The 127,529-nt window shown below is 34.9% G+C and overlaps 7 protein-coding genes across 14 annotated transcripts; 4 read left to right on the top strand and 3 right to left on the bottom strand.

The window, feature by feature from the left end:
- Positions 1-5,977: 5,977 nt before the first annotated feature.
- On the top strand, positions 5,978-12,237 carry LOC149948077 (uncharacterized). 2 transcript variants are annotated; one of them, XM_090172837.1, is made up of 2 exons: positions 5,978-6,158; positions 10,737-12,237. In XM_090172837.1, exon 2 carries the CDS (start codon positions 10,915-10,917, stop codon positions 11,701-11,703), a length of 789 nt encoding a protein of 262 aa, XP_090028963.1. In that variant the 5' UTR covers positions 5,978-6,158; positions 10,737-10,914; the 3' UTR covers positions 11,704-12,237. The 2 variants fall into 2 exon arrangements, with proteins under 2 accessions (XP_090028963.1, XP_090028964.1); XM_090172838.1 differs by lacking the exon at positions 5,978-6,158 and adding an exon at positions 9,988-10,421.
- Positions 12,238-28,575: 16,338 nt separating this feature from the next.
- On the top strand, positions 28,576-48,609 carry pod1 (coronin). Of its 3 annotated transcripts, XM_090172836.1 has the most exons (23): positions 28,576-28,790; positions 30,591-30,733; positions 31,740-31,836; positions 32,130-32,210; positions 35,308-35,378; positions 37,024-37,341; positions 37,546-37,632; positions 38,197-38,279; positions 39,349-39,403; positions 39,504-39,561; positions 39,761-39,906; positions 40,023-40,118; positions 42,068-42,176; positions 42,249-42,379; positions 43,263-43,512; positions 43,857-44,032; positions 44,099-44,207; positions 45,499-45,913; positions 46,423-46,771; positions 47,015-47,150; positions 47,307-47,461; positions 48,107-48,193; positions 48,292-48,609. In XM_090172836.1, exons 2-23 carry the CDS (start codon positions 30,668-30,670, stop codon positions 48,322-48,324), a joined length of 3,108 nt encoding a protein of 1,035 aa, XP_090028962.1. In that variant the 5' UTR covers positions 28,576-28,790; positions 30,591-30,667; the 3' UTR covers positions 48,325-48,609. The 3 variants fall into 3 exon arrangements, with proteins under 3 accessions (XP_090028962.1, XP_090028960.1, XP_090028961.1); XM_090172834.1 differs by having other exon boundaries at positions 28,577-28,790; positions 42,068-42,379; XM_090172835.1 differs by lacking the exon at positions 28,576-28,790 and adding an exon at positions 29,074-29,222 and having other exon boundaries at positions 42,068-42,379.
- Positions 48,566-50,213, bottom strand: Ufm1 (Ubiquitin-fold modifier 1). Its single transcript, XM_090172839.1, has 5 exons — positions 50,044-50,213; positions 49,307-49,363; positions 48,897-48,954; positions 48,763-48,835; positions 48,566-48,701 (listed from the first exon to the last, which is right to left on the bottom strand). Coding segments are annotated over exons 1-5 (264 nt in total). The 5' UTR covers positions 50,046-50,213; the 3' UTR covers positions 48,566-48,627.
- Positions 50,214-55,715: 5,502 nt separating this feature from the next.
- On the top strand, positions 55,716-89,229 carry ArgRS (arginine--tRNA ligase-like protein). Its single transcript, XM_090172829.1, has 15 exons — positions 55,716-55,853; positions 58,761-58,827; positions 66,085-66,246; positions 67,157-67,345; positions 73,468-73,739; positions 74,474-74,657; positions 75,462-75,591; positions 83,945-84,049; positions 85,397-85,575; positions 85,636-85,851; positions 86,392-86,505; positions 86,843-86,901; positions 87,724-87,980; positions 88,895-88,963; positions 89,088-89,229. Exons 2-15 carry the CDS (start codon positions 58,774-58,776, stop codon positions 89,126-89,128), a joined length of 2,031 nt encoding a protein of 676 aa, XP_090028955.1. The 5' UTR covers positions 55,716-55,853; positions 58,761-58,773; the 3' UTR covers positions 89,129-89,229.
- A 1,928-nt stretch (positions 89,230-91,157) lies between these two features.
- Positions 91,158-92,454, bottom strand: LOC149948073 (uncharacterized). Of its 2 annotated transcripts, none has more exons than XM_090172172.1 (2): positions 92,392-92,454; positions 91,158-92,149 (listed from the first exon to the last, which is right to left on the bottom strand). In XM_090172172.1, exon 2 carries the CDS (start codon positions 92,118-92,120, stop codon positions 91,308-91,310), a length of 813 nt encoding a protein of 270 aa, XP_090028298.1. In that variant the 5' UTR covers positions 92,121-92,149; positions 92,392-92,454; the 3' UTR covers positions 91,158-91,307. The 2 variants fall into 2 exon arrangements, with proteins under 2 accessions (XP_090028298.1, XP_090028297.1); XM_090172171.1 differs by lacking the exon at positions 92,392-92,454 and adding an exon at positions 92,233-92,385.
- A 100-nt stretch (positions 92,455-92,554) lies between these two features.
- On the top strand, positions 92,555-99,471 carry LOC149948072 (DNA repair nuclease APEX1-like). Of its 4 annotated transcripts, none has more exons than XM_090172822.1 (6): positions 92,555-92,630; positions 94,576-94,801; positions 95,697-95,970; positions 97,414-97,557; positions 99,042-99,222; positions 99,286-99,471. In XM_090172822.1, exons 2-6 carry the CDS (start codon positions 94,589-94,591, stop codon positions 99,401-99,403), a joined length of 930 nt encoding a protein of 309 aa, XP_090028948.1. In that variant the 5' UTR covers positions 92,555-92,630; positions 94,576-94,588; the 3' UTR covers positions 99,404-99,471. The 4 variants fall into 4 exon arrangements, with proteins under 4 accessions (XP_090028948.1, XP_090028946.1, XP_090028949.1 ...); XM_090172820.1 differs by lacking the exon at positions 92,555-92,630 and adding an exon at positions 92,671-92,759 and having other exon boundaries at positions 94,481-94,801; XM_090172823.1 differs by lacking the exon at positions 92,555-92,630 and adding an exon at positions 92,964-93,133 and having other exon boundaries at positions 94,582-94,801.
- Positions 99,327-113,066, bottom strand: LOC149948071 (SET domain-containing protein 4). Its single transcript, XM_090172818.1, has 7 exons — positions 112,701-113,066; positions 110,331-110,463; positions 108,860-109,283; positions 104,220-104,394; positions 103,731-103,809; positions 103,576-103,659; positions 99,327-99,661 (listed from the first exon to the last, which is right to left on the bottom strand). The coding sequence occupies exons 1-7, from the start codon at positions 112,927-112,929 to the stop codon at positions 99,427-99,429; spliced, it is 1,359 nt and encodes a 452-aa protein (XP_090028944.1). The 5' UTR covers positions 112,930-113,066; the 3' UTR covers positions 99,327-99,426.
- Between the last annotated feature and the right edge of the window lie 14,463 nt (positions 113,067-127,529).

The raw sequence follows: 127,529 nt of genomic DNA, 5'->3' as shown, positions 1-127,529 counted from the left end.
CAAATCAAACTCCGCGTAAGGTGTCTATTTCTTTATTATGTCTATGGGTTAACCACTCTTAGAAAGTCTGTACACCGGATTACGTTTACATTAGCACTTCCAAAGGCAGGGACTTGAAAGATTACGCGTAATCCCATTAGTACAGTCAAAGGTACGGCTCTGTACACCGATTACGTGGAGTGATCAGCCCCTCGATTTATCCCAACGCGTCTACAGATAAAAATCCAGCAGTTTATGAAACTTCTTGGTTTGATGGCTTCGTGGCTCTATGTAAACTGAAATAGCTAAGAAGTAAATTCATTCAAAATTAAACTAAAATGAAAAGAAAAACACACATTTCTTCGTAATTGGAACGTATTCAGATGGCCCAGCCGATCCTTTATTGCCTTAGTATTACAAAAGTATCATAATACTTATGCTACTTTTTTATTAGTATAATCACTAGCATAAAATATTGAGTATTATTATTTTTATCCTGGCAGCACTGTGATTAGTACTTTTTTTTAGTTTAGTTCAAACATCAACTGCAGCGTTGCCAGACGTACCATAATTATTGTACAAAACAATAATTTTAGCCCAAAATTTTGGTCGTACCATAATTTTAGGCTTGTACAATATTGTACGCTTATTTACAAAATTTTAAAGTTGTGTACCATAATTTCAATAATTTTAGTTTAAGATGGTTTTTTCCAGTCTCGTCAGTTTTTTATTTGGTTATGGCAGTTCGGAGAACTTCGGCTTCGGCCGTAAGCCCGGGCCTCGCCCATAGACTATGGTAACATGTTCACTTTCAAAAGAATCCTTATTTCCCACCCTGGTCTCAGTTCCCATGTTCAGTGCGCCCATCGATATTCTATGTACCGCGCCAAATCCTATCGTTATCTGCTTATCACTTGTCATTGGGTTTGGAGTTCTTTGGACAATGGAGAAAGAAACTACGATACCTCTAGCACAAGCCGATTGTTCGAAGTGAGGCACGAAAATCCGCTAGAGGCGGCAGGCGTTCAGCCTGGTTCGTAGGCTTTTAGCGACTCCTATTTTAAGACAGTCATTACGGAATTTTTATAAAGTTATAGTTGTTCCATTCATTAAAAGGTAGCGACACTCTACTAGGCACAAAGGTGTATTGGGCCACTGTTCGCGCGCCTGCTTTTCTTCTCCATGATAGTAGTTGCTTCCTCTATGTTTGGACAAGTCTACATGCTACAATGGCAGTTTTTGTAGCGGGCTTCTGTTTCAAGCCCGTACGGGCTCAATCCTTGTGGGGACTAGACGCCAGGAACTGGACGGGTCATCGGCTGCCTGCTTATTATGCGGTTTCCCGGAAGAGACGTTAGAACATGTCATCTTCAATTGCCCGAACACTGTGGTGGAAGGTATATCCACTGATTGGCGAGAGAAAAATATGTATCGACCCATAGATGAGGCTCTAGGCTTAGTAGAAGGTGTGAATTGGAGCCCACCATCCATCCACGTCCATCCTATATGTATGGAGAGCCAAAATGCAAGACATACGCAAAGCAAATGAAACAGTCCATAATGCCGCCACGGCCTCGGGTTCTGTCCCCCCCCCCCCCTCTTTCTCCTACCTAAATCTAATAAAATTATTTTTGTTTTGTTGGATTCATGATAACATAAGTCTTTTTCCATTTTTTATTTTAATTGTAATTTTTTTTTAATTTTATTTCTATTGTATTTACTTTCCTCTCCATTCCACTGTGATATTAACTTAAGTAACTTCTTTCATTCGGTATACAGTACTTTTTGTAATAATTTTATTGTTAATGCTGCGCTCCTTTAAGGAGCCGCCCTCATCCTAAAGGGTGTACTATGTATGGCACAAATAAACCTTTAAACCTTTCTAGTAATCTTAGGTTAGTGGTTGAGAATCACGTTGAAAGCAGTTTTGGGATACATGGGTAACATTATACCAATTATTATTTTCTAAAAAGAATGGCGACTTCTAATAACGGTAAGTTTTCATTTTGGAATTGGTATTGAAACTCTTTCTTAAAACAAATTAATATTTTCAGTGGAATTATTGTCTGAAGAATCTGATTCTGTAGAGATATTTTATTCTAAGACTCGTATTCCTATTTTAAAAATTTAAATTTGTAATTTTTTAAATATGTGCAATAAATTTTGCAATACTTATACTTCAGTGTTATAGTGTAAAATAAGTATAACGTAGATAGTTCAAATTTCAATATTTACACTATTTTATTTTTGAATTTCGCGCGGCTAACGCTAAAATTGCCCGTGTGAGAATTGCAATAATTTATCCCAAGAATCAATAATTTTTAAGCAAGAATACAATAATTTCGTTTTTCAAGTCTGGCAACGCTGATCAACTGTTTATTATTCCTGATGCATCCTCTAAATCTAAAGTTATCTTTACCTTTCTTATTTATATTATTATGGTGAATTCCATATGTAAATATTCATCTTTTTTCGTGTCATATAATAAATTTGGGACCTTCTTAGAATACTTTTGTTTGAATATATTGTTCGGATTTTTTTTATGATAAAATTTTGACCTAGAGGTAAAAATGTTTTAACAATTTTTGATAGAGTTATCTCAATGCTTAGCTGTGGTCTGTTTCTAACATTATGGAATCTCTTAAGTATCTTGAATTATGTAAATATAACCCAACTGAAAACCATTTTCAATGTGAACATTTTCCACCTCAATTTAACCAAAAATGCTATCTTAAAAATCAGTTTGTAATTCATCCAGAAGAAAAACCTTACAAACACCTTGATGCAGCTGATGGATCTTATAAAAATGATTTACTAAATAATCGGATTATGACTAACACGGATGATAAACCATTTAAATGTGAAATTTGTACTGTGGCCTTCAAAAGAAAAGATAGGCTAAAATCACACATGTTAGTACATGGTACGGAGAAACCATTTAAATGTGAACTATGTGGGTCTGCATTTAAAAGGAAGGATCACTTAAAAAAACATGTTCGAATACATTCGAATGAAAAACCATTTAAATGTGAATTGTGCAGTTCTGCTTTCAAACGGAAAGACCATTTACAAAAACATTGCAAAATTCATGATCATGAGAAGCCATTTAAATGTGAACTATGCGGTTCTGCCTTCAAACGAAAAGATCATTTGCAAAAACATTGCAAAATTCATGATCATGAGAAACCATTTAAATGTGAAAGCTGTGGATCTGCTTTCAAGCGAAAAGATCATTTGCAAAAGCATTGTAAAATTCATGATCATGGAGGCCTATTCAAGTCTCAACGAAAAAAAAATCTGAAATCACATCACGCGAATACGAAACCACTTGCAAACAATGAAACTTGTGGTTTTTTCACTTTTTACAAAAGTGCAGTTTAGAAGATTAACTAGTAACAACTTATTTTATTCTTAAATTAAAAAGTTTTATAGTTTTAAGGCTTGTGTAGTCTGATAAGAAATGTTCAGTAAAACTAAATTTTTAAAATATTGATACAAAATATATTCAGTTTCACACTCCATAAAAGGGGAAAGCGAGTGAGTTCTTAGTAAAAACACCTTTGAGAGAACATAAGGTATGAACTAAGCACTGCCAGAAGAAGTGACTGAACGTAGTAACAGTTTACAATTCTAGGCAGTTTTTTGCATTTTTATTTATGTTAAGTTATGTTAAATTTAAGTTTAGGTAAGGTTGAGGTTAAGTTAGGTTACTTTTATACCTTGTACTAATTTATATAGGGAAATTTGTATTCCTCTTATAAATGAAAATCACATGATCCCTCTCAACTGAAAAATATGTAACTCACTCTGCATGTGTGCGAAAGTATCACAAGGAGTGGCATTGTTTAATAATTAGAATTAGCATCTATGGTTTTTTAAACATGGCTGCTCCTTCTGATACTTTTGCACTTGCACAGCTGCTGTTATGCCTATTTTCCCCGATAAAGGTATAGAAAGAAGAGTTTTCGCGTTTGTTAACGAATTCAGTGACACGTAAATATCCCTATATTAATTCGTCCAGTACTAAGGGTAAGTTATTTGATTCAAAGCTTATAGCATTTTCCCACTCTTAAGTAATCAAGATGTCCCCAGTTTCAAAGCTGCTAGCTATAGGCTAGGCTAATACCCTAGGCCCAAGCCTTTAATTCAGCTGGCCGGGTTAAATTGTCGATCACTTCGGTGTTCCATTGATTTGATTGTTCTATATTGCTCGAAACCAATTTGTCAATTGCGAAGTATGTAGGTAGATGCGTTTTTTTTTTGTTATGTTCCATATTATTTTCACTTTTTTTTGCATGTTAATTTTCAGCTTGCGAATAGTGTTTAAATATTCATGATCCCTTTTCTTACGATCGAAGCGAGTTCAATGATGTTGGAGACAGTGTATTCTGATTGATTTGATAACAAACTATGACTTGGGATTGTAGGATAATTTTGGACCAATTAAATAAATTGGGCACTCTGAATGTTTATTAAATAAATTGGGATTCTTTGCTACACGTCTACCAGAAGAAATTGGCACTTTTCGTTTATGTGTGGTTTTTGGCCTAATTTTGTGATATTTTCGCGGAGCAGTATGAATGAAATTTTAAGTTCTGTAGTCACCCACAACTTTAGGCAGATGAATAGTTTTAACATTTTGTAAATTTTAAGTGTTCCATTAATCCAATCCTAAAATTTGATGTGACTTCCACTTATGCTTGGATTATTTAAACCCACCGCTTCCGTTAAACTCCCAATGTTTCAACAATACACCAACGTCGTGAGCCCTCTATCGGGTATAATCAACAAGTGCTTAATGTGCGTGGCCGAAAAATAAACAAATCAATCTTAACTCTTTTTTTTTAACGCATACTAGTTTGGCCATTTCTGTTGGCTCGCCGATTTCCAACGATAGATAAGTAATGGCCTGGCCCGGGCGGCTAACCGGCGATCGCCAGTCAGATCGGGGCCAAAGAGGTTAAATGTGGCATTAATGAGAAATGGGGTCAACACGATTGCATAGCCGGTGGGGCCAACTACTAGCCAGTCCGGCCCTGGTAATGGCCGTAATTTTGGCGATATCCATGTTTTATCAAATGGGGGATTCCACTTTCCCTTCTAGTGTCGGGGCCAAGCTAGAGGTCCTTTAAGTAGACTACTAACGAAATAAATACATGTTGTCAAGACTACCAATGAAATAAAAAGTGGCCGTCTGTTTAGTCACCGCCCACTAGCAGCGCGTGCAGGGGGCCGTGGTATTTATTAATTTTCGGTAAGGGGGTATACAAATTTTTAGTGTATGTAGCACGGCGAAATGATTCAAATTAATGCAAATCTCGTCACGAGCTGCACTGAAATTGAATATTGCCAAAGGAAGGCGATAGCTCAAATATGACAACGGTTTTCCAAGATTATTGGTGTCCACACGGGGACATGGACGAAAAAATAAATCCATTCTGGGTGAAATGTCTAACTATGTAACTCTGAATGTTAGGTGATATTTTGGTGCCACACATCTGGATGCCAGAATAATTTACCTTTTGAAGTTAGTTAAGTGGCAGCTTGCCCCCCCCCCCCATCCACTTTACAGTGCCCTCCCCCTCTAATAACCAGCTCTGAGGAGACCCAGAACCACTATTCTGATAGGTCAAATCATCAAATCATAGTATGCTAAATGAAATCGTACCTAAAGACCTTAGCGACTAAACAACCCGTATCGAAAATTCCTGTGCGTAGAGATTCCGTGGCCTAAAGTCTTGGCGCTTAAGCGTTTTCATTCCAAACTTCGAAAAACTGATAAATCCCTGTAAGAAATTCGGTACCATGTGGTCACATTAAGGTTAGTATTGGTAGTTTTGTGGCATTGGTTCAATTTCGATTAACTTAACTGTCTTATTGCGGCATGGCTAATATAATAATAAAATAATTGCCCATTTTATGTGAACTTGGAGCAATTTTCAATTTTCGAAAAGCAGCCTTGCCAGTTTACGTTAATGCTGTCACTGGAAAATAATGTCGGGCCGCTCTGGCGTGTTTGGTCAGTGTGGTTGTAGGATTCTTAAAATACTGTCTGCGTAGCTTCTTGCTTTTCTAACCTCACATTGATGATTACAGTTAAATACAATATTTTGTTTAATTTATTTTCTTAACAAGTGGAGGAAGGAAAAAAGAAAATGATTTTTTTCAAGTTTATTCATGTAAATATATTTCATTTCATACATGAGCTTGCCTGTTACTCATTTGTCGGTTTTCATACTACTGAATTATTAAGAAGCTAAGTGTTGATTATTTGTATTTGTGTTCTCTTTAGATAATAAGAATTCTTTATATATTGAACGATCTTATATTATCAATTATCAATGTTTTAAATATCATTTAAATTTGATGATTCGACTCAAACCGAGGCTTAGGCATCCGAATTAAAAACGTAACGTTACGCCAACGCCGATAAAAATTAAACTGATTGCGGCTCAAAGGTAGAACGTATCGGCGGCGTATGCCGAATTTGATGAAGATAAAGAGATAATTGATTAATATTTGGAACCTACTTAAAAATAGTATTAAAAATGAATTTTTAATTACATTAGGTCTATTAGAAAATTAGGTATATTTTGTAAACCCAAGCAAAGCACTTCTTAATTATCGGCTTGGTACTTGGCAGTAGCGCAATTTTACTACTGTTTCGGGAATGTCGGCGGCGCTATCGTGAAACTGTTTCAGTGCTTTCACGTTTCTATTCGGATTTTTCCCATTTTCGCGATTTCGGTCTGGCATCCACAGAAATAGGCAATTGGCGCATAAAACGTATTAAATCCTGCTGTAATAATTTTACACGGTATCCCCTTGTACGGATATTTTATCTAGTAAGAGTCAGCACTAATTCGGCGGGAACTTCAGAATATTTTGGTTTACGGCGTTGATAAATTGCCAGGCTAAGCCAGAGCTAGAGAGCTCGTCGTGGAAACATATTAACATAGGTTTTTTTTTCACAGACGGATTAAGCTAAGTTTCGCATACCCGTTTTCTAGCTCGGGGTTAACCGGTGTGCTCAAGCAGGTATACAAGAGTAGTAATGGGTGAAGAGTTTTCTCTAGGAGTAATTTTGAGGGCGGTATGAAAACCATTTCTAGCTTCAGAGCCAAAAACGTAATGAGTATTTAATAAAAACATTTCGCAACTAGTGGTGTCACCGAGATAGAGGTCTTCTAAGCAGATGGCGCCTGATTACTCTATTCGTTGCCTTGACAACGAGTATTTATCACCATGGTAGTCTTGACAACGAGTATTTATCACCATGGTAGTCTTGACAACGAGTATTTTTCACCATGGTAGTCTTGACAACGAGTATCTATCACCATGGTAGTCTTGACAACGAGTATCTATCACCATGGTAGTCTTGACAACGAGTATCTATCACCATGGTAGTCTTGACAACGAGTATCTATCACCATGGTAGTCTTGACAACGAGTATCTATCACCATGGTAGTCTTGACAACGAGTATCTATCACCATGGTAGTCTTGACAACGAGTATCTATCACCATGGTAGTCTTGACAACGAGTATCTATCACCATGTTTGTCTTGACAACGAGTATTTTTCACCATGGTAGGCTTGACCACGAGTATCTATTACCATGGTAGGCTTGGCAACGAGTATCTATTACCATGGTAGGCTTGGCAACGAGTATCTGTTACCATGGTAGGCTTGACCACTAGTATCTATTACCATGGTAGGCTTGGCAACGAGTATCTATTACCATGGTAGGCTTGACCACGAGTATCTATTACCATGGTAGGCTTGACAACGAGAATCTATTACCATGGTAGGCTTGACAACGAGAATCTATTACCATGGTAGACTTGACGACGCGTGTTTTTATATCGAAAAACACATGCCATCCTCTAGCTTGGACACGCCACTAGTTTCTTCATTGATCCTCATTCCTTCAATCTTAACACAAAATTCTTCCCATTGTTATCTAGCCTATGTAAATACGCTCCCTCTCACTATTTAGGCCCGCTTCTGAAAGAGTGCGCTCGCGAATTATACCAAGAATTATATATATTTTTTTATTTCAAATCCCATAGGTCGACTTCGTTGATTTTTGCTCTCAGGTTGCCAGCGAATCAATAAACAATGTACTTATTTATACTTAGGAATAATGACTATGTTGAGACAATTTAAAGCGTTACTCACAATCCCCTAGCACTAATCAAATCAGCCCGGTATCTCATTGGTTCCCCAAAACTAAGCTCTCCCGACGCGATTGCAGCGCACGGCCGTGACGTTTTTCCTCCCCCCCCCCCCCTCTCATGGCGGTGGTAAATTAGACCGATGCCCGCGGATCGTCTCTTCATAGTCATTCTCCCGACAGTAGGAATCATTCTTGATAAAAGACAAACCTGCTTGGTAGTAGTATATTTCCAATTTTATTTTAGACACTACGGTGCCCTGTGTTAAACTAAACCTTGATTGAAAATCAGTTTGGTGGTAATTTTTGCCAATTGTGTTACTTATGAAGTTACTATCTGAAAAACCGCCTATTACCACGGTAATTCCGTGTTGACCCTGGCAAATAGCAAAATACAGCAGTACTTGAACAATATTAAATAAAAAAATAAAAAACTGCAACCCAACGAGTTCGGTAGGAATATTAATCTAGAGGTCCAATCAAAACGTAGGATTTCAGTATTTCGCGAAACAAGTTTTTAAAAAATAAGAATACTGCCATCTGCTCCCAAATGACGAGAAAACTTTATCATTCTACCCGTGGCGCCGTCTATTTCTCAATGGTTCGTTCAAATAAGACGCGTTTTCCGGCATTTTTTTTTTAAATAATGGATGGCGCCACGGGTCATATGATAACGTTTTCTCGTCATTTTAGAGGAGACGGCACATTCGTAATTTTCAAAAACTTGTTTCGCGGGGAGCAGATTTGATTTGATCTCTAGATTAATATTCCCAACTCAATGGTGGGAATATGAAGTTCCGCGACAAAACATTATCGACTATTTGCACGAAAAAACCCAGGTATCGGGAGAACAACACAATTAGACAAGAAAGCTTTGGCACCGTAAAGCCACCAGCCCTTAGGCTCTTGAAGTAACAAAATGCCCGAAGCTAAGACGTATCGATACATAATAGCCAGAATATATTTAAAAATAATGTTTCGCAAATTTAGCTGAACAGATAATATATGGACCGTACCCTGTTAGCCTCGTGATTCCCGGAAAATCCACGCCTTTCTTCGTGTAATCTTGGCGGCTTTCTGTGGGGAAGGATTATATAGAACTCCGTGCCGTAGATTCGATTTGAGACAGTTTTCCGATGGACGATATTGTAACTAAGCGATTACCCACTTCCTTCACTTGACCTCCGAAAAATCAGTCACCGTTGGCTTCAAAACGTCTCAACATAATCATTCTCCCTAAGTATTTGGGTTATAACAGTATAATTTATAATTATATAATTGTTATTGAGATCTAATATTTAAAAACTCTTTAGTTTATTTTATTTTATTTTAATTAAATTAATTCGATTTAGCTTTTATATAAATTTTATTTATATCTTTTTAAACCACATGTTACAATGTCAAACGCCAGGGTGGCCCGTGTGGACCTATAAGATCATTTGAAAGTAGTCGTAGCCTCGTGGGCCTTAGGAAAGAAATTGATTTTTAAGGGTGCCCCCCTTAGTAATTTGACGGGCCATGGATTTAACACTAAAGGATGTTCCACGAGCGAAAAAACGCAAAAATACTCTGTAACCTTGCCACCTAGCGGAGTGAGCTCGCAAACCGGAAATTGTTTTCTATCCAGGGGCAAACAAACGGGAGTGCAATGATACTTCGTTTATATACTTACCGAAGATCTTTATTTTAGGATTTGAAGCATTGCAGATTCAACCTTTTCACTATTTACTATTTGTAATTTTAAACGAAATTGAAGATTGATAAAAGAAGCGTGTTTTGATCCATGTGGCTATAATTTTGAAATAAAAGAGCAGACGAAAATCCCGAAGTTCCAAAAACCCGCGAAATTATTTAAAAAAATACGAGATGGCGCTACAAAATCATATCCGGTGCCCCTAGGGGAGTTAAGCGCGGGGGGAGGAAACACGTTACGACCAAGCCAACGCGAACTCGGCATTGAAATCTTAGCTCGTGGAACATCCTTTAGTGTTTAATCCATGGTCGGGCCCCCTCAACTGAAAAATCCGGGCTACGGGCCGGGAGAATGATAATGTTGAGACAATCCTCGGGCATCATGGCCTAGTTTTCCTCTAGCACAAGAGGGGGGAAGGGAAACTGTCACCGGCTTGCGCTTCAATCGCGTCGGAAGACGTCAGTTTTAGGGAGCCAATGAGATACCGCGCTGATTTAGTTTTTTTTAGGGGGAAGACCGTGAGGTGGATTGGAATCAACGCTACAAATCGTCTCCCCATAATCATTCTCCCTAAGTATAAAAAAATACATTTTGGTTATAACAGTATAACTTATAGTTATATAATAGTTATTGGGATCTAATAATTAAAAAATCAGCTAATTAATTTAATTAAAATAAAGACCTTTTTTACATTGGTGTTCCTTTTTTCAAAATTTTTATATTGTAAAATACTTTTAAGTCCTTCCAATTTGTTTAGTCTTTATTACTTTCTTCCGTGGGGTTAATAATCCCACTAAACTTTTTTGTTTAAACTTACGAATTTTAGTTCTTTATAATTAGTAATTTGTTCAGTATTTTTCAATTGCAATGTTAATTGTTTTTCTTATAGATTTCGAACTTAAAGAAAACTGTTTGAAGCTCTGTTCTTCCTCCACGAATCCCGCAACACATTCAAAAACGTACGAACTCAAAATTGAACTGGCATTTCTTTCTTTGTTTCTCTTGAAAAAATGGGTACGGTGTTCTCCGACTTGGCGATAAAGTAGAAACGAAGAACGCCGCTCTAAATGGATCCGTTAAAGTATCACCAACTATGCAAATACACGAGCGATTCTCACTTCCAATGCGAGCATTTTGCCGTCCCTTTCGGCGGCAATCGCCCTCCGTTGGAAAACCACGTGGCCACTAACCCTCCCCCACCCGCCGACAAGCCTTTCAAATGCGAAGTTTGTTCGGCCTGTTTCAAGAGAAAGGACAAACTGAAATCGCACTCGATCATCCACGGCGACGAGAAGCCGTTCCAGTGCGCCCAATGCGGTTCCGCCTTCAAGCGGAAAGACCACTTGAGCAAGCATGCCAAAATTCACACTAACGAGAAACCGTTTCGCTGCGAGATTTGCGGTTCGGCTTTCAAGCGGAAAGACCACTTACAAAGACACCATATCGTTCACGCATTCGAGAGACCGTTCAAATGCGAACTGTGCGGAGCCACTTTCAAACGCAAGGATAAGCTTAAATCACATTTAATAATTCATTCTGACGTTAAGCCTTTCAAATGCGAGCTTTGTGGTTCCGCTTTCAAGCGAAAAGATAAGCTTAAGAGTCACGTCATTATTCACAGTGATGTTAAGCCTTTTAAATGCGAAGTTTGTGGAGCGGCCTTCAAACGGAAAGATAAGCTTAAGTCTCACGTCATGATCCATTCCGGGGAGAAACCGTACAAGTGCGAGGTTTGCGGCGCTTCCTTCAAGAGGAAAGCCTTCCTCAAGTCGCACCTCACCAACCACGACAACGGCAAAATTCTCGCCAGCGCCGACGAACGCGGTTTTTTTACCTTTTACAAAGCGACCCTATAAACAGTTCACTATTCGCGCGTTTTTTTACGTTATCATCGCGCTCCGTAATGATTTGAAAACGTGTTTGCTTTCTTCCCTCCATCAGTGTCATTTAGGTGTCGTGTAACGATATTACGTCGAAATAGTTGATAGATTTCGCGCAATATCGCGGTGGTTCTTTTTAATTGAATATTAAATAGACGGGCGTCGTTGGAAGCCCCCCAGATATGGTATAAGCTTAACTATTCTTAAGGGTCTGCCTGAAATGTATAATTAATACGTGGGCTTTATGGTGAAAACTGTCAATGCGTCTTCATTGACTCGTAAGCTAGTCCCGCACATTGGTTTAGCAGTGGGTTTTGCTTTAGGCGACAGGCGGCTCAAGAAATTGCACCACGAAACTGCTCTTAGTCTATGATTTTGGATTGTCAAGCCTGGAACGGAATTTTTCATCAAGCGGCCTGTTCTCGAATATTTAAGTATCGCAACGTACCAGGCCAACAGCCCGAGTACTATCATACTGGTATGTATAAAATATTAATCTTTAGTTCTTATCATTAAGAAATTCCTGATGAAAATAGCGGGTAACGATTAGTACCTTCCGAGGTTGTTGGCTTGGATTTCTCGAGCCGCCAAACCGTCTTAGCATTTTAGTTTGGACTTCCATCGTTTTTCCCATTTCGACTTTGTTGTCTGGAAGGACGAAACCACGTAAAAACTTGAAATCTCAGTAGAAATCAGTGTGTTCTTTATAGAGTTGTCTATCTTTAATATACTGAAATACTACTATCACTTCGACGGAACGTGACTGGGAAAGAATTGGTCTTGCTCGTCGTAAAGGAGATTTTCCCCGGTAGTAGCGTGCCCGGGTAGATTTTAATCGGGACCGCCTCATTTCTCTCTGATATCCGTCGAAGTGGATCGTCTCGGTGCTCGAATGTTATTGCTCGAGGACTCCTATTGGGTCTTCAATTTGAGCTCCCACTCGCAGAAGCGCTTTGTACTGAATGAATTACATTGTATTCTGTTTCTTATAAGCAGTGGTGTGGTAGTCTTCCCCGCTGTTAAACCAATGTCTGGTTCTAGAAATCATTACCACCAGAGGTTAAAATCTCTAATGGTTCAAAAATCCATGAAACTATACACTGTTCTTGTTCATGAGATTCGTGTATAACTAATTTAAAAATTTTAGAAACGCGTGAGAATTTGTTGTAGGCTTGACAAACCAAAATCATGGACTATTTTATAGGCAACGCTCTTTGGGCGTGCAGGCACAATAATTTATTTAATTATGGCTTTCAGCCAAACCCATAAACTAAATAATTAGAATGCCAAAACCAAAACTTAATTGTTTTTTATTTGTAAAAGGACGAATTTCAAATTCATTCGTGTAACTAAGCTAGGCCACATCCTGTAAATCTTTGAAAAAAAAAGAAAATATTTTTAATGCCATTCCATTTTTTTATCGCGACAACGGCCTTTGTGGAAATTCCTTTTTTTTTGTGTGTGTAGCTGTACCGCTTTTGTATATGGATTTTAAACAGCCCAAATTCACATTCGATTATCGCATTTTGTATTGTAAAAGCCATTATTGGTTCTAAAGTCCCTAGGATTAACTTATTCTATTTTACGCGATCACACTATGCTCGTCGATATGTTAATATTCATTTCATTTTTATTCTTGTAAAAATTACTATTTTTTAAACAAATATATGGCTTATCGATATCCTTAAGTCACTTAGGCAGATTATTTCGAGATGTACGTTTTTTTACCCGGTAGCCTCTATTTAATTTTAAAAACTTCTGTACATTTACACTCGTTTCTCGCAGTTATTGTATTCGTCGCAAAAGATTTCGCGATACCCTTAAAGCGGAAGCGTCAAACTTTTGCGGTTTTCATTGCGGAACTGTCTAGTGTGTATATTTTCTTAAGCTCCGAATGACAGAAATGCCCCCCTTTAAAACGTTGACGAACCCACCAATGACAGCCAATTTATGCCTGTAACAATGACGACCAGTCTCGCCCATGACGTCTAATTTCGCACGCTATGAAAGTTTTATTTTTACGTAGAAATGTACTTATTTTTCACCTTTGCTAGGGCTTTGCGTTACTTTTAAATCGCCAATAATAAAACGCAATTCCGATGAGCTTGACGATTCCTCTTTAAACTGATTTTATCAAGACAGTCAAATTAGCAATTAAAGTAAAATAAATAAGCTCCCAATAACTATTTAAAAGAAAAGATCTGTCCTCGGGAGTTTTTGACCATTCTTAAAATGCGTCTGAAGCCGTGTATATTATTGGTCTTTTTTTCCCGAAAGCTGCGAGACAAGGCCAGTTTTCATTATCATTCATCAGTATACTCACGAAGTTCAGTACTTTTGTAAATATTATTTCTCGTGTGCCATGTAGAATGCGCCAATTTTATTGGCAAATAACTTTTATAATCGTGTTTAGTAGACCTAAAGGGGTTAAGTGTCGCAAACTCCATCGCGATATATATGTAATGAGTTTCCTTAAAAATAATAGTAGTATTGGAAAACATTGAAAAGTAACAGTATTTATATTATTTGTGACAAGCCATTAGATTTATTCATTCAAATTTCATAACCTCTCTAGTGACATTTTCAGTAATAAAGACTGTTTTAACCAATATATATGATTTATTCGATTCTCTTTGGAGTAGCGAAATGTTAAGCTTTAAAGAAAAAATCATTTCTTCCAGGATTTGAAACCGACGAGCTATATATTTATTGAAGTAAGTAACTCTGAAATCAAATAACATGTTCTATTTGACTGATCGAGATCGCCCCGATCAGCATTTCGTGTTCCATTTACGTACGATAAATTTTTGCGTATCATTTTATGTCCCCAAGCACCCCAAGATCGCTCTCGTGTTCTTAAGTGCTCTCGGAGTTATTTTTTATTTTTTGCATGCTCCAACGTACTCATTTGTGTGATTCTTAACAGTGCGAACATAAAACTATCGAATCTCCTAAGTAATTTCTATTTCTCGCTATATCTCGGTGAGATCAATGAGGTCGGACACGAATTCGGGGCTAATCTCTAGTAGTGAAAAATAAACTAGGTATTCACGTTTTCTATTCCACTGCTCTCGAGCGCTTGAGAACTTTTCATATTCCATTTGTGTGTTCGGATCCCCTCCAATCAATAAATACATGTTCCATTTATTGCTCTAGAGCGCGCTGAGATCGCTCAAAACCTATCAGTCCCGGGTGTGGGGGGGTGTGATTAGTGTCGTTGGCTTTTACCGTGTGGCTGTTATCACGTCGTGGATTCGAATCTCCTAACGACAAACCATTTTTTTTTAGGATTTCACTTTGCTTTAATATATAATTTTAATATTACCTTTGTAATTTTTTACCTTTAATTTTAAAATTTTGCGCTGCGTTATTATATAATTTTAATATTAGTTTGTGCATAAAAGTTCATCAATAAATCTAGGGATGGCGCAACTTAAGTGCATGCCACATCGAAGAGATTATTTTTACAGTTGAGCAACATTTAAACAAGAAGGCCACGTTACTTTATAAAAAGATCTATTTGGAACGAGCAGACAGCTTTCGTATATTCAATTTAAAACTCGGTCGGTAGGTGGCGATAATTATGAAAAAAAATTCAACTACGCACGAAGCCTAATGAACCATTTTCAAGTTCTTGGACTAGATGTGTACTCTTTTAAAACACCTAGGGCTTCCTTCGAAGAATATTTAATCACTTTGTCATATAAAATATATTTCTTTGTAATGGTCTTTTTTTTACTTAATTTTTACACTAAAACTAACAATCCGCCTGTTACTCTTTAAAAAAATCTTATCTGTTTGTACTCGTAATCAAAATATTCGTCAGAACAGAATAGCAGTAAAAGGCCAGAATCCTCTAATACCATAACAGGACAGGGTTCGTACACGACCTGGAATACCTGGAAAAGTCAGGGAATTTGAAAATGTTTCCAAAAGGTCAGGGAATAGTCAGGGAAATTTAAAATGACCCCCAAAACAAACCCGGCAAATAAATTTTGGAAAAATGTATTAAAAATACACAATTGACATTTTTCAAGATTTTACCTCAAAACATAAATTTATTCTACAAAAATGGTCAGGGAAATTTGGCAATTTAGTCGGGGAAAACCTGGAAATGTCAGGGAATTTAATTCCGGAAATTTTGTACGAACCCTGCATAAGTACATAATGGAAATTTTAGGAAGATGACACTACCCTTAAAAAAATCAATAGAAACCATTTGTTTTTTACATAGTGTATCGAATGAACCACAATTATAATGATAACATCATAGTTAAGTGGTTATTGAACTGAGTCACACTTTGCCGATAAGATAATATGTTTACAGTTTACAGTAATGAATATGACTGTGACAATTCAAGAAATGTAATTAGGGAGAGCATTCGATCGGTTACTGTTTGCATTTACCTTTAAGACGGGTGAATTTGCATGGAAATATTAAAGAGAAATTTTATCTAATTTTATTACAGTTAGTTTAGTTGGATGATAAAGCAATTCCGAGGAGACTATAATAGAAAAAAAAACAAGTTGGGTATTTGTTGGATAAATTAATTTTACTGGCAGCAATTATGTCTGAAAAAGTATGGCAGTGGGCCATCACTAACCCAGGGCTGTAGCTAGCATTTTCACTAAATTGACAATTAAAATTACATTGAAATATAATAGGTGATTTAAATCCATAAAAACCGAAATCAATAACAATCAGATTAGAGCCCATTAGGTTTCCAAATGGTACCCTAAAGAAAACCCAGTCGCAGTCGGAGCCCATTGAGTTCCAATTGAAACCATTAGAACCCATTTGGTTTAAAAACAAACTTTAACTGATACCATTCGCAGTCTGGAAATTTCCATCAGAAACCATTCTGAGCCTCAAAACTTCCATCAGGAACCATTCGGAGCCTGTTGACTTCCTTCAAGAACCATTGGAACCCATTTGATTTCCAAATGGTACCAATGGTGCCCATTAGAACACCATAGACCCCATTGAATTAATAGTTGTCCCATATGGACCACATTAAATACGACCAGGAAACCAAATGGAACCACTAGGTAATGTAATGGTACCACCTAATTTTTTCGTAAGGGATTGGATCCCACCTCCGGGTTGCTGGTCTCAATTGGGATACTATATTTGAGGCAAAAGTATGAAATGGTTTAAATGAGTCTATTGGTCATTATTACTCCAATTGGGGACCTTTTCATATCGAATTAGTTCCAATTGTGTTGCGCATACTCCAATTGGAATTTTCATTATAACCAGTTGGTTTCAATTGAGGTCAGATTGGTACCAATTGTAAATTTCATCTCCAAGTGTTCCCTAATTGGCCTCTAACATATCCGAATTGGTGCAAATACGGTCCCAATTTGAATTTGATTGGTTTCGAATGTTTTTTTCGTAAGGGTAGTCACACCTTATAGCGTTTTTCTTAGGGTACTCTTCCCTCAGTGCTCAAAAGTCAATGCGTATCTCATTGGGCGTTTGTCCGGGAAAGATTATTAAACTTAATCATGCCTTTATTTTAGTACCAAATTGCTTCCGAAATACTACTCTTTAAAATATAGCGTTTCTTAATGGGAAATCGCCCTCGTTGAATGATGACATCCAGCGTAAAGTTCGGAGTTGCCCAAAGAAAAACGTTGACAAAATTAGGTGGTTTCTTTTCGCTTGTTCTCGGACTAAAAGTGTACTTTTTTTACCCTAAAATGTTTTATTCGCCTGTTCCGGGGATGAGAATTACTCCGCCCCATAAACTAAACGCTTGTTCCGGAGTATTAGGGCTACTCCTTCTGAAAAGGAGGTGTAAAGGAGTAAATCGGATTTCGTTGTCTGCTAGCCAGAATTTATCTGCTAAAAAGGCCACAGGCAGCCGTTTTGGAAAAACGTTTTTACTCCGATTCAAACTATTTAAAATAACGTCATAGTGTTACTCTTCTTACCCTACTCTGAAATCCCGATACAAGCGATAAGATACCACCTCGGCGCCAGCAACAGGCCGGGGTAGGCCTGGCCCCTGGGCCTACTTTAAATTTTGGTAGGGGCCTCCAAAATTTAATATATGGGCCTCCAAGTTATTTAATATCAGAAAATTCTGTAATCTGTTTGCGAAATAATTTATTTATTAATTTTTTAATATTCAATGCGAGTGATTTGCTTAACAACACTGCTGTTTTTATTCCTTTCAAAGGTACGAGTAACTTTTCTTTGACCGTAATGTATTTTTTAGTTTTAATTTTTGGCGAGCGCTCCTATATCAAAATTGTATCTTTAATTTTATCTTTACAAATAAATGGTTCTTAAATTTACTTTACTTACAAGGAGACTACCCGAGGTGTAACACACCGATTTTGTTTAAACTCGGGGGTTAAGTAGGCCTTAATGAATCATGAAAATTCCCAAAAGGAAAAGTTTCAACGGGCATTAGTTTTGCCATGGCAACCGAAAATGTTTTTGACAACACAAAATGGAAACTTCCTTACCGAAAATAACATGGGATTTTAAAAAATTTCTAAGGGAAAGTTTTCCAAAAAGTTAAAATTTTTAAAATGAAAAAAACTAGAAAAAATTTACGAAAAAAATCAAATTGATCAAAATTTTATCAATTTTTCAATTTTATGAAAATGGGTAAAAATGCCAATGATTTGATAGAAAATTAATAAAAATGGATTTTATTGATAAAAAAATCTTAAATGTGATAAAAATCAATTGTGTTTATCAAATTGATAGAATGAGATAAATTTGACCAAATTTTGAAATAGTGATTAATTTTGATAAAATTTAATAAAATTTATAAAAATATTGATTTACTTTGATAAAATTTAATAAAATTTGTAAAAATATTGATTTACTTTGATAAAATTTAATAAAATTAATAAAAATTGATATATTTAATATAGTACGGTATAAATTTTGATAAAATCGATATATTAGAACACTTTTTGATCAATTTTTGTCAATTTGATAAAAATGGATAAAAATAGATATAATAATAAATAAAATTCCATTGCAAAAATATTGTGCAAATAACATAAGATAGTTGAATCAAATGGTATATTTTATTCACTTTGTTCTATAAATGTATTAATTTAAAAGTCGCTTGATGGCTTAGGCCTATGGTGGTGCCTTGGGTATTAGCCTAGCTAATTATTATTATTATTATTATTAAAATATTTCTTTGTCGAAATATTTTAGCTGGCGGTGAAATGTCGTATCCAATGGTTGACAAATTGAGGTGGTTTTAGAAAAAATTCTTTTTAAAGCAATAATAAACAGTAAATAAAAACAAATAATAAATGTACAGTCCCGATCAAAAGTTTCTGGCCGTTTTCTCTTGGCAGCCATTTTATTTCTATTTTAGGTAGAGAGCCGAATGAGGGCTTCTATGAAAGAAAACCCCTTGCGAAAATACTATAAGTGAACGTTAATGCTCTACCCCAATTAGGGCGCGAGCAAAGCCGAAAATAGCCAAACCCCTCCAAAATGACGTCCTGAAAAAATAAATATAATTTGTCGTGTCTTAATTAAGAAAATTTCGAATCTCTGATCTGTCGAAATCGGCATATTGGTTTTGAATGATTTCGAAAGCCACAAATGGAACACGTGAAATGTAATGAGAGCCGATCATCAGACCACGCGAATGGAATATGTAATAGCGTTTTCCATTTGATTGCTCGAGATTCACTGTTAATCTTTCTCTGACGTCATAGATCTCGCCGCAATACCGCAAATGAAACATCCCATTAACATATTCCCTCCCTTTTTTTGTTTGTCTTCTGCTAGTAATTGGAATTTTCGCGTCTTGGTCTGCCATTTTGCCAAAAAATCTAAAAGGAACACACAAAAATGTGCTCCGATCTCGATCTCTATCCGTTGATCTGTCCAAATTGGCAAATCGGTTTTGGGCGGTCTCGGAGCACCCGAGAACGAGAAATGGAACACGCGAAACATTATAGGAGCAGATCCGAGAACGCAAATGGAGCATAAAATGTTGATCAGAGTGATCTAGAGCACTCGAGAGCAGTGTAACCCGAAAACATGCCGTCGTCGTGTACGGTGTACCCTTCTTCATCCTATATTTAACTTTATTTAATCTACTGTTTTTCGATAAGAATCCATATTTTGGCTTATGGTTTTTCCTATATTTTCCTTTAATTCTAGGCATATTTTTTTATTACTCATATTAATTTTTAGTTGATTGGTAATAGATATGCACGGTTAAACAAAAGCGAAAAATATATTAACAGTAAAATAAAGCATTGTTTAAAAACCGGATTTAAACAAAAAAAAAACCCGGTTATTTGCATAGAAATCGGATAACAAACTAGAACGATTTTTGAAATTTTGTCGCGGGTTCCGATTAGAACTTTTAAAAAACCCTGGCTTTGGCCCATGCTTTTCGTTTGGCTGGCAACGAAAGTTACGCCATCGGTGCCAAACTGGTGAACTAACACTCTATTTCGCCTAAAATTAAATGGCCGACTTTAGATCGACGCTAAAGCGGTTTTTTTTACATCTTTAAAGTAACTTATGTTTAATTAAAGTAATCAAATCGTGTAAGAGTACATACTCAAAAGAAAACATATCTTTTCACAGGTTAGTGTTAGAAATAGTTTTCTTTTTACCATAATTTCCAATCGCTAAGAACGCACTAGAAAACGCGTTTCTTTCAAATCATAGAAAGATAGTTTTTTAAATAAAAAATGAAGAATGGTTCAAAATTCCGTAATTAAATATTTTAGGAGTAATTACTCAAACAAAAACATATCTTTTCACAGGTTACTGTTAGAAATAGTTGTTTTACGAGCAATGGTTATGGGGAAAACCGGTGCACAGTAATGGTTTATCACGAATATCTACGTTAGTATTGTATGTACGGCTATAAACCCAAGTATGAACATTAGGGTCCGGCTATTTCCTACAAAAAATGTTCTATGAACATTTTACATACGAGCAATCGTTGTGTCGTAATCGCGGTTTTAACGTTGTACCTGAAACGCGTCTTATAACTTTGCGCCTTCGTTGACTTAAAACGCATCCGCCGCTCTTCATGTAACCGCGTTTAAAATTTACCACCCAGCTAACTCTTGTTATTTTTGCAATAAATCGCTTGAAAATGAAGCTATTGTGAAGGATGTGTGAGACAAAATTTAAGTTCAAATTGACTGCCGTAAGGAATAAATCCAAAACACCAGTATCAATGCTTTGAAAAGAATACACGACACCGATGAGACTGTTCGACATGTAGAACACGAGCGAATCAACCTACCAAATGATATAAAAAATATTCAACATACAAATTTTCCCGTTTATATGAACTTAAATGTAATATAAAATCGTCTTGAAAAACCGTTTATTGCTTTATAACATTCAAAAATAATATTAAAATTATTAACATTAATAATATAATAAGTTTGCGTTGTCAACGCGCGTATTTTGAAACGGAAAAACCCGATTACTATTGTTAAATCTTGGATTAATAATATGATATTTTTAATACGAAACAAATAACGAAATACGTGGAATTTTTGGCGTTAAATAAGCTTAGAACGTATTTCGTTATTTGTTTCTTATTACAAGGAGCGTTCGCCATCATTTAACCAAGATTTAACGAAAGTAATCGGGTTTTTCCGTTTCGAAATACGCAGTAGATTAAACCGAGGCTTAAGACTGGGAAAGATTCACCGGAATCACCGCCTTCAAATTTTCGTCTACTTTAAAGATACATTCTGAACGAACCAATGGATGAAAAGTTATGAAACGGGCTTTTAAATAAACCTTGAAACTTATTTCAATTCATATTTATAATTCACCGATGACAAAATTCGTGAAAAGTATTAATATCGTTCCGAATTACAACCTACTTTCTAAAATCTCATTTTTCTTTCTAATACCCGCGTTGACAACACAAACTTTACCTAGACGAGCAGATGCTCGGATATCTACATGGTGCGGGAAAAATATTATTTTTGAATGTTATAAAGCGATAAACGATTTTTCAAGACGATTTTATATTACATTTAAGTTCATATAAACGGGAAAAATTGTCAGTGGAATATTTCTTATATCATTTGGTAGGTTAATTAACGTTTAATTATCGCCAACTTTACATTAATTTCAATGGGGTGGGGGAAAACTTTTAACCAAGTTACGCGCGAGCGCGCCTCTTTAGGCAGCGCAGATGGCGTTACTGTCGTTTTAGCCAAGAATCTAATCGGTAACTTGTCAGCCATTCGATTAAGCATTCTAGTTTGTTATCCGATTTCTATGGTTATTTGGGCTTTTATAAAAAAAAAACCCTTTATTTTTCCAACCGTGATTTGGCCGTTCTAAGACAAAGGGGACGGACTCTTATAGCGAGACAGACAGACAGACAAACTTTTAGAAATATATATATTAGACTAGCCGAGAAGCCCACCCTAGGAGCGGGCCCTCAGTTAGTTGTGTGTTTCGAGGCACTCCACCCCAGTAAGGCCCCCCTGCCCCTTTTTTCCATGAGAGAATTTCCGTGGTACCCTTTTCCTCATAGTTGAACCACCCCAGTAAGGCCAGAGAGTGTATAGTATAGAGGCGCCTCTCTTTCAAAAATCCGTCGCATGATTTTTTTCGCTAAAATGTCCACTAGTCTTAGACGTTTGAGGGCGCTACTAGCCTGCTATCACCATTTGCCTCGAGCGGCGCATAGAACGACGCAAAAAGTTTTCTATTTATTGGATAATTTAACATCAATAAATCTATTAATATGTATTTATCGGCGATAAATTGTCCGTCAACTAAGAAAATTAAGTGTCGTTTATCTTTTTTTTTTAAGTTACCAAAGGATAAAGAACGGTGAATACGCTTTTTTATTAGATAAGCTTAGGCCTTGGGTATTAGCCCAGCTGATTATTATTATTTTATTATTATATTCACTTTCAAACTTTTAGTTCTGAACTGTGGCTGCAAAATGTCAACAATTACAAACTATAATATAAAATAAATGAATATTTTTACACAAACCATACACTTTGTTCTCTCTATTTTATTGACGATTGTTTCATGAATGTTAAAACCAGAAATCGACTAACTATTTTTTACAATAATAAATATCAAATTTCAGTTTCCCGTACGCCTATTAAAAGTAGAAAAACATCTACCAGGATAACTTTCTTCTTAATATTTATTAATAATTAATTATTCCAATAAGAAAACACGTTGGCTACACACAGGGCCAGAGCTAACGGGACAAAACAAATTCTCCAATTGCACAACTACGCTTGCCCTAATGAATCAAATTATAAAAATGGTAATTTAAATTTTAAGTCAAGACTTTCTAGAAAATTACTTTTGGTTATATTCGTCAAAGAGGAGGCAATAGAGATCATCTGAATTCTCAACAATTTTGGGCAGCATACAGAGCTGCATCAGTCAATAATCTATTAAAACCTGCAGATTCAAATTGCATCGATGATTTGGATAACTTCATTTTAAACAGATTCCTTTAAGAAATCCGCTCCAGGACCACAAGAGGATTCATCTGATTTTGATAAATATGGAGTCTAACAAGTTCATTGAAAGTCCTAACCTGCTCAAAGAAAATGTCCACTCCTTAGTTATATATTAAGAAACCTAATCCATCGCTGCTTTTCAAATCACCAATGTTCTTCTTGCATCAGTCAACTAAGGCAAGACAATCCAATTCTTTATCCAACTAATGTGCTTGCTTATTTTAAGGCATTCAAAATAGGGTGTGCGAGTCCTGTTTTTTGAAATTCGAGTCGAGTCTCGAGTCTTAGAAACTTGGACTCGCGAGTCCTCGAGTCCAAATATTAAGGACTTGATCGAGTCCTCGAGTCCTAAAGAATTAGGTTTAAAGCTTTCGAGTCCAATACGAGTCCGGAATGTTTTTAACGAGTCGAATTCGAGTCCTAAGTTATCGTGGCCAATTCGTCTGAAATTTATTTGCCGCTGTTTAAATAATCTTGCCCAATAATAATGGACTCGCCGAGTAATAATGGACTCGCCGAGTAATATTAGACACGCCGGGTAATTTTCAAATTATCTATTTACTCGAGTCCGCTTCGAGTAATTATGTACCCTTTTCGTGGGAATCGGGTACCCGTGCGAGTAATAAAATTACGTATTCCGAGTCCGAGTCCGAGTACTCGGACTCGGACTCGATAACAAGTACTCGCAATTTTCGAGTACTCGCACACCACTAATTCAAATCCACCAAAAACTCTTCTTTTGGTAGCATCATTGTACCAACTGCCAATTTCTTGGAATTTGTAACAAAGGTAAATGAGATATTTGACACCAGTTTCAAACTGTTATCACACATGACAAATTTGAAAGGCTGCTTACAAAGATTCATAGCACAGAGAATTGACATTAAATGGTTCCAGGCTGCTGAAGGTTCAACATGCGCAACTGAGTTTCAAAACATGATATCTTTTTTTGAGGAGTTCTGCATAAATAGTACCCTTAAAAAACAAGATCTTGATCACCAATATACAAAAACACAGAAAAGATTGGACAGAAAACTATTAAAAATACAACACTGAACGTTATTTATCCATGCAAAGATATTCGTATTGAATTACCATTTAGTTCATATTTACATTACTTGTAAAAATTAATTATTTTATTTTAAATTATATTATATTATTATTATAATTTATTCCACTCCAATCTAATTTATAAACTTCCTTGTTAGAGTTCTTCTGTTCCTGACCAAGTCTTTCTGTTCATCTAAGACTTGGCTTCCCTTACAATTTCTCGTGATTTTTTTAATTATTAAAAATATTGGAGTTTTTATTATTGAAATATTGTAATTAGTAATTTTTTTGTACTTACATTTCTAATGATATCCACGATTTTTTTTAAAGAATTCAAAATAACAATTGAAGAAAAAGTTATTGCAGCTGTTTTGTTTTTATTTATAATTGATTTTATTCCGTGGCGCCATCGAACGTCTAAGACTAACATAAAGGATCGTCTGCTTCTTCTAGGCGCTCGCGCTTCAAAAACGTACGACAAAATTTTAACATTGCAGGAATAGGAAGAAGCGCCTCTCTATTATAGCGAAGCGACTTTTCCCTCTCTGGTAAGGCACTCCTCCCCCCTTTTCCCCATGCCAGAATTACCGGGGTACCCTTTTCCCCGCAAATATAACAAAAAAACTCGCCTTTCTTTCTCTTCCCAAACCCCCCCAGTGAGGCACCCCTCCCGCCTTTTCCCCATGCCAGAATTACCAGGGCACAATTTCCCCCCCGCAAATATAAAAAAATTGCCTTTCTCTCTCGTCCCAAACCCCCCAGTGGGGCACCCCCTCCCCCTTTTTCCATTGCGAGAATTACCGGGGTACCCATTTTCCCTCGAAAAAATAAATTAAAAACTCGCCTTTCTCTCTCATCCCAATCCCCCCAGTAAGGCACCCCTCCACCTTTTCCCCATGCAGAATTAGACCGAGAGACCGCCTCGCCTCACAAAACGGCGGAAAGGCCGGGAGTGTCGAAAAGCTTGTCGCAATTCCCCTCCCAGCTTTGACAATGGCAGATTTGCTCCCCCCTCATGTCAAACAGAAAACTACGCTCGTCCATGAGCCCCGACTTCCCTCTGTCCCGACTCCCGCGGGCCGCTCTGTCTATAGTTGAACCACCTCAGTAACGAAGCGAAAGGCAGTCTCGGTTTCCCTCTGTTCCGCGGGTCGCTTTCTCTTCGCCGCCCCGTTTTCGCCTTCCTTACTGACTAACCAAAAGCTCGAATGACCAACGAAGGAACCAAGTGGTTTTTTTTATATAGATATAGATAGATGGTACGGCGCTCAGCAGGAGATAACTTAATCCCGTGGATAACATTTCATTTAATAGCCTCAGGCGGACCAAAAGCATAAACGGGTTATTAGAACAAAGTTCGGGTGGAGGAATCTTTTCGCAGAAATAATGCGCTAAGTTTTGGTGTGCTAAGTTGACTTGGGCGAACGCCAATGAGCAAATGGTGCGATTCCCTTCCTTTGACCAAGAACAACGGTGCGAAGTTTTGGTGGGCTTGGTGGAACAGTGCGGACGTCTACAGAGAGACAGACAAACAGACCGACATTCAGAAATATATAGATATTTTAGATTTTTTATAGTGTAGGTTAAGCGATATATTTTTTCAGTCGCACATCCTACTTTTGCCAAAAAAAAAATATTGTTTCGTATGCTTCAATTGCAATAATAATTGACCAAATAAACCATATTCACAATCCCGTCGCCTAGGCCAAGCGCTCACTGCTCTTCGTAACGTCTACGTACTACATTCCACAAGCGTTTAAAACAAACTTGAAATCTTTACTGAATGCTATTTATTTAGTGCTATTTTTTAAAATTTGCTTTCAGTTCAAGAAAAAGTACTTTTAATACATATAGCTCGCTTAAGCCTTTGCAATTGGGATTGCGTTACACCAAGGTTCTAGTACGTACTTCGAGTAGTGCGAACTTCACCAAATAATATTATTCGGGTACTGCCACCAGATGTCGGCCAAAATTCTGGCGTCACTTCTACAACATGAAGTTTCCTATCTACAAAGATAATCTAGACTTCGTACCGCTATCTATATACGAAGTTATTTTATCTATGGTTTTGAGACTATGTCAACGTCACTGTCTCTCAAAGCGATGTTCCGTATTTCTTTTCGGCAAACTATGGAAAACTCAAGAAAAAAAATCCGTAATAAAGGTTTGCGAAATATCGAAGTCAGTGGGTTATCTCTATTGCTCTCAGAGCGCTCGATATGAGTTTTCACACTCCAGTGACTCCACTGGCAATCTCAAAGCCGCTCATGGTGAGTTTCGCGTACTCTATTGGCGACTCACTCAAAAAAAAACGACGGATCAACAGATTTGAAGCAGGTTTTTAAGTTGCTCTATGACGATATCCACTGGGAAATTTGATCTCGAGCTTATTCGGGTCGCTGTCAAAATGTTATCGCCTTTCATTGGGAAACCCACTCGGTCTCGCTCTATATGAAAATATCTCCCAAAGCTACGAATTCTCGAGCTTTTTCGGAGCACTCCCATTGGAACTCGCTATAACTATACCTAGTAGGTGGGTATCGAAATGAAAGTGAACCTACGAGAGCTTCGAATGACCAGATCTCCCATGTTAAGGGAGTAAGAATAAAATCGCACCACGACTTATATTATACGTAACTAGCGCCAATCTCCCGTAGTTTTCGTTCAACCTGGTGGCATAAATGCAAAATTCGTTGATCAACCGAAATATAATAAATAATAATAATAATCAGCTAGGCTAATACCCAAGGCACCACCTTAGGCCCAAGTCATCTAGCGACTTATAATGCCTTCAAACAGGTGGCCGGGTTACAATGCGTAGGAGGGTGGTAGCAGGCCCTTCATGCCACGCGAGTCAACAGCTCCCTACACTAACTATTACCGTTAACCAACACAAGTTTTTATGGAAGGGGAAACCGAAGAGCTCGGGGGAAAACCCCTTAACCAGTGAGGAGAGAACTTGCAAACTCAACGCAGAAGGAGTTGTTCCGAGTTTTCACCCAGTGCCACAAGCTGGGATCGAACCCGGCTCCTCTTGCTGCGAGGCGTAAGTGCTAACCACTCCTTTTTTTGACGGAATACTATGGGACTAAATTTGCATTTAATTTTAAATTAAGCGCGAGATAACGCGTGAAATAAAGAAAAATGAGGTGTTTAGTAAAAAAAGTCCTTTTAAAATATTCCTCACGAAACAGTACCTTAGAAAGTCTTATTTTTTATCCTTTAATTAGGTGGTTTGTTTTCGCCTGTCCGAGGACAAAAAGTGTAAACCTTTTACCCTAAAACGTTTTATTCGCCTGTTCTCGGGGTAAGATTTACCCTGTCCCGAATTTTGTTCGCTTGTTCCAGAGCTCAAACGTTACACTTTTTACTCCTCCTCGAAAGTAGGTGTAGAGGATGTAATCTAGCTTATATAGAAAATTCGTCTGCTTAAATTTCGTTTCACGAAAACATAACGGGTTTTGAACATCTTCACATGTGGCAAGCTTTTAATAAAGAATATCCAATAGACGCTAAAAGAAATTATTCACTCCAAAATAAAAACCGTCAAAAGGAAGGGTTTTTAAATTAAAAACGCGTGAATCTCGATGATATCGCCCATTTTTTCGTCGCACGTGTAATTATTTATTCTGATAATAAAATAGAATCACGTGGGCTTAGCAATATTTATCCGCATTTGTCTTAGCCAATAAGATTATCCCTTCCGAGCAAGCACGCGCCAATTTACACAATATAACCGTTGAATTTTTTCAAATCAATTTCTTTTAAGATCTATTGTTTAATGCTATTTAATGACTTTTAAAGTTGGTTGATGACTTAGACCTAAGGTGGTGTCTTGGGTATTAGCCTAGCTGATTATTATTATTAATAAATAAATAAGAAAAATGAGTCCTATATTGATGATCTCACCACCGGTGGCCATCTTAAAAACAAAACAAATATATAACCTTTAACCTCTAACTACTCCCTTCTTACTCCAACTCGTTTTTTTTCGTCAAGATAGAATTGGAGTAAAATGACGTCATAGGGCTACACTTTTGAACCTGCTCAAAAAACCCAGAACAGGCGAAAAAAAACCACCTTATGTGTAACAGCTGGTGAGTAAGTTTTTTCAGTTTACATAGAGACAAGAAGTGGCTAACGCGAGGAATTCATAACCTGCTGGATTAAGCATTCGATTTTTCCATATATAACATAAAGCAGAGCTTATCTCGTTGGCCGCTACGTGGCTCTGAGTAAACTGAAAAGCCTATTTTGTCTTCACCATGCACAAAAATGTAATTTTCGTTCCGTGCTCTCAGTGAAAACATTATTTTGGTACAATAATAAAGAAAATTTGTATATTTAAAAAAAAGGCAATTTGAAAAACCGAATAATCCTGCTCACCTAATTTTTATTTAAATTAGTAAATACAGAATGGAAGCACTGCTTTAATGTAGTCTTGTGAATAGTCTTTGCATTATTGCGGTATCCGCCCCTGGAAGATTGGTGGTTTTTGTAAAATTTTTGTTGACAGGATTTGACAGCTGGAGGTAAACAAAAATCTAAATATTATAATTACTATTTTCGAAATATTTAATTGATATTTAAACAATGTTTTTGTTGTATTAGTCCACTCAAATTTCCTTTTAAACAGAATTATATTTTCAAGCCTTGGTAACAATTATATGCATGCCCTTTGCTCAACGTATCAATTCGGCTGCACATGACTCAGTTTAGTGTGAGTCATGTACAAGATTGGATTTTCAGTGGTGGACCCGTTTTTGTTTTGTCAAGGAGTCGTTATTAATATTTCGAATTATTTATAACACTTGCTTCTCCTAATATTTTGTCGTTTTATTCATTCTCCATCTCAGATGACATTTCATGTTTTATGTATCTGAGAGGGCTTAAGGAGTGGTAAAAGAATTTGAATATTTATCTAATTTTTCCATACTATTCTACTCTATATGCCTTTGAACATGGTAGGTGGGTTTAATAGTATTTTTCAGTGTATATTGTTCAGAATTTCTACTTTGTATCTTCTCTCCTATTGCATTTTCATAATACACTAGACAGTTACAAACATTAGAAAACATGTGAAATTTTAATTGGTGCAATTTGTGATAACAAGACCCTATTTTCTCATGAAAGAATCAATATGATTAGAAAGGCCTAAGGTGCTAAGGGGGTGAGAGCGCTACCTGTAAAATCTAGACCCTAAATGTTCACTTAACCCACACAGACCTAAGAGGTAACAATGTAAAGCAACAGCTTGCACTATGGGGATCTGCTAAGTTGATAAAGAAGCATGTCTTTGGTAGGACTTCATTGGTGGAGAATTAAGCTTTGTTTTGTAGTGTTAAGATAAATAAAACAAGCGGACACCCGAATGAGTATTGAAAAAAAGCTTGAGGAGAAACGAGAAGTTGAAACTGCAGAATATTAAGGGAAAGCTAATTGAAATGATGGGTAGGGTAGAGATAGAGATCACACCACCCTTAAAGGAAAATTGTTGGCGTTGCCTAATTTTCTAAAAGTGTAGCACAAAATGTTTCAGCTAAAGAGGTTTATTTGCAAAATGAGCCACAATGTGTATAAAAAGCATATAAACTGGTGTGGGAAATTTTACATAAAATTTTTACTAGAGCTCTGCAAGTTTTACAACTATTTTTGGCATTATGTAGAATACAAGGTTAAGAAAATGGGTCAAAATATTCCTAAGCCTAATAATTGCATTCAAAGCTTTTGTGCATGGCTAAGATCTTTATAAACATCACAAAAATAAGGTTCTAGCTCAGTCAATTTTTGTAGCATATTCTCCATTAGTCTTATATTTTGAATCCACTGTCTGATGCGGTTTTCATACATTTTGGAGTAAATCAACCACGAAAACCGTTCTACGAAACTGGGTTCTTCGTTTTTGAGCCCTGAAATTATCTAAGGTTTAGTTAAAATGACAAACTAACATTTTTACCCAAATCGCTTTACCAATTCCAAATATGACAATTTACACGTTTAATGATTAATCAAAAGGATTAGTATGAAAATATTAGATTCGGAGCTAGGTGTCTGTCATAAAAATCTCCTTTCTGAAAAACTTGGCCAGCAAAAGCATTTGAGTGCCCAACATGTCATGGAAATATTTTCTCCATTCACACGGAGCAAGCTGCGTTGGTCAACATTATTTTAAAAACTGATGGCTTGTGTGAATAGGCCTTCAAAGATGTCAATAAATTTGGAGCAGGAGTTTTTTTAACATAGGGGACAAAACCTATTGGCTGGCATAATTTGGAGTATATTAGTTACAAATGTTCTAACTTCCGCTATCATTTCACTATCTTCAATTTCAGGAATCTCATCTCATCTTCATGTAAAAAGATAGTTTTTGCGTCAAATACACCTTTCAAGACTTCATATCTTCATCACTATGTCCTACAGGTTTAAAGCTTCCAAGTACAAGAATGCCACACCCAAGGTCCCAAAAAAAGTAGAGGTAAATATGAAAACTCCAACCTGGAGCTTCGGCCCCTTAAACTATATTTAGATTTTCTAGCAGCATAAGTAGATCATCCTTGAGAGTTGCTCAGCTTATGATGATTTTAGATCTGTTCTCTTTAAGCTATGAATGGAATTCTTGTTTGTCAATATGATTGTTTGGGTAATTCTGAAGTATGGTTTTAGAAAAAGTCATATTTAATTCCTGAACTCCTGCTGCGCATTCTGTTTGTATATTTTTTAATTGAAACCATATCCGTATAAAAAGCTTGAAACCTCCTAAATGTCGCCATAATCATTCAAAAGTAAAGAGAAGATAAATATTATGAAAATACAAAACCCCCTAGAAAACTGACAGCACCCCCCAAAAACCAAACATTTGAAAGCCACAAATGGCCATAATATTACCAATAAAACACAAAAAGTTAAAGGAAGACTGCAATTTATTGATGACCATAAAAAAAAGGAGGTTTAGGGGCTGAATTGGCAGGTGAAGTAATTTTAGTGTTGAATTGTCACCCTTGTTGATATTGTAAGTATGTTGGTGCACTCTAATTGTATGTGGTGCACCTGCAAATTCTCAATGTTAGAATTTGAGAAATTTAAGTGGAACTTTTTGGAGGAGGGGAGTCTTATTTTATTATTGAGATATTATCTGTTAATCAGGCTTTGCTTTTTCCCTATATTATGCTAAAGGCTAATGCAAGTTGTTATGAAGACAGGAATCATATCTTATAGATTAAAACTGCAACTTTGCATGCTCCTTTACCTCATTCATTCACCCTCTATGTCAAATCCAGGCATTCTGTTGCTCTCAGTCCCTCATGATATTTCAAAAAGCCCAAAAAAGTCTTATGTAAAATCCACCCAAAAATTAAAAACCAGCAAAATCGCTCAAAATCAAACTACTAAAACCACCTATAACTGAAATAAATAAAAAAATACTTTTTTTTTCCATAAGGTGAATGCCTTATTATTATCATCTAACATTTATTTTCTGATAGGGATGGATATTAGATGTAAACGTTGGATCACCCCAATGTTTTGGGAACAATATCAAGGCCAGTGGCACTTTCGTGGCCTTCAGCACCGACACCAGAGGTACGAGTCCGGAATGTTTTTTAAGAAATTTCAAAAGGACATTGCAATATTATCTTTGATTAAGTTAAGGTTTCAAAATATTACTTATTTCATTGAGCATAATACTAGTAAATTGTACTAGCTGTGAGCAGAGAAAATAGGTTCACACAAATATAATTATTAGAGTTTTGTCTACCTAACTTTTTTAAAATTTATGTTTACAGTTAGGGCTCTTTTAGAAAAAAATATCTTAAATAAATGGCAGCTGCAGACTTTTTAATATTGTTGTATAATAAAGAAAAATCTTTTTTTAGGTGGAGGAAGTCTGGCAGTTCTTTCGTTAGATGATGCAGGCAGGAAAAACAAAGCTATGCCCTTATTACATGCTCATGCTGGTGAGTGCAGATAGGGTAAAGTCATGATTGATACACACAGCAGGAAAACCATGTGTAACATTAGAAGAATGTAATACATCTTTTTGGCAGTAAACATTTTGTTACTACCAGGAAATATATATAAAAATACTCTTGGAACGTTTAAGAAAGACTAGTGGCCCTTATCATTCCCTTCAAAATAAGTGAGAATTTCATTCACGCCATGATTTGCGAAACTACACACCAGTTTAACATTAAAGTTTGGCTCAAATAGAAGTTAACATACATATATATACCACTGCTTTCTGCAGCTGAGACAACAATTCTAAAACTAAAAAGCGAGAACCACCTCGGCGACTGAGAGCCACGCATTTTGAAGGTTATTAGACTAATTCCACTATATGGAGGGAAGGAACCTAACCTATCTTTTATATTTAGTGGGGTGCAACCCTTTAAAATTACAAAAACTTTTAACCCAAAAAATGGTCAAACCGAACTTAATTTTTGATTGTTGGGGTTAGAATCCCTGTACGAACACTACCTAAATTTAGCCATCACTAGACTGAGTAGAACAAACCACCCAGCCAAAATTTTATCCATAGCCGCTTTTTAATACTTTTATTCCTGGATTTTTGTGCTGGAAAGCTCACTTGGATGCTTTGTTTTTCTCCGCTGAGCAGATGCTTTGTCAATCTAAAACAAAGCTTCTGCGGCAAAATTAAACTACAGCGGCCTCATGGTTTTTTGTTGTAATTTTTGGAGATTAGACGGTACTTTTGTGTTGTCGTTTTTTGCATCTATAAGCATAACCTCGTATAATTAAAAATTGTTAAAAATTGCATTTTTTTGCTTCGTAATAACCGATTTCGGAAATAAAATGCTCATTTCATAAGTATGTAATATTATAAGAATTATTTTTCAAGAGACAAAAACCTGGGAATGAAAGGGAAAGCAATTATACATAAGTTTTCTAAGCCTATTTTATTTCAAGGTCAGTAAATTTAAAACGTTTATAAAACTAATTTACGGTAATGTAGATTCTTTTGAACGTAATGAATTTCGTATTTGTTTAAATAAATTCTATATTGTCGCTGAAATAATAAATCTGTCTTCTTTACAACTCAACAATGTCGAAAACCGATCGAAAAACACAAACAAACCAGACGACGTTGCATAAGACGTTATGCCACGTGATCATATTTAGTTTAAATTATTTTTATTAGATGGCGCGTATGTGTGCAATTCCACTAATGGCGGCCATCGAGCTGGTACATTTCCCCCCAATCCGATCGTGGTTCTAGTCTCATTTCTATTTCTATAGTTGGGCCATCTGGAATCGTACCTAGTGACATCGTAATTAGTGAAATAGTTACAAAAACGAAAACAGTTGTGAAGCATTTAATTTAATTACAGGAAAATGTACAAAAGTTTCAAGGGTTGGGTGAAATTTGTTTAGATTGTGCTATAATATAGTATTTTTCGCAAAGAATCTATTGCCGTTAAAATAATTTTTCGGAATTTAATACTTAAGGATATATAGTGAATTAAAAATTATGCAAAGACTATGTAACAGACTGATTTTACATCGGCGACTGACTGCGCCGCGCACTCGCTTCGCTCGACTGCAAGTGTCAGCGAACACACGACGAAAATAATAACATCAAAAAACGTTAAAAGGCCAAAAAAAGTGCAAATTTTAAATTAAATTAAAAAATTAAATAAGCGTTTGCGGCCAAATAATACAAAACACCTAGAAAATTCCCAAAATTAACCAAAATTTTAATTTATTTTATAAACTACCGGAATGTCACGTGGAAATTATTAGGACTGAAAAACATGTGGTGTCAGCGAACATACGACAAAAATAATTACAACAAAAAACGTGAAATGTCCAAAAATGTGCAATTTTTTAAATTAAATTATCATTTGCAGCCAAAATAAAAAATACCCTAGCTATCTACGTGACAAGGTCTATCAGGCGCAAGCAAAATAAAAATAAAAATCAATGAGGACGCTGTAGTTAACAACACCCGCTTCTGCTTAGCTGATGAAAATCAAGCAGCTATGTGAACTAATTTCATTAGCTTCTAGGTGGCTCTATTAGAAATTAAGAAGTTTGCTTAAATAAAATAATTTTTTTTACGGCTGTGGAATTTAAAGTAAAAAATTCTTATTAAATGGTATTAAAAACTGGGCAAAATATCAACACAATTTTTGATTTTTTTTTGATACTTTAGACAATACTGAACATTTATATGTAAATTTTTTGTGGAAATGAAAATTTGCTGAGATATTAATTCTGTAAAATTAACGTTTTTTTAGCTTTGCCCTTTGCCAAAACTCTGCCCGCTTCATTGTTGCAGGTGAAGTAGGATACGCGATGGGCTTAAAAGAAATAAATATGCAATCAAAGTAAAGCATTGTCCAATTTTTATTAGCAGAAATTAAATGTTATCAAAATTTCATTAAACTGCCTGTGTGCCCTCTGCAAATTTCGGTAAAGCACCTATCACCAAACTCCAGACAAGTGAAAAAAAGTATCGGGGATAAATACCAAAATATAATAATAATCTTAGTGTTAACTCTTGACAGCGCTGCATGAGAGCGTAGCGTGCCACCCCTACCCCATTCTTGCTAATCACGATGGGCCGTCTAGCATCGCGACCTAGAGGACATATTACCAAAAAAGAAATAGCAAATACTTTGTCCCCGCCCAATATTACACAAATGGAAAATTTTGTGTACCTACTATATCACAAATGGAAAAGTAATGCTAGAAAATGTTAATTTTGAATAATTTTCAAAAATTGTCTTTGCTGCAAATTTGCATTTGCAAAATAATTTTGACACAAATGTTCAGTATCGTCTAAAGTATCCAGAAAAAAAAATTGGACATGCGTACGTACATGCGTTTTTGTGTTGATATTCACCCAAAAACTGTTGAGTAGTTAGAGGTAAACTGGGCATAACTCAAATATACATTTTTATAGCTTCATAGACCATTAGGGTCTATGAAGCTATAAAAAGGTTTCTGACCGGAAATTATAAAATTTTTACCGTAATGAAGCAGTGCCCTCAACAAGTTTTAATCATATACCATAATTCTGTTTCATTTTAGAAACAATATCAGATTTTGATTTCTCTCCATTTGATGATGGACTTCTAGTGACTGGTTCTCAAGACAGATATGTAAGTCTCATGATGTGTTCCTATAATATTTTTTAAATGCCATAGTTTTGAATAATTTTTAACTGTCAACAAAAGAACAAAAACATTAATAATAATAATAATAATAAAATGCTTTTTTATTGGATCACCTTTTAAGAAAATTTTCTTATTTACAAAAGGGTCCTAGTCATAATTAAATTGGGGGGACCTATATTTTAAATTAATTACATTAAATTAACTACAAGGAAATTAGACGCATAATATACTTCAGGCGTAAAATAAATAACCTATAGATCAAGTTCTTTTAAATAGTGATATTTCCTTTATAAATACATTTAGTTACATATTCAATTTATATTTATTTTTTGACACTTTTCCCGCAAAACTCTTTACACATTTCAACATAGAAGTTATTATTGCAACCCCTAGTATAAGATCCCTGAACATGTTGCGGAAACCACTTTATAGCATATGGGGGTGCTTTCCCTTGCTTAATTTTATATATAAATATAAAGAGGCTGTACATATAATTAAATTTTGAATTGTTAATACTTGCTATCTTTTTTGCCTCAGTAATAGAAGAATATTTTGCTTTCTTGGCAATTAATTTTACAGCCATGTGTAATACACAATTCAGTTAATCTAGGGTGGTTTTATTGGCTTGTGAGTAAAAACGATTACCATAATCAAATAATGGTTTAATTAGGGAGGTATACAATAATCTTAAGGTATTAGAATTCACATAGTTCTGTAAGGGTCTAAGAAGCCATAGTCTAGATTTTGTTGTCTTAAGAAGATAGTCAACATGCATGATCCAATTTTTTAGTTATTAGTTATTAGTGCTATTGGAGATATCATAATGCTACTAAGCCATCGTGTATTGATAATTTTTTTTTATCAGCTAGGCTTATACCCAAGGCACCACCTTAGGCCTAAGTCATCAAGCGACTTTTGAAGCCTTTAATTCAGGTGGCCGGGTTACAATGCGTAGGAGGGTGGTGGCAAGCCCAGCATGCTACGCGATCGAGCCAACAGCTCCCTACACTAACTATTACCGTTAACCTCCTGGGGACTTGTACGCGGCTTGATCTCCAAGTTTATGTCAGATCGTCAACTCAGACAATGGTCTGAGATTGAGGGTCAATATCAGGCCAAAGAGTTTACTCTTGGCCAGAGAACTGCTCTCGCTCTCTAGGGCTAGTATTAGGATGGTTATACTTACAGGCCATTGCCATCTAAACAGACATTTAACTCTTAGTGGGGCCAGCGATGACCCGATTTGCAGAGCTTGTCTAGCTGAGGAGGAAACTGCCTCACATGTACTCTGTAGCTGCGATTACTATGCAGCCCAGAGATTTGAGCATTTGGGTATGCACCGGTTGGAGACGTATGACGTCTCTAACATCACGGCCTGGTAGATTTTAAGCTTTTTGTCAGCAATAGGACTTATTTAAGTCACCCAGTTTTGGGGATGCACAATGGACCTTAGGTCGAAGTGCTTGGCTTGCCACCCCACTCAATAATAATAATAATAATAGTTTGTTTTACAGTGTATTAACAGTGGTGATCCAAAATCCCAGAAAAGGAAAACTGTGTCCTAACTATATTTGTAAACATGCTCCCAACTAATTATTAGCTTTTTGTTTTTTTACCTTTCTTTTGTTAGGTTAAGCTGTGGCGCTTAAAAAGTGGAGGTGGAACTGTCGTACACTATCCAACTAACCCTGAACAAACCCTTCCTCCGTTTCAAAGTAGAATTGAAAGTTTAGTTTTTCATCCTTGCGTTGATTCTGTGCTGGCCACTGGACATGGTGGAAATGTTTCTTTGTGGGATCTAGTCCAAAATGAACAATTTTCGGGGCATTCCTGTCACGAAGATGTTGTACAAAGTCTTTCATTCAAAGCTGATGGTTCTCTACTTGCTAGTTCTGGAAGAGACAGAACCCTTAATGTGTATGATCCCAGGAGTAGCAAAATTGCTTATGTAAGTTTTTACTTGTTAATTTTTGCATGTAGTTTAGTTTACTCTGCTCAGTTGACTTAAAAAGTTGTCTAAAACAAAATAGTGTTTGGTAGCTGGAATGCCCTTTTATTTAATCCATATAAAATAATGTTCAATTTCATTTTTGACTGATGTAGTTAAAATGGAAGTTATGTTTTTTAAATGCAATTTCCCGTTTTTAACTAGGTAACTAAAGGACATGCCAATCACAGAGATTCCAGAATATTATGGCTTGGTGATAGTGAAACTATATTGTCAACAGGGTTTGGCATGGTAAGTGAAATATTTAGAATTTTTATGGGATATAGATTTGTTGCCAAACTAGACACTCATTTGGAAGTATTTGATTTGTGAATTAAAATTCATGAAAAATTTCAAAATATTAATTTCCTAGAAATTTCAAAGATCCTGTTCCGAAAAATTATTTTTTGAGCTGTGTATAGATGTTAATATTGTGGAAATTTTCATGCGTTTTAATTTTTTCAAACAAGTTTCAGCCAAATTTTGTGTCTCTCTCCCTCATGTAAAAAATAATTATAAGATGTAGTTCATGGCTGAATTATAAAAAATTTAAATGAATGCGAATGGAACCTAATTTTTAACCCTTGGAAACCAATAAAAAATGTTACTTCACAACCCAAAGCTTTTGAGTATTCAAATTTAGTCACAACCCAAAGCTTTTGAGTCTTCAAATTTAGTCACAACCCAAAGCTTTTGAGTTTTCAAATTTAGTAACCTGTCATTCTAGAACTTTTTACTTTGGCTATCATTTCTATTAAGTCTATACTTTCTAGGTGGCCTTCTAAATTCTGATATAAGGTGTTTATTTTTATCTAGAGCCGAGAACGTGAAGTATGTTTCTGGGATGTAAGGAAGTTCAATAATTCATTTAGTACCATTACTGGCGAATGCTCTCTTGGGTGAGTTTCTTCTTCACAAATCTCACACAATGAGAAATGCTCTGAATGGTTACAAAGTTATTGGAATCTTTTTAACATGCCTTTAAAAAGTGGTGTGACCTGATATTTTTAATTATTGTTATCTGTAAATATTTGAAAGCATAAGGATAAAATGAACCAACTCTTAGTCCGTGAGCCAAGAGCTTGTCGGTACATTTTCAAGGGTCATTGGAAAAATTGGTGGATATTCGTATCGTAAGGGGTAGCTTTCCCTCTCAAAAGGGGTAGATGAAATTTAAAAATTGGGTTAAATATCGCGTTTTAAGCCTTGTTATCTCCAAAACTAGTAGAACTGAAAATCATTGCATTGGATACGCAATAACCCATGGAGTAAGTCATGCTCAGTGATGCAGTGCTGTAAAACAAACCATATGGGAGTTAATCTTGATTGAAAGCATTGAAAACAAATAATGACGTCACTCAAATTGAAGTATGCATTCTAAAATATTTGATAACTTTTTTGAAAAAGCCAACACTTAAAGGTCATCGAAAAAAATTGTTAAAAATTGGAGGGCAGGAATTTCCCCTCCAAATGGGGGATGGAAATCTGTAAAAAGGGAATTTTTAAGGGCGTGTATCTCCTTATCTATATGTTTCAGCGTATTGAGTATTACATTTGATAGGCCATCTTAGGTACAAAAAGTCATATTATTGCAATATAACGAGTGGATCAGGAGCTATTTGGTTTCAAAGTGGTAAAAAAACCTTTTTTCAAATCAAACCAGACGGTCTTGACACTTTTCATCACATTTTCAAATACGTCTACTCCCTAGGTCATTACAACACTTTGCTAACGTTTGAAGGGGTAATTTAACCACCATTTTTCTCCAAAAGGGGTGAAAATGTGATCAAACCAGGGTGCGCCTATTTGATATTGGCAACTTGGCTGGCTCACGGACTATCTACAGATGTATATTCTTTTTCCCTCTCTGACAGGCAGGCTCGCTCCTATATTTTTGGTGGTTAAACACAGCCTGAATACCATAAGCCAGCTTGTGGGGGATATGTTTTAAGTAATTTTTTTCCATAGGGTTCTAATTCCTTTGTATGATCCCGATACAAAAATGTTGTTCATGGCTGCCAAGGTTAGATAATTTCTTTGCATTATATTCATACATTAAGATAAAATTCTTTATCTGGTATTTAGTTTCCTTGGTAATATCTAAGTAAAATTGTTCTTTTTAGGCTGATACTACTGTGTGCTACTATGAAGTTATTGATAACGAGCCTTTTTATAATGAAGGTAATTGTTATTTCTTTTATTTCAATATTATTAGGCAATGAAATGCCTAGTGATGGTGTAGAATGCAGAGGTAGTTAAATATGTGAAAATATAAGCCGTTTGAATAATATTACTTTCCACGTCTTATCACTATAGCAAACAATTTTTAAGGCTTTGTTTGTCCTAATTACATTTTTGTAATTCTATTTAACTAAATTAGCAACCCGTTTCACTGGTGAAGTTCAAGTTAAAGGCATAGCACTTGTTCCAAAGAGAGCAATGCAAGTCATGACGGGTGAAGTCAATAGAGTTTTGCTTTTGGGTTCAGATTGTGTGATGCCAATTAAATATACAGTACCAAGAAAGGTAATTGTATAAAGTATTTTAAAACTTACATTTATGTTGAGTTAACCTACAAGCTAGTGAATGAAGAGACTTTTGTGCTAAAATAAAATAAAACTCCTTTTATGTTTTATTTACAGTCGTATCGAGATTTTCACAGTGACCTCTTCCCTGATACTAGAGGTACTGAACCATCCATGACATTTCAAGATTGGATGAATGGAAAAAATACCCCAGTAAGTACTTTTTATAGATCCTAAATATCAGTTAATTCAACTGGGCAAGGTTGTCCTTTGAAATTACCAAATACAAATATCATTAGTTATATCCTATTTAGCTAATGGCATTGGTGTAGATATTTAACTATTACCAAATGTATGAAATTTGGGTCACCTATTCCTATTTAAACCAACAAACCCATCATCATTGCAAATTAATAATTGAATTTCTAAATATTAATAGAAAAATAGGCAAAATTGAACAACAGCAGCCTTATGTATTTTTTGTTTTGGCGGAGAAGGTAGCACTTGACGCGTAGTTTACTAAGTGATTTTTTTTGGGCCGCAAATGATAATTTTTTTAATTAACTTAATTTTAAAAAAGTAGTAATTTTAGGGGATTAGCGTTTTTTTATGGCGGAGAATGTAGCACTTGACGCGTAGATTACGAAGTGATTCATTTGGGCTGCAAATGATAATTTTTTTAATTAAATTAATTTTAAAAAAGTATTAATTTTAAGGGATTAGTAACGTTTTTCTTAAAAATAGTTCCATCGTGTATCCGCCAACACCACTTTTTAGGCGTGCACCAGCCCCATTCTGAGCATTGACGGAGGGTGAATGTTTGGAGGGAAACCAGAGAGAAACCTAACTTTGGGATTCTCAATAATCCTCTTAACCTTTATGGAGAACACTAATACGACATTGGAATCAAAATTCTACCTTTAATAAAACCATATAATTGTTTTACGTATAAGGAATTTAGTTATCAATACGTTATTACCAAAACAAACGATAATGTAATAAGCTTTTAAAAAATATTGGTGGTTTTCGCTGTTTTCCGATAAAATATTAGAATCAACACTAAACAAAAACTAGAACTATAGAAATTAGGTAGGAAATTTGAGTCCAGTTCCCGAGTACTCGTTCGAGCCCAGCTAGTCTTAGTTTTCTGGTCCGAGCCCAGCTAGTCTTAGTTTTCTGGTCCGAGCCCAGTTAGTCTTAATTTTCTGGTCCGATCCCAGTTAGTCTTAATTTTCTGGTCCGAGCCCAGTTAGTCTTAATTTTCTGGTCCGAGCCCAGTTAGTCTTAATTTTCTGGTCCGAGCCCAGTTAGTCTTAATTTTCTGGTCCGAGCCCAGTTAGTCTTAATTTTCTGGTCCGAGCCCAGTTAGTCTTAATTTTCTGGTCCGAGCCCAGTTAGTCTTAATTTTCTGGTCCGAGCCCAGTTAGTCTTAATTTTCTGGTCCGAGCCCAGTTAGTCTTAATTTTCTGGTCCGAGCCCAGTTAGTCTTTAATTTGTTGGTCGAGCCCAGTTAGTCTTTAATTTGTTGGTCGAGCCCAGTTAGTCTTTAATTTGTTGGTCGAGCCCAGTTAGTCTTTAATTTGTTGGTCGAGCCCAGTTAGTCTTTAATTTGTTGGTCGAGCCCAGTTAGTCTTTAATTTGTTGGTCGAGCCCAGTTAGTCTTCAACTGTATGGAACCACTTCTAACTTCTAAGAGTCTCATAGTAGTTTAAGTAAACTAAAAGTCTTAACTTTTAACAAATACCAACTTAAAGTATTTCCTAGACCACTTATTTTTTGGTAAGGGATGTATTAAAACTTCGCGAGTCTGAAACTAGTACCCGCACAGGGTTAACTAATAAGTCTGCCAAAGAGAAATTCTGAACCACTCATATACAATTAAAATAAAAAAAATTAAATAATCTTGCATAATGAATATTCTAAAGGCTTATTCACAAAACATTGCTGCGCAACACATCTCAAAATGGGGAAAACATAAGCACGGAAATAGCTTTAGCTGGCCATATTTTGAAGAACATCTTGTTTTATGACTGCGTCCTCTAACATTCAAATCCATTTTATTGTACAATATGATTGTACAAAAAGCAGTTAATTCTTTGTTTTATTATTGATTTTTAGGGTCAATATTTAAAATAAGCTTCTATATTTTTATTGATTTTTAGATTCAACGAATACCTTTAGATCCAATGAAAAGGCCTCCTGGAGGGTTACTGAAATTTGACCATGTTTTAGGATCAGAAATAGAACAACCTAAATCCAGCACACCATCTAGTAACACTAATAAACCTAGAACTGCTTGTACTTCAATAAATATGAACTTTAATCAGCAAAACATTCCAAAAGCACAAACACCATCACCTTCAATGCTTAGAAGAAGCCAACATTCCTTGATTCGCGATTGGGAAGATATTACATCGACCGATAATGACAGTACGAGCACTATACAAGGATCTAAACCGTTTAAACCACCTAAAGTAAGTTTATCAGCAATATGAAACATTTTCTGCTTAGTGAGTTAAGCTGGAAAATATTGAAGTAGCATACTAAATATAGAGTTGTCTCCTATATTTTATCTGCTGCCAAAAGCAAACCCATTTAGTTGTTTAATTTATGGTGCCACCAAAATTCTTTTATCCCTTTGTGAAGCTGCTAAAAAAGACCCACTTATTTGTATTTTTTTTAGTATGGATTTTGTAAATAAAGTGACAAGATTCAGCCCCTATATTGGTACAGAGACTTCAAATTGGCTGCCTTTAGAGAGGATATACTTTTTAGCATTATTGCAATTTATGTATAAAGTTCATAACAATAGTCACCCAGACTATATATTGATATTGTTCCCAAAGGGTAACACAGTTCATAATCATAATACGCGGGGTAGTGGCAATAACTTCTATAAAAACTCAGAAAATTAAAAAAAAACTTTAAAAAGTAAAAGTATCAAAGAAAATGGGATTAAACTCTGGCATTCTTTGCCGAATGAAATTAAGAATTGTGGAAATTCAAAAATATTTAATAGAAGTGTCTTGGATTATTGGTCAAATAATGATTTAAATTAACTAATATTAAATTAATTTAACGTGTCAGACCCTTTTGTAAAGCAGTGTAACTGAAAAGGATATCTGAATAAAAAGCTTTTATTATTGTTATTATACCACCACCCTCCTACGCATTGTAACCCGGCCACCTGTTTAAGGGCATTATAAGTCGCTAGATGACTTGGGCCTAAGGTGGGGCTTTGGGTATTAGCCTAGCTGATAATTAATTTAAAAAAAATTTATTTTCCACTTTCTTTTTAGGATTGGTAAATTTGTCAGTCAAAGCTAGGTACTCTTAACAGTCATATTTTACTTGCAGCCTTCATTGGGACCGAAGCCATATAGTCCTCCAAATAAGGCTGTTACAAATGGTGAAAATCAAGTTAATAGCAATGCGAACAACCGAAGCTGGCATGGTTCTGCCAAGGAAGAAGAACAACCGTTAGTGGCTCCTGACTCACCAACTGTTATTCTTAGAAGAACAGGGCAACCACTGGATACCACATCACCGGCTGAAACAACAACAGCTCCTCCTACCTCTAATCTACCTAGAAGAAGTAGATTTTCAGGCTAGTATTTACCTCATTTTTAAAGGTACTATTTTAAAGATATTGACTGGCTTCTGCAATTAGTGCATTGTCAAAATTACTGATGAAGTCATGTTTAAAACAAGTGAATTCTAGTATACCTAAATAATGAGGTATAAAAAATGCTTACAGTAACACCTTCTTGAAAGCGTAGATGTTTTATTTTGTCCCGAGATTAAACCAATTTGTCTTCTAATTTTATAGATTTTGTTAATTATTAGTATACACATATATCTGATAACACTTAATTTAAAAGATTTCTAAATGTGTTATTGAGTTTTAGTTTGATAACACCCGAGGATATATATTCTTGATTTGATTTGCAGTGAGAGTTACGAAATTTCGACATCTGAATGGTGAACTTGGTAGAAAGGAAACTCATATCACCAATCTCACTAAACTAAGTAAATCTGTGCCAGGGGAATGCGATGTAATGCAAATAAACAATTTGAGGGCTGCTTTGCCACTTGCTGGCGAGGGTGGTCATCTTGCGGTTATAGAAGTAAATACTGTTTTAATTCATAAGGTACTGCTTTATGGTGCATGACAATTTTTATGCTTCTTTTAGCTTTCTAAAAGAGGACGTATGCAATCTGGTGTTGTACCTAGTATTATTTGTGGTGCTACCATCATGGATTTTTCTTGGGATCCATTTGACCCAACATGTTTAGCAGTTGGTAAGTTGGTATATAGTAGCATATTGTGTCATATTTGTGTACATAAAGAGAATTGAGCCGATATCGTAATTTAACCGATGCCGATACCGATACCGATACAGATTTCATGTTTCAACCGATACCGATACCGATACTGATTTCATGTTTCAACCGATACCGATACCGATTTTTTTACCGATATGGCAAATCAGTACTGATACCGATTTTCCCGATTTTTTACTGATTTTCACCGATATCGATTTTACAATTCATTATCAATGGTCCAATACTAATGTTACCGATTTAAAAAAATCTCGATCTACGAAAACGGCGTTTCTTCCTCTCTACCGCCATTTCTCCATGCCGCAACTGAAGTTTGAACTTCAAATTGTCAAGGTTAGTGACGCCATCTACCAGGACTTTAAGAAAATTGGTTTTAAATAATCGGAAAAAATCGGGTAAAATCGGTATTGGAAGGTTTTTTTTATAATCGGGTAAAATCGGTATTTTAGACGCGAACCGATTAATCGGGAAATCTCGATATCGGTGACCGATACCGATTTCATATCGGTTTGGGCCCAACACTACTCATAACTGTGATGGGGAAATTTGGTAGACAAAAATCAATGTAGGACCTTTTGTGATAAAGTTACTTCTTTTTCCGCCGTTAGTTGGTAATTTAATTTATTTTATCAAAAATACCCCAGATTGGCTTAGGATTAATTATCAACATGATCGAAATGATCCTTATTTTTTGATATGTATAAACAGGCAAAAGTTACTCTGACCACAAAAGAGAGAGATTCCAGATTAAAATTTTATTTGTAATAAGCAAATTTTATTTGGCCACCAAATGTGGAGGTAGGAAACTAGTAATTAATATTTTGCTGCGTAGCATTGACTAGGTTTAAAAATGTTTGGCTTGGCACCTAGGAAGCCGAAGGTTTTCTATGTGGCCAAGGCAGAGGACGAGACCAAGCCTCTGATCGATTCTTAGCCTTAAATAGATTGCACAAGGGTCTAAAAACGTGTCTAGGCAAAGGGCTTAAAAATGTTTGGCTCAGCACCGTGGCAGAGGGTCTTCTGAATTGCCAGGCCTATGGTGAGGCCAAGGCATGGTTCGATCCTTGGTGAGAGATAGATATATAAACGTAGAAGAATGTGGGCTGGAGAAAATACAATTTTCAATGACAATGTCTTAAGATAGTACCATAATCTAGATTCTGTTACCTAACTGTTAGGAACCAGAAAACCATTTAGTGTACAATTTACCTTGTTGATTGATCCCTATAATTACTTTATTTCAATATAGGATGTGATGATGGAACTGTTCAAATTTGGAAAGTCGAGAATCTTACTCAAAGTATAACTGAACCCCAATCAGTGTTAAAAGGTCATATGGAAAAAGTGCAAATAGTGAAATTCAATACAACTGCCAAGGATATTTTAGCATCAGCATCATACGATTTGACAGTCAGGGTGTGGGATGTGAGAAATAGTGAACAGAAACTATTGCTCAATGGACATTCAGACCAAATATTTAGTATAGCTTGGAGCCCAGATGGCAGATTATTAGCTACTGTTTGTAAAGACCAAAAGATAAGAGTTTATGATCCAAGAGTCACGGATGTTCCTGTATGTGAAGGACCTGGACCGCAAGGCAGCAGGGGTGCCAGATGTACGTGGGTTATGAATGGAACTCATTTAGTCACAACAGGATTTAGTAGGTGAGGATTTCATATGATGCTTTGCCAAGAAATAAAAACTAAAAATATCTTACTGCATGTTAAGCGATTATACAGGGTGTTTCAAAAGGTTATGCAAAAATTTGAAGGAGTTTTAGGGGGTGAGTTGAGAAGTATGGCAGTCTCTCCCATTTTCATATGAAGAGTTAAAAGAGCGCCAGAGAGCTTCAAAGTGTGGCCTACTAGCCCCTGGAAGTAGGCCACACTTTGAAGCTCTCTGGCGCTCTTATAACTCTTCGTAGGAAAATGGGAAAGAAACTGGCATACTTCTCAACTCACTCCCTACAATTCCTTAAAATTTTTGCATAACCTTTTGAAAACCCTGTATACAGTAAGCAAATTAATTACTGGCGCTTAGAAATCAGCTAAGCTAATACCCAATTAACCACAGGCCTAAGTCAATTAGTTGCACCCCTTTTGTGTAGTTTTTGTTCATATCATTTTCTTAAACGAAATTAAAAGTGTAGCTTTTTCTAACTTTTGTTTTCTAGAGTATCTGAACGCCTAATAAGCCTTTATGACCTTAAGGACCTATCTACTCCTGTAGCAACTGAGGGACTGGATGTGAGCCCTTCTATTTTGGTACCTTTCTATGATGAAGATAGTTCTACTTTATTCCTAACGGGGAGAGGAGACTCAACAGTTTATGCTTTTGAAGTTGCAAAAGACGGAACTTGTTTCCATCCACTTTCACACTACAAGTGTCAAGGTGTACCACATCAAGCTGTCGCTTTCTTACCTAAAAACGCTTGTGATGTTACGAAAGTTGAATTTGCCAGGTCTTTTAGATTGACGCCGAACAGCATAGAACCACTTACCTTTTCTGTGCCACGTCTTAAGGTAAGATGCTTTCTCTTTTTCACAACTTATGAGTAATAATTTTGGCTAACCTTGGACCCATTTCTTTAATTACACTTATCTACTTCTGGCACAGTGCTTCATAGTGGATCAAATATTACTATGATTATTATTATCATCATCATAATTATTAAATACTTGAGCACCATTATTACTCATACATTTCTATGCTTTTGAATATGCAACTTGGCATTCATGTACTACTTTCATTTTTTTATCATACAGAAAGAATTTTTTCAAGATGATTTATTTCCTGATACACGAATAACTTGGGAACCAACATACACAGCTTCTGAATGGCTGAACAAAGTGACAAGGGAAGTAAAGAAAATAAGTTTGAAACCTGAAGGAATGCCATTATGTAAGATTTCCGTAAAGAACTATTATTAGGTAGATCAGGCACTGAAATAATACCGAGTAGTTAAAACAATTTTCCTATGTGTTTTTATAGTAGTTTCAGTGCAGATAACTTTTTTCTGTTAAAAAAATCTAATATTAATGGGAAGTGTGTTTCCAGTGTCTGAAGCTCCAAGTACTGCCAAGACACCATCTAAAAGTGTTGCTGGTTTGAGTCAAGGACAAGGAAATGATGTCAGAATTCAATTTGAGGGAGATGTAGTTTTAGAAAGCTCTTTGGCTTTTATGCAAGGGACCAAACAAAAGGAGGAGAGAGTAAGTTTTTTTCTTCTTTAAATCGAATTTATATTACCCATACTTCTTTTATATTATATATCTAGTTTTTTAGATAAAAATTTTTTATTGTAAATTTAGTGGTTATTAACATTTATCATCTCAAAGCTGAACATTACTGGTTTTAAAGAAAGCAACAAGAGCATTCAATAACTCATGATAAAAGCTGGTGCTAAAACTTTTGGCACTTCATTCAAAATTACCATAATACTCTCTTGCAGACGGTGCATATAAAACTGAGTTTAGGAAATTAATGCTTTATTTTTAATTTATTTAAAATCAGTCTTGCTTAAACCCCTTGTTTACTTTGAAATTGTCTGATAAGGGCTCACCACACACTTTTTGTCAATTCAAATCATTGTGATTGTTTATTTAACCGACAGTTTAAAATGTTCAACTGATTCTATTGGTAATTTACATGTGTATAGCCAGATGGGATAGTGATTTCTTTTCTTAAAGTAAATTATCTAATTTGCTTATTGCACCCATATTGGTTGAACGTCTGATAGAAATAAAACTGAATTAACCACTTTGGAAGATTTCATGCAACCAACACATCAATTTTCTTAATTCTGTTGAGTAAAATTTCACATTTAATCTTGTTTCATATAATTTATTGGGAAATAGATTATACAAGCCATGACGGATAAATTAAATTACGAGGGACAAAGCTTACCTCAGGATTCTTGTGAAGGGGTTGATCCAAATGAATGGGTAAGTGTTTAATAAGATTAGAATTGCTACTAAGTGAAAATCCAACTAGATAGTATGAAACATAAATTATATTTATTGAATCTTGTATTCTATTGTAGGATGAAGATGGTAGTCAAAAGAGTAAAGTGTAATTTCAACAATGTATAATGTTTGGAAAAACTCAATTGTTTGCTCACGTAATTATTACTCATGTTTCATGGCATAATATTCCATTCAACATTTTGTTTGCTTTTAAAATTTATTGCAATATAATGTAATTGTAAAACCAAGTATTTGTGGGCCAAATTTTTTTAATTTTGATTGTGTGATCATATTTGCTATAATTATATATATAAATTAATACTAAAATATTTTAAGCTACAAAAAAGCTAATTTATGTCATAAACCAAAATATTTAATAAACAAATTTTTGAACATTTTATGTACAGTAAATATTACAAAATAAGTTTTCCAACTCTATCCCTGGGTATTATCCTCAATTCTGAACCATGTTTCAAAAATACATCACCTGAGGGTATAATACAATTGATTGAAACACATTAAAATGTTTAAATATTAGCAACATTTACCAGCGGTTTGTGCAGGGTTAATTCCAATACCATCATCTGTTATTATTGCACTGGTAGCAGGTGGAACTTTAAACTGTGATATTTGGGTTTTTCAAAATTTATCAAGAGTGACTATTTTAGTATGTAGATATTACCTCTTCTGCGGCAAATTTTAATACTGCTGTAAATGGTGTGACATCCGGAACACTTAATCTGGGGATTAATTAAAGTTATTTATTACTCTCAATTCCTGATGAATCAAAATAAATTAAACTAAATGATCAAAACTAGTAAATATGCCTTAAGGTTGCCCTCATTGGAATTAACCACAACTTGATTTTTCTGCCTATTACACTTTTGCTGTATCCCTCTTAATGGAAAACTTCATTTAAGAAGGTAAGATAGTAGAGTTTTTGTTCATTAAACTATTCATTAAAAATTGTTAGTTTTCTAAGTAGAGCTGGGCAAACCATAACAATGTTAGTTTTCAGCTGTTCTTTACGTACAGAAACTGCAAGATTAATTTAAAAAATGTTAACAGAAAGCAAATCAATTTGAGACTTACACTTTATATGGTAGCTTTGGATCAGATGTGAGTGTTATCTTGAATGTTACTTTGGACCTACAAGTGTACAACATTAGTTCATAACTATTTTCTTACACTGGGACCAAAAGTGTATACAAATGCAAACAAATGGTATACGGACTGTTTTGTACATATAACTAGCTTCAAAAAAAACTAGACTTTTGTACAATAAAATTCAATTTATTATTTCAAACGCTATAGCCATTTAGATGCTACGACGACAGTTATAGCGTTTTAAATAATAAATTGAATTTTATTGTACAATAGTGGAGTTTTTTTTGAAGTTAGCAATTTCGTTTTAGTCAAAATGTCCAAGATTTAACATTAACCCTCCAAATTATTTTTCCATGAATAGATGAAACTTTCCTCTAGAGCTTAAAATGTTTGAAAATTCGAAGTTGATTAGAACACTACGTTAGCTTTTCAGGGTTTGGAATATTACGTTATGATTAATTAACTCTAATTAAAAGTTGATCAAACTACTTTAAGCACAATAGGAGAGCGTACTCTATAAGTGAAAACTAGTTTTCAGTGTGTAACTTAAGAAGGCAAATGCCATAGTACCTTTCCCTTTAATCAAAAGTTCAATTTGAACAAGAGGATATGGTTCAAGGCTTATAATGAAGCGCACATACGTTAGGCATTTTCAACTAGTATGGTATTCTATATCATGTCAAGATGTCTTCGTATAAATGTTTTTATATGTCATAACTTACATTTCTAAGAGAAAACTAAACGTAGCTCTCAACTTCCGAATACGAAAGAGACAACACGACAATGTTGACGGAACTGCTGCAGTGGAAATGTGTCTGACAGTGGTGCCAATATACGCTAGTATATTTCCTAATTCTATGGTAACTATTTTCCTCGAAAAAATTACAAAATTTCCTAGGTGATAGCGCCGACTATTAAAGTAATAGATTAGAAAACGTGTAGGGGGAACTTGTAGAAGGTGCGAGCTGTACACACAAACCTACGTCTACAATCCTACAACTACCCCTATGACCCTACATGTTTTCTGGCGGTGGGGCTGAACCTGTCTAATAGCTATTTCGTAGTGTGCTTAGTAGAACGCCTCTAATATTGCGGCAATAACCAAAACTACAGAGTTATGTTCTGTAAAGTCTTCTCTGATCATATAGTGCCTTTTCTTTACGAACCTTGTTCTCTGATATCAATGAGATGCTCTCTGAACCATCGGCATGCTGCCACTCAGTCTTTTAAATGTAGAGGATATTGCAGCTAAGAAATTTTAAATCAGTGATGGTCCAATGGATACAGAAAAAACTCAAGGGTGGGCGCTAAAAGATATCTTGACAAATCATCAAGTCATATGGCGAGGGGAGCGCCCTCCCCTTGCCGTGAACCGCACTTTTTGCTGGGCCACCCGCGTCAAGGGGGGTGGGCACCCCCCACATGTTTCCGCCATTGTTTGAAATCACGCAGTGAAAATACCCGCTGATAGTGAAAATCACGCCTTGTACCACGCGCAAGAATGTTAGCAGTTAGGTACACACAAGCGTTGCATCAAGGATTATTAAATTTTTGGGGCACTCTCATTAGGAACATTAGCATATTAACCCGGCAAGAAACTAGAAACGAAGATAGAACGTATGTTATTATCCGAATGGTATCAAAATCTAGGAGGCTCATTCTCATAAATAAATTTCTGGTTCAAGTTGTAATAGGAGCTCCAGTCTGACCTATTCAGGGTAGAAGCCTGGGCAGCTGAGGCTGGCCTCTCGTTGAATGCAGCCAAATCAAACGTTCTTCATCTTGGCAAAAACAACTCTCGTCACATTTATTATCTGGGTGGCCAAGTCATACCACCAACGAGCTGCATCCGAGATCTTGGGGTTCACATTGATGAGAAGCTGTCCTTCAGCGATCACTGCCGCATTGTGGCCAAAAAGATAAACATGTTTACTGGCATGACCCGGAGGACTTTTCACTTCAAGTCCCCGAAACTGATCAAGACTCTCTTCAAAACCTTTATCCTTCCACTACTGGACTTCGCGTCACCTAACCGAACTATTATCGATTGTGTCAGGCTCCAGTTTCCTTCATGAAAGATAATTTTTCGAGTGTCCACCCGCGGACACAACAAAAAACTATTCCTACCTCGCGTTAACACTTCATACCGCCAGCGCCATTTTACACACCGCACCCTCTCCATTTGGAATTTCCTCCCTCACGACTTAGTGTCTCTACCCTCAAAACATTCCTTCGCCCGTACCCTACGCTCCTATCTTACCCCCTCCTGTGCTTAACGTTTTAATGTATTCATATTGTTTTTTGTTTTTGTTTTTTTAATATATCTCAAACGTTTGTATTCTCTGTAACCAAAATTTTTTGAGTGCCTATAAGCAGCCAGTGGCAGGTTTGGTGCGTAAATAAAGAAGAAGAAGAAATATATGTATTCTCTGGCATAGCTCCCTAAAATCGACCGACGCGACATCGGCCCACGAGAAACGTAGCGGGTTGGATTCGCCGGACTTAGCGCGCGATTCCGAAGGAGGATCGAAGTCTTCGCCGAGTAATGTCGCCTGACGGCGACGCGCACTTACCCCAACCCCATACTAAAAAATGCTATGGGTCATCTATAACGCAACGTAGAGGACAGCACCAAGCCTTACACACCAGGTAAAGTCAAGCGTGAAATGTATTCAATCCCTACGAATCTCGACAAAAAGAGCTATGCCTGATACCAAACAACAATGCCTTATAAATAGTGATTCCGCTTCTTGGTTTACTTGCTATAGTAGCAGTGTTTACGGTAGAAAATCGACCTATGCCAACTATGCCACCTATGCCCAAATAGCTTTTTTATCCCTTTTCCTAATGGACTAATCTACTTATTCGCTAATTTTATCATCGAGGACGTAATCCACAGCCAATGAAATTTGGAACCGCTGTTGCTTTCAGCTAACTTAAGAAGTTGAAGAACTGCAGCGTTGCCAGGTCAAAAACTGAAAATTATTGCACCCCTTACCGAAAATTGTTGAATTCTTGGAAAAATTATTGCAATTCCTCTTATAGGCCGTATTCAAAGAACTTGTAGTTATTTAAATTTTTAATATTATTTTCTTTATGAAACATGAGTCAAAACCACCCAATTTAGAGATATTAAGGCGGAAGTCGGTGGTTATGTGTTCCGGGGAAAAAATAAGAGAAGGCGCTATCGTGCTGGAGCTGAGTAGAACAGAACTGTCAAACTTCCGCAAACTGAGTTTAGTAACTTTAGTTGTGAGCTACAGTTCCAGGCAATTTTGTTTGTATTGGGCTGAACATGAATTAAAATCATAATATTCGATTTATGTAAAAATTATTGAAAATATGCGACAACTTAAGGAAATTATTGCATAATAGCGTACCATATGGTACACGGCTAAAATTTTGGTACGACCATAGAAATCGGATAACAAACTAGAACGATTTTTGAAATTTTGTGGCAGGTTCCAATTAGAACTTTTAAAAAACCCTGCCTTTGGCCCATAGATATAGAAAACGTATATAAAGGTCTAGATAAAATATTTCAAAGGGAGTGAATACGGAGGTGACAGCTAGCAGAAACGCGTAATTTCTGCAGGCTATCCTTAAAAGGCGCTATCTATCGGTAAGAAAGCTCGTGCTATCGTCGCGAGAGCCATTGTCTCCTGCTTAAAAATGATACTAAAAGTCACCAACAGATGGTGTCTAAAGACTACGGCCTGCGGAAAGGTCAAGCACTTAGTACTAAAATGCTAAGAGAGCCCGCGCTCTTGGTCACGTGTCTTCCTCGGTGTCTGCTAGGTGTCAATTCCGTATTTTATGTTAGGCTTAGGCGCCCCGAAATTTATCTAGACCTTTATATACATTTCTTAAATCTATGCTTTGGCCCATGCTTTTCGTTTGGCTGGCAACGAAAGTTACGCCATCGGTGCCAAACTGGTGAACTAACACTCTATTTCACCTAAAATTAAATGGCCGACTTTAGCTCGACGCTAACGCGGTTTTTTTACATCTTTAAAGTAACTTATGTTTAATTAAAGTAATCAAATCGTGTAAGAGTACATACTCAAAAGAAAACATATCTTTTCACAGGTTAGTGTTAGAAATAGTTTTCTTTTTACCATAATTTCCAATCGCTAAGAACGCACTAGAAAACGCGTTTCTTTCAAATCATAGAAAGATAGTTTTTAAATAAAAAATGAAGAATGGTTCAAAATTCCGTAATTAAATATTTAAGGAGTAATTACTCAAACAAAAACATATCTTTTCACAGGTTACTGTTAGAAATAGTTGTTTTACGAGCAATGGTTATGGGGAAAACGAGTGCACAGTAATGGTTTATCACGAATATCTACGTTAGTATTGTATGTGGGGCTATAAACCCAAGTATGAACATTAGAGTCCAGCTATTTCCTACAAAAAATGTTCTATGAACATTTTACATACGAGCAATCGTTGTGTCGTAATCGCGGTTTTAACGTTGTACCTGAAACGCGTCTTACAACTTCGCGCCTTCGTTGACTTAAAACGCATATAAGGCTCTTCATGTAACCACGTTTAAAATTTGGCCGTGGCTATTCTCACGCCCCCCGTGGAAATAGCAAAATGACTATTCTCACGGGGGGCGTGAAAATAGTCATTAGGCTATTTTCACGTCCCCACGTGACAAGCAGAGCCAACCAATCAGAACAAAGTATTAGAAGTATACTTTTTAAAATGGCCGTGGCTATTCTCACGCCCCCCGTGGAAATAGCAAAATGACTATTCTCACGGGGGGCGTGAAAATAGTCATTAGGCTATTTTCATGTCCCCAAGTGACAAGCAGAGCCAACCAATCAGAACAAAGTATTAGAAGTATACTTTTTAAAATATCGCTCAATTTCAAACGGTCATGTTCGAATTAAGGGGTAAGTAATTATGTATTATAACATAGATTAAAGTACCCCATACAAACAAATATTATTTAATTATGTTACGCCACCCGTGAGAAAAGCCTGATGACTATTTTCACGCCCCCCCCCCGTGAGAATAGCCTGATGACTATTTTCACGGGGGACGTGAGAATAGACACTGCCATTTTGGCCACGAAACAAATAACGAAATACGTAGAATTTTTGGCGTTAAAGGGACTTTCAAGAGACCCTCTAGTCAATTTAAAATACGTCATTCGGTCGCCGTTCGTTGTGAAGCCAAAGTTACGACCGAATGACGTATTTCAAATCGACTAGGTCTTTCTTGAAAGTCCCTTTAAATAAGCTTAGAACGTATTTCGTTATTTGTTTCTTATTACAAGGAGCGTTCGCCATCATTTAACCAAGATTTAACGAAAGTAATCGGGTTTTTCCGTTTCGAAATACGCAGTAGATTAAACCGAGGCTTAAGACTGGGAAAGATTCACCGGAATCACCGCCTTCAAATTTTCGTCTACTTTAAAGATACATTCTGAACGAACCAATGGATGAAAAGTTATGAAACGGGCTTTTAAATAAACCTTGAAACTTATTTCAATTCATATTTATAATTCACCGATGACAAAATTCGTGAAAAGTATTAATATCGTTCCGAATTACAACCTACTTTCTAAAATCTCATTTTTCTTTCTAATACCCGCGTTGACAACACAAACTTTACCTAGACGAGCAGATGCTCGGATATCTACATGGTGCGGGAAAAATATTATTTTTGAATGTTATAAAGCGATAAACGATTTTTCAAGACGATTTTATATTACATTTAAGTTCATATAAACGGGAAAAATTGTCAGTGGAATATTTCTTATATCATTTGGTAGGTTAATTAACGTTTAATTATCGCCAACTTTACATTAATTTCAATGGGGTGGGGGAAAACTTTTAAACCAAGTTACGCGCGAGCGCGGCTCTTTAGGCAGCGCAGATGGCGTTACTGTCGTTTTAGCCAAGAATCTAATCGGTACCTTGTCAGCCATTCGATTAAGCGTTCTAGTTTGTTATCCGATTTCTATGGTTATTTGGGCTTTTATAAAAAAAAAACCCTTTATTTTTTCCAACCGTGATTTGGCTGAAAACTATTCCTGAGTTCTGAACCGTTCAACCAGTCCCCATGCGCACTATTCGGCAAAAAAAATTCTAGAACTACCCAAATGCAAACTATTCGCAGACAAGAACCTTTTGTTGAACCGTTCTAAATGGTACCTGCTCAAGAGCAAGTACTGGCCGGAACTCAAGGTTGAAATCTCTAAAATTCGTCTGCACATCGGGCTGCGTACGTCAAATCGTACGAATCACAACTATTCGTACAAAAGTTCTGAACTATCCAGAACTTTTGCGTGACGTTACAGCTCAGTCCTAGGCCGTTCTCTTAACGGTTCAGAACTCACGAATAGTTTTCAGCATAATTATGGTACGCCTGGCAACGCTGAAGAACTGTCGTCTGCATTTTTTTCTAATTTCTAGTCGGCTGACAAGTGTGTGACGTTCACAGTTTTTAAAACGCTTCAGTAATTCCCTCGCTCTTTTTCGTTATTTATGAAACGCTTTGTTTTAAGTTCTGAAGAGTATATGTAGGTATTTTTTACAATTTGATTCTAGGCCTATTAATTGTTTTAAGACTACCAGGTGTTATTTTAAATCTTGCGCACGTACGTCGCGAGTTCCACAGCATCTGGCATGTCATCTCCCGAACCACGTTTCGTTTTCTAATAGCGAACTTGTGATCAAAATATAATATGAAGTTACATTAAACCATTACATAGATTCATGATTTAACTAAAGTGTGCATTAAATCGTCAGTCTCATGGAAGAATGCCATAAACAACATTTTTTGAGATTATATATGTATTTTAAATCGGTGTTAAAAATATAACTCTATACTTAAACTCTTGAAAAATGATAAATCAAATTAGTTGGGATTTATGCACTGTGTTTATTAATATAGCTATGGTTGGACTAATTAATTAAAGGGATTGGCTAGCCCAGAAAGTAATAATGTTTATTTCCAAAAATCCTAAGATATCACATAAAATGATGCTGTTAGGTTGTGTCGCTTGTTTTTAAACATATGGCTGCTCCTTGTTACCCTTTTGCACATTCACAAAATTCACAATTGCTATATGATTGTTTTTCATGATAAAGGGATGGAAATAAGCTTTAGTGTGCTTGCTAGGAAATTCAATGTCCCTGTAATTAACACCTATTTAGACTTTTTAACTAATTCTCCACCTGGAATACCTCAAACCTATAATATATAGAACATCTTGTAGGGTAAATGAAATAGTACCTAATAATAGTCATTAAAGATAATGGGTATTAGACCACAACACAATAAATTCCATTTGAAATGATATAGAAGCAAACTTAACGTAACCTAAATGTTATAAATCCAGACAAAAAAATAAATGACAAGACAGAAAAATTCAAAAAATCTCTACAGTTATACACTTTAGAGGGAATACGAAAATTCAATATTATGGTGGATTAACAAATTTCACAGTTCTGCCCCCATGTTTAACCTAAGCTAGGGGTGATTGCCGTTTTGTTACTTTCAAAACAAGCCATTGTGCATTTTAGCAGATGATTTATTGATTTAGTTCATATTCCCTTTAAGTTTGTCCTTTATTCTAAGATGCCAGTTCTCTGTGGAAGAAATGGATCAAACAGTGTTCAGTACTAAAATTCCATTTATTGACAGTAATGTGTAGAATTTTATGGAAAAGTCTTTTTAGTCATATATATCATATGTAAAATAATTTTCTTTACCGAAAATAATGTAAATTACATCATTACAAACTCGCGATGAAAACTGTTATCAACTTAATAAATGGTAAACGAAATTAAGGGAAGTAAATTTTGAAAACGTGTAGAATGCTTTGAGCGTTTCTGGCTTTGACAATCTGTAGTTTAGCTTGTGCCTGTGATCACTAGATTGTTACCATGGTAACCTTTTCAATATCACAAGAAACAAGAATTTTCAATGAGGAATTTTTTTTAATAGCAGCCACCGGATTAGATGGTGCCACCAAGTATTAGGGCTAGGGGTTTAAGCTCATTCCAGCAATTTACTAATTGTATGTTCAATGTGACACAAGTTTTTTTGAAATTTTTTCAATTTAAATATTTTACAAAGGCACACTTATGAGTTATGTTACATATGATCAGACAAAGCGGTTTTCTTTGCAAAAAAATATTTTTTTGGGAGCGCAAGGTAATAATTAAGGATAAATGGTTATAACTCGGGTGGTAGAAGTGGTAGAGTTTTATTTTTTTTTATTGTACTTAGTATAGTAATTCTTAAAATTGGATATAGAGCCACTTCTAATTGTGACCTCAATTTTTAAAATTATTTTATTTTGGAGTTGGACTTGAAAGGAGCTTATTTATTTGGTAATTTTTTTTACTATAAACCTTTCACAAAATTATTTGTTATAAAAATTCCAGTATTATTTTTTCAAGGTTGGCCTTACCTAATAAAAACCATTTTTTTGGGGATAGTTTAACGGCCGGCACGACTACTGAAAACCCCCGACCCCAACTCTGACTTATTTTTTTTTGCGATAGCTTAACCCCACCCTGACTTAATTTTGACCCCCGTACGAACACTAAAGGTGCAGTTGTAAAACGTACAATTGTACAGCCTGTAAATGTGCCAAGTCCAACCTTAAATGCACCATTATGTGTGCGTGTGAAGGACAGTGCTACAGCCTAATTTTTCAAATGATTAAAAGTTCAAATAAATTTATTTGGATTGTTATTATTATTTATTATGTAAAGAATCTTCATTAAATGTTAGCTATTTGATTATTATCTATAAGAATATTAAATTAAAGTCATAACTTTATCACATTTACCACCCTAGTTAAAACCATTTATAAACAGGTGTTCCTGAGATATGGTGTATATTAGCAAAGATAATTTAAACTCGTATCCTAGATTCGAATACTGAGAGCTTTCACATTGACGATTTTGTTACGAAGCGTTTACCCTTTTCTGGCACGTGACCTCAGAAAAATCGGGCTCCATCGGTTGCAGCACGGCCAACTTCGATCACGCGCTATATAGCGCGGTAACGCATGATTGAAGTTGGCTGTGGTTGCGGTTGGCTGTGGTTGCGGTAAGCCGCAAACCATGGAGCGAATTTTTTATGAGTTCCGGCGGGAAGTGGGTAAACACTATCGGCAACGCGCGAGAGAGTGATTTTGAATCTAGGGTACGAGTTTAAATTATCTTTGATATTAGAAAGACATTTAAAATGGCTGTAAAATCAATTACTTACGCCATCTCAATAACAAGTGGTTAAATCACAAATAAAATATGAATAACTAGAATAACTGCAGTTTTTAAAAGTATAGTTTAAGATACATGTCTATCAATTTTCAAAGCTGTATGATATTTTCGAACAATTTATTACCATGTGCTCTCACTATTTATAGAAATGTTTCTTAGAGTAATTGTGAAGTGCTTTGCAGATTTCACCATTAAATGGCTGTTTCAAATACAGATTTGGATTTGTATGTTTCAAAGGCAAAAACTGCTGTAAGTACGTCTGTTTTTAGTTTACATCCAATAGTGTACAGGGTAAGAAAAATATCAGCGGTTCCGTAAAATATATCTGGCATGATATGTTTGGTCTTTCGTGTTAGAAACGCCATAAAAACTTGAATGATATAACTTCCACCTTTCAACAAAAATAGTTACATCAGTAACTAAATAGTAAAAATCAAATTTATCAAACATAATTATCTTAGTTGATGTTTAATTTATTCAACAAAGATAGCTCAAAATCTGTTGAATCTCATTGTTTCATAACTAGTAAATAGTGTAAATTTTGCTTTTGCAAAAAACCATTCTTGCCTTTCTTCAATTGAAAACGTTACTTGGTTTATGTATATAGACATTTTTTGGAGAACTGTCCTACCAGCATGTGTAATATTCTTAATATTAGATAATGTTTAATAGGTTAAATGTAGAAGAATAAAATGTTTACATTTAATTCAATTCAATTTTATTTCATTATGATTTGGGTTTATTTACATTATCAAGTATCAGATGTTTAAAGAATATTTTGGATGTTATGTTGTTATCAAATTCTATTCGATGGTGATGAGTCTAAATTACTCAGTTGTACCTAGATCAGCAATGAATAACTCAATAAACTTTGTATTTTATGCTTAATCTTTTGTTCTTAATCGTATAAACAAGATCACAATACTTGGCAGGGGCTATAGAATCTCACACTTGTAGACTTGTAAAAGTTCAAATTGTGATATGGTAGTAGTAGCTTCACTAATAGTGGATGCCTTTGTTGTGACTTTCTCTCAGGTGGGAAATAACATGTGTATGTGTGTTGTGGTTTGCAAAACATTGATTTTGTTACTTCAATCTTATCTTTTTACTATAACAAATATTTTATAAATCTCTAATTTAGTTTCATTCTATAGGGTCATTCGACGTGAAATCGACAAGCGTTGTTGCTCAATAGTGATGGATTTCTCCCAAAATTTTTTCCTTGGTTTATTTACCCTAAATATGAAGCCTCCTGGAGTTTAGCGGGCTAATTTGAAAAATTTGAAAAGTTATGATTTTTTGAAATTTCATGCATTTTGTCTAGAGTTTCGTTACATTTTTTTCAGTAACATGATTCGTAAAGCTCCTCAAAATATGGAAATTGGTACTCTTAGGTAAAAAGACCTACAGATTCCGAATCTGGCGTCCAATTTACTCTATGGGCTCTAGTTTGTGATATAAGAGCTGTTTGGCGGGGTAGCACAAAACATCGTTTTTACAAAGGGGTCCATCTCAGAATTCAATAAAAATTTCAAATGAGCACCTCCTTGCACAAAGAAAGGTCCCTCTTAAATTTGGTGTTGGCGATTAAATTATTTTCATCCAAACAAATTTTTTGAAATTGGCCATTTTTCTGCGGTGTACGAGCTGGATAGAGGGGTGGCACTTATCATTTATTTAACGAAATACTCCACACCCAAATTCAACGAAATTTTCAAATAAGCACCTTCTTACGTATTGAAAGGTCTCTGTCAAATTTGGTGTTAGCGACAAAACTATTTCTACCAAAACGATTTTTTATTAAATTGGCCATTTTTAGCATCTTTCGCAAAACTTCAGTGCGTGAGCTTAGGCGGGGTGGCACTTAATATTTAAAGATCCCCTCCTAAATTACCAGAAATTTCAACAACTTTTTATTTTTAGGTTTCAAAGAACTTAATTTTTAATTTTCTATTATTTTTTATGAAATATTTTTGAGATGAAATATTTAAAATAATATAAAAAACCAACAGATAATTTAAAATTAAAATCCTACTTTACTTTTTTTAAATAGTGTCTTGGCCATTAATAGACAACTCATTTGAAAAGTAGTAATGCTTTCCCCTTGGTGATTTTGGACGATTAACAGGGCAAATTATTTCACACTCTGGAATCCAGTGCTCATCTTTTCGATTGGGCCAGTTATAAAAAGTTAAGATACCGTGAGGGTGAATGAAACTTATTAGTCATTCTCGATATTTGTCATTTGTCTCCCCAACAACCCCAAAATATAGCATTTGGTCAAAAACTATGGCCCGAGAGGCGAGATATTTTTAATTCAGATTTGCTAATTGGGATAAAAGAATGATGGTTTCGTGTTCCTTGGACGGTTCTGGCCTTTTCAAGTCTGCTTTTAATTTTTTCTCCTTGTAAATCGATGTCCGATTGCATAGCGAAATACTTTGCCCTGTTAATTGTCCAAAATCGCCAAGGGGAAGGCATTACTGCTTTTCAATTGAGTGTTTATTAAAGGCCAAGACACTATTTAAAAAATAATGATTTTAATTTAAAACTATCTGTTGTTTATTTTTATCATTTTAAACATTTCATCTCAAAAATATTTCATAAAAAATAATAGAAAATTAAAAATTAAGTTCTTTGAAACCTAAAAATTAGGGATTGCAATTGCTGGATCCCTCATCCAGCAATCCAGCTGGATCCAGCACATTTTTCGGTCTGGTGCGGGATCCAGCGATGCGGATTCGCAAGTAATTAACTTTTAAATAATTGGCACGTGAATCGCGATTCGCGTGACGCGAATGGCACAAACGTGGACGTTGCCGCTTTGCTATGTGCGCTACTGCCCTGCGTGAGACAAGACCATCAATACCATTTGTTTCTTAAGATTGTACTTCCAGAAAAGTAAAAAAAGGCTATTATATTAATGTATGTGGTTTAATATTTAATAAATGTAGCTAGTTGCCAGTATTTACAATACAGTCTGGTTTATTTGTAATTGTCTGCCTTATTCTTCCAAGATGTCAACAAGAATCTCCTTAACTGTGTAGTTAGATACCCCCAACCCACGTGCGTTACAAATTATACAAACGTGATCGATTTAATCCTTTAAAATACTTCAAGACTAATATTATATAACTCCTCCTTCTAACAAGACTTTACCATAAGAGAGTTCCCTAGGAGGGATTTTACAATTTTTTGGAGTGTCTGTTAACAAAATGTATTCACCGCATTGGCAGTTTCATGAACTTTGTAAAAGGTTCATCAGGGCAAAACCGATCTTTTACAGCTGAGCCAATGACTGCCACGTCTACTAATTGCAAATAAATAATATCGTAGACATACCATGGAGGAATAACAGGAGAAGTTTAAATTTGTCACGTTATTTAGTACAGTACGACCACCATTTGACGCTAGTATCGCCTTTCAAAAAAACTCCTGTTAGTTATCCACGGAAAACTTCCGAGGAGAGGTATATTTTGGCGTGCATTTTTTTAAAAATTCTTGTTTTTTGAAAAATATATAAATTGCTGGATCCGCGTTGGATCCAGCTGGATTGATGTCGGTCCAGCAAAAATCCAGTTGGATTGAAAACCCTGCTGGATTGCAATCCCTACTAAAAATAAAAGTTGTCGAAATTTTTGGAAATTTTGGAGGGGATCTTTAAATATTAAGTGCCACCCCGCCTAAGCTCACGCACTGAAGTCTTGTGAAAGATGCTAAAAATGGCCAATTTCAAAAAAAATTCGTTTTGATGAAAATAATTTAATCGCGAACACCAAATTTAAGATCGACCTTTCTTTCTGCAAGGAGGTGCTTATTTGAATTTTTTATTGAATTCTGAGATGGACCCCTTTGTAAAAACGATGTTTTGCACTACCCCCCAAACAGCTCTTATATCAAAAACTAGAGCCCATAGAGTAAATTGGACGCCAGATTCGGAATCTGTAGGTCTTTTTACCTAAGAGTACCAATTTCCATATTTTGAGGAGCTTTACGAATCATGTAATGTTACTGAAAAAAATGTTTATTAAGTAACGAAACTCTAGACAAAATGCAAGAAATTTCAAAAAATCATAACTTTTCAAATTTTTGAAATTAGCCCGCTAAACTCCAGGAGGCTTCATATTTAGGGTAAATAAACCAAGGAAAAATTTTTGGGAGAAATCCATGACTATCTAGCAACAACGCTTGTCGATTTCACGTGGAATGACCCTATACTGAGTCATACCAACCCTTACCAAAAAATAAGTGGTCTAGGAAATACTTTAAGTTGGTATTTGGAAATACCAACACTTTAACTAAATATGCTCCACTTGTAACTAAGAGGATCTGTACTAAGAATCCCCCATGGCTATCAGCTGAAATTAAATATTTTATGCACCTGCGTGATCTGAACTTGCAGAAGAGTAGAAATTATCCACATTTGAATTATAGACAACTTTATAAACACTATAGAAACCAAGTAACCTCAATGATTTATACGCAAAAGAAAACTTATTTTGAGAAAAACATAAACTTAAAAAATGACGGCACCTCAAACGTCTGGAAAGTCTTGAAACCTTTCCTAAAAAAGAATTCCCAAACAATTTCAGTTGTGAGAGTAAATGATCATGATTATACAGCTCAAGACACAATAGCAGACATCTTTAGTGAAGCTTTTACAAATGACTCGTCTAACTTGGGAAATATGGCAAATTATTCTGTCCCTGACACTGATTTGTTTATCGAATCTAACAATGAAAAATTTTCATTCAGGGAAGTCACTGTTGAGTATGTGTTTAACATCGTGAAAAACATGAATGCTAAAAAAGCCACTGGTTCGGATCAACTACCTCCAAAAATAATTAAAGGCTTGGCCATAATAATTTCTCCAATTCTTACCAGAATAATAAATAACTCATTTAGAAGTAATAAATTTCCAACGCAGTGGAAACAAACAAAGAGTCGTTCCAATTCATAAGAAAGGAGATCACTCTGATGTTGGGAATTATCGTCAAATATCCATCCCTGTATGTTTGTCGAAACCACTTTAATACGTATCTTGTACTCAGTTAACTGAATACATAAACACACACAATATCTTAAATCCTTTACAGTCTGGTTTTCGAGCGGGTCATTCAAACATTACTGGTATTATGTACCTTCTTGAAACTATTATATCCCGGTTAAATAGTGGACAATTTGTTGGAATACTGTTCGTAGACCTAAGTAAGGCATTTGATTCTGTGGACCATGGTCTTTTGCTCTCAATGCTACAAATAAATGATTTATCACATAATAGCTTAAAATGGTTTAAATCATACCTTATAATGTAAATGCGCTGTTAGACGTAATGAGTGAAGAAGCCATAAATTTAAAGGATATATTAAAATCCAAAAAACTAACTATGAACGAAAATAAAACAGTGTTCATGCTATTTCATCCAAAAAGACAACCAATTTCAAATGAAATTAGCTCAATTTTAAAGAATACATCAATAAAAAGGGTTAAAAGTTTTAAATACCTTGGTATTATAATAGACGAAGAACTGACATGGCGAGAACATATAGAGACTCTAATCTCAAAATCAAACCAGCGGCTGGGGATTCTTAGACCTTTATATAGAAGCCTGGAGACAAAAATCATCAATCTACTAATTCTACCACTCTTTAACTATGGAGATATATTTTACAACTCTGCAAACTTAATGCTCCTAAATAAACTTCAAATTGCTCACAATAATGGCTCAAGATTTGTTGCTAAAAGGGATATGTTTGCCTCAGCAACAAATACTCGTCAAGAATTAAATTGGTTGACTCTCAATCAACACTACATATTGAACCTCTGTGTTATGATGTATAAAATTTTCAATTCAGCCTGCCCTACCTATTTAACAGAATTCTTTAGTAAGCCAAGAGACATTCACACTAAATCAACAAGAGCTAGTGCCCTGAACTTCTTTGTTGAAGACTTACAGACTTCCTTACGACACAAGAGTGCAAAATGCCGCGGAATAAATACTTGGAATAATCTGCCAACTGTTATAAAGAAATTAAAACCCCTAAGTGAATTTAAACACCATTTGCGTCTACATATTTTAAAAGACAAATGATTTCTATTTAAATTAACTCTTAATTAAATATAGAAACTATTTTATACTTTATGTTACAGGGCTCCTTGTAAATCAGGCATGTCCTGAAGGTGAAACCCAATAAAAGTATTTTTATTATTATTATTATTATTATTACCAACTTAAAGAAAAAGTATTTTCCCATCAACTTAATAACAACTTATTACCCCTCTAACTAGTTTATTGAAATATTCTGACCACTTGAGCCAACTTAAAACCAACTTAACGTTAACTAAAACGTGTATACCAACTAAATACCAACTAAAATCCAACTTATTTTTTGGTAAGGGAATAGTTGATTTTATAAAATGTATTTACGCTTGCCCAACTTGTTGAAATGTTGCTCTGGAATAGTTCAGCCAATGCCTAAGAATGAGTTCATAAACTCTTTAGTGTGAGAGAAAACGGATCCACAGCTGAAGCGGGGAGGCAACATTTCAACAAGATGGCCAAGGTTATTTTATAAAAAGAACTATTTGTGATTAGTTTTTCACAATAATTGTATTTTTTTATTCATTATCCAATTCTTTCACTTGAAATCTGTACATTCAGAACTATATATATTATCTCTTATGGGAGATATATAAAAGTGAAACTATTTTCCCACCAACTCAATAAATCGGTTAGCTTTACTATAAAACATTTTAAATTAGGATTAAATATATTTGTCTATCTACCCAAATTCTACTATTAATTTCCTGATTTTAAAGAAAAGTCATAACTCTAGCTTTATCGTAACTCTGTTTAAAATAATTTCTAATGTAAAAAAGGGCCTTATTTCAAGTTATTCACTATATTTTATCATATCAATAATAGATTTTGCCATAAGAGATTAAGAATATAGTAACTTGGTTTTTAGAAAATATTGGTTTAAAAGTATTGTAATTAATTTTATTTAAATTTACGATATTTTTGTTTGAAAAAGTAGATAATTTCATAGTAAATTGAAGTTACAATATTTTTGAATGAAAATTTCAAAGGTAAAATATTGATTTGAAGGTTTTCTGGTGGAAATTGTTTATTACTTATTTTAAATATTTCAAAAGTTTATGAAATGAATTTGTTGGGTATTCCTAATTTGTAAAAAGGCTTCAAAACTACAAAGATTATTTTCTTAAAACTTAATTTTTCCAGTTTGACTTTTTTTTAAAGGCAGGAAACGTATGATTCCTTTAGAATTTGAGACAAAAATTATATTTTGAACTAAAAGTTAAAATTTTACCTCATATCAAAACACTTTATTTAACTTAGGCATATTCTGAATCTATATATAATTTTTTTTACATTATTCTAAAACATTTTATATTGGAATCAAGAAGACTATCTCTACAGTAACTTAAAAATTGTCTTCCTTTTAAATTCTGTTTAGCTAATCAGAATTGTTTTTTTTTTATCAGGAAGCTGAGATTATTAACTTGTCTACTGAGATTGAATTACTCAAAAAAATTTATTTGAATGCAACGTTACCAGATGGTCTAAGTTTCAAAATTCCATTAAAACTGGAGAAACTGAGGACTGAGAATTCAAAACTAAAGTATCAACTCAGTATTTTAAAAAGGGTAAGTTTCGATATTTAACCTATATTAGTGTTCAGTAAAAACAAACACTTAATGCCAAGAGTGCCACAAGGCGAAAACATGAGGCTGTGACTCTAGGCTGAAGCATTTCAGTGACCTCAGTTAACTATTGGTGGTGTTATTCCAACAACGTATCTGGTGATGGGCTTAGTTCAAAAATTATCTTTCTTTGGTCTCCTCTCCCTGTGGAAAGTGGATCACAGGTCAACTTGCATAAGCAAATGCCTATCTCCCGTATTTTCTCCTAAAAATACTGTAAATTGTTTTTAAACTCCCCTGATGGCTGGTTGAAAAGTACAGGAATGTTCCTTCTGGGAGGGGGGAACTAACTCCCTAATAATTTCAATTAGTTGCAGTAGTAGTCTAGTAAGTCTAGTCTGTAAAATCAGTATCTTAACGTCTTTTCATTTAGGAACTCATTTTTAAAGGTTAAATTTTGCTGTGATAAATTTGTATAGAGCTCAGAAAATCAAGGTTCCCTCTCCTCAAAAATAATATCCTGATACCGTATGCTGCTGGAAAATTACTCACTTATTTAGTTACAAAAAAGTTTTTTGGTTTAGAGAATGATTATTCAAGATATGGACACCTGTTAGTTGAAGGAAAAAGCACAGTATGGGATTTCTACATTAAACACTACGTCTGTTCTCAATTGAAGATAAAGAAATTGCAAAGATTAAAGTCAGCGCAATAAAATAACATTGGCACTTGTTACACTTATTTATTTATCCTAGAAATCATGATCATCAAAAGAAAAAGAAAAATGCAACCGTAATAGATATACACAAATAATATTTTCTGTTGCTACTGGTAGCATGTCTTGTATAAAGTTATTGATATGCTATACCAGAATTTAAAAAAATTATTTTTTTTTCCTCATTTTCTATCACAGAGTGTCGAAGAAGAAAAAAACAAAAGTGATAATTGCATGGAAAATATAAGGCTTAGATTAAAAGCGTTGTTTGCTGCAGCTATTCAAGCCGCTTATCCAAATGAAAGTGATCTGCCAACTCCTTTGGATCCAAGTACACAGGATCGATTTGGTGATTATCAGTGTAATGCTGCATTGCCAATTGCACAAGTAAGTATCATTGATATAAACATAAATAACATATTAGACATAAAATGCAAATTTTTTAAATGAGGTAGTCTGTTTGGCCAATGAAAACATGAATCATAACATGGAATTTTTACAGTCTTCGAAACAGCCAGATAACGATGATCAAAAAATATTGCCTCTCAGACTTTTTTTACAGAGCAACCAATTCCTAAGGAAACTCAAAATGACTCTGCTGACAAAGATAATACGAAGTTTTGTTCCAAAACTTCTGATTATGCAATCACTGTGTGACATAGCTAGAGACTATCATTAACTGATATAGTTCAGTGTCATAGTTATTTCTTTTATGTTAATTATAATAATAATAATAATTTATTGATGACATGCATTAATACATTAATGTTATCCCTTACTAAAAAATAAGTTGGTATACACATTTTAGTTGACGTTAAGTTGGTTTTAAGTAGGCTCAAGTGGTCAGAATATCTCAATAAACTAGTTAAAGGGGTAATAAGTTGTTATTAAGTTGTTATTAAGTTGATTTGCCAAATACTTTTTTCTTTAAGTTGGTAATTAGTTGGTTTTTAGTGGTCAGAAAATTACATATTATTTGTAATTTGGTTTCCAGTAGGTTTTAAGTTGTTATTTAGTTGGTTTTAAGTTGGTATTTCCTAGACCACTTATTTTTTGCTAAGGAATAGATACCTATGTACATACATCACCCCAATTTCCACATAAGCAAAAGCTCGTGCGTGGTTGGGGAAAAACATTAGAACAATAATCATTGTGACCTTTGTGTGCTACAATTTGATCACAAAGCCATTAGGTAAACAATAAGTTAAGTACAATTACCCTTACCAAAAAATAAGTTGGATTTCAGTTTGTATTTAGTTTGTATACACATTATTAGATGATATTAACTTGGTATTAAGTAAGCTCAAGTTGTCAGCATATTTCAAGTTACTAGTTGAAGGGGTAATAAGTTGTTATTCAGTTGGTAGGAAAATACTTCTTTTGCTAAGTTTGTAATTAGATGGTTTTTAGTAGTCAGGAAGTTACATGTTATTTTTAAGTTTGTTTTAAGTAGTCAGGAAGTTGCATATTATTTTTAAGTTGCTTTTAAGTAGTTAAATGTAAATGTTGATTCTGGTTTAGTTGGAAATAAGTTGATTAATAAAGACGAATTAAGTTAATTTTTAGTAGGCATTTGTCCCAAATACAAACTGAAAACCAAGTTGAAATACAAGTTGTCTTAAGTGGTTTTTAGCCAACCTATTTTTTGGTAAGGGTAGGGAGGATTAAAGAGAAAAAAATTAAGAGAACAGTTAATTAAAACCTAGAAAATCGTACAAGTTTTTGTATCCATAATCGGCTAGCCATATATATATTCTTTTTTTATATACAAATGAATATTGTTACAAGATTTAATAATATTTTTTATCTAATATATTATAAAGTTTGGGTCCAAGATAAAGTGGATTTTTTTGGCTAAATGCTTTTGTTTGTTTTTCTAGTATTAAATGCCCTTACCAAAAAATAAGTGGTTTAGGAAATACTTTAAGTTGGTATTTGGAACAAATAACAACTTAAAACCAACTAAATACCAACTTAAAACCTACTTAAAACCAATTTACAAATAATATGTAATTTTCTGACCACAAAAAACCAACTAATTACCAACTTAAAGAAAAACGATTTTCCCATCAACTTAATAACAACTTATTACCCCTTTAACTAGTTTATTGAAATATTCTGACCACTTGAGCCTATTTAAAACCAACTTAACATCAACTAAAATGTGTATACCAACTAAATACCAACTAAAATCCAACTTATTTTTTTGGTAAGGGTGACCATCTGAAGCCGAACGGTTGTTTTAAACATTATGGTACAAAAGGTTATCGCGTTTTACAAAAGTGGACATGAAGATGGTTTTTGCATACAGTTGTCTTATGGAAAAAACTTTAAAGTTATTATATAGATTTATTCTGTGTTCGAAGGCACTCCTACGTAAACATATTCTTATGATTTTTCTTTGGGCAATTTCCAAAGGCTCTATAGAGAATTGACTTAAAAGTACCACCCCAAGCAATTATGCGATAGCTTAATATCGATTGTACCACAGCGTAATGTACAGTTTTTATCTATGTTAAAGAAAGGAAGCCTCGAATTTCATAAAATTTGAAGATACACGATCACAATTTTTTTATAATGTTATTAATGTGGGAATCCCACTTTGAGTTTTGGTCAATAGTTAACCCTAAGTATTTTTGTGACTTCCTCTAATTCGAGGCATTTATCGGTAAAGGTATGAGTATCAGGGTGGTTAGGTATTTTTAAATTGAGGTTTTTAGTTTTTATAGTCTTTCTACAGGAAAAACAAATATACTTTGTTTTATCTCCATTCAAACCCTTACCAAAAATTAAGTGGTCTAGGAACTTGGTTTTAAGTTTGTATTTGGAACAAATACCGACTAAATACTAACTAAAACCATACATAAAAACAACTTATTACCAACTAGAACCATACTGCCAACTTAATATCCACTTATTACCCCTTTAACTAGTTTATTGAAAAATGCTGACAACTTAAAACCAACTTAGTACCAACTAAAATGTGTATACCAACTAAATACAAACTAAAAGCCAACTTTTTTTTGGTAAGGGAAGTAAGCAGACTAATGTTTAAAGCCTTAAATACTCTATTTAGCGAGTTTTGAGCACTTTTATAGGCTTCAGCCCAAGTATCAGCATTACATAGTATAAGAGTATCATCCGCAAATGATATTAGACGACCATCTATTTGAATGTTACATATTTCATTCACGTAGACTAAAAATAGAATGGGTCCTAAGATAGTTCCTTGTGGAATACCATAACTTAAAGGGCGAGGGTCACTGTAAGTATTATTTACTTAAACTACCATAAAACGATCACACAGATAACTTTTAAACCAATCTAATGCCAAGCCTCGAATACCATATTTTTCAAGTTTTTTAATAATATAGGGTGATAAATGGTGTCTAAGGCTAATTTTAAATCTATAAAAATACCAATAGCTTTTTTATTATTATCTAGGGAATTATAGGTAATTTGTAACTTCAAGTAAAGAGTCGTTGATATTTAATTTTTGACGAAAGCCATATTGATTTTTTGATAATAAGTTATTATTTTCAAGGAATGTAGTTAACTGAGTTTTTATAAATTTTTCAAATATCTTCGAGATATTACTTATTAATGAAATTGGTCTGTAGTTTCCTGCAATATCTTTTTTCCCTGCTTTAAAACCAGGAATTATAATAGTGTTTAAATATATCCGGGAAAATACCGTTAACAATAGATATATTCAAAATGTGGGATAAAGAACTTGATGTATGGTTTTTGAGTAGTTTTATAGATTTTACCCTTACCAAAAAATAAGTGGTCTTGTAACTTTTTAAGTTGGTTTTAAGTTGGTATTTGGAACAAATGCCAACTAAAAACCAACTAAAAACCAACTAAAAACCTACTTAAAAACCACTTTACACCAACTTAAAACCAACTAAAAGCTTTCTTAATAAAGACCACTTAAAACCAACTTAAAACTTACTTAAAAAGACCTCTTAATAAAGACCACTTAAAGCCAACTTATAACCTACTTAAAAATTATAAGTAATTATCTGACCACTTAAAACCAACTTAAAAAAATGAGTATTTTCCAGCCAACTTAAAAACAACTTAAAAACAACTTATTACCTCTTTAAATAGTTTATTAAAATATGCTGGCAACTTGAACCTACTTAAAACCAACTTAAATGTGAAAACCTACTAAATACCAACTAAAAACCAACTTAAATGTGAAAACCAACTAAATACCAACTAAAAACCAACTTATTTTTTGGTAAGGGATATACTGACCCTTACCAAAAAATAAGTTGGTTTTTAGTTGGTATTTACATTTAAGTTGATATTAAGTTGGTTTTAAGTGGTCAGCATATTTCAGTAAACTAGTTAAGTTGGTTTTAAGTTGGTGGGAAAATGCCTTTTTCTTTAAGTTGGTATTTAGTTGGTCTTTAGTGGTCAGAAAATTACATATTATTTTTTAAGTTGGCTTTAAGTGGTCTTTATTAAGTAACATTTTAAGTTGGCTTTAAGTGGTCTTTATTAAGTAACATTTTAAGTAAGTTTTTAGAAGGTTTTAAGTTGGTGTTAAGTTGTTTTTAAGTAGGTTTTTAGTTTGTATTTGTCTCAAATACACACTTAAAACCAACTTAAATATTTCTTAGACCACTTATTTTTTGGTAAGGGGATGTTGTCCAGGCCATTTCAATTAGTATTTTTTAAGTTTGAGATTATTCTTTCAATGTCTTTGGGAGTACTTGGTGAAATGAATAGACTACCAGAGTTATTATTAGAATTAATTGCGTACACACCCCTTACCAAAAAATAAGTGGTCTAGGAAATACTTTAAGTTGGTATGTGGAACAAATAACAACTTAATACCAACTAAATACCAGCTTAAAACCTACTTAAAACCAACTTACAAATAATATGTAATTTTCTGACCACTAAAAAACAACTAATTACCAACTTAAAGAAAAAAGTACTTTCTCATCAACTTAATAACAACTTATTACCCCTTTAACTAGTTAATTGAAATATTCTGACCACTTGAGCCTACTTAAAACCTACTTAACGTCAACTAAAATGTGTATACCAACTAAAATCCAACTTATTTTTTGGTAAGGGATGCATTCTCACTATAATAACAATTATGACCTTGGTGTATAATATCATTTGCAAGCGTTGGGCCTACTGAAGAAAAATATTCCTTAAAGAGGTTAGCTACAGTTTTAGGATTATCTTTTACTACTATTAAGTGACGGCCATTTTTAATATTACCAATTGATTGTCTTTTTTTCAGGTTCTTGGTAGCTTGGTTTATAGTTCTCCAAATTAGTTTTGGGTCTTATGATTAAAGTAAATGCTTTTTGGGGTTGTATTTTTATTTCCATTCAATTTGAATAGCAAACAATTTACCCACTGGCCACTACATTTTAAAGTCAAATGAAAGAAAAAGCTAACTTGTAGCATTCAGCTTTTAAACTCGTTTTAATTTTCTCATTTATTAAAATTATTATTATTTTGGTCTTTCGCCTTATGCCTAGATAAACAGTACTGACTTAATTTTTCACAGGGTGTGATGTTGACTTTACAACATGATCAAACCAAATCGCCAATGTAATAAAACTGACAAGTAATAACAGTGTCCGTTTTATTTTAAATGGCAGATATGTAAATGTAAAGTGACTTTACTGGGCTTTTTTCCTTGTATTTTCTTCATATATTGAAATTATATGGTCACTCGAAACAGGTACACGTATTATAACTTTTTAGGCTTTGGGGATGTTCACAAATTACGTAATGCAGTTGTGAAATATTACAGAGGGGAAAGGTTGGGTTCAGTAAAATGTTACATAACAAATCTTATTTTTAAGTTGGAAAATAAAATCTAGATTACTTTCAGTAACACTGGCAATTATAAGAATAATACCTAATTTCTTCGACTTCCCATGGATGTTTTAGAGAATTTCATATTACCTTCATCTACAGTTTCCCATATCCTAACGCTGATCCTAATATAATTTGTTTAATTTATGCCAAGTTTCCCAGTATTGAAACTGTTTTAGCTGAATATAAAATTAAATATTAGATATATACCATAGATTCATAATAGTTTGATTCAAAAATTAATAATGATGTATAATAATAATAATAAATAAAAAATTTATAGCACACATCAATAAACTTGATTTATGTAAAACATTAAGAGTTAACTAAAAAGGCTAACAATTTGAGGGAAACTTTTTATAGTTCCTCAACATTTGTCGACTTTTTATAGCTCTTAGCGGTTTATATCATTCTCATTCTCGAAACCAACAGCGGTTCTCATCATTTTTACTATACATGTAGCTTCAAATTAGTCTGCTCTTATGATAAATAAGTATCATGAGGGTGTAGATATCATATGAAACAACATCAAATCCATGTGATAATATAAACTGCATGATAAATCTTTTAGCTCAGTTAGTGGTGGCTACCCCATAAAGCTGTTTCTGTTAGTTAGTTTACTTACCATTTTTGTTTGCATTTAATAATTGTAGATTCTGAGAGGTCTTGGTATTAAAACATCTCCTCATGAAGTTGCCAAAGCTATTGTGTCAAAACTTCCAGAGTCTGAACTAATTGAAAAAATAGAAATTGCTGGACCTGGGTTTATAAATGTATTTCTGAAAAAACCATATGTGGGAACACAAGTTGCCCAAATCATTACTAAAGGTGTTCGTCCACCACCGGCTTTTGGTGGTCGTAAAAGAGTGGTTGTGGATTTTAGTTCACCGAATGTAGCCAAGGAAATGCACGTAGGGCACCTGAGGTGAGTAATGAACAATATTGCAAATTGTCATTAGAGGACTATGAAATTATCTCAAATATTAACATTCTTGTTTGACTTTTATTCTTGCTTTATTTTGATGGGTTTTTAATTTTTAATTTTACACCTTTTTTTTACTTTAAAAATTATTGTTACCATCCTTTGATTTTTTTGTAACCAAAAAAAAATAAGTTGTCTAGGAACTTGGTTTTAAGTTTGTATTTGAGACAAATACAAACTAAATATTAACTAAGACCATACTTAAAAACAACTTTACATGAACTAGACTACTAAAAACCAACTAATTACAAACTTAAAAATGTATTTTCCTGCCAACTTAATAACAACTTATTTAACTATAGTTAGAGGAGTAATAAGTTATTAAGTTGGCAGGAAAATACTTTTTTTTAAGTTTGTAATTATAGTTGGTTTTTAGTAGTCTTAGTTAATATTTAGTTTGTATTTGTCTCAAATACAAACTTAAAACCAAGTTCCTAGACAACTTATTTTTTTTTGGTAAGGGTATACTCTAGGGTTGGCAAAAATCTGTTTTTTTTTTCTTGAATAAACCACTGGTATGGTATGGTTTTTTTCTGGTTAAACTCGGGTTTTGTGGGTTTTAACGGACTTTTCAAAAACCAAATTTTGTGGTACTATTTTGATAAAATCTAGCACTTCTATCTGATATGTTTGGTTAATTTACTTCTGATCATACTGATTATTTCATATTTTAATAGATCTACAATAATTGGAGATGGAATTTGTCGATTATTAGAGTTCATTGGACATGATGTAGTAAGGATAAATCACATTGGAGATTGGGGAACTCAGTTTGGCATGTTAATTGCCCATTTAAAGGATAAATTTCCAAACTATTTGACAGTTTCACCACCAATTGGCGATTTGCAAGGTTTTTACAAAGTAAATTTAATATTTTAACAGCCACTTTAAATACACAGTATCATTTAGGAATTATAATTATTTAAAGCTCACCGATTCCTAGTTAAAATTTAGAATTATAATCACTATAAAAGATATTTGAGGTATTCTTTTATTAAATACTAGTAAAAGGTCTAGTGGTCTGGTATTTTTTACCAGACCTAAGACCCTATGTATATTACATTTTAATATTTGCTGTGTTGTACGTTAGACTTGTTTTCTTGTTGTAGGAATTACTATGAATCTAGAAACCTGTAAAATTATATTTTTTATCTTTTATTTATAAATAAAGATTAACACCTAGGAGCTAGTCACTCCATGTAATCGGTGTACCTTTGACTGTACTGGTAAGAGTACGCATACTCTTTAAAGTCTGTACCTTTAACAGTGTTGAGTATGAGTAATCCGTGTAATACAGTCTGTCTGACCGTGGTTAGCCCCTCGATTAACACTTAACCAGATTATGGTAAACAAAACACAATATAAGCTAGATGTTTATATCACTTTGTTGGCAGAATTAATATCAGGTTATATTGATCTCAAATTTCAAAATAAGCCACTTGGTAAATGAAAGGAGTGTTAAAAATTAATTTTGAATTATTAAGGAATGAAAAGTTCATGCACTAAGGCACTTAATTGTAATTCAGATATGAACTGGCACCTGTTTCATTCAGATCATAAGAACTTTAGTAAACCATAAAAACGCTTTTATAAAATGTTATTGGTATTTGTTGGCAGTTGATGACATTTCTGTAATATTTAGAGGAAATATTTGAATCATTTCAGGAGTCTAAGATAAGATTCGATGAGGATGAGGATTTTAAGAAAAGGGCATATTCTTGTGTGGTCCAGTTACAAAGCTTCACACCTGATATTATTAAGGCGTGGAATCTTATTTGCGATGTCTCCCGTAGAGGTAATACTTTAACAATTTCAACTGTTCACTAAGAAATTAGCTTCGCTAACTTCTAACTATAATAATAATAATAATAATAATAAAAGCTTTATTTCAGGATATTCCTATCAGTTAGATACTGGTTTATGTTGTAATTAGCTGACCTTGACCCCCGTATAATATTAGCGCGACCTATAGTGATAACTTGTGTCTAAAATATTCCTTGAGCCTGTTGGCAGCCTTGTTGTTCCTCCTTAGTATATTGAGATGATAGGTTAGGCTAGAGGACGTTATGCCGAATTCTAAATGTTGGATGTGTAAATATATTGTGTATAGTACTAATTAAATTAACCAGTTTTATATTGCAAAGCAAGTCTGTTGGTAATCGTTTACTTTCTAACATGGTAGCAGAGGATAATTTGGGAAGTAACGCTTTTTACCCGCCGGTCGGCAAGGCTTCGCCGAAATAGGCTTCGCAGCTGACGTCCACATTGTCAGAAAAATTCAAAATGGCGGATGGCCGGCATACTGATTCTTCCGCAAGTACCTTTACGTTTTTGAAATTAAATGATGGGAATTACGGTCAATGGAAGGCGGACATGCAGATGGTCTTATGCTAATTCAGTCTTTGGGGAATTATTGATGGCACTGATCCAGCACCCACAGGTGAAGGGGTTACGCCAGCCCAGACCAAGGCTTATTCCGACCGTAATCAGAGGGCGTTGTCTAAAATTTATCTTGCGGTGGATAATCCTCATAAGGGGATAATTGGTTCTTGTAAGACTGCCAAGGAGGCTTGGGATTTACTGTCTGATACTCATGAACCGAAGTCGAGGGCCCGTATAGCGGCGTTAAGATCGGAATTTCTTAGCCTGCGTTATACCCCACCAGAGTCTGTCTGCTTACATTGCCAGGGTGTTTCAAGTGGCTGACCAATTGAATTTAGCAGGGAAAACATTGGGTGATGATGAGATAGCTTACCAACTAATTCATCGATTGCCACCCCAATATGATAACACCGTAGTCCGGGCCTACGCATCAGAAGATAGCAAATTTTTACCAAAGAATGTTAAAGCATTATTGCTGTCAGAATATGAGTGGCAAAGGCAGATTGCATTGGAAGACGCGGGGGAGCCAGCGGTTCAGTCAAGTTTTTCTTCTCACCTACGTTCTAGTCGACGGAATTCTAGACGGGGTGCTTCACAGCAGCGGGGACCCGAGTGCTATAATTGTCATAAAGTGGGGCACATTGCACGAGATTGTTATGCTAATAATGAGGGACCTCTATGTACTATATGCAATAAAAAGGGCCATACTTCGCGAGATTGTCGCATGGACCAACGATATCAAGCTAACAGATTTCATTCCCAACAGAGCCATCGAGGTCAAACTTATAGGAATAGAGGCCGAGTCGCACAGTCATTTTTTGCGTCCGCAACATGTATGGTGGCGACGACTGACAAGGACGGTTTTGCATATGTTTCGGCGGCGACACATCATTTTTGCAACAGAAAGGAATGGTTTTATAATTACCGGGATATGGAGGCCCCGATAGACATTGCACAGGGGAGTGCCAAGGCGATGGGTACAGGTGACATTGCCTTGATGGTATGATGCAATGGGACTAGTAACCTAGTTTATTTGCGAGATGTGATATACGTCCCAAAGTATTCCAGAAATTTACTCTCTGCAAGAAGGGTTGATCAATCTGGTTTTTCAGCCGTAATTGGGTCCCGCTGTATCAAGGTTTACGATAAAACAAGGAAGTTATATATGACGGCATCTTTACAGGCGAACAACCTCTACATACTAGATGGTCACGTGGTAACCGATCTGGATGATATCCCACCACTTCAAGAAACACGGATAGACAAGACCAGCCTTATTAGGATTGCAGAGGACACAGAGCTTTGGCATCGTCGGCTTGGTCATCCAAGTATACAGAGATTGCAGGATTTAGAACGAAATCATATGGTTGAAGGTATCCCGAAGATCAGTCAGACCATGCAAATATGTCATCCTTGCAGATTCTCAAAAGCGACACGATCATCATCAAATCCAATTCCAGCGATCACAACTACTCTACAATTGGAGCTTGTACATAGCGATGTTTGGGGGCCAGCACCCGTTGATTCCCAAGGGGGAGCAAGATATTTCATAAGCTTCATGGACGACTATTCCCGGAAGGTTACAGTATATACGATGTGCAGAAAGAACGAAGCATTTGATAAATTCAAGATTTATCGGGCATGGGCTGAAAAACAGACCGGACAGGCACTGAAACGGCTTAGAACCGATAAAGGTTTGGAGTATTGCGCACATATCTTTGAACGTTACTGTGAGGAAGAAGGAATCCAAGTCGAGAGGACAAATGTATATTCACCAGAGATGAACGGCATTGCCGAACGCCTAAACCGAACTTTAATCGAAGGAGTGCGAACCCTATTAGAAGATGCTCAACTCCCACAACCCTTGTGGGGTGAGGCTTTATATTGTCAAGCTTATTTAGTCAATAGACTGCCACATTCAAAGCTCCAAGGCATTGTCCCAGAAGAACGATGGTCGAATAGGAAACCCTCGATTCGTCACTTGAAGTGTTATGGATGTCTAGCATTCACGTTTGTTCCGAAACCATACCGAAATAAATTTGCCAGGCGGGCCAAGCTAGGGATTATGGTTGGTTACGCGATTAAGACCAAGGGCTACCGTATTTGGTATCCAAGCGAGAGGCGTGTCATTGAGACCAAACATGTAAGGTTTGAAGAAACAAAGCTTGGGATAAAGTCACTATATGAAACTAAGGACGTGAATTACCAAAATCATTTCAATGATTTATGGGAAGTTGCTCTGGTAGAGGAAAGCATCCAGGAACAACCGCATGCAGAAGCCATTAAAAGCAAACCCAAGGATGAGCTCCAGGGACACCCTGGGGAAACGAAAAACCCAGATCAGGGACGGCAGATAGTGACCGATGAGTCTGAGGAGGATGATGATGAAGATGAACATGCGAGTTATGAGGATGAGGGGGATGAAGAAGTTACGTTTCAAATACCAAAAACACCACACACAGTTGATATGGCAGCCTGGACACGGATGGAGAAGAAACGAAAGACTGGGAACAGAATTGATGTATACTATAAGAAGGATAAAGTGACATTACGTTCTCCCAATGATGTTGTCCGGTATTATGAAGGTAGTAATGAGATCTATGATCCGCAGCTATTCGATTTTAAGCCCAAAGGGCAGAATGGGAGTAACATAGAGGCTCATTGTTTGGAAATACCACTGTCATACGATGAAGCGGTACAGAGCAAGGAAGTTGATCAATGGAAGCATGCCATGCAGGTTGAATACGACACGATAAAAGAACGTGAAGTTTGGAAATTAGTACCAAAACCTTAAGATAGGAAAATTGTGGGCAGTAAATGTGTGTACGATATAAAGCGCACAGCTGATGGAGCGGTGGCCAGGTTTAAAGCTCGATTAGTGGCTCAAGGCTTCACCCAGAAATTTGGACTTGATTTTTATCACACCTACACACCGGTGGTAAACTTCACTTTGGTCAGATTGTTTCTGCTCATTTTTGCCGTTTCACTGGGATGGTTCAACCGACACCTAGATGTTAAAGGGGCATATTTATATGGCACGTTAGAAGAGGACATCTTTATCTCACAACCCAAAGGTTTCATAGAGGCCGGGAAGGAAGGCTTCGTCTGGCATCTCCAGAAAGCCATTTATGGCCTCAAGCAAAGTGGTCGACAGTGGTACAATGAGCTGGACGCGACCCTGTTGAAAATGGATTTCAAAAGACTGTGTTGCTGTAACTGCATATATAAGATGGGTACTAACGAAATTCTTATTGTTTACGTTGATGATATCATTGTCCTAGCAAGAGATGAACAGACCATGCAAGACATTGTCAAGATGCTGAAAGCACGTTTCGACATAACTGACCTAGGAGAACTTAAATATTTTTCTCGGAATAGAGTTTGAACACGCCAAAGGGTGTATGAAAATACATCAAAGCGGATATATATCAAAGATCGCAAAAGAATATAACATCACTAAAGACCCCACATTGAAAATGCCTTTACCCACGGGTGTATCATTAACTAAGAGAGATTGCCCAGAGAGTGACTACTTGGAAACATCGTATAGAAGAATTGTTGGAATTTTATCATACCTTTCACAGCGAACGAGACTGGATATCGCGTTTATCGTGGGAAAATTAGCACGTTTCTCATCCAACCCCGGTAGAAAACACCATAATTACGCGTTGCGCGTTTTGAGCTACATTTGCTCTACCAGCGAAATGGACTGAACTATCGCCGCGTTAATAACTGTGCACTCGAGGTCTATTCAGATGCATCATACGCCTCAGATGAAGATGACAGAAAATCCACCAGTGGGTTATTCGTCTACATCCAGGGGAATCCAGTGAGTTGGCGATCAACCAAGCAGGATACAGTGGCTCTAGCCATTATGGAGTTCGAATACGTGGCACTAGCCGAAGCCGCAAGAGAACTGATTTGGTTAAATAGTATTTTCATAGAAATCAATCCTTTGTGTAATAATTTAGGTGTTATTAAGAAACCATTATTGTTGTGCGATAACCAATCAGCTATTTATTTTTCCGAGAGTCGAATAGAAAATAACCGAACTAAACACATAGATATAAAACACCATTTTGTGAGGGATCATTTCGAGAAAGGTTTATTTAATTTAGAGTTCGTCCCTACCAAAAATAACTTGGCCGATATATTCACCAAACTCTTACCACAGAAAATGGTTATAGATTTCTGTTTAAGAATTAGATTAATTTAACAAGTTTTGTACCAAACAAATTATTAAATTACAGGGGAGTGTTGTAATTAGCTGACCTTGACCCCCGTATAATATTAGCGCGACCTCTAGTGATAACTTGTGTCTAAAATATTCCTTGAGCCTGTTGGCAGCCTTGTTGTTCCTCCTTAGTATATTGAGATGATAGGTTAGGCTAGAGAACGTTATGCCAAATTCTAAATGTTGGATGTGTAAATATATTGTTTATAGTACTAATTAAATTAACCAGTTTTATATTGCAAAGCAAGTCTGTTGGTAATCGTTTACTTTCTAACAGTTTACATAGGAGTCCATGTTATTAATTTAAATTAAATCTAAAATTCAAAACCAAAGAAAGGATAAATAAAATACTACAATTTTGTCACCAATTTTCAATTATATAATTTTTTAGGTCTTTTTTAAAAATATTAAAAGAGTACTGACTGTTTAGCACTGCTTCTAGTGAGTTCCATAACCTTATACCATTTACTCTTATGCTTTTATTACTAAATGGAATAAGGTAACTCTGAGTATTAAAGTTAATATTCGTGTTTCTTTTGACGTACTTATGGCTTTGATTGAGGGACGAGTCAAATATTTCTAAAACATATCTGAGGCATTTTTTGTTATGGATTTTGTACATTAGTAGTAAGGTGTGGTAGTTCGCTCTTTGCTGTAAGCTCATCCAACTTGCAGAAGATCTTGGGGTATATGTAATATGGCTCTGGCTCCATTATTTTGCAAGGTTTGTAGTTTCTTCAGATTTGTGTTGGGTGCAGCATTGTAAAATATATCACCATAGTCAAACGCTATGGCTGATAGTAATTTTCCGGTAAATATCAACACACCAACAAACTTCCGATTTTTATTTTATTTTTTGAATACTTTTATTATTATTATCATTATTGAAAGGGGTGGAAAGCCGTGCACTTCGACCCTAGGTCCATTGTGCAACCCCCAATCGGTGACTTGAAGTAAAAAGTCGTATTTCCGACAAAGTTAAGAATCCGCTTGGCCGGGATGTTGAAGAAAGTCATGCGTCTCCAACGGGTGCATACAGAGATGCTCAAACCTTTGAGCCTCATAATAATCACAACTACAAAGAATGTGAGAGGTAGTTCCCTCCTCAGCCAGACAAGCCCTACAAATCACTGACTCCAATATGTGGATACTTTAGACGATACTGAACATTTGTGTCAAAATTATTTTGCGGAAATGAAAATTTGTGGAGATATTAATTTTATAAAATTAACATTTTTTACCGAACCAGGGTCAATAATTTAAACTGACTGTTGGAAAATTTACGCTGCTCTTGAATATGATCCCGATTCCAGGCACTTTTCCGTAAACCATTTCCTTAACTTCAGAGGTCCTGAAACTGGGATCTACACGAATCGCATAGAAGGACTTTGGTCTCGCGCTAAAAGGACCCTTCCTCCTTCCGGTCGAAGGAAATGTTTTATACTTGGATATTTGGCCGCAGTCATATTCTGCAGCAGAGGGGAAGATTAGTTTTTGGCATTTTTGAAGGCAGTAGCTACCGTGCACTCGCCTGCTCCTTGACCATGTAAAAAGTTTTACTAACATTTATTTAACGCTTGTTTAACCATTTCCGCAAATAAAAATTGGACAATGCTTTTCTTTTATTGCATATTTATTTCTTTTAAGGCCATCGCCCCTTACCAAAAAATAAGTTAGATTTCAGTTTGTATTTAGTTTGTATACACATTATTAGTTGATATTGAGTTGGTATTAAGTAGGCTCAAGTTGTCAGCATATTTCAAGTTACTATTAAAGGGGTAATAAGTTGTTATTCAGTTGGTAGGAAAATACTGCTTTTGCTAAGTTTATAATTAGTTGGTTTTTAGTAGTCAGGAAATTACATATTTTTAAGTTGATTTTTAGATTATTCCCTAGTAGGATTTAAGTTGCTTTTAAGTAGTTAAATGTAAATGTTGATTCTGGTTTTGTTGGAAATAAGTTGATTAATAAAGAGGATTTAAGTTATTTTTAAGTAGGCATTTGTCCCAAATACAAACTGAAAACCAAGTTGAAATACAAGTTGTCCTAAGTGGTTTTTAGCCAACTTATTTTTTGGTAAGGGGCGTATCCTACTTCACCTAAAGGTTGGGTTGGAGGAGTGGTTAGCACTTTCGCCTCGCAGCAAGTGGAGCTGCGTTCGATTCCAGCTTGTGGCACTGGGTGAAAAATTGGAACCACTCCTGCGTAGAGTTTGCAATGTCTTTCCCCACTGGTTAAAGGGGTTTTCCACTGAGTTTTTCAGTTTCCCCTTTCCATAAAAACTTTTGCCGAAAGGTAACGCTAAAAAATGTTAATTTTACAAAATAAAAATCTCAACTAATTTTCATTTCTGCAGAATAATTTTGACACAGAAATGTTCAGTATTATCTGAAGTGTCCAAAAAAAACGGACATGCGTTGGTGTGTTGATATTTTGCCTCAAGAATGTTCATATTGATTGTTTTAAAATCTCAGCTTGGTTCAAAACCAGTCTGTAACTCTAGCCTTCAACAGGAATGAATTTTATTAATATTTTCTAGTGATCAAGCTTAGTTTCTAAGTTTCCCATTAGTCATCATCACCTCGTTTTCAAAACTTGGTTTTATAAAGAACAGAGTTGAAAAAAAACATCCCTTACCAAAAAATAAATTGGATTTCAGTTTGTATTATTAGTTGATATTAACTTGGTATTAAGTAGGCTCAAGTTGTCAGCATATTTCAAGTTACTAGTTAAAGGGGTAATAAGTTGTTATTCAGTTGGTAGGAAAATACTTCTTTTGCTAAGTTTGTAATTAGATGGTTTTTAGTAGTCAGGAAGTTACATGTTATTTTTAAGTTTGTTTTAAGTAGTCAGGAAGTTGCATATTATTTTTAAGTTGCTTTTAAGTAGTTAAATGTAAATGTTGATTCTGGTTTAGTTGGAAATAAGTTGATTAATAAAGACGATTTAAGTTAACTTTTAGTAGGCATTTGTCCCAAATACAAACTGAAAACCAAGTTTAAATAAAAGTTGTCGTAAGTGGTTTTTAGCCAACTTATTTTTTGGTAATGGATTCTTCAGAAATATCCATTAAATATAAAAAATGTTATGGGATGTGAATAATTTTTTACATGGGTTGTTGATTTTATGATTTTTTTTCAATGGCAGTTTAATCTATTTAAATGTAATTAGTACTTGTAATTTAGTTTGCTTTGAATTGGCATTGCATCAGAAATTATTTTTGTACATTCTTTTAAATACATTGTTGTATAGTAGGCGATTTAAGTAAGATAACTCTGAAAATTTCATGATTTTCTAAATAGAAAAATACTGAAATTGAAAAGTAAATTATTGAGGCTTAAAACCACTAAATGTAGACAAGGAACATATACATCTCATTCTTTGTCTCTTAAAATTCAAATAATTCCTAAATATATCTTGTGTCTTATTCCTACCTCGAGATGTAAAAATAGCTTTGCTTATGTTTAAGGCTGAACCATTTGACTCCTTGTGTGTAAATCTTTTTAATGCTTTTCTAATTTTATCTGTGCAGAATTTTCAAAAATATATAAAAGATTGGATGTTAAAATTACTGAAAGAGGGGAATCTTTTTATCAGAACCGCATGCAACAAGTTGTAGAAGATCTAGAGAAAAAAGGTAATTGGTGTTACTGTTTAATATACAATGGTAATGAATTTTAAGCATCTATAAATAATTTTTAGGCAATTGAATATGTAATTTTTAATTTTCAACCATTACCAACAACAAAAAATAATTAAATAAATTCTTGGTCTCATTCACTTTTGCCATAATTGGACAATTACACTTAGCAGTACATTTTTAAAATTGTTTTGTAACAAGTTTTGGAGAAGTTATTTAATGTAGTGTAATATTCTTAAAAAATAGTTAAGAAAACCCAAACAAATTGATCCTTCAAAATTACCTAATATAAATATGATTCTTATAAATGAAATGTGGGTGTGGCTAAAAATAATTTTTTTGATACGCTGGTTTTGATTTGATAGCAGCATACTATTATGAGCAAGCTAGCATTATACCCAACGGTTAGTTTCATGGAGATATAATATGGGCCAAAACACTTTGATTTCAAATTTTAAAATAAGCTCCTTTAGATGCTTGTAACAAGTTGGCTAAAAACCACTTAAAACAACTATTATTTCAACTTGGTTTAAAGTTTGTTTTTTATGCAAATGCATACCTAAAATAACTTAATTCATCTGTAATAACCAACTTATTTCCAACTAGACCAGAACCAACCCCTTACATATAACTACTTAAAACCAACTTAAAAATAATATGTTATTTTCTGACTACTAAAAACCAACTGATTTCAAACTTAAAAAAGAAGTATTTCCTACCAACTGAATAACAGCGTATTACCCGTTTAACTAGTAACTTGAAATATGCTGACAACTTGAGCCTACTTAACATAAAAGTTAATATTAACTAATAATGTGTATACAAACTAAAATCCAACTTATTTTTTGGTATGGGTTTCGATCCAATTAAATAATTTGTCATTATTTTACCAAAAACTATTTTGTTTGAAAGCATTATAATATCTGTTAAACCTTAGCCAAATTTTTTATAAGTCAGCAGGGCCTATTTCTCAGACATCTTTACCAGAGAGTCAGACTCAGATGTTCAACAAAACTATAGACAACATAGGGGAATTATTAAGTTCTTACTTAAGGTGTTGCTACTAGTTTCCAGTAATATAAAAATTAATCCTGGATTTACCATGTGGTAGCAGATACGACCAATCATATTCTGGCAACAAGCGCAGGAACCTGGTTAAATTGTAACGCCAATGCGTCCCTTTAATTAAAAAAATTGTCATTTTTGTAATTTGTAGGCTTTAATTTATGTAAAAAAGTTCCCAGTTTCACATGGTATATATGTAATAACTTTTATAATTCAGAGGGGGATGGAAATTGTAAAGTTAAGAATTGTGTATAACAATATTTTAATTTTCATTCCTAGGTCTTTTAATAAAGGAGGATGGTAGGAAGGTAATGTTCGCAGATGGTATATCAATTCCATTAACTGTGGTAAAATCAGATGGTGGTTTCACATATGACACATCTGATTTGGCAGCTTTAAAGCATCGAATAGATGAAGAGCATGCGGACTGGCTTATTTATGTTGTTGATGCTGGACAGGTAATTTCTTATAAATGTTTTTGTCTAGAATTATATTTGAAAAAACCACTTCATACTTAGGCACTTCATTTTCAAACGATTTTTGCCTCTGCCCGTAAAAGTGACCTTTTTGATCCTGCCAAACATCGAGTTGAACATGTTGGTTTTGGAGTTGTGTTAGGAGAGGATAAGAAAAAGTTCAAAACTCGATCTGGAGATACAGTGAGGCTCTTAGATTTGTTAGATGAAGGATTAATTCGATCATTACAGACACTCAAAGAAAAAGAAAGAGATAAAGTAAGTCTATAAATATTATAAATAAACTTTGATGTATTAATAGAACAAAATAACTACACTATACTCTTAAATTTAAAATTAATTTTATTTCAAAAGTTAAATGTAGAATACATAATATGAGTGAAATCACCCTTTTCTGGATCCACCAAAATTTTAAAGCACATTAAAATAACAAATAAATTAAAATCCTAAAGAGCTCATGAAATACTCAAATTAAAAAGTTTCAGATTTAGTTTAAATTTTACTAACTGCCCCTACTTTTTGTTAGCAATTTTTTTAATGAAAATTTTCGGAATTATAGTTCAATAAATATATCTGTGTCAAAATGATATTAGGTTTTTTATGGAATTGCCCTAATTATTATTGTAGACTTTTTTAATAATAAAATCGACCTTTTTTATCACATATGATAATAATGGTTTAGAAGTACTAGTATTGTTTTTGTTTTATACCATTATCTTTATGGCAAAACAGAACCCAACAGTCATTTCTCACTCTGTTAATGGTTCCCTGATACAAATCCATTGTTTTTCAATATAGGTTTTGTCTCCAGAAGAGCTTAAAATAGCTCAAGAGTCAATTGCTTATGGATGCATTAAATATTCTGATCTATCTCATAACCGAAACCATGAATATGTATTTTCATTTGATAGGGTAAGTGTTTTATCATTTTGAAAATCTTATATTATCTATAACCAAAGATAATTTTCATCCAAGTACAACCTCTTTGGTTGTTACGTATATCGACTGTTTCAAATTTTTTTGTTGTCAATGTCTTGTTGATATATAATACGATAACCATCAAATATCAGTATTTCTTTTCCAAAATGCTTGAGTATGCAATCATTCTGCAACAAACAAAACTGTTATTTTTTGTAATAAGTATACCTAAAAATTCATAATATTAGAATTACCAAATACTTATTTATTAATAAATCATCATGGTTTCAGTACTATATTGATGTTATGTATTATGAAATTTTTCTTAAAGATGCTGGATGACAGAGGGAATACAGCAGTTTATTTGCTCTATGCATTAACCAGAATTAGGTAATGATTTATATGACTCTATCTATATCTTTATTTCCTTGACAAAATTTAAATTTTCAGTGAAACTCCCTCTCATACAAAGCACATTTCCATTAAATGTAGAGAACCAGGCAGTAATTTCTTAATACTCTATATTAATTATAAGAAAATCATATTTGGTTTGTTGAAAATTAAAGAATTAACAACCAAATGGTTGCTTTTTACCTATGGTTACATGCTGGGAACAAACTGATATGAGTTAGGTATCGTTTACTAATATTGTGATTTTAACAATTCATTGGTTCGAATAAAAGTTAATAATTACTGATAAATCGGAGAAAAACATTCTTTCTATGTGTGACAAATTATTTTTCTTTTCATGAAAACCTTATGTTCTGCAGAAGGAATCCTTATGGCCTATAGAAACAACGTAAAGTAGATTTAAAATGTTATGACGAATACTTTCTAATTGGAACTGAGCCATTATTCCTTTAGTGCCTTGCCAATTTAGCTTTTTACAATTTAGGTGTGATGGGAAACTGTTCTAATTGGAACTGTCTCTCTAAACCCCATTGTTCCTGTATGACCTGGAAGACCGTGTTAAAGTTGAAAATTTAAACTGTTAATTGTCCCTCTACGCGATAATAGTGTCAAAAAAATTTAAATTTTTTATCACTCACTTTTAATTTACTAGTTCTATTCAAATTTTGAAGTGGACACTGTATTCTCACACTTATTCTACCTTCAGTACATTCCTTTAACTCGCATTTCAATATTTCAGAAATTGTTTTCTTTTCATCATAGTTTATTTTTTTGGTGATCATAATTATTTCCATATTGTAGGTCAATTGCTCGAAATGCTTGCATTGATAGTGACTTATTGGTGAAAGAAGCTGAAAATGGTGGATCTTCCAGTATAAGTTTAGATCATCCCAAAGAATGGGCATTAGCAAAATTTTTGGTCAAGTTTCCAGAAATTATCACTCAAGTGGCTGATGATTTATTTCTTCATACTTTATGCGATTATTTATACGAGCTTTCAACTTGCTTTTCTGAATTCTACAACAACTGCTACTGCATTGAGAAAGATAAGAATTCAGGTAAAGACAAATTTTCATCAGATGGCTATAATAAACTTCTGTTGGGGTAAAGTTCAACAACTCCAAGTTTAAAATAGCAGTGTTTTTTTTACCACAGCTTTTGACTAACGAATTGGTGTAGGTTCTAATCGGAGTGAGAATAAAAATGTTATTTTCAGAAAACTGAAAAATAAAATTTTTAAAACATATATTGTACAAATTATAATATTTTTTTATTACAACTGGTTTAATTTAAAAAAAAAAAAATTATAAATTTTCAATCTTGGCAGCCCCAGGATTTGAACCTACTGTCCGAATATTGGTTAAAACACTTAATGTAGTTACACTATTTAGATTGGGAACTTCAAAGATAAATAATGAAAGCTCAACAAATAGGAAAAATACAATAATAGGATTTTAGGGTTTTGTATTAGAAAACTTCCTTCTTAAATACCACATTCAAATATTCAAGGTATTTATAGGTACACAAATTTTTATTTCCATTTCAGTTAATACTTCCAGTAGTAATAATAATTTGTAAAAATTACAATTTTTAAAATGTATACTTTAATTAAACATTAAATGTTTCGGCATTTAGCAAGTATGTTGCCTTTGTAAAACATGTTTTACAAATATAAATCAAAACATTAGATTTGTAAAATAGGTTTGAGAATGGTGGCGTACATGGTGAATGGTGAAACAGATAACGCGGTTTTAATGTTTTTAATTAAGTGATCAATTATTATTGAACATTATACTAGTTTTGGAGTTTCCTTACATATTATTTCCAGTACCCTAATAGGCTTTTCCTAGAATTTTTATTTTCCCATAATTAAATTTTTTTTACCACTTTATAGCTTTTTTTGTAGTCTTAATTTTTCTCATGTTTATTATTGGAATTATGTAATGCAATAATTTTTCGTTGCATTTTCAAGGTTCCATTGTAAAGGTGCATACAGGGAGACTTCTACTTTCTGAAGCAACAGCTAAAATTATGACGGCAGGTAAAGGCTATAATTTTTAATATAAGAGCAAATTTTTACAATTAAGAGTGTTTATTTAGTGAGCCAGAGATAATATTAAAATTCAAGCTTTGTCTAGTTCTAATTTTTCATTTAATTTCAACAGGATTTGGAATACTTGGAATCAGGCCTGTAGAAAAAATGTAAACTAAAGTTATAAAATGTCAAATTAATATTATGGCTATAGTAAATGTAATACTTCATTGTTACAATTAATAAATGCTTTTTAAGTGGCATGAATTTTATAAAACAAATGTTTTGATTAGATTATGAAAATGTTTTTTTATTTGGTTTATAGATAAATTTAATTTAATGCCACATTAGTGAAATATTGTTTGTCATGGGTAGGACTTGAACCTACGACCCTCCGTTTTACAACGGATGCTCTTCTATCTGAGCTACCATGATAATAAGAAAATATTTCACAGAATGACTTGATCTGTTAGTGTTATTCAAAAAGCAGAGCTTATTAGGAAATATTTGACTACATTAACATCAATTAAAAATATTGCCCTCCACTAAAACTTATGGAACATAGACATAGCTTTAGTATATTAAATACTTTAATTCTGGCCATACTTATTCTTAAAACTGCATTCTAATCATGAACAATAGACTTTTAAGAAATGTCAGATAAAATTACGACTGCTTTAAAAAAAATACGTCAATAATAAATAGATGCGTTAAGCCCAAACTTAAAAACTGGTAGAGATAATGTATAGGGAAAAGGTCTGCACAATAAAACTAATTCTACAATCAAAAAATTTCTAACTTGTGCAATCATGAAAGAAAAAAGTTCATTTGTTTTAAAATTAAAAATTAACCACATGAAATAAGCTTCGAGGGTAGTTTAATTTTAGTTACAAGTATCGTAGCCTACCGCCTGAGTTTTAAATTGAACATACGAAAGCTGTCTGCTCATTCAAAATTCTCTCTGCACAACACCTGAAAGTTTCAACCGAAAAACATTGAAGTACAAAAGTTGTCTGCAATTTCTTCACATATTTAGTTCACGGATATTAAGGCAGATGGGGCTATATTTCCTAAGCTTGAAGACTATAGGGTAGAAATATAATTACATATCAATTTCTTGTGTGCCTAATAAAACTAGGCCTGTACATGCCTTGTCCTACTTAAATGTTTCTTGAAGAGTTGTAATAATGAAAATGAGCAAAGGTCTAATCATACAAGCTAACGTTTAAGCTCAACTTTGTTGTCAAAAACATTTGCCCAACAAAGTTTTTACATGGATATAAAATTAACATATATGCTTGATTAGAACCAGTTTTCCTGTAATTTTTGCTCGAAAGGTGAGACATCTACCCTCTTAAATCGGTCATCATATAGCTTCCCTTTTATTGTCATATAAATTTTCATCCCCAAGAAGCAGTCCAAAAATGGCGTGAGTGTCGTTATCAGTCTATTTCGAACATTGATGTAAATGTTAATCCAACATAGTTTAAAAAAATTAATATAAAGGTAATAACATCGACAGAAAAGGTTTAGAAAATTTTTGTTTATTACGTATTAAGACTTCAAATTTTTGGTAATCGTATAAAACTAGCAGCTTCAATGGTTCTCTCATTTTTTATGTAACTAATTTTGCCATCCAATCACTTTCATACGTTGTTGTTTGCCAGAATATTCTGGCTCCTTAGAAGTGATATGTATTTTGTACTCTTAATTTGCGGGAATAGCTGACAGTACATCATAGAAACTTCAGCAGTGCTGCAGTGCAATTTGTGTTCTATGACCCAGGCTTTGAACAATTTTAATTATTCAATTTTGAAAATCATTTTGCATAGCAACTCTGTCTTCATGTTAGTGTCTAAATTGCAGGTGAATAAGTAAAGGTTATGTCACGCGAAAAATCATATATTTGAGATACTCAATTAAAGTTTTATCTATAAAAGAAAAATAATAAAAATACTATTATTGAACTATTTGGAACTTTGTTTAAGTTGGTATTTGAGACAAATACAAACTAAATATTAACCAAGACCATACTTAAAAACAACTTTACACCAACTAGACTACTAAAAACCAACTAATTACTAACTTAAAACCAAGTTCTTAGACAACTTTTTTTTTAGTAAGGGTATTTTATTGCAACAATTATAAGTAATTTCCTTTGCTGGTTAATGTAAGAATTTTCAGTATGTGTAAATGAAAAAAGTGGCATGCTTCACGAACTGTTAAGAAACTGTTGGGCATACATATTTCAAAACAATTTAATAACCGTTAAAAGATCTTACAATTTTCAATACCAATGTTAGCGGCATTGAACAATGTAAAATCAAGATTTTTACAAGAATAATATATGCTTTCACGTCTGATTTTGAACATCATCACTCTTTGCTTTACGAAAACAGAAGGATTTCAATGCTTGACTGGCTACTTTGGGATCCACAAGGCCTTCTCCATGCTTTGGTATTACATATGGTTGTGACCTACAGTTTTCAGTAACCAACCCAGACGTAGAACTTTTACTGCTTACAGATACTTTATGTGAAGAAATATTTAAGTTTGTTTTTGCATCTCTTTCTGAAGATGATTTCAGATGTACTTTTGTCTTGAAATTCCTGATTTGATCATGACCTGATAAAGCCAATCCAAAATCTCGCTCTCCTGCTTTCTTATATGATTTTGTACGTGGTTTTACATTATTACCAGTTGTGTGTAGTGTATTTTTTGACCCCTCATTGTTAAGATTTGCACCATTTACAAGAGCAGAGGATTTTCTTGTCAAAATGTTCAAATTGGCTCTACGTAAAAGTGTATTTTTGTTAATCATCGTTGTTGACTCTGTAAGAGTCGTTATTAGTCTGGTCATTTGTGTCTCTAATGTTTCCAAACGAGACTCATAATCAGGTTTTTCACTGTCAAATATATTTTTGGCAAAAAGTCTTGCCTTACAGTTTGGACAAAAAATGAAAACTGATGATAGTTCTTCTTTTAAAACGTGATAAGCCTCTAGCGGAATTGGATCACTAAAACAAGAACAGTGTAGCTCCTCAAAGCAGCCATGGCATGTTAAACTTTGTTCACTTTCGGAGATAGGATTGAAACAACGAGGGCAAGCTGGCCTTGAATTATGAAGATCGGAAGTATCTATGTCATTGGTGTCATTGTTCTCCATACTTAAGGCAATTCTTGATTAAAATTAGACTGCATAGAAAAAAACCAAAACATGAAATAGGAAATGTATTCATGTATTGTCAATTTGTTATTATTATTTTCGCTAATATAACCTCTAAAAAGTAGGCTTAGGCAAGGCTTAATATTCCAGGTTAATTGACTCTCTTGTATAGGAGACAAATATTCATTCATCTATCCAGAGGTTTTTAATCTTTAGAGAAAACTTTATTTATACGGCTTATTTTCGTTTAAAATATTTAACCACTACATACATAGAATTGAGAACGAAACAAATGTAAAACCACCTAATGCGCTGCGATATTTGCCTTTATGTTGCATTTAACTTTTCGTTACAAAATGGGATATTTCAAAATAGAGAAACTGGTAGCACTGACAACTACTTCATTCTGAAAAAAGGACTAGTAGCGTACCCTGCTTAAAATAATTAATTATATTAAGACGGCCTAATAGATTATATAAATTTAACTAAATCATCTGATGATAAGCGTCTCTTAAATTCGTAAGAAAAAGCGTCAATCTAATTTTAAATATTTTAATTTGCGAAAAAAGACATTTTACGGTAAAGTGGGATACGCGTTTAAACCATGGTTGCGTGGTAATTCACTCGGAAGAGTATAACCTACCCATAGACATAATAAAGAAATAGACACCTTACGCGGAGTTTGATTTGCCAAAAATATACGGGAGCTATAACTAGCAGACAACCGGCAGTTGTTCCGTATTCCTGGGGTACTACGTGTAAAGCGCCACTTAAGTTTAGTGGCGCTTTAGACTAGGCGCCCACTGGCTCTCTGTTTCGTATCCGTCCTGCCTTCCACAATGCAGTCTCCGTTAAAAAGCAAAGGCTTGTGGAAGCTAGGACGGAGACGTTACGAGGAGCAGTGAGCGCTTGGCCTAGGCCACGTAGTACCTAATGCTTAAGAATATTTATCCGGTTTAAAATCAGACACATAAACTTTAGGGTAGAATTTGATAAACGGGTAGTACTTTTATGTAAGTTAACATGTTTCATAATTCGTTTTGGTGTTTTTTTTTAGTAAAAAGTTATAGAAAAAGTGTTTTCTACAAATAATCTGTTTTTATTTGGTAAAAAAGGTTAATATTAGTTAATAAGTAAAACAATACCGGAAAAGGTTTCATTCCATAAGTAGGATCATATTATTTCGATGAATATTCATTCTTATTTAAAATCTTTGTATAACTATAGGTTTCCCTTATCTAAACCTACAATACTTTCTCAATGGACAATTGCTGTAAATCGCGACACATTCAAATCATGATTTAATTTGTAATGATCACTTTTTAGAACGGGATATAAGAATTGTAAATGGCAAAAGGTGGGTCACACCAAAAGCCATTCCAACTCTGGTTTGGTTTCCATAGAATTAAAACAAGTAAAAATAGTCTAAATAATTTTTTTATTTAATTTAAAGAAATTACATCCAGTTGAAAGTGAAATAGAAAAAACCGGTGATGCTAACTTCTCACCTTTAAATTTTGACCAAGGATCATTTTGTGTAGGTTTAATTATGTTATAATAATTTGAGCAAGATCTCCTTGGTTTTTAGCCAATTTTGTTTAGTTGTTATGAAGAGATATTCCTCTCTCTATAAAAGAAATGTAGTCTAAGAACTAGAACTTGCTGTATTACGAAATTTTGTTGGCATGGACATCTTACCAGATCACCACGAACATGTTTGATGCTGAAGTTGGAATCGAACATCATCATTAAGAAAGTTATTAATTTATATTGCAAGCTCAGACTCCACAAATTAGCGAAAGACAAAAATCTAGAAATGAAGGGTCAAGCCATCAGACTTAAATTGTCAAAGCTAATTTTATTTCAAGGACAATAGCTACATACCTTTAGTAGAATCATCCATTTCATCAAAATTCCATTTACTTTTGTTTACAATTTAGAATCTCAGAATATTCCCATAACAAGCCATAACCACAACACACCGAGTTACTTAAGCCTTTGACAAAATATCATTTCGCAATTAGAATTTTTTTGTTTTTAATTATAAGATTATCTGCTGCTTTTTATTTGGGTTTTGAAAGAATTAATTGACTTATTTAAAAATTATAATAAAAATTAACCTTATTATAAATTCTCACAGCCAAAATATTCGCGAATCACGTCAGAGTACCTAAAAGATTACAAACACGAACATGTGTGACGTGTCACGTGATGATTTTTATTTTCTCACCTAATCGACAGGCGTCGCTTAAACGTGGTACCACAGGAATACAGAACAAATGCCGGTTGTCTGCTTGGCGTCGCCTCCGTATTAACCGCCCGTAGAATCTTGGGTCTATTTCTTTATTATGTCTATGAACCTACCTCTTATTGTCCCATCGCGTATCCTACTCCACCGTACAATGTGGATTAAGTCACAAATTCTGGGAAATTAATTGGAATGTGTAAATCATACTTATAGTTTTAAAATGAAAAGAAAGAAAGTTAATGTTAAAGAAGAAAGTGGGTCCAAAAAACAAAAGTCATCGGAAACGGAATCAGAAACCAAAAACGCCGCTAGTTCCTCGAACCTTAACCTGAATGAACTTGATTTCAGTTCCAACGCAGAATCTCACCTTGGCAAATTATGGAACCTCAAAATCTCTGGTTGGAATGTTAATGGCCTTAGAGCCTGTGTTGGAGTAAGTCTTTCTAGATATAGTAGGACTCACGAACTATTAGTTCGACGGCTTATTATGGCAGTTACTGATTTTTGTCGGCAGCGCTGGAACTTAATAAATCGTTTTTATTAGCACTCTTGTTATTATTTGTTTTAATACATTATAATGTTCGACTTTCATAGTATTTTTATGCATTTAACATGTCACAGTTTGACATAATTGCTTATTAACTTTAAAGTCACAGTCCAAAATTCTAATATAACTTTGTTTTAAATTGTCTGATAGTTAATACTCCAGTTTAACTAATTCATTATTCCACTCACAAAAAAAGGTAAGAGTAGTTTATCAGTTAATTTTATGCCTTAAGAAAGACAATCGGGTTGTGAAAGGAAGGAAATATTGTGGACATGAATTGTGTCTTGCAGCAGAACTCATTTGCTTCATATACAGGACTAACTCTCTAACTTTTCCAATGTTTTGATCTCTTAACCGTAAGACAATCAACATACAACATAATGCTATAGAATCATATTATAAACAATGTACAACAAAGAATGTCTAAGAATAACCATACCAAGAATGTCTAAGAATAACCATACCTAATGGATGGGCTTTGTGTTTAAAAATATACTGCTAAGTCAATTGCTACAACAAAATTATATTTTAAAAATTATAATTCGAAAATTTAGCTTGTCTAAAGTGTGCTCAAATTGACTTATCTCAAAATTACCTATATATATATATATATGCTATAATACCAGTGGCGACCAAGCCCTAGCGCCCTTCTTTAAATAATTTCTGGGAGCGCCAATGGATATGGGCTTAGCAGTTTTTGTTTATCTGAATTCCCAAAATTAAAATGTAAAGGTATGTTATCAGAATAGGTGTAAATTAGATACTATTTTTGTTTTAATAGAAAAATGGATTGGGCTACATTGAAAAAGAAAATCCAGATATCATATGCTTACAAGAAACAAAATGTTCAGAATCAAGTATACCAAATGAAATAAAGAATCTGAAAGGTTATCACTCCTATTGGGTAGAAGCGAAACAGGCGGGATATTCTGGTGTTGGACTACTTTCCAAGATAAAACCATTAGATGTGACCTATGGAATTGGAAATATGGAGTATGATAATGAAGCAAGAGTGATTACAGCACATTATGAAGGATTTTATCTTGTGACAACATGTAAGATTTTTTGTTCTATTTTAAGGGTTAATGAATTTATGATTAAGCATATGCAAGATTTTGTAAACTATATTGTTTACATTTTGAATTTTACACTTTTTCACTAACAAATATAAAGAAAGTATAAAGATTCACGTGTAAAAAATAATGATAAAAAAAATTATGGTGCAAATATGGTAGATATAGATAAAAAAACATTTAAATCGGTATTGGTCAAAGGCTCCAGAGTATCATATCAGTCTGTTTTTGTAATGCAAATGTTTTTAAAACTAAGTCCCCCCAAAGTCTATAATAAATACATTTCAGGGGGAAGATAAGATCAGCAACAAATGTTTTTTTTTGACACTGTGGCGACATCTTCCATTGTTAATTGTAGTTATAGTATAGCGCTGATTCATATCCTGGTGTCATTTAACATTTTTGATAGAAAAAACTGAAATAAACTTAAAAACGCGGTTTATTATAAGATTATAATTACTATATACAATTATAATTATAATGCGCTTTACTTGCCCAGAGCAGTGTGCATTGTAGTTCCCTCTCTGGTTGTATTCATCTGCGTTAAAACTCCAGAAAGGAGAGAGAGAAAAGGCAGGAAAATTCTTGAAAAGTGCCATCTCTCAAAAATGTCAATGATGCCGACCTCCCCTATTTACTCGTGATATAGCAGAACAATTAGTGATTGTACGGGGACCCTCACCGTGAACCAGTAAGTCGGGGATCCCTGGATTTTCAGACCCGACTCATGTCGGGTTGTTAAATTTTTTGGTCCGGGTTTTTTTTAGTTGGGTTTTCCAAATTCAAAAAAGAATCGAAAAATCGCCCGAGCGAGCGCTTAGCTACAACCAAAACGGGGAAGGAGGGGCAAGCCTATTCTCTCAGCGACTTATCTCATTCTTTGGCACAAGGGTCGTGTCACACTCGCCTTTTGTCGGATTTCGTTTTTGGTTTTACTTTTAAATAAATGTGCTACTTTTGAATGAGGTTTGTCACTTTTGTAGTTAGAAAACTCTTAAAAATCAAAATTCCAAAAAATCCTCTCTCCCCGACCCTGATTCAAATGTTACCCGTACGATCACTAAGAACAATTTAAACCACAGCACTAGGGGCTTTCCCACTTCTATTTAATAAGGGCATGCTCCGTAGCTTGTTCTAATTGACACGTTCCACTGGACTTACATAGCAAGCTGTCATTAAATAGAAGCAGGAAAGCCCCCTAGTATTGCGTAGCACCATCTTCAGCATAGTCGAAGTAAAAATTTACTCTTTTTCACCCTGAAGTAACCAAAACATTTCCACCTATGGTACAAAATAATATAATTTTGGCGCTGAGTTTTGTTTTAAAACTACAAAAGTATTCAATTCTGGGATGGGTCCAGTCAAAATGTACAGCATTTTAATTATTTATTAATTTTAATTAATATTAGATTTCTTCCTTTGTAGACGTTCCTAATGCTGGTAGGGGTTTGGTACGCTTGAGTTACAGACTTAAATGGGATGATGACTTCAAAGATTATCTATGTTCTTTAAAGGAGAAAAAACCAGTAATTGTAACTGGTGATATGAATGTCGCTCATGAAGAAATTGGTATTGTATATGTATTTTTATATCCAAATTTATATTAGTTAAATTTACAATGCAAAAAGGAAGAGAAGTGTAAGTACAGCCATGTTTTTACACAAATGAATAAATATTCTTGGTTTATTTTCCACATATCGCATCTTAACTTTCACTTTTCAAACAAGTGTTTGGGGCAGGCTGTTTTAAAGGAAAAGTCCAGGTTGGGTAAAACTTGGGTCTATTTGAAAGATCATGTTTAAATATACTAAAAAATATCAGTCGCAAAATTGTACCTTTTTTTAATGACGAGAAATTAATTTGTAAACGAACGAAATTTACCGCCAAGCAAGCTGCCATTTTCTTTCGCCTTCCCTCCGCAGACCGCACGCGGAGCAAGCGCGCGCGGGGAACAGAGCGCTGTTAAAGCCTGTAATAGCGCGAACAGCGCGTGATTAAAGTCCTAAAACGTCACCCCGAAATAAAAAATGGCAGATCACTTGGCGGTAAATTTCGCTTGTTTAAAAATTAATTTCTCGTCATTAAAAAAAGATACAATTTTACGACTGATATTTTTGAGTTTATTTAAACATGATCTTTCAAATAGACCAAAGTTTTACCAAACCTGGACTTTTCCTTTAAGTACACATGTGCCAAATTTCAGAAAACATTTTTACCTTTTGATTTTCTTTAGGCATTCTCGCCTTCAATAAAGATGATTTTTCTGTCACAATTCAGAGCATAATTTTTAATTAAAAATTGAAATTAATTAAAATGTAATTTACATAACTGCTGCACTCACATTATTAATCAATTAGTCGTCAAGACAAAGATACATAAAATGTTAAAAAAACAATATAACATTCAAATCAATAAATTCTTTTTTTATTAAAACAAAAATTAACAAAGTTAAGGTTACATAATCTGTCTGTTTATGGCTTCTACTGTACATTTTATTGGACTATCTTTTCTAGAATTAATTATGAATGTTTCAAATATTTACCATCTATATTGATAAAATAAAGCATGCATTTTGTATAATCTCAGTAAAAACAAACTGGTTGTTACTTACATTTGTTTTACTTAAAAATTAGCTTTTTTCTTATTATCTAATGCCCTTCATTGCAAAAATGTTAAGGGGAAATTAATGATAGATTCTGGAATTACACTAGAAAAGCAATAGTACTGCTTCCAGATTTTCACATTCCGTAGGGTATAAGTTTCTAACAGACTGAAAACAAGTTTTGTCAAAGGCATGATGACAAAAAACCATAAAATTTTTTATTCAAATGGGATACTTTGTACAATTATTGTTGTCAATTTTAATTAATTTAATGTAGTTTTTTCTATTAATGGAAAGGTTTAAAGGCAAGTACCACATTATGTCCCTCTATAAAACTATTTTCCCTCACTTTCTTGATAATTTTAAAATTTTCCCATTTTATATCATTTCATTTTGTATGTCTCTTTCAAAATCGAGATTATAAATTTTAAATAGATTTTGTATATTTCAGACATTGCTAATCCAAAAACCAATAAGAAAAATGCGGGTTTTACTATTGAAGAAAGAACAAATTTTACCAAGTTGCTCTCTGAAGGTTTTGTAGATACTTTCCGTTCCTTATATCCCAAAGAAAGTGGAGCGTACACATTTTGGACATATATGTCTAACGCACGTGCCAAAAATGTTGGCTGGTAAGATTTCAAATATTAATATGTAAAAATATATATTTATAACAAGCACCTTTTTTTTTACAGGAGGTTAGATTATTTTTTGGTATCTGAAAATTTTCGAAATAACATCTGTGATTCACTTATTCGCAAGAATGTTTATGGCAGTGACCACTGTCCCATTACTTTATTGATAAACATTTAGTGTTATGTTATAACCACCTGATGTTACATTTGAATCAATTTCATTAAATCAAGTTCTTCTTCCAATAACTGTTTCACCATGATTAATAGTAAATTATTATCAGTTATTGGTATTTTTGAAATTTTTTCTTCATGGCTTTTTATTTTTGGTATTAAGAGATGACAGACAGATTGTTTATATTGAGCATCATCAATTTCGATCTTCTCACTTAACATCGCTAAATATAATCTGGAGAAAACCTGGGCTGAATTTCTTAATCTGAAACATACAAACATATGTAGACTAGATGAAATATGAACAGTTCTTACACACATGACAGTCAATTTGTTATCTTTGGTTTTCTTACAAGATTGGGTAAGAATTTCTACCTTCTGGCTCTGCTTTTAAAATACAGTGCTTTCCACAATTCTGATCCATTTTACACACCTCAGACCTACGTTTTTCCTATTGCTGCCTTATAATTCTTTGCTACTCATAATAACACATTTTAGGGCTCAAAACCCATTAAAAATTTAAGTCAATAACGATTTGATAGTTTAAGTTTCATATATTGGACAGATCATTTCAAAAGAAAATACCAAATTATGACAAGTAGTTTTTTATAAGAAAAGCTTATAAAAGTACATAGATACTGCAAAGCTGAACCAAAGGAGTGGTAGAAGTACCTAGCTATAATAATGAAGTCTTTATTTTGAATATCCCCTTCAGCAAAGCTGATTTCCAAGGGGTCCGAAGTTAGTTACTTATATAATAATTCAATAAATTATTTTACAAAGCATAAACACATTCAATTTGTGATAGTTGCTGGAATAATTTTTTTAAACATATTAGTTCCTTTAATCTCCTGAATAAATTAAGGAAGCTTGTTTGAAAGCGTTATTCCCCTGCTCTTGAGGGTAATATTACGAAGTTTGGTATTGAATTCTACGTAGAAATTAACTGTATTTGGTTTGTGAAAGAGTTCAGAAATATAGTCTGGAACCAAATTATAAAATATTAATAAGGAAGTTTGTATCACATTACAATTCAGTCTAAGATATATATTAAAGTGGTCATTGCGCATTGAAGAAGTTGGGTTTGCATTTAATATAAGAGGTTTGCAAGTGGGTTTTTTCTGAGGTGGGTGGGTCCCAAAAAACCAACTTGCAAACCTCTTATATTAAATGAAAACCCAACTTCTTCAATAACCCTGATTATAACAAATGACTGTTGATCTTCATCTTATATTCAAGAGAACTAAAAAGGTAGGTTGCGATGTGGCAAAACAAGTAGTCACTCACTCTAAGCTTATGTGGGCTATAATGTCATTTAATCCCTACAAGCTAGGACCGAGGGAATTCTACCCATACTACTGCAGAAGGAAATTGATATTCTCTGTCTTGTTTTATCTAGAATCTACAGAGCCTGTATTGCTCTTGGGCATATACTGGGCTCCTGGAAGTATTCTGAGGTCATCTTTATTCCTAAGCCAGGGAAACTAGTTATCTCGAGGCCAAGGCATTTACGTCAATCAGTCTTAACTTCTTTTCTCCCAAACATTCTGGAGAAATTATTTGACTTGACAGTCATATTAAGGAGAGGAGGTTTGTAGTGTGACACCCCTCTCTAATGCTCAGTAAGCCTATCAAGAGGGCATATTGAATTGCCTTGAACGGCCAATTGAGTCAATGAAATAGCTTAGCTGTTTTTCTTTATATTGATGGGTTTTTTGGTTAAGTCTCTAGGGCTGTCATTCCTAAGGCTGCTAAGCATTTTGGTATCAATGACATGTTGTGTCTATAGATCAATAGGCGCTTAAATAAAACATTTTCCCAGAAATTGCCAAGAAGTAATATTTCCGACAGCCAGGACTCATAAGTTACTATTTATATAGTGCTTGTTGAAATATTAGAAAGCTGGAAACTTTTCTCGAACATAACATCGGTTTTTTGCTAAGCCTTAACATGCCAAAAAAGTTACCTGGTTAAAAGGAAATACTTGTTGCATACCGTACTGCAAAAGTAATACGTTTAGTTCTATAGGCATTACTTTTCATCTTTTACCGAAAGATAATTTTATACGAAATGAATTAACTCTGCCTCCATGAGAAGCCTTAAAATTGCCCGGTAATATAAAAATATTCTGTATAATTTTAATTATTTATACCATAAGAGGATGATAATAATAATAATATCTTCTTATACTTAGTTTTAGTAACATTATATATTTTCCCTTAAAATATATTATCGAAAATTAACATTAGTATGTTTCTTATACACGTGAGCCGACGCATTTCTTATCTGACGCAAAATTCTCATGAAGGCAAAAACGAATCTCCAATTGGCTTAAATATGACATTTTGGCTAGCCATTCTATCGGTTTAACCGACCGACCGGAAATAGTTCCTTCCCAGATGAATTTGGAGAGGGGAGTAAAAACCGAGTATCTCTTATTGAAGCGTCCATTCTATGTTGACTGATCGTGTAGCGATAGTTTCTCTTGGCAAATCTATGAGGGTGTTCTTTCACCCCTGCTGTCATGCTTTGCTGTGGACGAACTCTTGGTGAGGCTGAACGACGATGTTGCCACTATTATTACTGGGAATTTCCCAAAAACTATTTCTGTTATGATGAGTAGATCTCTAATCTCTGGGGAATACTGGTGTAGGGAGGCTGGCCTCACCGTCAATCCTGGTAAGATGAGTCTTGTTCACATTACCTGAATGAAGGCCAGGACTTGTTTATTGATATTTATTTCTTTGGACTGTCTTGGTCAAGTTGACTGAGGTAAAATACCCTTGTGTCATTCTAGATAGTAAGCTAGCATGGAAGCCTCAACTTGATCATAGTATCAAGAAGGCTAAAATGTTATTCTGGAGGGTTAGGAGTACCATAAGCAAGTCTATGGGACTTAACCCAAGGGTTGTTTATGGGATCTATACTATGATCATCAGGCCCATGCTTACATATGCAGCAGTAGTTTGGTGGTCAAGGGTAATGCTTAAGTATGTACAAGCATTACAGGAACTAAGAGAACTGCTCTAAGCGCTTCTCTAGAGCTGCTCCTGAATATTCTGCCGCTACACCTTTTTATAGAGGAGGTTGCAATTATGGGTGCCCATCAGCTACAACATAATGGCTGGTGGAGGTCTGCTAATTGGGAATATAGCCACACCAAATTGTTTTGACAATACTCTAGTCAATTACCGATCTTGTTGATGGGTTCTAACATCATGGCTGCAAAGCTACACTTATGAGAAGCTGTTCTGTGTTTACTTTCCAAGTCTGGACTGGTAACTTGGTTTTCCGAATCAAAGGCTTGAGATGGATGGTCAAAGGCAGACCAAGGAGTTTCTACCTGTCACTTCTAAACAGGGCCGTAGCTAGGAAGGGGCAGGCGGGGTGGCTGCCCCGCGGGCCACTGGCGCATTACAGTCTAGGGATGCCAAAATATAATTTTTCTATTATATTGGGGGGCGCCAAATTTTCTAGCTACAGCCCTGCTTCTAAGAAGAGAGTAACTGAGTTACTCTCCCCTTCTAAGAGTAGTATGAGGTTGGTTACGGGCCTACTTTTAGGTCATTGCCAGCTTAATAGGCATGCATCTACATGCCTTGTGGAGGAGGAGAGAAGGATACTTTCTCCCATGTCCTTTGTGTCTGATTTTTATGCGGCTCAAAAGATTTGAGCATCTTGATATGCATAGGTTGGAAACAAGAGATTTTTCCAACATCTTGTTTCCGAGACAAGAGCTTTTCCAGCTCTAAATGCCTGGGATAGCACAATGGACCTATGGTCAAAGTGCTAGGCTGGGCCTATCCACCGAACCCCTACTAATAACAATAATAACAAGCTCAAATTATATTTTTCCTCATGTGAGTTTAATGACAATAGTAATTTTTCTTATCACTACAGCTAGTCTTGCTTGATCTAAATCATATTTAGAAATTACCACTGCCAATGATATTTTTATATTAATTAATAGTATAAAAAGCTAATTATTTTGAAAACTGAATAAATAGTTCTTAAATACTTATATCCTCTACTGATAGCATCGGTGAAAAAAAATTGTATCAATCTTAAAGATATTTGTCAAGCTTCAACTTTCATTTAAATTTTTAAAGAGGTATAAATAACTTGATGATAGTTCGACAAAAAGATTTATGGTACATATAAGATATTTTTATTTCTTACCCAATTGCACAAAACTTTGCATTCATAAACCAAATTGCCATTTTGAGTGTCCATGATAACCCTTCGTGTGATATGTGACAATTTCTAAAGAAAAGATAAGTAATTATACCTGAATGAAGGGCAAATGGAGTTGATCAAAGATTTACATAACATACTTAAAGTTTTCTTTGATATATTGCAATTTTAATCCAACACAGTTTGTATGGCACACATTTGCAATGCTCCTTAAATCATCTAAAAAGAAGTGTGTGTATCTTATGGTATTGGTAGTGTACTTTTCCCCATAGCTACTGTCTTTGCAAAATAGTTAAGTAAGAATCTACTTATTACAGTGTTTTCTACCCTATTGTAATCGAATGAAATTATGATCCCAAGTACCACAAACAAAAACAATAATTAAAGGGCAAAAAAAGTGGCGTTGGGAAAAGGGTAAAATTATGCTATGATCTACTAATTAAGTAGTCAACCAGTATCCCAAGTGTACTACGTTAAAAGTATGAGCTTCAGTGTTGCAGAGCAGGTCAAGGAGATTCTGAAAAGTAGTTTTCCAATTTAATTTTTAATGCCCTTAAATTAAATAGACCTACATGTAATCTTGGGTGAAAAGGAACAAAAATGAATGCAACTTAATAAACAAATTATACCTATTGTGATAGGAACTTCATTATCTGGGTTGTTCTTTACTAGAAAACCATAATGTAGTAATAGTTGGCGGTTTCCATGACTTCCATAGTTAATAAAAACTTGCTCTTTTTTTTTAATTGTTGTTAAAGTGATGATGTCAAACGTTTTTTCTGACGTGTTGAAGAAAGCTTTAACCTATTAATGAAGAATATTTTATGTAATTTTAAATGTTAAAAAATCCAATGAGTTTTAAAATTAAACTAATTAAAGAAAATTAATTAATATTACGCTCGCTGTAGTATGTAATAGAGAAAAACTTGCTTATGATAACGCTACAAGTGTGAAGTCACTGTAATTTAAAATTGAATTGTAGGCTATAAAATTTTCCTACATGAATGAAAAACTATAGATCAGATACTTCGGACAAGCTAGAAGTTCATATAACTTTGAGAATGATTACCAGATTACACTGATGGCGATAAATGAGCCAGAATGAATTTTTGGTCTTAAATTTAAAATTAATTAATTTGGAATAAAAGCACTTATTTATAATAAACAATGACAGGGTAGACAAAGATTGTAAATTTTATTTCACATGATACTGTTATTCAGAACGTACGTCTTCTAGGTGATTTTTTATTAATTTACACTGTTGTTTATTTGTGATATTTTGACCATTGATGGTTCTCAAAGTTCAATCACATTTTTATAATAGTCAATTTTAGTTTGTTTGCTAAATCCCAATAGTTTTTCATACATCAAGTTTTTAAAAGCCCTTTATGAGAACGTGTATCTTGTTTAAAGACAATTATATCTGAATTTCTACTCTTAACTCCAATCATTTGGTTTGGTAAGAGAATTAGATACTCTCAGAGATATATATTATAAAATGTGGACTTGCAAGTTTTAAACCAAACATTTTCTAGTATTGGTCAATATCATAATTTAATTAAGTCCAATTTTTAGGAGGAATTGATACCATAATTCTATAATTATTTTCCATAAGAGTGTCTGTTAGTTGAAGTAATTACTGATAGCTATATTTGTAGTGATGTAGAATTGATCCAGGCGGATTTTAATGCTATGAATCTTGATCTGCGTAACGATTTTTCGTCTATTCATTCTGACTGTTCCGTTATTCATTCAGTCATAAAACATATGGACAACGATTGCTTCGCTAACTTCTAATCTTCTGAGACTGGAGGATCGTTATTCGACTCCCTCCCTGGATCACATTGATTTGGACAATCGTATATAAGAATCTCTTAAAGTACGTGAGGATATTAATCGCCGCCAATTAAATGAAATTCTGCGCAATCTTCCGGAGTCCTCACCGGAAAACTATGTTTCTAATGTTCGTGGTATCCTATCGGATATTGGATATCTACACTCTAAACGTTCTAATGTTTTTGTTGAACGACTGGGTAGGAAAATTGCGGCTCCGCGACTCATCAAGCGGGTTTTTCCTACTCTACAACTCAAGTATAATTTCCTTTCGGGAATGGAAACGTTTCAAGCATCAGATCCAGTTGTCCTAATCATGCTCAATAGACCGAACTAAACTTCAACAAACTAAGCATTTCAAAGCCGTTGAAGAATTACAGACGTTTAGCTGCTGGCTAGTGTAATATCTGATTATTCGAGATGGCATTGTGTTATCTCTATCAGAACATTCGCAATACCGTTCCTTACCGTCCTCTTTTAAAAATGATTCTACCATTCCAAAAAAGGTATAACGCTGACTATTCCATCTTCTCTGCCTCTTAGTCATTCACCTATCATGCATTTAATACCGCCCTGCAATACCAGTCTCTCTACTCTGACATAAAAAAAGTGTTTCTCAACAAATTGACTATTTCGCCACTTTCAACCATCTTCAACTGCCGAAGTGCGCGTGCTGCTACTTTTCAGCTGACACCATCTCTGTATGTCCAACGCTTGGAGAATCTTTTGCCTTGCTCATCATTTTCACAATCTTCAACTAGTGGTTCCCCTATCTTGTCATCGTCAGCTCCCCTCACCAATGCTCAAGGGATAGCCTCTGTGTATAAACAATTTGAACTTACTGATATTTTTCAAACACACATGGTAGCCTTTGCCGCTGTTACCGAAACTATGGACGCCGGATCATCACGACACTGAGCACTCAATTTCTGGTTACACCCTTTTCCGTTAAAATCGGTGTTCTAGTGCATAACTGCATATGTAGGTATTGCTATTTATATCTAAAACTCCTTCGTCGCAAGGACTCTTTCTTTTTTGAACATTAATCTAGATCCCTATACTCCCTATTTTAATTGTTTCTTTAACTCATAGTGGTCCTCCCACCAATACCACCAATATTTATGTTTTACACCACTCTAATAACCCCAAATATAATAACCATGAACGATTACAAACCTTTTTTATCGCCATTAATGATTATTGTGTTCGGTGTATACTCAATTTAATAATTATTGTCGATTTTAATTACCCTTGCATATTGTGGAAGTCTTTTGCTACTACCCCTAAAGCCTGTCAGTTTACAAAATCCTTTCTTGATTGTGTCTTTACTGTTAGGACAATATTCTAGATTTAGTTTTAACCTCCAATCAGTCCCTTGCCTTTGGGACCATGGTGTTGTTATTTTTATAGTTCAGTTATGTGGGTCCTGTTCTGTTTATGTCCCTAGGACTAATTTCTTAAAGGGTGATCATGAGTCTTTCTCGCCTCTGTTGGTCACTTGTTTTGGGCTCTGGTAACTTGTTCGGCTCCTGGTCCGCCTTTATTGATGTTCTCAATATTGGTATAGCCTGTTTTATTCCGTTACGTAGGGCTCTCTCTAAGCCGAAGCCTAGCCATCGCACGAGAGTTTAAAAATATAGCCCGGAAACAGTTTCCTAAAGCTAAGAAACGTTTGGCCCCTCTGTGTTTTGGATACACTTCATAATCAGTACTATGCTGTTCGTAATGCTTTCACTTCCCATGTTAGAAATTCTCTCAGCAAATATGAATCTAGCCTAACTTCTCTAATTCGCAACAACCCTAAGACTTTCTTGGGCTCATGGTAATCAGTTTTGGGCTTCTAGGGCCCCTATCTCTGAGCTGCAAAAGCCTGATGGTTCTGTTACTGCTACTTTATCTGAGGCTGCTTCAGTTCTCAATATTTTTTTTGCTTCCATGGTTAATTCTAGTGGATCGTCTGTGGCCCCGAAGTCTTTGTTTGCTTCATCAAACCCCAGCGTGTCTGCTGGCCTCGATGATACTCTTATGAACTTTTCATGCAAGCCTGCCGATAGTCTTTTTATTGGGTAAACTTAAGACTTATAAATCTCCTGGGCCTGATGGTCTTCACCCCTTTTTGCTTAAATCCCTTTCTAGTGTTTTAGCTTTCCAACTGTATCTTATCATTTCTCACTCGTCTCTCTGCGAGCTTCCCCTTCCTAGAAAGAGGCCACATTATGGCGAATCATAAGAAGGGCCCTAGATCGGATCTGTCTTAGGTCCTTTACTCTTTAATGTCTTTATTAATTCTTTACCCACGGTGGTGCTTATCGCATTAATTTTACTTTTTGCCTATGGTTCAAAAGTTTCCCTTAAAATTCGTTCAGGTTCTGACAATCTTGCGCTGTAGAGTGAGGTAGATGTGGTTGTTCGTTGGGCTAATTGCCGCGGTCTTTCCTTTAATACTACTAAATGCTTGTGTTGCATTTGGGTTGCCAGAATCTGAATTTTGTTTATAATATCAAGATTACTCCAACTATTAAATTTTCCATGCACACCAATAAAGTTTCTAAATGGCTGGTCTTATTAGACATCATTTTAATTTTCGGAACCTAGCTAAACTTATAAAGCAGCTTTACAATTCGAATTTATCTACTGATCTTTCAGCTTTGCATAATCAATTTTCAAAATTAGTTACCCAATTTGAAAAGCTCCCAGCCCCCTCCCGATTACACACTTTTGGTATTCATTCCATCTCGATTCATCACAAAATTAAAAATTTAAATCTTCTACAAAAGTTTTTTAATAACAAATTAGAACTTAAATTTTTAGGACTATTTTTTTTTAAGTGTGGAGTCCAGAACCCGTGGGCACTCGCTCGAACTTCACAAACCTACGTGTAATTCTTCTGTTAGTTTTAATTTCTTTTCAAAATTGTCCCTCTTTTACAATGTCGATTCTTAATGTTCTTTATTGTATTTTTTTTTTTTCAATATTATTTTCCTTTCTGCACATAAGCCACCCTTAGGCTTCACAGTTGTTGTTTCATTGAATACATAAATAACAAGGAGGCTCTAGCAAGAAAAATACCCAACTTAAAAACCATTTATCAAATACCGGGCCTACACCTTAGTATGGCTCCCTGGGTAATACTCATTTCATGTAGCCATCACTAACAGTTTCTAAATTACAAAAGTTACTTATATGTGTTGGATAGTATCCGTCTAATACTACAGCTCAGCTAGTAAGAAGAACAACCAGAATTATCTGAAATATCAATTGCCTGGCTGTAAAGAAACGTTTTTGGTTCATAACAGAGATCTTCATCTAATGAGGTTGAAAATTGTTAGCCAAGAAGTATACTCAAACACTCTTAAGGGATGAGATAACTGGATTAAGAAGGGTAACTGAAAAATTTTCTCTAAAAATGATTAATGTACAATATTAAAATAATTACTCTTGCATTTGGAGAATGGTTTAACAAATCTAAGAATGGCACCAATGCAATAGTATTATTCAAAGCTGCCCCATGACTTTGTTCCATGTTTAAATGTACGCATCTGCTGTTTACTATATTCCAACTCCAATGAAAAATCGTGAGAGTGAATATTCCTTTAAAGTTTTTGTCATTTTCTTCTAGATATTTGATCAGAGGGCCAGCTTTTAGAAATGAATTTTTAATTTTCCCAGCTTCAATTTCTACTTGACTTCCATATTCTTTTGGCAGAAGTGTAAGGTGCACTTCATCTATATTTGATAACGTTGTTTGGGTTTTAGGTAAGGTTGATATATATTTCCACCAACATGACTCTTCGCCTTTCAAATATTCATAAGCCAGAAATATAGTTAGTAATTCTTCTTCGGTGAAATATTTTTGAGATCTGAGAAATAAGAAGTAATTACTGTTTCATAAAAAACCACAAAACTGGACTAAATCTGTATTTAGTTTGTATATACATATTATTCGTTAATATTAACTTGGTGTTAATTAGGCTCAAGTTGTCAGCATATTTCAAGTTACTAGTTAATTAAAGGGGGTAATAAGTTGTTATTCAGTTGGTAGGAAAATACTTCTTTTTTTAAGTTTGAAATTAGTTGAGACTTTTAGAAATAATATTTTAAAACCTTCTTTTAAAAGTATAAAATTTTAAATATATCTTAAATATTTTTATCTATAAAATGCCATACCCCCCTATTGAGTTAATTTAATTTAATGCCACAAACGGACCCAACTGAAAATCAGTCCTTTTTGTGTACTGAGCTGGTGCCTCCAATAAAAGCAATTTATTATTATTATTATCATTGTCTGCTATCTCTATTGAAATTAAATTAATTGAAGTTACTTTGACATGGTATGGTAAATTCATACGTTGAAAGTTTCTATTGATGATAGATGAGCCTATCAACCCTAAGTTTGAAACGCGCATAGCGCACTTTGTACCACCACTGGATGGGCGAAAAAGAATAAATCAGGCGATAGTATCGGCACCTGGTAGAGATAAATTGAAGCTTCTTCCTTCCCCCTTTCTCTCTCTACGCACCTCTCTCTTACTAAAGCAGCTGGCATCATGCATTGCGAGACGCGTTACGTTTCTCTTTTCAGCCACTGGGTGGATTTAGCGCTGTACTTTCGACAGTCGTTAGCTTGAACCAACACAGCCTTTCGATTCAAACTTAGGGTTGATAGGCTTATGATGATAGTGTGATAAGAATAGTAACATCTGCATTGAAGATGATACTTTTATTTTTACAATTTAGAGTAAGTTTAATTTTTATTTTCACAAATCATATCGTGTTGCACATGTTTGGTATTTGTTAATCACCTCTTTGTCATTGACATAATTCATCCTTTGTTCACCTAAACGCTACCCATGAAAGTGCAAGATAAAAGTGATAGCATGTAGTTAACTTTTGAAAATCATCCATACCTATTTTTGAAAAAGTCCTTGAATATTGCATTGCTTTGCGTGGCTGAACAGGTGATTAACAAAGCCTCAGGAATTGAGATTAGGATATCATTACAATTGATTTTTTCACATGCCAGTAAGCCTCTACCAGTATCTAAAATTATAAAATTTGGTTTTAATGCTTTAAAACACTTTTGGGACTCCATTCATTCAAAAATTAAGATGAGCCATTTAAGCAAAAATGGATTAATGAAATCCAAGCTGAAGAAACGTTAGGATTTTAGTAGCTGGCAATATCAGAAGGAAAAAATAGACAATTTTGAGGAAGAATACTATTCACTAATACCTGCATTTCTATTGCATTTTACCATAGATCTAAAGTGCACCATTTTATTTTAAAAACAGCTAGTATACAGTAATTTTATTATCCATCAAGATAATAATTAACACATCTCACGCACTTATATGTAAATTTCAACTTATTTAAAAATTCAATGGGGCTTTTGAAACATTCCAATAAACCATTGACCAGTTAAATTATTTATAAAAAAATCCAATGTCACGATCAGGGTGCACAACAAATAACAATGATATGAATATGATTTGAATTCCAGAATTTGGTCAAGATAGGATATACAATTATGAGTAGATAAGAACTAGTAAATTACATAATAGTGAAGAGAGTTGCCAATTTTATAACTTTAAGAATTCCCTAAACTTGACCTGGAAGTGGGGATAAGACTTTAAAGAAACTAACTCTTCAGGAATGGCATTCCATTGAGGAATAACCCTCCTAAAGAAAGAGTTTCGTAGTTTCCAGTGTTGGAATGTTTGACAAATAATTTTCGAGAATTACCACGCGTACAAGAATTAGCAAAGGAAAAATAGGATTGATTGGGATCAATTAGAATTTTGAATGGACCAGTCAGGTCTAGGTAATTACGGCACAAGGTCAGAGGGGACCATTTTAGTTTGGCAATACGTTGGTCGCGGGGTAAACAACGAAGAGAAGGGGGGATACGTGAAGCCCTAGCCTGTACATCATCCAGTAATTTAACTTCTTGTGCTAAGTAGGGACTGGAAAATTGCAATAGGGGTCTAACATAACAGTCAAAGAGTCGGGTTAACATTTCTGGACTAATACCCGAAAAGCTTTTATAGTGGCTAGAAGACCGGAAGCCCGACCACAGACCAGTGAGATGTGCTTGTGAAAGCTTAAGTTATTAGAAATTTGGACAACAAGGTCACGAGCCTCATTGACATGTTGAATATTGTAATTGAATAAAAATTAAGTAAGGTGATGGCACCTGTACGTCAGATTTGTCTCTTTGAATAGATAGGACAACAGATTTAGTATCATTAAATACAAGGCCATTAATACCTGTACAATGTTCCATGGATCTTAGGTCAGATTGTAGTAATAAAATATCTTCGTGTGATTTGATAGTTCTAAAGATTTTAAGGTCATCCGCAAAGAAACGAAGGTGAGAGTGAATGTAATGGGGGATATCATTGATATAAAGAACAAAAAGTAGTGGTCCCGGAACACTACCCTGCGGTACACCACTGGTTACTGGCAAGGAATCACTCACTGTGTCCCCAACGCACACACACTTAGAGCGATACGGTAGGTAGTTTTTCAGCCAACAATATATATTATTATTTATACCAAAAGATTGTTGCAATTTGTCTAGCAAACGGTTATGCGGAACTGAATCAAATGCTTTAGCTATGTCCAAATAGACCACATCCACACATTGATTGTTGTAAAACGCCTCCACGCAAATATCTAGGGATGAGAGTAAATTGGACTGGACTGATTTATCATGGAGAAACCCATGTTGAAATTCACTGAGATATCAGGGCCGCACAGATGCATTTTTCTAAAATTTTGCAAATGGTGGGCGTAAGACTAATTGGCCTATAGTTTGCGGCATCAGATTTCTGGCCATAACCTTTATATATGGGCGTAATGTTAGCTCTGGTTCATTCGTTTGGAAGAATACCAGTTTCTAAGGAGAATGAAAATAAAAATTGTAAGGGCTTAGCCAAAGTGTTGGCACATTTTTTTTAGTAAACTATTAGGAACAAAATCCAAACCAGAAGCACTTTTGGTATCCGTGGCCTTAAGGGCTTTACGAACATCAGCAAGAGTTGGTATAAAAGTCCTAAAGGAAAAATGTAGATATCTTGACATTAAATTAAAAATCTCTAAATCAATTAAAGATTTCAAAAAATCATTTTCAGATTTAAAATATCATGTATAGCAATTGAAATCATCCAATCAGCTAACGTATTCATTTAATTAGTCCACAGATTGCTATGTAAGATTACGTAAGTAGTTACGGAGGTCCATCGAATATGAAAAGAGCAATCTAGTGAACTATTTACCTATGAATGAGTAAACTTTAACTTTATTTAGTTGTTTAAACCCTCTTTCTGACATCCATGTTAATAAATTTATAATACTATTAGACTGAACGCTTTGTTTTTCTTTATTTTTCAATTTTTTTCTTTTCCTTGATGTTCTTCCCATTTTATTTGAAATCGAAATGTTAAACAAGCTTCGAATCTTCGATTTGATTTTTGATAAATCTAATAAAAAAATAAAATACAGCATTTAAAGCATGACAGCCCCCATTCCCCCAAAATGCATGGTTTAAAGGTTTATTCAGTGCCGTACATAGGAACACCCTTTTGGAACAGGGTTGACTTGCACACGGCCAACTTTGACACTCGCGCAATTCACTCTTTTTAGAAACGTTTACTGGGCGCCGCCATTATCGTACAGACAACCAACGAGCAAGCCCTCTACCGCAGATATTTCATCCCCCCAAAACCGATTTTTAATCACCCTCCCCGTAGACAAGGTTAGTAAATTTTAGGCTATAAAAGGTTGCCTCGATACGCTGTGGTTGCTAAGGGCTAAGGTTGGTAACTTCGTTGCTAACGAACATCGTGATGTCACTGAGATTAGATCCTATTAAAAATCAATGGGATCTCATATGGGTGACGTCAGCAACAGACGAATTTTGGAGGCAATCCAAAAATTATTTAAAACCGTTTCTCGATCGAGACCCCGTTGCCCCGTAGATGCCGGGAGTAGTGGCTCACTCCTGTAATCCCAGGCGTCCGGGAGGCAGAGTTTGTGGATGGCCGTGTGAGGACGACCACCAATCCCCCAACGGGTGGTCGGAATACATCCGCCACGGGTGTCCCCACCCCTGTCCTCACGTATCCCCCCGTCGGCGTGGCCGTTACACATATCTCGCCCTGATTAATCAGTTATTGAGTGCTGGTGTCTAAGGCCTTGGGTCGACACCGATGTGTGGATGTCAAAAAAAAAGGTGCCCCGTAGACTGTAAGGTAATGGCGGTTGATTGGGAAGGCGCGTTTAACCCATAGAAATAGAAATTAGACTAGAAGCACGATTGGATTGGGCGGGGACGTACCAGCTAGAAGGCTGCCATCAGAGTGGAATCGCGATAGTCGCGCCATCTCATAGAAACAATTTAAACTAAATAAGTAAATATGGTCACGTGGAATAACATAAAACAGATCCTAGGCAACGTATTAAAAACTGACATGATATTAAGCTATTTAAACAGCTTTAGGAAAATCATAAATATCTCAAGAATCTACTATATCTACCGTGTCATCCTTAAAGTCACACGTTAACTTTGCGCAATCATTGTAAGTCTGAAATACCACAAATCATCATAGTTATAACTAAATTTTAATTATTTCAGTGTGGTTTAAAATATGCCTACATGAGATTCCAAAATCTTGGTTTCAGTGTCTTTTAAACTATCATCAGTATTAGTCAAGTCAAATTGAGTGGTTTCCGGTAGTTCACTTTTTCCGTAAGTTTTCTGAAATAACCTCTGATAAATAGGGAAACTAAATAAAAATTACCAAAATCAATAAATTGGCATACTCTAGAAGATGTAAATATGCTTTGTTCTGGAATAGATATTTTTGGGAGCTCTTTCAAATTCTTGTTTTAATAAAGAAATTATTCATATTTCAGTTAGTTTTTTTTATTTCAGAATGTATAGGGTAATTTTTACTTGTGTAGGTACAGCATTTACTTTCAAATTGTGCCTTCCATTTCAAAAGTAAATTTCATCCGGCAGAAAATGTTTACTACACACAAAGTCATGATATGAAGTAATTGAAGATGGAGTCCAATTTTCGCGATTTACCTCTAAACAGTAGCCCCGCCAGGGATTTTATGCACGTAGGCCCAGCCTGAATTAGAGGCCCCATCTATAATGTTTATTTAAAAAATTCCCGAGTTTCAAGGATTTGTTTTTATTTAAATTTTTTAAATTTTGACATGATTTCTATTTTCCCATTGAATTTTTTAAAGGCATTTTAATCAAGGAATGACACTCTTCGATTAGGTTTTTTTTCCAAATTCGTCGACTACTAACTTTGGGTTTTCTTTTAAACAATTCGACAAATCACGATTTATCGACAGTGTAGCCAGATTTGAAAGCCTAAATTCTCCCATAGTTGTCCGTAGACGTGTTTCAATTCTTTTGAGTGAACTGAAACTTCTTTCTGAGATTGTATTTGCCACAGGAATGCAAGAAACAATTTTGTAGTATTTCACTAGGTCGGGGAACCCAACTGCCATTTTAATTAAATAGTGGAAGCAGTCGATTACGCTGGTAAATTTCTTGGGGATAATTAAATTTCTGGCTATTTTAATTTGGCTTTTTAACGAATTCAGGTTGAATTGAAACTAATTCGAAATAGGTGGACCTCAACTGGTCAATCAGGGTTTTTGCTTCCGTTTCCCTGCTACCCGTTGTACTCGTTACCACACTATGTTTTAATCTCTTGTTAGGGATTATTTTACGTTTCCGTAAAGCTATCGGTTCGCTGTTACGATCAGGTATTGCAATAAAAGCAGATTCTGCGATTTTAGTAGCTTCTACCCAAATTAAATCAAAACGTTCCGAGTTCCTACATTCTTCTAAGGTCTTAACGGTAGCTTGGCAAATGGCAACGGCTTCCGTTAAAATAACTTTCGAACTTTGCAAGTATTCCGACAGGGAATTCGTTACGCCTAATACTTCGTCTAGTGCGACAATTAATATTAAGTTGTTAAAGTTATGTAATTGGGATATATACCCACGACACTCAGCAGCTTCCTCTGGTTTTCCGTTTTCAATTAGATTCTCTAACGTTAAAACTACGGAATCGAGTCTATTTCTAAAATAACTAACACCTTTTTTTTACTCCACCACCGAGTGTCGCAGCTTTGTGGCATTTTAAGTATCTCATAGCCCAGATCTTTTTGGGAGTTTTCAAAATATTCGCTTCTAATAACCGAATTGCTTTGAAAATTGTATATGGCCTGAACCAAACCAAGTAGTTCCCTAACTGCCAATATTTTGGAGCAAGAGTCAACTAAAACTAAATTTAAGTGGTGCGCGTAGCAATGCACGTACGGACAATGTCCGCCTACTGCCTCTTCTACTTTCACCCTCACTCCTTTTACGTGTCCGCTCATTACACTTGCCCCCGTCATATGTCTGTCCAACGCAATTCTCCAGTTTTAAACCACCCTCTGTCAAAAGATTTATAATTGCCAAGCTGATATTCTCAGAATCGAACTTATGTAAATCAGTGAAACCTAGAAATCTTTCTACGACACCTATTTCTATTCTAGTATATCGAATACAAACGCTTAGCTGCTCCACCCCTGCATTGTCTCGGGTTTCCTCGGCAATTACAGAGTAAAACCCACCGGATTCGATGACCTCTTCGACAATCATTTTCCTTACTAAATTTGCACAAATGTCAATTATTTCATTTTGTACAGTGCTGTGAATATATTTTGTATTATTGGGCATACTCTCGCATTTGGCTTCCAAATCAGGACAATTTCTTTTCAGAAGTTCTAAAATTTCAATAAAATTTCCTCTGTTTCCAATTTTATCGGCAGATGTATTCCCCTGAAGTGCTAAATCTTGTTGAGAACATAAAATTATGACTTCCACGTGTGCAGATAATACCTCTCTATTTCTAATTACGTCAAGTTTATGGTGGCCATTAGCCTGACACGCTATTGATCCACGAGATTTTAATTCAGTGTAGTCTAAATACATTCTATAGGCTAGTTGGTGGGAAGATTTATTCGAAGTGAAATGTTCTTCGAATTTTTTCGCCATATTTTTCCAAACCGAAAATCCGTTCACAAATCCAGTATTTCTACTGCCTAGAAAATGACGGCAACAAAAGCAGTAAACTGCATTTTTTGCAATTGAATACTCAAGCATTCGATATTTGTCGTACCAAGAAGAAATGAAACCACGATTTTTACCACCCATTAAAGTTTTAGGAAAAGGATTGAGTTTAGGCTGAACTGGAAGGCAATCTTTATCTAAACTAATATCCAATTCGTGTAAGCGCACTTCTGTTAAATTAGTTAAAACTTGCACATCGGCAGATATAGTAGGGTTTCTAATAATTTCGGCTTCATTACTTAGTGCAATGTCTAAAGCAGAACTGACATTTGGAAGAACCTCAGAAATATTACCACCTTCGTATTCTAAACCCTCTTTATTTCCCAAGCTTTCCCCGGGACTATCATTATGACTCTTGCCTAACGATTTCAAAAAACATTCCATTGCGCCTTTCTGACTAACTAACAACACCATCTTCTCTCTTGCGCTTCTGGCGTTTTTGGGCCCCAGATAAAAACTTTCGTGTGCTCATATTTTAAAACTTAATTTAAAACCTATTCTAAACGAAGCTTGTAATAGCTTATTAGTCTCGAAAAGACTGTTTGGATAAAGCAGAGCTATAGTATATGTAAATATAATAGCTAATTATGTTTCAAAAAGGCAGTGGGAAAATCAGCTACAAATAGCTTATTAGCCTTGAAAAAGGCTGTTTGGAAAATTAAGCTACAATAGCTTATTAGCCTTGAAAAAAGGTGTTGAAAAATCTACTATTAAATCTAGTTAAATTCTGGCCAAAAGAGACTCGAAATTGAGAACTATCTTGCTCAGGAGACAAAAACGAAATGACGATTGACGAAACGCGAGGCCCTAATCACTGACGGACCCCGTTCGATGGTCACTGAAATCACGTGACTTCGCAAAATAGGGAAAAAGGGGAAACCCAAATTCCTCAATATTTGAAAGAATAACTCCTTCCTATCAAAGCAAAGGCTTGGGCTTTATCTCTGCTGGGACGAGAAAGAGAGAAATCCAGTTTTGGCAATCCCCCCCTCCGGTCCTCTTCACTGACGTCGTCAAATTCCAAGAAACTAAATGTCTTTGTTGTGTGTATTGTAGCTTCTCACTGACACCGAGGCAAAAAGACAGGTGTCCCTGCACTTTGCGGCCTAGCATGACGTATTTCCCCCTCCCGGCGTCACCATCTCTTATCAGTCAATTCAAAAGAAAAAGTTTTTTCAAGGGGAAAATCTATAATAACGGACAGCGTTGCCAACCGTACTCTAATTATAGTACATTACGATAAAATTAACTTTCGATTTTCTTCGTTTCCAATCTGTTATATTACTCTCAGTGGGCTAAAAATGGAAATATCAAATCTTATTTTACAAACTAGTAACTAAAAATATTGAGGGTTATAATCGGCACCGTTTCAAAAATTTAGAGGCCCCCAAAGTAGGCCTACACTTTTTCAACGTAGGCACGTGCCTACTTATGCCTATTGCTGGCGGGGAGCCTGCCTCTAAAACTCATTTTCCTAGTAATTGACGACTTTTAAAATTCATTTTGCGCGTGAAAATACCTCTACATGTTATGGTCAAAAAAGCACACAAAGAAGGCTGTGCGCCCAAGACATGTACCTGTAGTGTCGCGCGCTAAAACGTCATTTCAAAATCCGTCAATTCAGCATTTCTTAGAGGAAATCTTAGTGTAAAAAAATCTCTTATTCCGAGATTATTATAAAATATTTACTATAAAATTACATACTTATGAAATGAGAAATTTATTTCTTTCCCAGATCTCTCTTTACAATGTGAAAAAGCGCAGTTTTTAACCATTTTTGCGGATATGCTTTAAGACGCAAAAATTTAAACACGAAAAGACCACCGCTGCGCACGACGTGATGCGCAGTGGATCACCTTTTTTTCCCTCTTCGAAATTCGCGTCGTAGCCATGGCGACAATGTTTAATGCGTTTGTCAGATGGCGCGTACATCGCAATTCCACCCTAATGTCAGCCTTCTAGCTCGCCTGTTTCCCTTGGGATTGGCGGAAAGGGCAGTGCTTCTAGTCTAATTTCTATTTCTATGGTTAAAGCATGAAGGAATAGTATGAGATGTCTATGTATATACCTGATTTCTCACAATTGAGATTTCGGTGTTTATCTTTTTGAGCATTAAAATAGACGTTTCTGTTAAGGAGCAGCGATTTGCGGGATAACATATTGTCTCAATTAAAGACACTGATGGCATTGCTGGGTTAGTTTGACAAACTCGTTTCAAATTCGAAGCAGTTATCCGAGGGGCTGATCACTCCCCGTAATCGGTATACAAGCTATTACCCCTTCGCTCCGCGCGAATCGTTTAATTACGACGTAGCAACACGTTGATGATAATAAGTAAAAGAAAGATGATAATGTCGGACAGTGATTTAACTTGTCGGGGATTGGCGTATATGCCTAAACTTAGTTTTTTCCGTCTCGGGGAATAGTGAGGGGGGTTTTTAAGGAAATTTTCAACGTTACGGTTTCGCTGTCAGGGGATGTTGTCTTCTTTTTGCTGGCTCTGTTTCTTGGTGTCTCGAATATCTGGTTACTGAAAAAGCGACTTGGACGACTTTATTTCTCGATAAAGAAGGGGACGGTACCCAGGAATGTCCTTTGCCAGTGGCATGATACTTCGACGACAGGTGGGTTTGGAGGGATGCCTTTAGTTGACTCGATCTGCTGATAGTTTTTCCATAATGGGGAAAATGTTCCTTGATTTAGGGATTCAATTGAAATTAAACGCGATTGGCATTTCGCCTCTTTTGGATTGACCGTGAAATTTGTGCATTATGCATCTTTTATTGGGACATCGCGGACTGAGCCCGGACTGGGTTGGGGATCTCTCCTGGTTCCGATTCTGTTCGAACTTTTCCTGTTAATTCTTTCTGTTTCCTTTGCGTTCTCTGGTTTTGTTGTTCTTCCGTCTAGGGGGAGTGGGAAAGTCGGGTGTCGGAAGTGTAGGCTTATTAGTGGTTTTTACTTGCAGTTATGGTTTCTTGGGGGGTTGGAAAGCGGCGCTATTTTCTATCGGAGGGGTCTCTGTTTCTACCCCTTTGGACGATTTTCTCGTTTTCGTCCTTGGCAACGAAGTTTGCCGGATTTTTCCAGAGCCGAATATGACCTTTCACACTGGAAGGCAGGGGTTAGGTCGGCCGCTACATAGTTTGCGTGGAGAAAATTCGGACGCTGTTTCTTATTTAGAACTGTCGCCTCATGGTGCAATCTGACCTTCTGGGTGGATATTCTATTTTTCCGGGCGCCGGATTGTCTATCTGGCGGAAGGTAACACTAAGGTGGGACAATGAATAGAATAGATTCGCTAAATTCTGGTTTTAAATAAACTTTTCCGTTTTATGGGTTTTTTAATTTAATTTTAATATTTAGAATTTTAAAATTATATCTATTTTCTGGGATTTTTTTGGGGCTTTCTAACCATACCACGCATGATATACCAAGTATAGTAGGGGTTAATTAAGTGTATTAAAGGATTATAATGAATTGGGGCTTTTTGATTATGTTTGATGTATACTATGGGAAAATACCAAATATATGATTTTGGGATACACAAAACGAATGATTTTTAAAAATACAAAAAAAAATATAAACCAAAAATCTTTTTTCTCTCGCCATATGACGCCACAGGGGAAACAAAGCCTGTAGCTTTGACTGCACTAAAATGTTTACGTAAGTGTGTACAGATTTAGCACTACCAAAGGCTGTACTCATTTTCATATTTATGTAATCGGTGTATAGATTTTCACAGAGTGGTTAGCGACTCGCAGTTGTCCTCCCAGAGCGAACCCTTTGCCAGAGTGATTTTTTTTGCTTGATCTCTAGTTTCTTTTTCTACCCTAACAATTTGTTCCTTACTAACTTCCAACTTAATTTTTTCACTTTCAATTAAAAGTTCATTAATGGAAGGTCAACCTTTTCTTCCTCGAACAAGCTAGGTAAATGAACTGGTTACATTTTGTCGAGGCATTTTGGTATAAAATTTTGATATTGATCGGGTAGTAAACGGAATATCGCAGCTCTGTTCTCTTTCTCGAAAAGGCAGTTCTTTCGCCATTTAAAATGTTCGTAATCCATATGTGGAATTTTAAATCTTTTCTTGATATTTGTTTTCGGTTGGTTACTGGTATTGTCAAGTTATTCATCCAGTAGTCGCTATTTTGCTTTGGCCGAAGTCAGTTTCAGCTCGATCACAGGACCATATTTCACCTCCTTAGTAGTGGGTACTTTCCAGTACGCTTTTTTCCCCCCGTCACAGTTACTATTTCTTTAAAACGGATTGAATACTCAACATAAAACAGTAAAGCGGCAACGTGCGTGCAGCACTCATCTAACCCAGCCATGCAAGTGCAGTGAGCTGATTGAATAACACCATCGGGGCTAGCTATAAACCAAGTTTTCAGGGGCGTTTCTCTCAGTCGTTGGGAGTGCAAAACCTAAAATGGGTCAAAAGTTGTTTAGAGCCATACCGATGCAAAACCTGAAATATAATAAAAACCAAACCCGCTTACTCGACTTTTGACAACAATATAGTCCCAATTGTCAAATGTTTTTACAGACATTCTGAACGAACTGATCATAGGCTAAAAGGCTTTTATAGTTTTTAAGTTGAACATGTGTGTAAGCAGAAACGCTACAAATGAAGTAGTTGTAAATGTCTGGGTAATGAACCATGGGTAACATATCTAACCCTTGGTTAGAATTTTCACCCAAAACTAACACACAATCTTCATTTTGTAACTTATAAGGATCTATTCCATTTATAAACTTTTTCCAAATACTTTTTGAGGTACAGAATCCAAATATTCTTTACTAGAAACGATTTTGCCTTGCTCATTTTGCATACCAAGTTTACAAAACTCGTAGAACGATCGCCTTATGGTTACTTTTAGAAGGTTTGACGTTAGATGGTGCTATCCTTAAATACGTTACCGCAGTAAAAGCAAACGACAAATTTTTCCTACCCCCTCAGTGCCTACTCTCTGTTGAGTGGACTTAGCTATTTCGTCACAGAAAACACTGTAATGGACTTCGATGTTCTAAAAGATAAACTGCGGGGTTTACGGTTGTTTGGGTTCGATAAGGTTCAATCATTTCATTATTAAAATATTTTTCGGAAAATGAAACATCTATCCGTGAGCAGCTGCGTGAGTATGGTAAATTACTAAGGGCCCCTTAGCTAGTATTTTTGCTTATTGCCCAGAAAAAAAATGATTTAGCTTCAAGGTAAAAAAGGCATTCTTGAAAAGATTATAAATAGTATAAAAGCTAGTATTTCTGCAAAGATCCATATCAGGCAGCAAACAACCAAACACCGAAGAATAAACGAAACAAACACAGCACAGCATACTTCGGAATTATCATTAAGAGATGAAAACTGTTTTTCCAGTTTTAAGTAAAATATTTAAAATCTGAAAACGAACAAGTCCGCGGATCGTTTAAAAAAATTTAACACAAGGAATTACTGCATAAATATGCTAGATGCTCAAATGGAATCTGTAGAAAATGCTTTTTATGTCAAGACACCAGAATACAAACAATCCCACTGATCAGTAAAATCTGAAGCATAATCTTAATAGCTTTGTGCGTGAAAATAAGAAATGCTTAAACATTTTGGTAGAATAAAAGTTTTTGTGGTAAGAAACAGTATTATTTTAATATTAATCGCTCGGTCTATTAGCAGTATAGATAGATGCGCACTTCTCTCGAAAGAGATATGTTGTATATTTTGGAGAAGGAGCTTGCGCAAGTACATGTTTCCAGCGAGTAACATTAGTAGTATAGAAAGATATGTACTCCTCCCGAAAGAGGTATGTTTTATACTTTTGGTGAAGGAGCCTGTGACATTACGTGTTACATGCATAGATCGGTTGCTCCAGCTTCCAGTCTCCAGACCGGAGGACTGCGATATCTATGGGAACTGGACGCGTGGAGACTGCAGGCTTCTAGTCTGGATGGTGACTGGAGACCTGGAGACCAGAGGCCTCTAGTCGCGATGGACACTGGAGACCTGGATACTGGAGGCCAAACTTTACAGTGGAGACTAGATGCCAAACTTTCCATTGGAGAACCGGAGACTGGAGATATATCATACACTTTTGGTGAAGGACCCTGCGAAGTTACGTGTTACATGTTCATAGCGAATAAGAGTAACCGTACAGAAAGATGTGTACTTCTCCCGAAAGAGATATATTATATAGTTTTTTGGAAATTTGTTCAAATTTATTTTAATATTTAAAATATAGATAATAGATCGGGGGAATTGTGTGTCCTTAAATGTCCGTGACATCTTGTTATTTTCCTCACTCATGCTGGTTTTGGAACTAAGTTAGCGTTTTCCCCAAATTTTGTATGTTATTTCATTTTCCGACGAAATTTTCCGATATTATAAATAACGATTTGTAAAATTAAGTGAAGCTGCGGAGGTAGTTTCTACTTGCTAAAGAAATATTTAATTTCATAATATTTGAAAGTAATAGAAATATGCCTCGCGGAGGTATATATACGATTCCGGAATCCTAACTAATTTACTGACTAATACTAACATAATCGAGAACAGTATCAAAGAATTTAGAATAAATACTTAATAAGAAACGAAATGGGAAATGGAAACATAAAGACTGAGACGTAATCATAGATTTCCAATAAAGAATTTGATTATTGGAATCTTAACAGACTCTAAGAATCTCAAAATCAATTTTTGAATCAAGAATTTCAAAAATCAACTAGGAATATAAAAGAATCGAGACGGAATCACGGATTCACAATAAAAAACGATTATCGGAATCTTAACAGAATCTTAAGTCAGATTCCTTTGATTGGGAATATTGTACACAATATTTCGAAGTGACGGACCCCTCGGAAATTCTACAGGACTAGTTATACTATATATGCCCATCACAAGAAGTCCATAATAAATCGCTTTCGATCGGGGAAGTACGAAAACATAGTCAGACTGAGTAACAACATAGTTCCACCGTAGTACTATATAACTGTACGAGTAATGATTTTTCACTCATTTTAATATTTTGCATTGGTCTATCTGTTACACCACCATTTTTATTTTTTTCAATTTATTTAAAGCTTTATTTTTGTAATAAAAACAAGATTGTAATTATCATTCTGTACACTTTAATGAGTTTAAACATTAAATTATTTATTTCAACCATGAATATAGAACGATATCGTCAGTGGCGTCACCAGGATTTCAAAACTGGTGGCGCTTAAGCCATAAGCACTGGTCAGGGGCGTCCTAGTGGGTGATATGGGGGGGGGGGGGAGCTTCCAAAAAGGTTTGTAAAGTTGAAACATTGAGGCCGACTAGGAAAAATTAAATTTTTGATGCCCGTTTTTAAGTTCGAAGAAACTTTTCGACAAGTGAATTGGAAAAATTGGGAATTTTAGGAGGCGCTTTTCGGAAATTTTAGGTGGCGCTTCAGAAGTTTGACAGGTGGCTGAAGCGCTGCCTAAAACATCCTAGCGACGCCACTGGATATCGTTAGTCTTGCTACCATTTAGGGCTAATGTGGGCGGTACCTTTCTGCCTTTTACGTAATCACGTTAAAGCAATTAAAGTCTTAACTCCGACTCGTTTCGCGCTCAATAGATGTCACCGAAAATAAAATTTAAAACAAGTTAGTTAAACCACAATGGGTCTTAAAATCGGGTCCCTCATTTAGTATTGCACTATAGTAGCTTTAAATTAGATGGGAGCACATGCTAGGAGGTTTTTTTTCCACTTGTTTTTTCTTTTTCTGAAAGAGCCTAGATTTGCAAATATTTACCATTCCATTTATCTCAAAAATCGCTAAAAATAAGTGAGCCTAATGTCAATATTGAAACAGTTAAATTAATTAACTAAATTAATACATAATACCATAAATAAAATTATAAACAAAAGTATGAAAGTTAATGATTTTGATTAATGGTAGCTATTATAGTTCCATGATCGTAGTACCAGTCCCTCGCGAAGAGTATGTTTATCCTAGTCAATTTTATATCGTTATTCTATTACTTTATCATTATTTGGCAAAATTAATTTCAACTAAAAGAACTTGCCAGTTTCTAGCTTTTGCGTTGCAACTCCAGTTTTCTGACTGAATGTTGTATAATTTGTTAAATCTATTTCGCGGAAGCCTTGAAGAGTCACCGTATAGGACTGATCGTATATTATGCGTTCCACTGTGGTTGACACAATGTCATGTTTTTAAATGAGCCCGAGAACACGTGCACGACTCAAAGAACCAATGGAATTGCTGAAAACTTGTCGCATTTTACGCTCATCTCGAGGCTGCTCGGTAAGAATTTAAGGCTATTCTGGGGCGCGTCAAAATTCTAAGAATTCTTCCCTTGATAGTGAGAATTCTCACTTCTCAAAATTTTGACGGTCCTTCTCACATAAGGTGACGTAAGCTCTTCTCATGAGTTCTCTTGGGGCATTCTCACTTTGTCGAAAAGGGGGATATAATAAATAAAAAAGGCAGCTAATATTCCAGTCAGGTTACTTGATGCTGAAGAAAATAAACAGTACGATATTTTTGTGGACGAAAATGAATTTCGGAGAAAACCGAATGTTAAGTTAATTTCTAACGAAATATTCCGGTTAAATTATAAATAAAGTGTTTTCTTTCTTCATATATTGTCTTGAAAACGTGTAAAAATAGTATTCATTGTCAAAGGCTTAGATTCCAACGTTCGTGGCATTCTCGTAGGCCGCCATATTTAGAAGAATATTTTTACATTTGACGCTTTTTAGCGAGTTTTCACGGGGAGAAAAATTCTCACGAAGAACTCTTCACAAGAGAAGAATTCCTTCTTAGAATTTTGACGCGCCCCTGCTAAAACGTTTCTCGTTTTGTCCTCGTTCTAATTAACTTTAAAGTTAGTCTATGTATTTGTACCCCGCTGCTCCGCCTTAAGCACTACAGCGGCCTACGAAACTAACCAGGCCGGGACAAAAGTGCACTTTGCGAAACAACGTTCGGTCAGTGAGACAGCCATCGTGACTGCCTCACATATAGCAAACAAACGCCCTCATCATGGCCCAACAAAAGGCGACACCATGGGCTGCCCGAAACCCACCCTCTTCCACTGCAAACTACCCTCCTCAGTAGGTTACAGAATGCCGAGTATGGAACACCCCTGAGGTTCCAGTGACCCAGCGCTCCGAGCGCAGGGCGCCCCGAGGACTCCAGTGACCCAGTACACCGGGTGGGGATCGCCCTCAAGAGCCCAACGACCCAGAACGCCGGGTATGGAGCCCCCCAAAGGCTCCAGTGACCCCATCGAACCACCAGATAGGGACAGTGGGAAAACGTTAGACTCACAATGTAAGTAATTTTCTAGACATATCTTAGTGTCGGAATTAATGGAGAACATCGCACCTATCTCTTTATAGTTAAATTGCATTAGTGCCACACCCCTTACGAAAAAAGGAATCTTATTTTAGGATGGAACTGGGATAATTAAGGATCAAGACTGAAATAAACAGATAATTTTGAAAAATCAAAATAGAACACATTTAAGACTGAAACAAACCTTACGCGTGTTTAATATTTGCAGACTAAATATATAACTCACAAAAGTCTTATTAATATCTTAAAAACATCTTTATTTCTACGATACATTGACATCGCGTAATGGTCGCGCTCTAATATACAAGGGATATAAGTTTCTCGTCAATAAGAAACGCGGTAAAAAAAACGATTATAAGTTCATGGAAGAAATGTGTAAAGCTCGGGTTACTATGATTAACTGCAAAACCGTTTATTCTGATAAGAACGCGATCCACGCTCACGCAGCAACGCCGACTAAAGCTTGTTTTCTAATAGCGCGCGCCATAATGTTATTTTCTTTACGCGCGTAAAAACGTTTGAACGTTTCAAAGCTGAGAAACGCATCGTCGCGCGCGCCAGTGGAAAACAAGCTTAAAGCTTGTTTTCTACTAGAGCGCGTCATAATGTTATTTTCTTTACGCGCGTAGAAAACAAGCTTAAGATTGAGGCTTCTCGTTTTAAAAGCAAAACTAAAAATAAAGCGCGAGAGGAACCATTACGTCCAATGGCTCAAATTTATAATTCCGTTCGCGCAGAATTTCTACGAGAACCCGGGGGCGACGAAATCAAGGCTGCCCGTGAGTCAGCCAGCAATAGTTAAATCCACTATTTATCGCGAGAAACGAAAAATAATGGCATCGCAACCGAAACACAGACTGGAACGAGGATAATTAAGGATGAAGTGTTCAATTACATTGAAATAAACATATATTTTCGAATCATCAAAATATTACTCATACAAATCCACCATCATAAAAATTATTGGACGATAAGGAGATAGTGTTTCCCTTTAATCTCCGACCTTAATCTCGAATAAATCGCACCCCACCCTTTCCCATGGTCTAGTGGATAGCTCATGCTCCATCAAAGGCTCATGCAAGTTATTCCGCTGAAACGCTTGGCAAATTTTCATCTAGTAACGTAATCTAACTTATCAATTCATTTCAGAATGGAACGAGGACAATTAAGGATGAAGTGTTCGATTAGATTGAAATAAACATATATTTTCGAAACATAAAAATATTGCTCATACAAATCCACCAACATAGGCCCAAGTCAACTAGCGACTTGTAAAGCCAATTACCAGTGGCAGAGTTAGAAAGATGGTGGTGGTAAGCCAACAGCTCCCACACTTACTATTACCGTTTACCTCAGCAAATTTTTATAGAAAGGAGAAAACATAGATCTCCGGTATACCCTGTCAGTAGAAGGAAAGTGAGGACGAGGCTCCGAACCCGGGTTCGGGTTTGGGTTCGGGATCGGGATCCGGTATTTAAGGGGTGAAATGGGGGTAAAATCGTCGAAAAGTCAATTTAGGGTATTTCTCGCGACGATTTGTTTTTTCGTATATCAACATATTGTGTTCAGGCCAACTTGTTTATTTATCTACACTTATCTCGAGTGACACTTGA

The sequence above is a fragment of the Leiobunum rupestre genome, chromosome 4 (assembly GCF_980474605.1).
Source record: "Leiobunum rupestre chromosome 4, qqLeiRupe1.1.hap1, whole genome shotgun sequence".
Taxonomy (NCBI): domain Eukaryota; kingdom Metazoa; phylum Arthropoda; class Arachnida; order Opiliones; family Sclerosomatidae; genus Leiobunum; species Leiobunum rupestre.
This window is presented reverse-complemented; position numbering and strand designations above follow the sequence as displayed.

Bases quoted from the DNA above. Each gene is read 5' to 3' on its own strand.
- LOC149948077 (XM_090172837.1), top strand. From the start codon at position 10,915: ATGGATCCGTTAAAGTATCACCAACTATGCAAATACACGAGCGATTCT.
- pod1 (XM_090172834.1), top strand. From the start codon at position 30,668: ATGTCCTACAGGTTTAAAGCTTCCAAGTACAAGAATGCCACACCCAAG. The intron at 39,404-39,503 runs GTTAGATAATTT...TGTTCTTTTTAG, and splicing joins TGTTGTTCATGGCTGCCAAG to GCTGATACTACTGTGTGCTA. The intron at 46,772-47,014 runs GTAAGATGCTTT...TTTATCATACAG, and splicing joins TTTCTGTGCCACGTCTTAAG to AAAGAATTTTTTCAAGATGA.
- Ufm1 (XM_090172839.1), bottom strand. The intron at 48,836-48,896 runs GTAATATCTACA...CAAATATCACAG, and splicing joins TAAAATTTGCCGCAGAAGAG to TTTAAAGTTCCACCTGCTAC. The intron at 48,702-48,762 runs GTAAATGTTGCT...TTATACCCTCAG, and splicing joins TAACCCTGCACAAACCGCTG to GTGATGTATTTTTGAAACAT.
- ArgRS (XM_090172829.1), top strand. From the start codon at position 58,774: ATGGCTGTTTCAAATACAGATTTGGATTTGTATGTTTCAAAGGCAAAA. The intron at 74,658-75,461 runs GTAAATTTAATA...GAATCATTTCAG, and splicing joins ATTTGCAAGGTTTTTACAAA to GAGTCTAAGATAAGATTCGA. The intron at 88,964-89,087 runs GTAAAGGCTATA...TAATTTCAACAG, and splicing joins AGCTAAAATTATGACGGCAG to GATTTGGAATACTTGGAATC.
- LOC149948073 (XM_090172172.1), bottom strand. From the start codon at position 92,120: ATGGAGAACAATGACACCAATGACATAGATACTTCCGATCTTCATAAT.
- LOC149948072 (XM_090172822.1), top strand. From the start codon at position 94,589: ATGAAAAGAAAGAAAGTTAATGTTAAAGAAGAAAGTGGGTCCAAAAAA. The intron at 94,802-95,696 runs GTAAGTCTTTCT...TTGTTTTAATAG, and splicing joins GCCTTAGAGCCTGTGTTGGA to AAAAATGGATTGGGCTACAT. The intron at 99,223-99,285 runs GTAAGATTTCAA...TTTTTTTTACAG, and splicing joins CGTGCCAAAAATGTTGGCTG to GAGGTTAGATTATTTTTTGG.
- LOC149948071 (XM_090172818.1), bottom strand. From the start codon at position 112,929: ATGCTGTATTTTATTTTTTTATTAGATTTATCAAAAATCAAATCGAAG. The intron at 109,284-110,330 runs GTATGGATGATT...CTTATTTCTCAG, and splicing joins AAGGACTTTTTCAAAAATAG to ATCTCAAAAATATTTCACCG. The intron at 104,395-108,859 runs GTAATTATTTTA...CTTCATTAATAG, and splicing joins ACCATTCTCCAAATGCAAGA to GTTAAAGCTTTCTTCAACAC.